General features: G+C 43.7%; 1 protein-coding gene and 1 pseudogene across 3 annotated transcripts; both read right to left on the bottom strand.

Annotated features, from left to right (window-relative positions):
* Nucleotides 1-61,060: 61,060 nt before the first annotated feature.
* Nucleotides 61,061-96,688, bottom strand: LOC106738664 (RPA-related protein RADX). Of its 3 annotated transcripts, none has more exons than XM_059715368.1 (15): nucleotides 96,593-96,688; nucleotides 93,003-93,145; nucleotides 91,838-92,030; nucleotides 86,960-87,068; nucleotides 86,648-86,739; nucleotides 86,441-86,563; nucleotides 82,984-83,088; nucleotides 82,342-82,521; nucleotides 81,591-81,751; nucleotides 80,662-80,858; nucleotides 79,353-79,421; nucleotides 76,323-76,402; nucleotides 67,891-68,175; nucleotides 65,844-66,026; nucleotides 61,061-64,911 (listed from the first exon to the last, which is right to left on the bottom strand). In XM_059715368.1, exons 2-15 carry the CDS (start codon nucleotides 93,111-93,113, stop codon nucleotides 64,766-64,768), a joined length of 2,034 nt encoding a protein of 677 aa, XP_059571351.1. In that variant the 5' UTR covers nucleotides 93,114-93,145; nucleotides 96,593-96,688; the 3' UTR covers nucleotides 61,061-64,765. The 3 variants fall into 3 exon arrangements, with proteins under 3 accessions (XP_059571351.1, XP_059571350.1, XP_059571348.1); XM_059715367.1 differs by lacking the exon at nucleotides 96,593-96,688 and adding an exon at nucleotides 95,421-96,108 and having other exon boundaries at nucleotides 81,591-81,742; XM_059715365.1 differs by lacking the exon at nucleotides 96,593-96,688 and adding an exon at nucleotides 95,421-96,107.
* A 13,372-nt stretch (nucleotides 96,689-110,060) lies between these two features.
* Nucleotides 110,061-127,166, bottom strand: LOC132243805 (mitogen-activated protein kinase kinase kinase kinase 4-like; annotated as a pseudogene).
* Between the last annotated feature and the right edge of the window lie 17,013 nt (nucleotides 127,167-144,179).

Here is a 144,179-nt window from a genome sequence, read left to right as displayed (position 1 = left end):
GTATCATCCCACAGGCTTCATTAACAATCGTGTCTTCCAACCAGAACTGGTTGCATTTCAGTGAAGCATGAAGTCATCCCAAAGTTAAGATATTCAAAGGCGACCAATTTCTTGGGTGCTCAGCTTGGAACAGCTTTAAGGGACTTTTGATACGAGCACAGTGAACACCCAGCAATGGACACCTCTCCCCACTTCTGCAAATCCTGGCATTTGCAAATCCACTAACAATATTTTTTTAAAATAATGCTTCCATGTGTATCAGTTGCAGACATTTGGCTATTGGAGGAGATTTCCAGGTGTATCCATGGCAGCTAGATACTCAACTCTCATTGAAAGTCAAAGCAAATTAGGAACCTAGGTATCAGTCATGCCTGTCGAAAACTATCCCCATTATTATCATCTGGATTAATACGAATAACACAGAGTTCCCCACCCTGAGTTCTCAGTCTCCTTTCATGAAGTATTTAGCATAGCATGAGGTCTTGAATCACAACCCGACAGTGAAGAGGAACCAGATTACATATATGCTCCTTTGGTATACATGAATCAATAAAACACTGATAAATAGAAACCACACTGCAATGAATTCATTTTTGACTTACTACTCCTGACAATGGTAAAGATTTAGCTGAGCAACAATTTGACTTAGAGCTGCCTTACTGGGCTTGCTTTGCTTAGCATACATCAAGAAAATGATGACAACCTAGAGCAAGTCTTGACAGATTTTGACCTATTCATTGATTGATGAACTCCAATTACTGCATCAGATTCAGCAACATATTTTGCCTGTAGTTTGTGTCATCACTCATATGCTATTCTTCTTTTACAAGGTAGTTAAATGTTGTGCAGTTTGATAGATGAAGTATTTTATGCACAGCTACACAAAATAAAAGTGATTTACTTTCATTAAAAGAAGGAGATGGCAAAATAAAATTTAAGGCCAGATCCTGATATTCTTATTCATGTTGAAAAGTTGCAGACTCTCTGACACTCCCCACAAAAATCAATAAAATGCCTCATGATATGAACACTTTTCTTGGGCAGGAAGACTGGGGAGACGTATCCAAGCCATTGGTTGCCTTATGTGTTTGCAGTACTTGTAGGGACAATTGGGGAGAAGGAAAATTTCTGGATGGCTTATTCATTACTAAAATAATATATCTGCTCAGAAGCAGGGAAAAAACAGTAATATCAAGCCAGCAGGCCAAGCGGTCTCTGAGCTGCGGGGGGGCTGGTGGTTCCCTGCGCAACAGTGGCACTCCTCAGGCAGCACACACCACTGGCACCCGGCCCAGGTGGTCCCAGGGGCACTGCAGCTATGGAGGGAAGCACCAGGCCCCCACGTAGCTCAGGCAGGCTCCAGAGAGTTTAAAAAAGATCAGACTCACTGCTTTTCCACACCCCACTTCAGTGGAGCCTGCCATTAATAGTAGATCCTGTGCTGGAAAGAAAGACTTTTAGGAGCATAGGTCTGGAAAGGATCTCCTCGGTCACTGAGTCCAATGCTGTCACAGGCAGCCATGTCACACGAGCCTATTCATAATTTTAACATGTTTCTTCTAAGAATGAGCTGTTTTTGCTGTTGCTGGGTTTGGCCAGTTGCATGTTTTGGCTTTTTTTTTTTTCCAGGCACTGGGGTTTCCCCAAAAATTAGGGTGCCCGGGCTGCTTGTTGTAACTATGCAGACAGCACACCTGTAATAAAAGGCGTGAGGAGGAAATTGGGAAGAGAAGGAATGGATTCAATCCAGGATAGAGAGCTGCCCTGGAGCAGCCATTTGAAGTACATCAAAAGTGTTCTTGATCCTGCAAAACCCGGGTCACTTCGTGCAGCCTAGTTACACCTTTTCTGCTCACCACTTGCATACACACAAAACCTGGGTGTTCGTGTAAAACATAAAACTTTGAAGAGATACACACTGTCCTCTCCCTGCAGCAACCTACACCACCCATGATTGTTTTGTGCCACTCAGATTTGGTTCCAGGTTCTGCTGGAGTAAGGTACTGCTCAAATTGAGAAATGACAAACAAAATGATCTCTTGGTGACCTATGGTCTAGGGAAGGGGTTTTCAACTTTTTTGGTCGGTACACCCCTGGCAGGCAGTCGAGAAGTGGGGAGTCCCCCAGTAGCTGATCGACCAGCTGGGCGGGGGTGTTCAAAACCGCGGCGAAGTATCAGCGGCGCATGACAGTGGTGAAAACAAAAGCACTGGCAGCACGTGGGGTACAAGTGGTGCAAAGTGTTGGTGGCCCCACCCCCTGCTTCTCCATGCCGCAGCCGCATACCCCTTAGAGCTTTCCTAAGTACCCCCAGGGGTATGTGTACCCCCAGTTGACAACCCCTGGTCTAGGAGAAGGAAGAAGACACCCATAACAATGGAGAATCCACAGCAGTCTGCTGTCCAACATCACCAGAGGCCTTTGATTCATTAGGAAATGGTGTCTCAAGTTTTCCTCTGACATAAATTAAGACAGAGCTACTGACCATCCCACCATGTACCATAAGTCCACCTTACTCTATTGAAATCCATCCTATTTTACATCATCTGAGGCTCTGCCCCAATGAAATTAAATTAACAAAAAACAAGTTCATATTGAGAGATACCAGATGATGACCAAAAGGGGCTGAAGGAATTCCTGGTACAGCTCAGCTGAAAGGAGATCTTCAAAGGATGCAACTGCCTCGCTCTCACCTGGAGGTTAACGTTGAAAACTTAGTTCACAAACAAGGCAGCATCAGTGCTCTCTGTAGGGGGCTCTAGCCTTCCAGACATCTGCCCATCGACCAACCATTTTCATGACTATCAATCTCTGCTCAAGAAACAGTCAAGGACTGAAATGACAAGGTTATTCCAAGTCAGGGCTCAGGTGCATTGCCTGGGCTGCAGAAGAAATCTGACAAGCAAGGAAGAGATGAGCACCAAAAAGAGAAAAAAACAACATAACTGAAGGCACCTATTTTAGGGTAGTGTCTGTATATATACCTGCTCTTGTTTCTAGCATCACGGTCACCCCGCAAACAGGGAGAAAGCAGAACAAGTCTCTTCACAGAACCGGTCTTGCCAGCAAGATAAGCAACATACAGTAGATAAAACTAGGAGAAGGAAATGAGCCAAATGTTGCTCTACCATTTAATGGGATAGGCAAACAATTAAAGGGAAGCATATAACCACATCAATCTCCTCCCAAATCCAGGCTTTTCCACAGCATCACTAAAATGATGGCTTAACTCATGATCACTGACTGGGAGCTGTATTCTTGATAGGAATTCTTGGGGTTTCACTGAATGTCTTGACCACTAATTCCTCACTCCTTCCAGTATGAGTCAATCTGGCTGCCAGAACTCATCTCCCAAACCATTCATCCTGCATATGTCAGTTCATAAAAATCAGACCCCAGGCTACTAATTGCTTCATGAGACTTTAGCACAGAAAAAACTGCATGTTTTTTCAGTTTGGTTACAAGAGGCAGGCTTGCACTGAGCACTGCGTTCTAAACAGCTCTGCATTTTGTTACATGTCTGAACCTGGAGGTTTAGACATGTAACAAACCAACATGTAACCTCCAAAACCTTGTTTTGGAGGTTAGGATAATACAGGCCATTGTCCTCTTCTACTGAGTGAACACGATCAGAAGATAAGAGCAGCCTGTTACAACTAGTAACTGCAAGTCCTGCAGCTTAAGCAGCAAAAGTTGACATTTTTAGGGCTAAAGGCTCTAAATTTACTCTTAGATTTGCCCTGGAAAACACATGCAGCAAACTTTTGGGTCAGGTCAGCAGAAGCTTTATTTGGCTAGAGCTAAAGCTGTAGGAGGGGCCCAAAGTGACATGGATTCACCATGCACTTGGAGGGGGCTCCCTCCCTAAATGTTAGAGCAAAAGGCTTATATACCTTTTTAACAGCCACCTACAATTCACGTGAACATACAGTGAATTTTTTTAGAAACCTAGCTGCGGTAACAGTTACAAAAACATTATTTTCATTTCTTTATTACAAAACACTCTTTTCTTGCTGTCTCAGTAACTGCTGATTACCACAAGGCCAGACATTCTTCCTTTTTCTTAGCCCACACTTTTACACAACGCCTTTTGTTTTATCTTTAAAACCTTTTTCGATCAAAGTTTAAGGCCTTTGCTTTTTTATACCACAGTCCCCCCTTTTGAAACTATTAGTCTCATCTTAGCCTTAAAATTCCAATTTCATAAGTCCTTCAATTTAATTCTGTAGCTGTTCATTCCTACTTTCGATCTGCTCACACCTCTGCAACACCATTATTTTAGTTTTCTTTGAGATGCTATAAATGCTCTGTTTAGTTCTTTGGACATTCATGCGGACACAACACAAAATCAGTTGTATAGATATATATATACTTAAGCCTAAAACTAAAATCAGGCACAAAACAGACATTATTTTTCCAAGCAAGCCTTTGAATAGACCCCAAGGGTCTAGCCAACTGAATCAGTCGGCTGAAGTATCTTTTGGAATGAAGGCAACCTCAGCTTCTTTTGCAGCATGTGCTAGCACATCATTTACTTGCTCTTCTACTAACTGGAAAGTACTATTCACGTATGTGCAACATTCTTGCCCTATTACTGCATAGGCACCCCCTTTGGAAGCTAAAACATAATCAAGAGCCAATCCATTTTGCATAACTATTTGTCATAACTCATCTTGGTTTTGGGCTATGATTTTTATAGCATTTCCCAGACTGGTTATAGCAGTTTCAGTTTCTAAGGCCAATATTTCAACTACTGCTCGTAGTCGCAGGTTATATCTTCCTAAACAGGAGATAGCTGAGCCGGTAACTAGTGGAATTATTCCTGCTACAGAACACTCTATTAATTTTCCCAAAGTTAAAGGATTTTTATAAACTTCAAGGGTAGCTACCACATTTTGTTTTTGGTCTGATAAATCAGGGCTCTCTCTTTTATTTCAGTGATGCCTTTGAGGCAAGACCTTTGTTATCCTGACGGTCGGAGTTAGCCAGGCAAGATAACAGGATCCAAACCAATTTGGCGGTAGTTGATGGTAGGCTTTAGTTTCACATACCTAATAGGTTCCTCACAGAGCCTGGTTATTTCTAAAGGAGCCGTCATACCAGTCTAGGGCAAACCAACCTCCAATAGGAGAAGGCCTCCCCAAAATGTCAGGAGATGCTGACTTTTTGGTGCCATTTCTATAGCAATGCCCTCCTAAATTAGAACATTCCCATATGGTAATAGTTGACCACTTCATTGGTCTGCAGGATATTGTGCCAGTTCCGCTAGTCTGGTTATATGGGTTATACCATTTGTTAAAACTTTGGCACCATGTTCTCTCTTTGGTATGATTGTTCATCCACACCCCTTTTCCCATATCATAATGTTTGCAACTATTATTTCCCACTGAATAATTTTTTTGCTGGGAGTAGTTGTGTACTCAACACATTTCTCCCTGTAGAGGTATTACCTTAAGGCACCCTGCATCAGTCCAGGTGGCATTGTTTGGGTCTGCCTACCGCACAGTTAAATTTATAAGGGTTAAAGGCTGCAGTATCATTGGAAATTCTTCATCACTGGTTCTGGGGATAAGTCCACAGACCCAACAATCAGATGCGTTTAAGGTTTCAGTAACCTTTTGCAAGAATTTTAAGTATACATTTGAAGCACTTAAAGCAATTAAGCTAAACAAGATAGCAGTTATGACAAGTTTTTTAAACATGTTGGCAAGTATTGTTTGGCTTGCCTCTGCAGGCAATTCTTCAGGTTTTCGTTGTCTATTTGTTTGCCTTGATATTAATAGCACTCATCTGGTCAAGGTGATGATCTTCCAAAAGGAAACATTTATGTCTTCCGAGGATGCAGATGATACCTTGGCTCTCCAACTGATGGAGTCAGTTGGATCAAGGTGTTAGGTTCATCAATGAGATTACTATCACTTGCACCTTGATACTCCTCACTTGCTTGAGTGAGATCCTGAGGGTCTTTTTTCCTTGGCCTCAGGGAAAGGTTTCAACCTTGATTGGAACTCAGCGGCCTCGGGGTCCAATGGTGGTGATACTTTCTTGCAGTGCAAGACATGAGTCCACGTCTGGTGACCTTGGCAATGGACAGCAGTGTTAGTGGTCAGAAGCACTTGAAAGGGTCCTTTCCATCTGGGTTGAAGTGCATTTTTCTGTTGATGAACCTTTACATAGACCCAATCTCTTGGCTCAAGGTTGTGACAAGGAACATCCGGTGGTTGAGGTAAAGTTTCTTGGACCGGTGAATGAACAGACATAGCATAATTCATTAATGCTTTGCAATAATTTAGCACAGTTTTATCAGTTAATTGTAGGTCTGCTTGGTGTGGGGCTACAGGTGGTGTAGCCGGCATTCTCATGGGTCGTGCCAAGAGTATTTCATAAGGAGTTAATCCATGTTTTCTGTTGACGGTGTTTTTAATGTGCATAAGAGCAATGGGCAGTGCATCAGGCTATTTGAGACATGTTTCAGCACAGATCTGAGTTTTTACATTCTACAGCACCACTTGACTGCGGACGATAACTGCAGTGTAGGTGTTGCTGTATGTTGAGTGCTTTGCAGGTGTTTTTTTACTGTCTGTCCTGTGAAATGGGTGCCTCTGTTGCTATCTAGGGGCAACCTGAACCTAGGGATGAATTCTTTGAGCAATTTCTTGGCTAGTGATGGAATCAGCATGTACGCATGGGTAGGCTTCTACCCATCCGGAGAACATATCAATAATAACAAGAATGTATTCATAAGAACAACACTTAGGTAGTTGCATAAAATCAATTTTCAAGTTCACAAATGGTTTCCATGGAGGGGGATGGGCTGCGGGTGTTGTTTTTAAACGTTGCCCAATGTTGTGAGCTAAACAGATGAGATAGGAGCTACAGTACTGTTGTGCCATGGAAGGAAAATTTTGGGCAAACAAATCTTTTTGTACTGGAGCAATTATGCCTTCTTTGCTGGTATGGGCTTCTGAATGAGTCAGATGAGCAAGGTATGGCAAAAGCTTTCTAGGTGCTACCAGACAGCCATCCAGGGAGCTCCATAGAGAGTCAGGGTGCAGTGAACACCCTGCACATAGCCAGTCATCTTTTTCCTTTTTTGTGGCCTGATCTTGAAGAAAGGCTAGGTTTGAGAGGCTCGCCAGAGGAGACTGGTTTGCTGAAAAACAAACAAAAACAGTTAGGAGCCTGCGGGCTAGAAAGGGCCGCATTTCTGGCAGAATGGTTTGCCAAATCATTTCCTCATGTGACATCATCAAAAGGTTTTTCATGAGCTTTACACTTAACAATGGCAATAGCAGAGGGCAATTGAACAGCTTCCAAAAGTTCTTTGATATAACAACCATGACTGATTTGGGCTCCTGATGAAGTGAGGAATCCTCTTTGTTTCCAAATTTGTCCAAAATCATGAACAACACCAAATGCATACTTAGAGTCAGTATAAATGGTTGTGATTTGATTTTTTGCAAGGATGAAGGCACGTGTTAAAGCAATGAGTTCAGCAACTTGAGCAGAATGAGCTTGAGGTAAGGAATAGGCTTCTAAAACTGCATACTGAGTGCACACTGCATATCCTGCAACCAATTTGCCTGCATCATTTCTAAGACAGGAACTATCTACAAACAGAACAAGGTCAGAGTTTGGGATAGGAATGTCCTTAAGGTCAGTTCGAGGGGTTAACAATTGAATAGTGACAGATAGGAAATCATGAGGTTCACCATCAGAGGCAATTGGCAGAAGTGACGCTGGATTCAGAATTGAACAGCGATTTAAGATTACATTTGCAGCTGACAGGAAAAGTTTCTCATATTTAGTAAGACGGGAATTGGAAATATGCTGAGTCTTTACTAAAGAAGAAGAGCCATTACAGCATGGGGAACTGCAACGGTTAAAGGGTGTCCTAGAACTAGAGTATCGGCCTTTTCAACCAATAAAGCAGCAGCGGCCACTGAACGAAGGCAAGGGGGAAATCCTGCAGCCACGGGATCAAGGGCAGAATTATAATACCCAATTGGGCGATGCTTCTCACCATGCAGCTGAGTAAGTACTCCTAAAGCGACTCCTCGTTCATGACAAAACAAAGTAAAAGGTTTCCTGTAATTAGGGAGTCTACGAGCGGGAGCAATAGTGAGGGCTTGTTTAAGAACCACAAAGGCTTGCTCAGCTTCAGGAGTCCAAGGTAGGGGTTCCGGAGTGGTATCACGGGTAAATGCTTGCAAGGGTTTTGTAAAAGCAGCATAACCCGGGATCCACTGTCTACAATAACCTGTTGCACCTAGGAATCCCCTCATCTGTTTTCTAGTCATAGGTTTGGGAATGCCAAGGATATCTTCAGTTCTACCAGAGGAAAGGTGGCATTCTTCTGCTGAAATATCATGCCCCAAATAGTGTACCTTAGGCTTAGAGAGCTGTAGTTTAGATTTTGAGGCCTTGTGGCCCTTCTGAGCTCAGGCCGTAAGGAGTATCAAAGTATCTTGCTTACAAGCCTCCAAAGTGGGTAAGACTAACAACAGATTATCAACATACTGAACAAGGGTGGACCCCCCTTTGAACGTGATAGAATCTAAGTCCTTCTTTAGGATCTGGGGAAACAGAGTGGGAGACTGTATATCCCTGAGGGAGTCTTGTCCAGGTATATTGGAGTCCTCAATAAGTAAATGCAAATATGTACTGGCTATCCTCATGAACAGGGATAGAGAAAAAAAGCAGAACAAAGGTCTACTACTGTAAAATAGGTAGCATCAGAAGAGATACAGGAAAGAATAGTAGCAGGGTTAGGGACCCTGTTTTACCCAGAAAGCAGGTAAAACAGCAGCATTTACAGCTTGGAGGTCTTGTACAAAATGATACATATCTTTACCTGGTTTCTTAACAGGTAGGATAGGTGTGTTGCAAAGGGGAGCGTATTGGGACAATAATCTCTTGCTCAAGGAGAGAGGAAATGACAGGCTTAATTCCTTCCTCAGCCTCCTTTGAGATAGAGTCCTACGGGACATGAGGAAGTGGCTTGGCAGGGTTTAAAGTAATATGCACTGGTTCAGCACTCAGCATGTGCCCCACTTCATTCACATGGGTGGACCACAGCTGTGGAGGTACCCGTGCTAATAGTTCCTCTTGTAAGAAGGAAGTGTCGGGATCAGAGTACTCTTGAGTTAGCAAAGCCACAAGCTCGGTTTCCCTATGTTCCGGTACTTCAAGGTAAACACCCTCTGGGTTACAATAAATCACGCATCACAGTTTACACAGCAAATCCTTCCCAAGAAGGTTGACAGGAGCACAGGGACTAAGAAGAAAGGCATGATTTTCAGACAAAGGGCCAATAGAGATGGAGACAGGTTCAGAGACGGGATGTGGGATAGGTTGTCCGCCTATACCAACAGAATTTACAGTTTCAGGAGAATGAGGTAGGAAAGGAAATTCAGCAGCCTTTAGCATGGAGCGCGAAGCTCCGGTGTCAACAAGACAGGAGACAGGTTTACCAGAAATAAGGTATTCAACAAACGGACCAGATTGGTCAGTAGCAAGCAAAGGAATGATACCGTTACTGTCCCTCAGGCTGTCCTATTCAACACTGGGAAAACTGACAGGCAGAGGAGGTGGGGGCTGGGGGCTGGGTCCTTGGCCGGGGCAGTTGGGACATTCTGATTTCCAATGTCCTTCTTGCTTTCAGTAGTGCCATTGGTTTCCATAGCCTCTCCCATATTCACCCGGGCCTCCCCTTTCTCGACCGCATCCCTGTCATCTTCCTCTGCCTGGACCTTGCAACTGAGAAATCTGTAAGGCCATTAACTTGAACTCAGCATTGTCTTGGACCGTTCCAATTTGTTATAAAAATGGTTAGCTGCAGCAAGGACCTCAGTTAAATCTTTAGTTTCCCAGCCGATAATTACTGTTTGAATTTTTTTCAGCAATCTTAGGGTTAAGTCCTTGAACAAATGCTGCTACGATAGCTTGCTTAGCATTTTCAATGGGATTATCCATTCCTGAATATCGTTCAAATGCCTGTTTGAGGCATTCTAAATAGTCACTAGGGTGTTCATTTTTATTTGCTTACAAGTATTTAACTTGGTCCAGTCTGCCCTCTTCAGGCAGATTGTAAGAATTGCCTGAACTAAAGCTTTTCTTTTGTCAATAAAGTCTTGGCCAGTTCCTGGGTCTTCGGTTGGCCATGAACAGGAAGCGTAGAGGCGCTTTTTAGTTTCTTTGGGCAAAATGGCTTCTAAAAGTTGGTCTATATCTGCCCATGTCAGATTATAACAGGTTATAACAGTTTGTAATTCTTCTTGAAATTGTTCTGGATCCTCCCTGATTTTAGGGAATGTCTGGGTTAGATTGTAAAGATCAGCTGGCGTTCAGGGTGCATGCACAGTTATTATGTTTGTTCCATTCATGCCAATGCCTGGCATTTGTCTTAATGGATAAACCTGTGCACTACTAGATCTAAGATTAATAGGGGATCTCTCCAGGCCCCAATTCCTCTTTTTGAGTGTCGGAGCAGCAGGAGCAGTAGTTGAGTCTGGACTAACAGACTCTGTGGGTAATAGAGTCTCAGCTCATGAGTAACTAGCCTGGGCTGCAGCCTGATGTTGAACCGGTTGTTGCTGATGTGGGAGTCCTAAAAGAGCAGGATTTGAATAGAAATCAAGGTTGTCTTCTGCTGGTTCTGGTGGGGGCGCCTCAGGCAAAGCTGGATACAATGGAGCGGTGGCCAGCGTATAATTTGGGGGAGCAGCCAATTTCTCCTGAACAGCTTTTAACTGCTGCTTCAATTTTTCCTGAAAATGTTTTAGACTTCTAGTTTGAGATTCTGTCCGCCTCTTGGACATCTCATCATACCAATAAAAGAACGCGTCCCACTGATTTTGTGATGTCTTAGATCTTTGGGACTCTAAATAGCCCCCCATAAGTGCACTACTTTATCTTGATCAAATGTTCCTTCCTGTGGAAATTGCTTCACGGGATCATCCCTAGTATACCGGTTCCACTTATCCAGATACTTGCAAGTCTCGGGAGAATCGTGTATAGACATAAAGTAGGCCGGAGTCCTCTTAAGGGGGGACTGGAACTGGTTTCGATTGACCTATCCCCATTTTCAATCACACAGGAAGATGCAGGAAAGGCTTATTTAGGACGTCCGGGATATTCAGTGCCTGCCTCATGGTTTTTTACCGCCCAGACAAAAGACTTCTGATCCAACACCGGCTCATACAATGGAAGCAGGGAGGGAAACACAAAAGGGATCCTTTCACTTCTGCTCTTGGCAGAAGCTACTGGGACAAGGGGTTTGGAAAAGACAAAATCACTCAGACGCTCTGTCCACTGGGTCACGAGGTTTCAGCTGGGCCCCCTTGCTTGCAACGCTACCTTATTAGGCAGAATCAGGGCGGCTAGAGCCAGCCTTAGGCCCAGACCTGGTCAGTGGCTCATTTTTCTAAATACACACACACACACATTCAGTCAGCCAGACCCCCTCTCCCACACCACCTTAGTTAATTAACTACAAGCCCAATGTGCTGTTAGATGGAGGTGATTCAAACAGTTTTTCCCTGAACAGATCGTATGTCACCAGACAGAAAATTTTAGCCGGCAGTAAGGTTCTAAACTGACCTGTATTCAATAATGTTCGGATCCAGTCACCATGGTCAAGTCAGGAGCCTACAGGCAGCCTTCCGTCGAAACCCCATTAGAGATTTTAAATTAAGTCTCTTACTTCTTAAGTTTGGCGTCACAGGGCTCGGGGGAAGCAGTCTGAGGTCCTCCTTCCTCAATCTGTGTCGTGGATCCAAGTCATGGCACCAGGAATTGTCATGGAAAACACATGCAGCAAGCTTTTGGGTCAGGTCAGCAGAAGCTTTATTTGGCTAGAGCTACAGCTGTAGGAGGGGCCCAAAGTGACATGGATTCACCATGCACTTGGAGGGGGATCCCTCCCTAAACGTTGAAGCAAAAGGCTTATATACCTTGTAGCTGCGGTGGAGTTAAACGCTCTGGGTGAAAACGAGGAGGTAATAACACTGAGGCAGAGTCCCTCGGCACTTAAAGCGTAAAGCAAAAAGTTTTATTTTTGTACTCACGTTGGCAGTGAGGCTTAGTTTTCTTAAAGCTGTTACAGATATTGCAGTTATTCGCTCCCCTGGGAGATATCACTCGTTCGGGATATGGAGGGGTCGCCCTGGGTTTTGGATGTCGGTGGGCGCTCACGAGACTGGGATAGAATTGGCCAGATTCCACCCTGCTCGTTTAGTCTCGGACTCCGGAGTGTTCTCTTCGGGATTCCTTGGTTGTTTTATAAGACTGACACAATTGTCAGTATCCCCGTGAGCCAAATGGCTTCTATTATTCTGTTCGTTCCCTTATTTGGTGGTCTCCCCCCAGGTTTGAGTCTCCCCCCGGGTTTGAGAAAGTGCCCAACAGTTACAGCAACAGCATGACAAGATACGCAATGGCTGCGGCTGCTTATCTGTTAGTACAGTCAGTATAATACAGTCAGTACTTTCCCAAAATGACAGCTGGTCACTCAGGAGCAAGCAGCAAGTATTACACAACATACCTTTTTAACAGCCACCTACAATTCACGTGAACATATAGTGAATTTTTTTAGAAACCTAGCTGCGGTAACAGTTAAAAAAAAATTATTTTCATTTCTTTATTTCAAAACACTCTTTTCTTGCTGTCTCAGTAACCGCTGATTACCACAAGGCCAGACATTCTTCCTCTTTTCTTAGCTCCAACTTTTACACAACGCCTTTTGTTTTATCTTTACAACCTTTTTTCGATCAAAGTTTAAGGCGTTTGCCTTTTTTTAGACTACAGATTAGACCTTCATGCACGCGGCTATGGGGAAGGGTTGAACTGCTACCCAGCACTTCCACGGGTGGTGGATAGTGGAACGACCTTCAGGGAAGCAGACAAATAAGCAGTCATAGAGACAGTTGAGAGAGAGAACTGACACTGTCCTTGCTCTAAAGCAGGGGAGGGCAATTATTTTGGGCGGAGGGCCGCTTACTGAGTTTTGGCAAGCAATTGAGGGCCGCATGACGGGCAGCCCAGGGCAGCTAAATATTAATTTTCTAAATTCTTTAGGGGACCTGCGGGCTACAGAGGATGGCCTGGCAGGCCGCATTTTGCCTACCCCTACTCTAAAGACTACGATCAGAGGCACAGAAAGTCAAGACATCCTTACGTTGACTCTGCACAACATACAGAAGGCACCACAAAAGATCATGACACATCCACTCACTCCTGCTTACACATATCAAAGCCCCCAAATTAGGCAGTAGATTAAATTTAGCGACCTAATCAGCAAGCATTTAACACCACTTTTGGGCATGCCACTTCATACACCCTCAGGACCATGATACACTGTCTCCTGTACTTTGAATTGGCCATGTTCACCAATTTCCAGGCTTTGGCAAAGCGGAGTAGAACCAAGAGTGCAGTGTTTAGGAGTAAGCAGAGCCTTCTTGGGAGCACCTGTAGGATAATGGAAGTGGCATGTGCAAGTCCTTAGGGACCTGTCCAGGCTCATAGCTTATCTAGAACTTGAACTCACACCTTCTAAATCATGTCCTCACTCCTGGACCACCCTTCCTTCAATGAGTCCCTGTCTTGAAGAACATGTAACGTAAGTGGACCCAAGACACACAGAGCAAGAGAATGATCACTTCTATTATAAGCATGGGAGACTAGAGACACACACACAGACTGAAACCACTAGATCAATCTCTCAAAACCTTGGCAGAACTGGGAAACAAAGCCATATTTTCCAAGTTAAGTTTTTAAATGTCCCTGTCCTCTCCAAACAGAATGGATTAGGGATTGTGAATGTACATGGAGAGAGGTCAGCATCAGTTCGGTAGCTGGTATCTATGGAGCGTAGTGTCTATATCCTGTAGCTTTTAAGGCATGGATTCACATATCAAATAGTTTGTTTGTTTGTTTTTCCATTTCACCACAATGCTGATTTGGGTGTGTATAGTCCTCTCATTCTGAGGAGGGTTCAAGTCCAAAAGGTCTAACATCAATCTAACGTTTGCTATTTCTTCTTTTCCAGTTTGCACAGCTTGATGCATTTCAGTTACAACGCAATAGAAATATAGGTGCTCAATTGCCATAGTAATGGCCTGATATGGGAAGCTATATAAAACTCTTCCTGTTTATGAACAATTCATTAAAATAACAGAGTTTAACTCAGCGCAAAATTTGGCTTTCTTTTTTTTTTTTTGACTGTAAGCTTGTCCAGACAATGTTATGTGCCATAACGTGGGCCCTGGCAAACATTCATTTAAAGATGCAGTTGGATCATCCACAATCCCAACAATTGTTTCTCCTGCCATGACACATGTGGGTCAGATCCCAATCACAGACTTTCTTGCCATTGCTGGGGGAGCCTGGGATCATAATCCCAGGCTTCCCCTACACTAGCAAGATCAAAGTACTTGCTCACACATCCAGGCTTGGGGCCAACAACCAGTGAATTGTTGGCTCCAGGCAAGGACTGCAATGGGGTCTTGAATCAGTCCCAACATGGGCTAGGCTAGACCTACAAACAGCTGATTGTTGACCTTGGCCCATACCTGCTACACATTCCATTTAAGGCACCATACAAACCAGCTGTAAAACTGTTCTAAATCATACGTAAAACATTGTTATGGCTGTTTTGCTGTGTTATGGCAATTGAGTGCACACGTACCACCCTTGCCAATTTGAGGGAACATATTGATTATGTTATTTCAGTGCTTAAGAAAAAGATTGGGTCTTGCTTTGGTTTTAATGGTGCTTTTCATTTTACGAGTCAGGAAAAAGATGCTGAGCAGACTATTATTTTCCTTGATAGGGCTGTTAGAGACTCTTACTTGGCCATCATACCAATCTTCCTTGCATTAGCTTGACATACATGATAATTTGGGGTGTTTTGTCCATCCTCTGATTTGCATATTCATCTTTATACTTAGTGGAGATGGCTTGACCTTTTCCCTGCACGGCATACAGTACTATACAGTACTAAGCTGATTAAATGGATTCTAGCTAGTTTCCAGTTATCGTTCTGCATCTCACATATTCCTTTCACTTGCTGGACATTGTTCACCGAGAACCAACCCTACCTCCTTACAGTGCTGGCTGGAAGTGCTGCGCTGCTGAGAAAGAGAACACAGCGACACAGATTTAACCTTAACACCAAGTCAATACAAATTAAAATTGGGTGCATTGGGTATTGTGATCACTAACAGAATGAATTTGGATCTCATGCATGCCTCCCTTTCTGAATCTAGGGAGCTCTCATAAATCAAAGCCCATATGCATCTCCCTGTATAAAATAATAACCCCTTCTAGAGCTTTGCAAGCTTCACTTCAATTTGACATATTGCACCAGCTTTCCAAACATGTCTCACTTGTTATTTATGTTTTGCCTGAAATTTTTGATGGCTGATGCAAGTAACAGAACTGAGATCTCTGACAGCCTGGTTAGCCTGAGCTGAAACAGATGCTGCTGTAGCAGAAAGCCCCCTTTTCCCCTTGTCTGCAGTTGCTCTCCCCACCTTGGATATGTTTTTCCTCTTCTACCTTTTCTTCCTTCCTCTTTCTTTCACTTTCAGATAAGGACTTGTGTTTCAAAATGTGTATGTGTGCATTTTGTATCTCCATTTGTATTTTGGTATTTTTATCTATTTGTGTGCCATGGCATTACTTTTGTAGCTTATATTTTATACTCCTCACCTTTCAACTAAATGTGTTTAGTTTCAGAAGTAAGTTATACATTGTAACAATGTTAACAAGGGCAGGAATCTAATTGCCGCTTCCCTGTATCAGGCGGGCCTCTAAAAAAGCGAATGTCTCAGTGATTGAATGCATAACACAGTGGCAGGTGGTAATTAAGACCTAGGGAAACCGCAGATCAACCAACAGAAGAAATCAATAGAAGACAATGTAACAACCGGGACATCTCTAAATGTCACTGATCAAGGGCTAGAAGCCCTGGCCTGACTTAATCAATGCTGGGGACCAACTTTGGGGCTGAATATCTCCAGATCGACCGCTCCCAGAGCCCTATTCAAAATTCATCAACAGACTCCCAAACCTGCACGTACATGCGGACTACCCCTGGGGCTGACAGATGCCATCCAGTAGCCACCAAGGGGGAAGTCCCACGAGGGTCAAAGACCCCTGGATTGGGCAAACCTGAGAACTGTGGAGTCACCTAAGTCTGACAAAGGACAGATAAAAAGCAGTGAAAAGTGACTCTCAGGAGCGCCCTCTTGATCTCCAACTTGACCAGCACCCGACCTGTCCAGCCAGAAGGACCAGCCGGGGACCCCCTTCTGGAGGATAACACCATGCTGAAAGAAGCCTCGACTGGCCATCGATGGCAGACTCCAGTGCCTGTGAGATAGGTATACCTGACTCTTGTAGCTCGCTACTGTGTGTGTGCATGTGTGCGTGCGCGCGTTGACCAGCCGCAAGGTTTATGATTTAACTTCATTACAGTGCTTCAATCCGCCCAATAAACCAAAATTTTAAGGATCCTGAGTTGGACATTTGTAGCCAACACTGCATTTCCAAGCCTATGTCAAAACCTCAATATTTGTTCCCTCTTGTGGCTGCACCCATAATTGTCTACCTACATCTAGCAGTGACAGCAATATTGCTATTACAGAAAAAGAGGCACCTCTGCTAAGGATTTACTCAGTGCATTAGGAATGTCACGTGGTTTTCCCATCAGATGAAAATTTCAAACTGCATTCATTTGGGGCACAACGCTGTAACCTCTGGGCTTTTGGAATAAATATCTAGACCTGATTTCTGGGGTGAAACAACATCAGATTTGACTCTAATCTCTTAACTGCTTGAAAACACAATTTTAGACTACTCATTATTCACCTAATAATATTTTCCCCAACTCTTTTTGTAAGCATGTGTTTGAAAAGGATTATAAGCACTAGAAAGAAAGGGAGAAAGTTATAAGCTACAGCTATAATCATTTTTTTTTTTTTTTGCCTCTGGAATTTGATTATTCTACAATTGGTTAATTATTAGAACCTTTATTTATGTATTACTCCACCAATGCAACTTTAGCATCTTATACAAATGCAGAAAAGGGTTGGAGAGGACACAATATTAACTGCCAAACAGTGGCTCCCCTTTCATGGTACATGAAAACCAGGCATGGGTGTGAAAGAGAAGGGTTGTCTAAGTAGCACATACCTGATTCTGTCATTTCTAATCCCCTTAATACTGCTGCTACATCCTCAGGATCTCCTGATAATATACATATATATATATATACACATACATATATATATCAAATCAATTTGGACATGAAAGGGAGAACTGCTGATGCTGAAGGTCCCAAGGGATTATCACATTTGAGCTGGTGCTGAAGTTACAAAGTAATGGTCAACAATAATTAAAGCAGGACCAAAGAAGATCTGATATTCCATCAGGAACCCAGGACAGAATTGAGGACAAAAGAAGGGAAGGAGGATGATCTAGTGGTTAGGACCAAGAAATGAGTGGAACTGAGTTCAGCTCCCAGGTCTGCCACAGATTTCATGTAGGATTTGCAAAAAAACACTGATTCCCTTACGGGATCAAGCTTCTTGCCTCTAAAATAAAGTTAACACACTGTTTTCTTAATCCATTTTTCATTTAGATCACAGGCTGTTTAGGGCAAATGCAGGCTCTTACTAAATGTATGTACAGTAACTAACATATAATGGGTCTTTTTCAGGAACTAATTAAAGTAAAAGTAAATAAAAGAAAGTTGTTATTTTTTTTTCCAGAAGGCAAAGTAGTATTTTTACATAGAATGTGGCTCCATTCCTGTCATATTTTTTCCAGTATATCTGTAGTTACATCCCAAGGCTTTTTTTGTGCTTTACAAGATAAAAACAAACAAACAAAAAACTATTAAGTCCCCCTGCCCCAAACTGCTTATACTTCAAGGCCCCAGGGTGGAAAAAGATCACTGCACTTAATTTTAAGTATGCACACACTGGTACTGCATTCAGCGGCATATTTACTCCTAACATGTCCAAACTAAATGCGACTACAAACATGATCGAAGTAGTAAAACGGAGAACCTGTCTCAATTCTCTCAGAACGTAAGCTGCAACTAGACTCAGCCAAAAACAGTAACCGAAAACATGCACATGAAATCATTTTCACGTGTGCACTTTAGAAAAAAAAGATTTTTTTTTTTTTACTTTAGTGCAAAACCTCCAGCAAATCAGTAGTTGCTCAAACCTATAGCCCCTTGACCACCACTGAATTATGATGACAATTTTTGCGTAATGTTGTGGAAATTTTTTTTTTTTTTTTTAAGTTTTAATTAAAAATTCCATACTTGGAAAAATTTACCTGCTCTTCTGACATGGCAGCCTCAGTGTATTCATATTTTCCCACTCCCATAAGAACACATTGGTTTTCACTGAAGAACTGCCTGCAATACTAAGAGAATTGAATGCATGACAATTGGTAATTATCTGGACTTTGCAAAAGTATCTAAGGAAAAAAACTGAAAACATTAGGCACATTTGGGGCCTCAGTGTCTTCCCATCCTAGATCTGTTCTTTAAATGGGATTTCCTATGTTAACACATCCAGTTCCAAATCCACGTAACTGGACTGACACTTAGGCACTTGAAATGAATTTTGCAAGCTCTCAAACTTAGAAAGGAATTAAAAGCTCATTAAAATGTGGGGAGGAAGCTTACAGGCTTGGATCCGAGAGGTGTATACCTTTCCATTGGAATTCCATAGGATTTGAGCAACTAAATCCTTTGGGGTCCTTGTGCACAGGAGAGGGAAGGAAAAGGTGCAGAGCAGGCATTACAAGGATATTCTTCCAAAGTTAAATGCAGTTATATCATGCTTATACAGCAGTCTCCCCAAGGAGCCTTAATGATGTACTACAGCTGCCAACAAGTGAAATGACTTCTGCAGTTCATGTGATAGAGGCTCTCACGCTGTTAATCCAGGTCCTAGATCCAGACACTTTATCACCAGCCTCAGAGGGCGTTATACATGGCAGAGGTACTGCCAGCATAGAGAGGAGAAGGTTGAAACTTTTGTCTATTTAAAAGGTTTCTGAGGTACTCTTAAAAACCCCTCCTGCAAACGTTTATGGACCTTCCAGGCACCAACGGTATTTTTCTTTCTAATCCCTTTTGACAGATAAACCCCAGTGCTATGAAAGTAATGCAAAAATCATATTTGGGAATGAACAAGCTCATTTGCATTCAAAGAGAGAAGACCTCTTTTCATTAAGAAAAATCAATGTATGTCAGAACAAGCCTAAAATATGCATTTAAATGAAGATTACTGCAGTACCAGATCTCATCAGGCTGATAAAATCACCATAGCCACCACATGCAAATCCCAGGGTCTGGTGACCTCCATGCACCTCCAGGTGCACTGGAGCTCTCAGCCACACACCGAGGGTAGCAGACCCGAGCCGCCATGTGCAGCTCCCAGGGTCTGGTGTACCCATGCACTGCTATGTGCACCAAGTATCCTGGGACCCAAGCTGCCTCCTGCAGCAACCAGGAATGGCCCCATGCACTGGGCTCTGCATCATGTGGGGGGCCCCAGCAGGCTCTCCCTGCTCCCAGGGTCGAGGCTCTGGTGGTGACTCCTCCAGTGATGTCTTCAGGAGCCCAGGGCTATCACCCGCCGGGGCAGCTCTCCCCAGCTTTTCTTGGCTCCGCTGTTCTTAAGCCCCATGCTGCATCTGCCCTGCATGCTGAACATGCTCTCCTTTTGTACACTTCAGGGGCTTTGCCCCTCAAGTCCAGCAGACCTGCCATGTTGCAGTCTGCAATTAGGTCGGAGAGCTCCTCTCCCCCTCCCTTCGGGAAAGGGGCTTTGCCCACTTTTCTCAGCTTGTTCCTGATTGGTGGACTGGCTCCACCAATCAGAAGTAAGGATTCTTGAGCCCCAGGACACACTGGAGCTCAGTCGGGTAAGTCCGTCACACCAGTATGAGAACTAAGGGGAGACATATTATTCTTTATTTGTTTACAGCGTCATGTTTATATCTACCAATGAAACCCTGGTAGAGAGATGGAATGTTGGACTCAATTTTGAGTCCAATCCAATCAGGAATCTCCTAGGTCCCTATTATCATCCCACATTTAAAGCAGAATATGGGCCAAGAAGAATTCCACTCTGGATGAGGTTATTGTTCAAGGTCAGGTTCAGGGCTACTTCAGAGACAAAAGACCAGGTGTGTGGAAAAGTCACGCAAATAGGTTTTACTATATTCAATAAACCAAGAAGATCACAACTACATGAGCCTCATGTATCCCTATCTCTCTGCCAGATGCATTAAACTACTGATCTCACAATTGCGTAGAATGATCACTGGCATTAAATCTATGCTAATTCAATCCCGTCCAACGAACAGTGATTCAACCCAGAACCCTTTCCCAATGTCATTCAACAGCTCTAATTAGTTAGAGAGGTGTTCCTATTCTCCACTCACACTATATTATGATAGGTATTATTTAAAATGTATTATTAATATTCATTCAACAAACTGAGAATAACGAGGGGGTATTTATGACATAGCTGAGGAGGGCTGTTTAGACATATCTGGTTACAGTATTCTTTTTCTTACAGAAACATTAATTTCTCATGTACACAAGTTCACATTTAGCACTACTAATGGAAACAGTGCAAAAGCTAATTGGATGTTTTAATGTGAATGCTAACTGTAAACATACAATTTCACCCATCAGTTGAAATGCAAAGCTGCCTCCCTACCCCGTGCCACCTTCACTCCCTAAGATTTCTGGAAAGTAACAGTTTACTTTCACTGATTAAAAACAAAAAAAATAATTCTTACATAGTATACAATTAGAGAGTGGAACATAGAGACACAATACACCACTGGGGCCAAGGGATGTTCAGCATTACCAAAGAACTGGACATTTAGATGGATGGTGTGAACATCTGCAGTTACAATATTAAGAATTAAAATATGTTTTAAATCCAATACTGTCTAGATCTTAAATTGTATATTTGATTCGTAGGTCCTCAAGGCTTTAACCTAAGGTCAGGATAATGACAGAAGAGGAAATCAAGGAACAGAAAGGTGAAATGACTTGCCTGAGGAAAGTCAAGAAAGGCAGCAGGACCTAGACTAGAACCGATATCTCCAATGAGGGAAGGGAAGGGGAAAATTAAACAACTGTATCTTCATTTTTTCTGGGAAGGCTATAAATCTTCATGCTACAGGGCACACACTAAACTAAAACTGAAGTGGGTTAGGAAGAATCTCTCCCAGTGAACAGACATTTCCATAACATGTAGCATCATATTTTACATTTTCCTCTTACGAGTCTAAGAAACAGGCAGACTACTAGACTAGATAGATCACCAGCCTGATCTAATATGGCAATTTCTATATGCCTAAGGTTGTAGGGGGGGAATAAAAAGTTCTGGTACAACTCACTCCAAGGAAAAATCTAGACAGCTCTAAAAACTGGAAATTAAAACAAAAATTACAAGAAACTAATTTCCCTCCCTCCCCCACATTGTGGTATGATTTTTATGTGCAGCATTAAAAGCACAATGTGAGTTATCATTTAACGGCTTACTTGAAAGATACCATATGCTTAGATGCAGGCAACAAAATATAGGAATCTTGATGGATGAAGTAGGTTTATATCCATTCTAATTATATTCATAATACACTCATTTGAAATACCATAGGTATTATTTAGATGAATGTTACGCATTCCGTCTAAAATAAATTGAAATAAAAATATAATGCAGAGCTGAAAAATATACTCTGTGCAAGTACTGTATCTCTTTGACAAGTACTTTAAAAAAAGCCTAAGTAATAAAAATTACTGCTAGAAAAATCAAAGTGTTCCATTCCTAGATTTTATGGGGGCGATAAAAAATGACAAAGCAGCTCTAGTTAAGCTAGACTGATGACGTGATATACTGCAAGAAAGGCATTTAAGGTTGTATTGAAGCAGATTTAAAGTTGATATATAGCAAGAACAATAATTCTGGTGCATATTAAATAGAGCTTGAATGGAATTTTATAAAAGAATAGACGTGCTAGTGTAGACATTCACCACAAAATTGTAAGAAAAAAAAAAATCTCTTCTTTGCCTCGCCAAAGAATTTGGATGAAATCAACAAAAGTTTTCATCCATCAAATAGGGTGCATCATTGAAATTTGTTTGTTTTTATTTTATTTTATTAACAGGAATTCAGAATGACCAACCTTTTTTTAAAATGTATTTTAGCTCTTCACTTTCTTTCATTGTAAAATAAGTAAAGATTTTGTGTATTCTAATCGAAAGCCATAACAGCAGCACAGAATGTAGGCAGGATCACAGGATCTGGATTTGTGATCTGCATTTATTGTTATATGACTTTGGCCAAGTCACTTTTCCTTTCAAGGACCTTTCCCCTCCCAGGCTTGTTTGCCCTTATGTATATGGTATTGAGAAGAAACTTTCTATTACTATACATTTGGACAGTATCCAGGACAACAGGGCCTTCCTCCTCCTCCACCATCTTCAAGGTGCCACTGTAATATAAATAAGAGTAAGGACCGGGTAATAGGTCACCACTGTGGTCCGTTGTGCTGGTCAGAATGATACTAAGTGGCCAGAAAAATCCTCCAAATGTAGTAGCTGAGGTTTCCATAACTGAGGTTTCCATATCATCTTCCTTGGGTACTCTGTGGGAAGGATGCTACAGGGAGAGGGGAGCACTTATCTAACAGAACAATTCCCTTGGGGTAACTCTGACTGATAGTAGTTAGAGAAGACTGGTGACTGATCAACCCCAGGCCAGGAAAAGTGTCTGTGTGGTCATTTTGCCTCCCTCCCATTTAGTTACACAAAGCACGATCATATGCTGGGTCGCTGCACATATACAAACAGCCAATAGAAAAAAAAAATCCAATAGGCAGCACTTAAGAATGCAGAGGATAGCTGATGGTTTTATTGGACCAAAAAAAGATGTTGTGCCCTGCAAATGGCTTCCTCTGCCAGTTCTTAACAGACACAGATGAGAAAGGAGCCATAGGACAGTTAGAAAAGTGTGTTATTTGTAACAGCCTGAATTTTGATGCCAAAGATGATACTTTACATTCAACTTCTACTGCTAGACAGGATGAAATGGAGCAATGGAAAATATGTTGTGTTTGTGCACGACAAATGAACAGTGACTCAAAACAACTGACATCAATGCCACATTCTCTATGTGGCTTGTGAAGATTTCCAACAGTATACCGGGCTTCTGCATTTCTTCTACTGCATTGAATAAAAGGGTCTACTGCAGCTTCCCCTTTAGGAATGAACAAATACTTCTCACAAAACTCAATTGATCTACTCAATACTGATTTAATAGAAACCAGTAGAGTGAAGTACAGAGAGCCATTCAGATATTTCTGACTGGAGCTATCAAAGTTATTTCGATTAAAGAGGTTCAGCTTCCAGAGATATCTCACTTCAGGCAAATCTGATTTAGGATTTTCCAGGGTAAAACTGACAGTAGGAAGGAACCAGCATTATACCCATGAACCATTTAGGCTCCAATTGTTAGTAGTTTTAGTTAATCCGGTGGTGCTGTACTTTACCCATAGACCTTGTTTTACTCAGAGGGGGGTGAGGGTTTTACTATATACCAGTACAAATCACAGCTTTCCAAGGACAAGTTCATCCAGCAAAGAGTGCCCAGCTGAACTATAGAGGTGCAGAGAGAAGGGCAGCTCTCAGGTCTAACTCATGGCACTTCACAGCAAGTGCCATGAGTTAGACTGATCCTCCTGGTGCAAGACATTAGCCCACCCTCCTGTTGGGTTAGGAGGGTGTGCAAATTGAGTTTCACGATACAGGAAGAGAGGCTGCATCTCTGCAGCCTCTTAACCCTAGCTCTGCCTCCCCCAGCCCAATAGCCCCAGATCCAGATCCCGTTCTGTCTCAAGATGGGAGGAGAAGGCAGGGGAGGGAGGTCTGTTCTGGGGTTTCACAAGCCATGCTGGAATCAGGGGAGGGGCTCCAATCCACCCCCCACCCTCCAGTGCCAAATGGGCAACCCCCAGAATGAGCTCCCTTACCTGACTTCCATTCTGAAAACAGCACCGAGGCTTGGGCTGGGCTGTGTCAGCTGAGCCCTGCTCCCAGTGTGCACAGACAGAAGTTAATGAATGTGCTCCATTTTGGAGCACCTTCATCTGAACCCTCATGTAATGAGGGTTCAGATTGTCACAGGATCAGACCTTTTTAAAGCTCGCTGCAGTCATGCACTTGTGTTTGGTTATGGCTGTTGAACCTTTTTTGGGGCCAGATCAGGTGAAAATGGTCACTTCTGTCTGTGCCATAGAAGTCCTTTGCCTCAATGATGAAACAAATAATTTTTCTCCTTAGAATGATCTTCCCTGTGTATCTAGCAGACCTCAAGTACTGTGCCACTGTTTGGTTACACCTCAGCATTATAAAATGGTTAAATTGTTACCAAGCTTCTTATTTGTATCCCCGCTCAATGAGATGAGTCAGTGTGGAGAGACAGCAGCAAACAGCACTTCAGCACTAGAGACACCAGCATTGCTATCCTTGCAAAATTGCCCACACCATCCATACCAAGGAATGCGATTGATTTGTTAACAAAAGAAACAAAGAAACACTCCCAAAGATAAAGAAGGCTGGTATCCAAAGGACTGTGCATGCTATACCAGTTATCCCAAAGAAACTGTAACCATGCTGTCAGCTTATTATGGGACACTTCTATACTCGGACAATGACAAAGCAGGAGACTGCTTTTGAAGCATTCACATTTATAAATGGTGACCAGCATAAGCCACTCTGCAAAAACAACTTGCTTTGTCAGTTCAAAATGAAAACACTCAGGTCTCATGTATACTCCACTGTCAAGATGGAGAAATGGTCTAGCCTAGGAGAAGACAGAATTAGTTAGTATAGGGAGAAAGTTATATAAACATCTTTCTGGCTCTGATATTAAAAAGACAATACGATACCACCTGTCCAATTCCAGTTTATATTCCAAATCACAGAGAAAGAAGTTATATATTTATGTACAGTAGCAATGGGCTCAACCTCGGTCCCTGCTGCCCAAATAGTCTATTTTTTTCTTTGGTCTTCAGAATACATCGAGCTATTCTGTAAAAATTATTTCAGAGGATGGGGCTAATCTATGTCAGATAGGAGAGTCCTAAGTGCTTTATTTTAAGGTTTGGAAGAGGGGTGTTTTTTTTTTTGTAATTTAAAGCAATTTTGTAATTTCCTTTTGCTTTTGAAATTCATCCCAATGCAAGAGGCCAGAAAAGAACAAGGCACCATTTAAGCCCTCAAATTAATCCATAAACTGACCCTCGACAGAGATGAGCAACTTCCTATGTGAAATATCCACAGCTGCATACAAATACAAGCGTTGGTAATAGCCAAGACCTTTATGCCACTATTGTGAAAAGCCATTCAATTAGAAAGGAAAAGCCATACCATTAGGATTTACAGGGCTGAACTAAATACCAGAATAATGGATCACAATTAGTAATGGCCAAAACAAGCCAAGACCTACCACTAACCTGATATATGTGGATATAGGATGAAATGCATCTACACTCAAAGGGAAATCCCAAGGTCAGGTAAAAAGCCCATATCATCCACAAAACACTGCCTAGGTAATTCTGCCCTTGGATCTCACACAGAACAGGACTCTGAAAGTGTTTTCTCTCAACATATTCAGAAGCTATTCTAGCCCCAAACACTTCACCCAGAATCTCTCTGTCACTCCTTCTCAGGCTGGCGCATATGATTAGTGTGGCCCCATCCTCCAAAAAGGTGGAACTGGACCAGGTTGTCCCCTGCTCCTCATCTGCCTATACATTTTTGGAGGATTCCAGGACTCATGAATACTTAATTCCAATCAGGATTAGGGGCTAATTAGCAGATGGCTCCTTTGTGTAGGGGGGCATCTGGAGTACACACACAGTGAGCAGTGCTGAGCAGTGGGGTCACCATGGCTTGAAATGCTGTTGACTCTGTGGGGCCCAGCCCAATGAGCTATATGGCAAATCATGAACCTTTTGGCTTTAGACTACTATCAGGCATAGCTTGGGCTCTATATAAGTAGGTACAAAAGTGCTGCTTAAAGTGTGTTTATGGAGTATCTGTGCTAAAACTTGCTGCAGTTTCAAAAAAAAAGATAAAATGCACCAATTCTCAATAAACTAAGTCTATGCTTATATCAAGATCAGTTTTTCAAATTTGCTGTTCACATGGTCAGGGAGAGCAGGGTCTGACAGTAAGCAGCGGGTAAGGGGATGCAGGGGGCAGAGGGCAAGGGAGCTACCTGACCCCACAGATTTATTTTTCCTGCTGTAGCAGTGGGAGGGGGACAAATTCAAAGCAAACCTTCAATAATTAGAGTCTCTACCTGGAAAATTATAACACATTTGTACATTTTCCACATATAGACTAAGTATTGGGAGGTCATTCCATATTTGAGTAAATACGGTAAATCCAAATACATGTGGACACAAGCCAGCCTTCAGGTGATAGCAAATGGGAATAAACCCTCTCTAGGGCAAATCTGCCAAATACATTTTCCATCATAAGCTTCCCTGCCTCTTTCTCTGAAACACAGCAGTGGCTAAAGTAAAACACGGCCCAGGTGACATTATTCATAAATCTGCATTAGGCTGCTGTATTTTCAAGTCGTGTATGTTCGTCACCCAGAAGTTTGCAGGGAGAAGGCATCAAAGGGAAGCCTGATTGAGCACTGAGGCTCCTGCCTCTCTCTCAGCTCACAAGAAGATTAAAAGCACAATGTAAAACGTCTGTGAATAGAGCTTCTTGTGTTCACCTTTAAAATGAATTACCAGTGCTTTTTCCTCCATCTGTGAAGCAGACCACAAGTTATCTCAGAGGTGCTGGTCGTAGTCATGTTGGTCTAAGGACACAGGCGACAAGGTTCTTTAGGTAACTCTGATCTCTTTTATTAGATCAACTCAAATAGTTGGAAAACTTCTTCCTAGCAAGCTTCTGGGTTTAAATACCCTTTGTCAGGCTGAGGAAGCAGATGCAGATGACTTTGTTGCTTTGTGATATCTGCACTACTAAAACCTCTCTATAAACAAGTCCTATTTTTATATAACATGGATGTACATGCATGTGTGCAGCAAAGGGGCATGACTTTGGAAACCTTTGAGCTGGTGTACACACATGGAAATACTTGTGAGTAACCCTGAGATAGCGAGGCATACTATATTTGTTTTGGCAAAGCTGCACTTGTGTGCCTTGGCAGACTTGAATAATAATTTTGCTTTGGAATCAACTCATTTTTGTATAAAAGGGCCCCATTTGCATTAAAAGTAATTTCTTATCACACTTTAACAAAGCCTATTCTATCCATTCATTTGAGGTTAAATTTTCAGTAAGCTGGGCGACTGGAGGAGATTGCAAAACAAGAACTGGGGAATGTTGGAATTTAATATTATTTGTTAAGCATTTCATATAAACATTCATTTATGGAAGTCAATGACCCGATCTGTAAGCAGTTAGAGGATAAGATCCTCTTTTTACACGTGTTATATTTACTAGGATGAGGAGAGGAGATCAGAGCATTAGCAGCCAAGTGAAAGACCCTCAAACTCACCTGCTTGTATAGGATGTTTGATAGTAGTATATTATTCAACAACTAGATGTCTCTGCCTGCTGCACATAGTTCTAGACAAAGTATGATGCCTTTTAAAAAAAGAGAAATAAAATATGAATTCCAGCTTTGAGGGAAGCCTGTTTTCATCTCCGTTTGCAACATGTTAATAAATGCTTCCTGTTTAAGAAAAGCCATGAGTTTTTAAGTTATGGCAGACAGGACAGGTCGAGGTGACTGAAGTGCAACATTCCCTGGCATAAACCGTAATAGGTTGCTGATCTCCAAAATACAAAAGTGCCTTTCCGCAAAAGGTGCTCAGTTATTAAAGTGATATTCCATAATAGAAAACCCCCAAGATGCAAAGAATGAGGGGGAAAAAAATCTATTATAGATGCAGGCGTTGAGGCCATCGCACCTGGCGGGGGGCACCAGTAGTCCGGCTGCCCGCCGCGGCGGCGAATCCTGCCCATACAGCCCGGCCTAGCCCGCCTCCCAGCCACTGTGGTTGGTGCCCGGCTCCTGCCACGACACGTTCACCCAGGTGGTCCACATGGCCTGCGCCGCCACCCGCCGCGGGCCCAGCACCGCCACCGCCACCAGCGCCAGAACCAGGGCCGCCCACCACATCCTCTATCCCGGCCTGCTGCAACCGCACCGAGCCGTGCCGTGCCGTGCCATACTGCCAGCAGGTAAAACCCCCACGACCACATGGGGTGGGGTCCACACCTGAGGGCGGGGCAGGGTGGGGCAGGGCGATGGGGTGCGGATGGGGGGGGTGCCACAGGCCCCAGCACCCCCACCCCTGTGTAATCGGATGCCCCACACATGCAGTCAGGTCCCCAGAGGCAGCAGTATCCCACCCCTCCGTGATCAGGTCCCCACAGGCACCAGCATCTCCTCATCCCCACCCTGTGATCGGGTCCGGCGCCCCCCTCACTGTGCCATCAGGTCCCCACATGGGCACCAGCACCACCCATCCCCTGTGCAGCATCGGGTCCCACACGGGCACCTGTGTCCCCATCCTGTGTAATCAGGTCCCCCCACAGGCACTTGCACACCCGTCCTCCCCGTGTGCAATCGGGGCACCTCCTCATCCCCCCTGAGTAATCAGGGCCCCCAGGAGCAGCCTGTTTCCCCCCCAGCAAAGACACGCAGCCACACATGCGCCAGCGACTCTCAAGGGTGCCACCGCTTTGAGATCCCCTTTGAGACGCCGGGTTCGCCACCTATTGTACAAATGTGAGTCACCAAAAAGACCCAGAGATTTCAAACAGGAACTCGGAGCATCCTGCCCCAGGGTGGGGTGAGGTGGCCCTCCTGAGTCCTTTACCACACAATTGCGCTGTGATTTTTCTGTGGTCAAAAAAAAAGAAGTGACAAGCTAGTATAAGTAGAAGAGATGCCCGGAGCATATCAAAAGGTGCCTTGAGTCTAGAAAGGGCTGCGAAATGTTTATCAACGTTTCTTTCTCTGTGGGGTGCCCCTGTCCCAGCTGCAGCGCCAAGTGCTGCAGAGCAGGCGCCAGCTTCTTCCGCGCTGTTGCAGGCTGTTACCAGCCACCAGCTTACACCCAGGCTGCTCTGCTGCTAATATTTGCAGAGCACTTTATAAACTCAAAGCGTAGCCTCTATGGTATGCCTTATTATTGATAAACCACCATGTAAATAATGTCCAGTTGCTGTCTGTTGTCCTCGTTGTTATTCACATTTGATAACACAACCATCACTTGAACCACATACTGTTTCTCCGTCAAATGCCATTTGTTCCTGTTTGGCTAATGGCTATTAATTTCTCTAATGTGCAGCTTGCAAAGCAAATTCGCATGCATTTAATGACTTTCACATGCATTTAATGGCTCTCTGCAGTAGGAACATGATTCTTTTTGGCTTCATCACTCTACGGCCTCTTCCTGTACATGTGAATACTGTATATAGATTCACAGATGTTAGGGACAGGAAGGGACCTCACCAGATCATTGGGTCCATGCTTAACTTTAAGCCGCTAAATAGTCCCCTTGAGGAGAACAGGATGGTTTATGTGCTCAAAGTATATAAAAGTCAAGGTATAACTGGCCACTTCTGTGCCCTGCAAAGTGAAAGTGGGGCAGGAGCCAGAGGTTTGCTGCTGTGAAGAGAGAAGTTGCCCCTCTGACACTTCCCCACACTGCAGCACCCTGTTTCTGCTGAGTGCTCCCCCTACCCCAAGTGCTGTCATCACCTAGGCATTGCCAACCCCATTGCTGCAGCTCTGCCTCGCCCGTTTTTGGATGGGGAGCTGCTGTCTGGTGTAGGAGAGGGAGAGGGGGAGGAACAAGATAAGAAGACAAGGCACCAACCCACCCACAGGCAGCACCCACCGCTGATTTCTGTCTGGCCAGGATTTCATGGCTTGGCTTCACCGAGACTATTCATGTGCTGAATATTAAAAAATATGCCCAAGTGCTTACAGGCTTGGGATTTTTCCAGTTAAATACAGTTTTGATACGCTGTCAGAAATCCCTGTATCTGCATTCCTGAAAATGTTTACAAGGCTTTTGCCTGAAAGGGGCTCCATAAACATAAAAGTTTGGCTGTACTGCCCTAGCTGCAGTTACTTCCACTAATATTATGACTGCAGTTAAACAGAAGAGCTCCGAGAAAGAAAAAGGAAATACTCCCTGCCCCTCCCAGTGTGTTCATGCAGTGCTTTGGAGGTTTTGATGTTTCTCCTGCTAGGGGATGCAGATATAGCACTTGATGTGGCTTTTAACTATTTTTTAACTGCTTACATTTCAAGTGGATGGTGTCCCCTTAAGGAAAGTTCATAGGGTTTGTAAAAAGAGACATGTTTTTTTTCAGTATGTCTTACTATTAGACCAATGGACCTAGTGGCATTGCAGCCCCAAGAAATATGTTGAACAGTTTTACACCTTGGGCTTGGTTCCTAGAGGGAAATGAATAGCTTCCACGCCAGGACAGAGCTGGGACATGGTGTATGTACCCTGGGAAAGCTGGGCTTATCTGGTCAGTCTAGCATCAAGGGGAAAAAACAAGGACTGTATGTGTATGTCATAAGCGTAATGTTACTTTAGTAATAAGAGGCTGTTTGCTTTTTGATTATGCTACGGCTTCTCTTGAGCAGGAAACTATGGACCTTTGAGACACAGCAGTGCAATTTAGAAACATTGCCTATGGCGCATGCAATACCTGCGTTTTGGTTCTTTATCACATCCTTCCCACCTGAGGTTGAAGGACTGCTGATTTACTTCTGGCTCTGAGGAACACCAGACTTGGGCCTCCGCTGCCTGGTATTTTGGAGGAGCAGGGGAAATTTCCAAAGCACTCCTTGAAGACAGACCACTCTTTCCCTAGCAAGGTGTTACTGCAGTTTTATGTACAGTGGTTGAGCACTGAGCTAAGGGACTTGGGCCAGAACTGGCTTCCCTGAGGTCCTGTCTGCTATAAAAGCTTTTAGAGCTCTTTGCTGCCAGGGGCACAGACAGAAGTGATACTTTTTGGCCAATCAGGTCACAGAAAGCAGTCTATAGTTGTAAACAAACACAAGTGCATGGCTGCAGACCGCTTCAAAAATGGCCAGTTAGGTGAAAATCTGAACCCTCGCTGTATGAGGGGTCAGATGAAGACGTTTCAAAACAGCATGTTCTATAACTTCTGTCTGTGCTGTAGGTGGTAAGAAAGCTGGTAATGACTAGTTTGCATCTGGTTTCTAGAATAAAACTTGGGCGCACTACCCATCCACTGCTCTAATCTGAAGGGGTAACCTTACCCCTGAGTAGAAGAACTGATACCAGTGTCTGACTGTCTGAGCATCTGCTCCTCATCTACACCTAAGGCAGGTCACACTGGTACAAATGTGCCTTGTGTTCACAGCCTTAGGGGAACTGCTCCCATCTGTGAATAGCAAGTCATTTTTTTAAGGTCCCGTTCAGGACCTGCTTCAGCAAAAGGTGAATAGGAGTGGCTTTATTTTTGTGGGTAGTTTAATTTAACAGCTCAGTGTAAAATTACCCATGCTCATTAGTGTTTAAAAGATAAAGGTTAAACAAGTATTCCCCTCCCCGCCCCCCACCCTTTTGCACAGGTGCAGACGATTGTGCAATGTAGGAGGCAGTGGAAAATCAAGCCCCCATAACCCCATTCCTGCTAAACCCTGGGAGTTTAGTTATCAGCTGCATTTGTTTCTGGATCAGCCCAAAGCCTGTGTTAAATAAACTGAACCAGTTCTTACACATTTGAATGGTTTCCTGCTTCTTCAGCTTCATGAAAACCCCTCAGGGAGGGGACAGGGGTCTGGTTTGGATCTCATTTTCATGTTTCCAGTTTGAGAAACTGGAACACCACCTGTGCAAAAGGTAGTGGTGATGGGTACCTGTCTAACCTTAATCTTTTCAACACTAATGAGCATGGGTCATTTTACTGCTGAGCTGTCCCAGTTAAACTACCCACATAAGTAAAATCACTTGTATTCACTCAGCAGTGAGCTGTTGGCACGTGTTCACTGTATATGAAAAACCATTTCCAAGGTCCGGCCCTCAACCTATAAGCTAATTTGTCTTGTGGGAAGCGTTCTGCCTTGTGGAACCCCGTGCATTTCAGGAGTCCATCTGCATAAAGCAGCTTGGAGAATCAAGGGGCACATCCACACGAGATGCTTAATGCAAATTGGACTAATTCTACTGCATATCAGTGCAGCTGGCAACAATTATGCTAATGTACAGTAGATTACTCCAATGAGCATTAAGCATAACAAAAAAGCATTCATTTGCGCTAATGCACAGTAGCACTGATTACAGCGCATTTAGTACCTGTTATTACAGGTACTAAATGTGCCGTGTGGCGGGCCAGTAGGGGGCGCTCCCGCGTTGAGCCGCCCACCTTCCTGCTCCCGACCACCTTCCAGGCTCCAAGTGCCTCCCTGGGGTGTCTCACATCCGGCCGACCCCTTCCCTGGAGCACACCCGCTAGCCTGGGTTCCTGCTGTCACCATCCAAGGCTCTGGACTCAATTCTGGCTCTGCGCACCTTGGAAAACGCAGGCCTGGTCGTCCCGTGGGTACTAGACCCAATACAGGCACTTGGGGCACTTCCCCAAGTCAGGGGCTTATTAGGAAAGTCTCCCTTAGTCCATAGACCTAAGGGACCTCCTTGGCATAATTTACACCCACCCCTCAATAAGTCTCCCACACCAGTCACAAAGGAGCACTTTATGATTACAGGGGGTAGGGTGAAAACAGGGTAAAAGGTAGAGCAGTAACAGAGGAATATCAGAGGAATCCCATAGAGCAAACCAGCATGGCTGAGATAGCCTTTTGATCTCACATCTGAGTTACTGTAAGCTAAATATCTAGTCGGATCTCGAGTAGCTTACTCACACACATCATCCAGAGGTGGTTGGAGATTCCGTCTGGAGGCAGGTCACTCTTTGAGCATGCGGTGATGAGGAGAGCGCCAGTTTCAGTTTCACATGGGTTAGCCCATGGCTAATGGCTGCCTTCTTCCTGGACCGGGCCTTTAAATAACCTTTCTGACCTCAGCAGCCCGGTCCAATCGAAGCGGCCAGTGCTGGCCACAAGCCAACCAGTCTAAAAAAGCATCACTGGCTACCTGGGCCGGTGAGCGAGGCTTTTCCCTCCCCATGTGACCAGAGAATCCGCCTCGGAGGCACCAGGCCCCTGTCTGCAGGGAGGAAGATCCCCCTTCCTGAGGGATTCAACACCAGCCTCTCACGTTGGCAGAGACAGCTCTCTGGAGAGGGACACAGACGGTGGCATTTCTGCCACATGCCGTAATTATGGTGTATTAATGAACGTGTAGATGCACCCATGGGGTAGCAATCTGAGATAATGCCTTCTACCATCCCCTCCCTCAGACACATAGCAGTAACTCATAACCCTGCCAGCAGAACAGTGGTGGTCCCAGGCCTGCAAATGCTTTTTCAGAGTAGTGTAGCAATGGGTAGGCAAGCAGGGCATAAGAATAAGTAGGGTATAAGCACAATATTACATACATGAATAATCTCTGTGAAGCCAACCCATGAAATCCTGGCTATACAAAAATCAGTAGTGGATGCTGCCTATGGGTGGGGTGGGACCTCACCTTCCCAACCTGTTTTTCACCACCGCCCCCTTCCCCCCCCCTCTCCCCCCACCACCGCCACACCAGACAGCAGCTCCCCCTCCAACAATGGGTAAGGCAAAGCTCTTCATTTCCATCTAGGAACCAAGCCAAGGCGTAAAATTGTTGCACATTTCTTGGGGCTACAATGCCACAAGGTCCATTGCTCCAGAAGTAAGACATACTGAAAAAAACATGTCTCTTTCTACAAACACTATGAACTTTCCTCAAGGGGACACCATCCACTTGAAATGTAAGCAGTTAAAAAATAGTTAAAAGCCACATCAGGTGCTATATCTGCATCCCCTAGCAGTGGTTCTACAATCTCTGTAACAGCAGGAGAAACAGTGAAATCTCCACAGCACTGCATGAACACATTGGGAGAGACAGGGAGCATTTCCTTTTTTCTTTCTCCCAGTTCTTCCATTTAATTGTGATCATAATATTAGTGGAAGTTACTGCAGCTAAGCCGGTACGGCCAGAAGTGATTTTTTAATGCTTATTGAACCCCTTTCAGGCAAATGTCTTGCGTACATTTTCCCTACAGTGATTTCTGACAGCAAATCACAATTGTATTTAACTGGAAAAAAAAGCCCAAGCCTGTAAGCACTTATGCATATTTTTAATATTAAGCACATGAATTGTCTTGGTGAAGTCAAACCATGAAATCCTGGCTATACAAAAATCAGTAGTATGGCACTGACTTCAGTACATTTCACCCAATGAAACGTCTTTCTGTGCATACAGGAAAGTACAGACTATTTGCAAAACAGCCCCTTAAAATCTCAGAGCAGTATAGATGGATCTCCTGGTAAAGTATTTAGCAGCTTGTAATTCAGATGCAGTTAAGGAAAAAAATAAAGCCATTTCCAGACTCTTAGATTATTATAATGTAAGGATACTAGGCAGAGCATGATCAGGAGAACTCTGCAACTAGAAAACAGAAAATCTGACTCATCACCCTGGTGATTTTTTTTCTTTTTAGGCCGACACAGAGTCTTCTGCTGACTGCATGAATATTGTGAATTTGTACCCCCTTTTGTGTATACGAATGTTGGCAACGTTGTTCAGTGGTTATGCCCCAAGCCAAAATAGCTGCCTCCAACTGGAATAGCTGGCTGAGCATTTTTGGCTGAGACCCATGGTGAGATTAGAAACAATTTGTTACTTAAATGGCATGAAGTCCCATTGTGCTTTGAAAGAGCTGAAGCATTTTGCTAAAGATCAAGTCATATTAAAAGCTCACTAAGCAAATCCTTTCATCTTAAATTAAACAAATGTCTTATTCCTCATTGCACAATGGAAGCACAGCATGTCATGCAAAATTAAAATTTAGGGGAAAAACCCCATATTCATTCTGAAAATAAGCAGGCAGCTGGTCCCTGCTCTGGCACTTGGTTCCATGTCGGTGCAGGGGTCTGCTCATGAAAATCAGGGAGCTTGTTCCAGGACATGAGTTAGAAAACACAGTTCCAAGCTCTTCTAAAGTGTCGTTGATATTCAGCTGTGGGCTTCCCATAAAGATAAAGCCAGATGTGAACCTTGTTTCTATATCTATAAGAGATATGCTCCACAGTGCTGGTGATTTTGATCTGAGGTGTTGGCTTAAGATTTTTAGAAGAACTGATAATGTTTATAGATGTTTTTAAGATAACACTTACAAAGCAATTGTATGGCTAGAGATGGCTGGTGATGACATTTACCTTTTAAAACTGTGGGTTGTATCAGTTTTTGTATCAGTTATTTTTGTGCGTGAACAAAGCTCCTGTGAAATAAAGGAAGCTGGAAGTGAATTTTTAATGGGAATTGGATGACTCCAGAGACTGTTATTGGAATACGGACTCTTTCACCAGCTCAGCTTGGTAACAAACCGAGTCATTGCTCATTGGCAACTTTTACAAAACAAGTCTGTGATGTTAGCCTGGCTCCTGGCTGTTGAAAAATGACCACGAAACACTTAATCCAGATAAACGGAGTGGATGGAGAGTAAGCTATTACCCTGAAATAAAATAGTTTTCTGATAACATGCTGTTAGGTTAACAATAATTTAGATTATTAAGAAGTATTACCTTCACAGCTGAATACAAGACATGACCTGTGGCCTAGCAATGTTGCTAACCACAAGGCAGAATAATAGCTAAGCCTTTGCTTATGTTAAGTAATCATTTTAACTGCATTAACCATTTTCTGAGTAAAATGCAGCAAGTGAATCTGTGTCTGTGTACTGTAAAATCAGCTACAGCAAAGAACAAGATAAGACAAAGAAGCCATTGTTCTAAGTACAGTGATCGTGTCCTTAAGAAGTATCTACCACTGTGCAAGTTCTTGCTAACGTATCGTAATGTTACTGTTACTTAACTTTTAGCTTTTAAAAAGTGCTAGTTCAGGTTAATAGAAATATGCTGTTATGAAGATCTGTGAAGCACCGCCCAAGTATTGCTTTTATTAACTCTGTAGTCTCGCCTTGTTGTAAAAAGTATAAAAGAACGCCCCACCCTTTAGGGGGGGCCATTTTGCCTCTTTGCTAGCTTAATGGTCATTGCTCGAGCAAATATACTGCAGTAAAAAACTTTACCCGTATTGCCTGGTTCCTATGCAGCTAGACAATGAACTCCAGGGAGTTTTCTCCCACCACAATTTGGCACCCCAGATGGGACCCATCTAGCTTGGTGCCTTTGGAGACCTCCACTCCGACACCCCAGCGCACACCAAGTGAATTCACCTATTTGAGTCAGTCTTGGGAGGTGGACGGTCCCCTCAGGACCAATAAGGCAGGATCCTCAAATCAGGTAAAGGAATGGTACCGGCAAGTACCTCAGGTCAGGTATGTTTTTGGTTTCTGTCTACTTTCTGGTTTTCTGGTTTAACCTCTAGAGGTCTCTGGAAGCAGTCTTTGAGGGTATCTGTCTGCCACTTTAAAAGCTGTTAGAGCAGCAGCCTGGCCGAAAGGCGAAGAACACAGATATAAAATAGAAATACTGTTATAACGGCCAATGACTAAGGTCTCAGACTCAAGACGCCCCTCCTCACGGAGAAAGCCAGTGGAGTCCGAGAACACCGGTTGTTGTATGTGAACAAAACAGCTTCTAGGCAGGTAAAACTTAGAGAATAAGAATGCTTATACTTGGATATAATCATAGGTTCTGGCCTAGGATATTCACCCCTTGATTATATGATCAGGAATTAGAAACATTTGGAGGGACGGGCAGAACTGTCCAAGTCTCGTATGGCAGAACTCTGTTTAATTAATTAGACATCTTATACGTCTCAGTTAGATTTGATAAGACAATGGCCAGAAAATGGATCATTTGACCCAAATCACCTGGCTGCCTTACAAAAGATCTTGGAGGACCTCTGCCTCGACCTAATAAATTATTGGTATTTATAAGACAATGTTGCTAGTAAGCCTTTAGTCACCCTGACCCCTGTACCTTTCCCGAATTTGTTAGCTCCCCTTCAATGTCCAAAACCTTCTGCACCACCTTCATATTCAGATGATAATTATGAACCCATACCCAAACCCCCTATCCCACCTGATCCGTTCATTCCCGTGCCGGCTGGGGACTCGGGAAATCGTGGGGAGGCATCACTCCGACTGCCTCCCAGCGACCGCCCAAGTCCTGAGCCTGTAGAGGGATCAAAGCATCCCTCTCCAGGCTCAACTTCGCCGAACACTGATCCGACTCCCATAGCTAATCGTACCCAACAACGAGCACCTGCCCCTAGCCTTCTGGCTCCCCTAAGAGAATACCCTGTTCCTGGCGAGGGTAGAGAAGTTATCAGTCACTGGAAACACGCTCCGTTCTCCACCACCGACCTCTTAAACTGGCAAGAAAACACCCCCAGGCTCAAAAATAATCCCAAAGTAGTTCTAAGGTGCTTCAAAACCATTTTCATAACTCATAACCCCTCCTGGCCAGATGTCATGCAGCTTCTCGAAAGCCTTTTAACGACAGACGAGAAGACCCAAGTACTACGCCATGCTGACCAATTTCTAGCCAATCAGCAGCATCAAAACCACTACATGCCTAATAGCATACCTAGGCAAAATCCAAATTAGAATTATAACAAGGAAGAGGGACAGAATGCAATACGTATGCTAAGTGTGGCAGTGAAGTGCCCTCACAGGCTAGTGAGGGAGAGAAGGGAGGACCCACAGACCCCAGACCCCGAGAGCAAGCCCCCAGAGGGGCATACGTACTGGCTGAAGAGCAGCGGGAAGAGGAGCCGCATCCGCGGCTGCAGCCGCGCGAACCGCCATTACGCCGGTTCTGGCAACAGCTGTTCCCGGCGCGGCGAACAGCTGAGCCAATCCCAGCGGCCGTAGCAGCCGCGGCAGGGAGGTTTAAAAACGCCGGCAGAACAGGGAGAGAGGGGGAGCCAGGGAGAGAGAGTACAGGCAGGCAGCCCGTGCTGCGGGCTCTCGCACAGAGCAGAAAGGACCCAGCCTGCGGGTCTCAAGCAGGCTGCTTATCTAAGAGCTGTACGCCTATCGCGAACAGCAGAGTGAAAGGCGGTCAGAGAGTGCAAGCCGAGGCACTCTCTCAGTATCCTGAAACGGCTGACGCTCAGGAGGCAGGGGAGCGCTCTGCTGCCGGTAGGAGAGGGGAGACAGCGGAGGCTCCAGAAGGGAGCTGGAACCAGGGGCAGCACCCACCAGCTCCTCCTGATTTGGAGGAGTATTTTCTGTAAGAAGGGAGGAAGGAGGAATTACTCCCAGCAGGAGGGAGAATGACCGGGAACCGGGGATCCGGTCTGAGGCTGTCATACAGGGCCTGGAAACATCTGGAACGCATCACCCAGCGGTTGGCATGTGGACAGGGTGTAGGGGAGGCGGTGCCCCGTGGACCACCGCGTCACTCAACCGTGACTAACACCGTCTATCAGGAGGCCCCACCCAGGATAAAGATCTCCACTGTAGACCCCTCTAAAAGTAATTGACTACATCCAAGTTGTGGCAGGCGAGTTGAGGGGAGAGGCAACACCCCGATAGGCCAGGCGGAGCTAGACACAGGCTCCACACTAAGAAAGACTAAAAAAGGCAGGAGATAAAACTACAAACTAGTCCAAAATGACAGCTACTGTTCAGAGTCCAGAAGAACACCCTTCAGACAACTTTGAAAGACTCTATAAAGCTATACATCAGTATGGAAACATGGACCCCGAGACACCTGCCACTTTGCCTGTGTTAAGACTTGTATTCATAAGTCAGGCTAGCGAAGATATTAAAAAAAAGCTCCAGCATAACACTGAGGGTGTTGAGAGTAAATCCATGGCAGAAATCTTAGCCATTGCTACTAAAACTTAATAGAAAAGGAAAAACAAAAGAAAGACCAGTCCAACATTTGCATGTTGGCAGCGGTAATTCAGATGTCAAATCCCTGTAGAACCAATTTGCCCCATGGCCCGAGGCCCTTTGTGCTTAGGCCAACGGACCGTACCCACCATCCGTATGGGCCATTACTGTAAACAGGGAGGACACTGGAAAAGAGAGTGTACGTTAAGCACTGCACTAGCCGCCAAAGGCCAAAAGATGTCACTAAGCAAGCTTCAGTTCTGTAAATTCACTGTTAAATACTTAAGAAGAGTTAACCAAGCCTCTTGTGCAGCTTACCACAAAAGATACAGAAGAATTAGTCTTTTGAAATCATAAAGCCGCCCGCAGCTTACTTCTCTGCACAATTAGATCCAGTGGCAAAGGGGGGAGCAGGCTGCCTTCGTGCAGTGGCAGCACCTATAACAATAGTCGAGAAAGCCCAGGAATTAGTCCTCGGATACCCCCTTATCCTAAAGGCTCCACATGCAATAGCCCTCCCTCCTCCTCCAGAAAAACACTCAATATTTTTCTCATCAGAGAATGAACAAGTATAAAACCACACTTTTAATAGCCACAAACCTGGTCATAGAGAGATGCAATACCCTGAATCCAGCTACTCTATTACCTCTACCCAGCGACGAGGAACCAGACTCCCACGATTGCCTTCAATTGCAGCATTTTCAGACAAACCCAGGGCAAATCTCAGTGACTTACCCTTAGACAACTGACTGAATTTTTTATGTAAATAGCTCTTCAAAAATAGTCAAGGGAGTTAAAAAAACGAGTTATGCAGTAGTAACTCCATTTAAAGTACATGAAGCTAAACCACTGCCTGAGCAGTTCGGCGCGGTAGCGGACTGTAGCTTCCAGGTTGTGCCATGCCCTGGTCCCTCACCAGGCTGCTTTTATTTTTTCTCATAGTGAAATGCCGAAAGTTTTTGCACGTGTACTATGAGACAGGAAAGAGTAGAACTGTTCGTTTCTCGAGAGCTATATGGAATGTTAAACATGATGTGTATTCCTGAGAAAGTGTTTATCACGGTGTGAAGTTCTTAATGTCCTGTAATGGTTTCTCTTTAGTGAGATTAATGTTTGTTTGTTTTTTTACTTTCTGTACCTGATCTTTCATAAAATAAAGTAGTTAATAAAGATAGAATATAGTGATTGCTGGACGAAAGGATAGTACTACCTAAAGCAACCCTTAAACCTTATCTACAAGAACTTCACCAAAACAAGCATTTAAGTTACAAAAAACTTGCTGCTATCACTAATAGACTGTTCTACGCACCCGGAATCTACCAGGAAGTAAAAAGGCTTTTAGAACACTGCAGTACATGCAAAAGTTTAATATCAAAGGAGAAAAATCAGGACCCCCTAGAGCCCGCCCCTGGGCTTATACTCCCTTTAAAAGACTACGAATAGATTTTGCCGATATGCCTAAAGACAATGAGTACAAAAACCTCCTAGTAATTGTTGACCAACTCACGGGGTGGGTAGAAGCCTTCCCCACCAGAAGAGCTACAGCACAACAAGTAGTAAAAATACTCTTTAACGAAATTATACCCAGGTTTAGTCCACCATGTATCATTAAAAGCAATCAAGGATCACATTTTACTGCTGACATAAATAAAACACTGACCAACTGCCTAAGAATAGAATGGAAATTCCATACCCCTTGGCACCCAGAAAGCTCAGGACAAATAGAGAGAATAAATCAGACCCTGAAACAAAAAATTAAAAAGCTATGTGCTGACAGAGGGTTAAAATAGACTAAAACTCTCCCACTGGCCCTTAGGTCCATCAGATCCACCCCCAGGAGAAAACTAAAGCTCAGCCCTTACGAGCTGTTGTTTAAACACCCTGTTCCCCAACATTCCCCTTTACTACCGGCTCACACTTCTTCTCTTTTAGAAAATGAAGGACTCACCTCTAATATTTTCTCTCTACAGTCTCAGTTAAAATCTCTCCATAGATATGCTGCTTTAAGCCAACCTTTACCTGCCAACGTCCCAGCACAACGCATCCATCCTAGAGACTGGGCATGTGTAAAAACTTGGAAACAGTCTCCCCTTAAACCTAAGTGGAAAGGACTGTATCAAGTCCTCCTCACCTCCCACACCGCCATAAAAGTAGCAGAAAAGAACAACTAGATTCATCATACTCGTACAAAAAAGACAAAAGTTTCACCAGAGCTCAGGATTGGTTCCAACGCAAGCTTCCCTGATATGGAAAAGGGGAAGCCAGAAGACGACGACTGCGGACTTTGTGGGAGCACCGCACATCCACCTGACCGCGACAAGGGTGAGCCAGAAGCAGACAAAAAAAATAAAAACAAAACACCTCCTGAACGTACAGCCCATTAGATAATATAAAACTCAAACTAACCAAAGTCTACTAATGAACTGTCACCCTTTTGGAGTCCTACCCAGCCCAAAGAACACTGAACTCCAAGTATTACATCCTTTAGACACTTTTAGATCAGCTGAAACTGAGCACTTTAAAACTATAACATGCCCCAGAAAAGCAGTGATTAGAGCTGCAGGGTTGTTCATACTGCTTGTGCTAATTTTGTTATAATAGAGTTCTTTATAACTATGTTATTTCTAATCTTTCTCTTTGCTGGAAAAATAAGTCTTTTACAGGGGTCAGCTATAGCTACCAGTTGTTGCAGATGTGCTAATCCTGGCACCCGCAGTTTTCCTGTCTAGATAAGCAATTCAATCAAACTCTCTGAAATAGACGGGAAGTTCAACATTGCCCGCTAGTATCTTCCCTCATATTGCTGTAGTTCAGCAGAAGTCCGAGTATTTACTTATGGAGCAGAATATTGTGTAAAGCCTAGCCACCCAGATTTCAAACAATTTGTAGAGTCTCCTCAGGCTAAAACTACTCTTAAACATGCTATTGCCCATATCTCTGATAACAATATATTAAAGCAGAAAACCAAAGTAACTGTTAGGTGTGCAGTCATTTTCCTCTCCACACCCAAGGAGGAATTCCCATGACTCCCATCCCCTTGGGCCCCATCGAGTCACTTTTAAATCCCTCTAATAACCAAGCTTGAGACCAAAGTCAGCAGGAGTTCCTTTTAGTAAAACCTGTTCATAGATTTCATAGACATTAGGGCTGGAAGGGACCTCGGAAGATCATCGAGTCCAGCCCCCCACCCAAAGGGCAGGACGTCAGCTGGGGTCATAGGATCCCAGCAAGATAAGCATCCAGTTTCATCTTGAAGGTGTTCAATGAAGGCGCTTGAACCACCTCCGATGGCAGGCTGTTCCAGACCTTGGGGGCTCGGACAGTAAAGAAATTCTTCCTTATGTCCAGCCTGAAACGATCTTGTAGTAGTTTGTGACCATTCGTCCTCGTCATCCCTTGGGGCGCTCTGGTGAACAAACGTTCCCCCAGATACTGGTGGTCACTCCTGATAAACTTGTAGGTGGCCATCAGATCACCCCTGACCCCGCGCTTTTCCAGGCTAAAGAGCCCCAGGGCTCTCAGCCTGTCATCGTAGGGTCTGCTTCCCTGACCTCTGATCATGCACGTGGCTCGTCTCTGGACTCTCTCAAGCTTCTCCACATCCCTTTTGAATTGTGGAGCCCAAAACTGGACGCAGTACTCCAGTTGCAGCCTCACTAATGCCGAGTACAGGGGGAGAATGACATCCCGGGATTTGCTTGAGAAGCATCTATGGATGCAAGCCAGCGTTTTGGTCGCTTTACTAGCCGCCGCATCACATTGCAGGCTCATGTTCATCTTGTGGTCAATGATGACCCCCAAGTCTCTTTCTTGCATAGTGCTAGCCAACATAGCACTGCCGAGCCTATAAGGATGCTGCAGGTTTTTTTTCCCATGGTGGAGAACCTTGCATTTATCGGCGTTGAACACCATCAGATTCTCGTCCGCCCACTTGCTGAGCCTGTCCAGGTCAGCCTGGATCATCCGCCTGTCTTCTGGTGTGGATGCTTTGCCCCAAAGTTTGGTGTCATCGGTGAACTTGGCCAGTCCGCTTCTGACTCCAGTGTCCACATCATTAATGAAGATGTTGAACAGTATGGGTCCAAGGACAGAGCCCTGGGGGACCCCACTGGTCACAGGACACCACGATGAGTGACTTCCATCAATTACTACCCTCTGGGTCCGACCCCGGAGCCAATTTTCCAGCCAGTGGATCGTGGAGGACCCAAGGCGACAATTGGCCAGTTTCTCCAAGAGACAATCATGGGACACCAGATCGAAGGCTTTTTTGAAGTCAAGAGATATGACATCAATCTCATCTCCCTTGTCCAGGTGATAGGTCTCCTGGTCGTAGAAGGAAATGAGATTGGTCAAGCAAGACCTACCCGCAACAAACCCGTGCTGGCTATCCCTTAAGATTTTGGCGTCGGCCAGTCCATTAAGGATGGCCTCCTTAATAAACTTTTCTAAGATCTTCCCCGGGATAGAAGTCAGGCTGATGGGCCTATAGTTAGCCGGATCCACTTTCCTCCCTTTCTTGAAGACAGGCACCACGTTGGCCTTCTTCCAGTCTTCGGGCACTACACCAGAGCACCAAGAGTTTTCAAACATCCGCGCTAGAGGCTGGGCTATGATGCTCGCCAGCTCCTTGAGTACCCTGGGGTGAAGATTGTCAGGGCCGGCTGACTTGAAGGTATCCAGCTTCTCAAGATGTTCCTTCACAAAGTCAGCATTAATGGAGGGCAGGGGATCACCCTCACCCGGACTTCCCGGCCCTGTAGCGGGCACAGGCGTCCCATGGGGCTGATGAAAGACCAACGCAAAGTACCTATTTAATAGGTTGGCTTTTTCCTGGGCGTCAGTTGTCAGTTGCCCCATCTGGTTCAGCAGGGGTCCAACGTTGCCCCTGCTTTTCCTCCGGCTCCCCACATATCTGAAAAAGGACTTTTTATTGTCCTTGATGCTCAAAGCTAGCTGGAGTTCAGTTGCAGCCTTGGCTTTCCTGGTCTGCTCCCTACAGGACCGGACCAGTGCAGAATAATCCTCCTTGGAGGTGACTCCCATCCTCCATCCTTTGTAGGCCTTTCTTTTTCGCCTCAGGAGGTCTGCTAGGTCCCTGGAGAGCCAGGGGGGCTGCTGTCCCCTCTTGCTGCCTTTCCTCCGAGATGGAATAGACTTAGTTTGTGCATTGAGGATCGCTCCCTTGAGGAGCAACCACTCTTCTTGAACTCCCCTCTCCCTGTGGTCACAGTCCCTTAGGGCCTCACTGACAAGCCTCCTGAGCTTGTTAAAGTCGGCTTTCCTGAAGTCAAGGACTTGCGTGTTGCTGACTGACTTGCCAGCTTTTTGGCGGATGGTGAAGGTGATCAGCTCGTGGTCGCTGTCACCCAGCTTCCCATAGATCACTAGGTCGCCGACTAGGTCCTCCCCAGTAGCCAGCACCAGGTCGAGCAGCGCTTTGCCTCTCGTTGGCCCATAGACTTCTTGAGTCAGGTAGAGGTCATCCACGCATGAGAGGAAGCTCTGCGACCGCTCAGATTTTGCTGAGCGATCCTCCCACGAGATGTCTGGGTAATTGAAGTCACCCATGACAACCATGGTCCTGGAGCAAGCTGCCTCAGCCAGTTCCTGGGCAAACTCCTGGTCTAGCTCAGGACTTTGGGTGGGAGGTCTGTAATAGACTCCCACCATCGTGTCCCCTGTGCCATGTTCCCCACAGATTTTAACCCAGAGGGTCTACAGCCGTCCACCCTGGTCGCCAATATCGGCTTGCAGGGACGCGTAGCTTTCCTTAACATAGAGAGCTACACCCCCGCCCCTTTTCTCTACACGATCCCTCCTGTACAGGGTATAGCCATCTATCCCCGTGGTCCAGTCATGGGTGGAGTCCTACCAGGTCTCCGTGATCCCTATGACATCGTAATTGTTTGCACTGAGCAGGAGGATGAGCTCCTCCTGCTTATTCCCCAAGCTCCTGGCATTTGTGTACAGGCAGGCAAGTGCCCCCTGGAGGGCTCCTTCCCTGCCCACAGATTTTACCAGGGCTGGGGCTGGGGTGGGCTCCCTTGAGTGCCGTGATCTGCTGGCTTTGCAAGGATTGTTCAGTGGGCCAGCAGTGGCGGTCGTCCCCCCGTCCCCCAGCGGGGTTAGTTTAAAGCCCGGTGGAGCAGGTCAGCCGGTCTGGCTGAGAAGAGCCTCCTCCCTAGGGGAGAGAGGTGGAGACCATCTCTTCCCAGCAGCTCGCTGCCTCTCTCGCCAAAGAGCGGGCTGTGGTCATGAAAGCCAAAGCCTTCCTGACGACACCAGCGCCGCAGTCTTTGGTTGACCACATAGATCCTCCTGTCCCTTCTCAGCCCATAGCCTGAGACTGGGAGGATCGACGAGAACACCACCTGTGCCCCCAGACCCTTAAGCCCCGCTCCCAAATCCCTGTAGCGCCTCATGACCTGGCTGGGAGTGCTCCGAGCCGTGTCATTGGTGCCCACATGAATAAGGAGCATGGGATAGTGGTCTGTGGGTTTGAGGAGCTTAGGGATCCTCTCTGCAATGTCCCGGATGCGGGCCCCTGGGAAGCAGCAGACTTGCCAGGCTAAGGGGTCAGGGTGGCAGATTGGCCCCTCCGTCCCCCTGAGGAGGGAGTCTCCCACAACAAACTCCTTACTTTTTGTCTTGGGGAGAGCAGGGGCGGGAGTTGCAGTTAGGCCCATGTTGCCTGTGGGGGCTGGCAACTCAGCAGGCTCTGCTGGGGCAGCAAGAGGTGCATACCTGTTGCTCAGTTCTGGCGGGGGAGGGGCCTTGGTGCGGCGGGCCTTAGGGCCCTTGACCACCTTGGTCCATGCCCCTGGCTGGACACAGCAGGAGGTCCCAGAGTCCTCCTCTGGCCTGGAGGGAGACTGTGATCTACCCTCTGCCTCCCAGGGGAGAAGGGCCTGGCAGTAGGAGTCTATCTCCTGCTCGCAGTCCCTGATGGCACGCAGTCTGTGGACTGTGGCCTGGAGCTCCTCCAGCTGGCGTGCCAGAGACCCCAAAAGGGAGCAGACCCCGCAAGGGGAGGTCGCCATGCTCCCAGGCCCCAGAGCCTGAAAAAGGGACAGGCAGCCCCCGCAGCCGAGAGCCAGGGGCTCTGTCTGCGTGGAGCCCGGAACCAGGGGCTCCGTCTGGGTGGCCGTCTCTGAGGTGCCAGAACGGGGGGGGCCGCGGAGCCCGAGGGGACCTTCGGGGTGCGGCGCGTGCCCATCCGTGTCACGCCTCAGGTAGGCTGGCTACGGCTGGGACTGTCTACCCTGGGGGGTGCGCAGGCAGGGTCTGGCGCCCTCCCGCACGCCCTCCCGCGCTAACTCACACGCCGGCAGAGAAGCGCGCCTGTTTGTGCAGCCTGTTTGCGTGGCTCCCTGGGGGGTTGGGCGAAGTAGGGGCCTGGGCGGGGCTTGACCCGGCCCGGCTCCACTCAGCTGCCGCCTCCCACACACACACTAAGGGGGTTAGCCCCTTCTCTCCACGGGCCCCGCTTACCCCGGCTGCGCTGGGAGTCAGCGGGGGGCTCCGCGGCTGCTGGAGGGTTTCTGGGGGGCTTCGGGGGAGCGGGGGCGCAGCGAGCTTTCACCCGCGCGTCTCTCGCCGCTCCCGCGTCTAACTGGGCTTTTTCCCCAGTTTTTGTTGTTGTTAGAGATTAGTGTTTTTATGTAAACTGCTCAATATCAAACTGCATTAATTTAGGCACCAGCATATGTCACCACTATTTTACTAGTTTAGTTAGAAGAGACTGGCGTAATAATAATACAGCAACCCCTACCTATTGCAGCTCTTACAATGATTTCTACAGTGGCAAAAATCTAACTAAGGGCACTAATCCTATCTGCACCCCCATCTCCTCTTTAAATAATACCTTGTAATATTGTTTATATACTGATACCTCCCGGGGACAATGCTTCTTCAATAAAACTGCAAATCCTTTCTTTAAATCCAAGGGTGAACGCGGAGTGCTAGAACTAGGAAACGGTGGCCAAATACCTCCTAAGTATTCAAACCTCAGTGCTTTTAAAAGACAATACTGGGTCTGTGACTTCCACGCCTACCAAAAAATCCTTGCCGAAGGAAAAGGTATCTGCTATCCGGCAATGCTAAAACCCTCTACATCCTTCGCCACACACCTTTCATGGGGCAAGTGGCGAAACAAGAGGAATTTGCAAGAAAGCTGTGATATAGTAAATCAAACAGCTCAACTTACCAAGGGAGTATTACTCGGGTGTTCCCTTGCAAGTATACTCCCGGGAATAAGCACTATGTGTCTTGAAAGATTTACATTACGCCTCCAAGCTGTGATAGAAATCATAGCTCACAAATTCAACGAAGGTCACAAAGAACTCTTGAAGGCCATTGCTGCCTTGGCTAACACCCAAGAAGAACTCCGACAAATAATAATTCAAAACCGTATAGCCCTTGATTTTCTCCTCGCCGCCCAAAGGGGAGTACATGCACAGTCATCAGACCAGAATGTTGTATGTAAGTTAAAAGTTCTTTTACCATAGTTCAAACCCACCTCAATAATGCAGCTGTCCATATCCAAAAAGCTGAAGATATAGCTAAAATCCCCAAAGATGCATCTCTTAGCTAGCTTACTAATTAGTTCTCTTCCCTTAAAAGATGGCATACACCTTTTATATCAGGCATAATTAAAATTGTTATAACTGTAGACTGCCTGTTATGTTGTTTTCAGGGTTTATACTCCCTAAGACAACTGTTTATGCAAAAGCAAGTAAAAATATATAGTCAGTTCATACAAATATCCAAAAACAATCATCAAAACCTAACTCCACTAGAGCATAAATATTTAAAAATGTGTTCCAAAATTTAGAACAAAGGGGGGACTGTGGTAGGCATGTTTGTTATTACCCTGAAATAAAATACTTTTCTGATAGCATGCTGTTAGGTTAACAATAATTTAGATTATTAAGAAGTATTAGCTTTACAGCTGAATACAAGGCATGACCTGTGGCCTAGCAATGTTGCTAACCACAAGGCAGAATAATAGCTAAGCCTTTGCTTATGTTAAGTAATCATTTTAACTGTTTTAACCATTTTCTGAGTAAAATGCCGCAAGTGAATCTGTGTCTGTGTACTGTAAAATCAGCTACAGCAAAGAACAAGACAAAGAAGCCATTGTTCTAAGTACAGTGATCGTGTCCTTAAGAAGTATCTACCATTGTGCAAGTTTTGCTAACATATCATAATGTTACTGTTACTTAACTTTTAGCTTTTAAAATGTGCTAGTTCAGCTTAATAGAAATATGCTGTTATGAAGATCTGTGAAGCACCGCCCAAGTATTGCTTTTATTAACTCGGTAGTCTCGCCTTGTTGTAAAAAGTATAAAAGAATGCCCCACCCTTGGGGGGGGGGGGGACATTTTGCCTCTTTCCTAGCTTAATGGTCATTGCTCAAGCAAATATACTGCAGTAAAAAACTTTATCCATGTTGCCTGGTTCCTATGCAGCTAGACAACGAACTCCAGGGAGTTTTCTCCCACCGCACCCTCTTACCAGTTAGTTTAGGACCGAGACCCAGTGCTGGTACTTGAATTGTCCAGTGGATGTCCTGTAGCTCAGGGGTTCCCAAACTGTAGTATGTGTACCCCTGGGGGCATGCAAGACATCTCTGTGGTAGGGTACATGGCATTGTGTAATGGCAGATTTAATATGTATTATAATAATAATTGGTATTTAAAGGGGTTAAAACAAACGGCATGCTGGCATGGGTATTCAGGAAGCTGATAAATCTGGAAGAGGCTATGCAATAAGAAAAAAATGTGGGACTCTCTGCTGTAGCTAATTCCCTCTAGTTATGATTCTAGACACTTCACTAATATTTCCATTTGTTTAGTGCCAATTTTCTCTGCTCAGAAAAAATTTCCTCAAAGATATACATGAATAGAGCATGTGTTTCTGGTGTTTAGTGAACTCAGCCACCAAATAGACACTGCATTTGTGCAGAAAAAGAGGAAATGATATTCACACTGATAATATTCAGTTCTATATGATATGTGTTCACTGGCAGATGCAGGATTTTGTAAAGGGGAATGCAGGAGAAGTGGCCAGTTTTGCAAGGGTGGCTGCACCCTCCCACTTCCTAACTCCTCTCCCTACCCCTGTCCCCTGGGATAGGGAGACCGTGTCATGGGAGCAGAAGCTGGAGACTAAGTCCCCGAATGAGGTAAAAATCTGCCCTGCACTTGCTCTGAGCACCACCTTTCCTCCATGCTCATTGGCACCCTCCTTTTTCTATCACTCATAGATTCATAGATGTTAGGGTTGGAAGGGACCTCAATAGATCGAGTCCAACCCCCTGCATAGGCAGGAAAGATTGCTGGGTCTAGATGACCCCAGCTAGATGCATATCCAAGCTCCTCTTGAAGACCCCCAGGGTAGGGGAAAGCACCACCTCGCTTGGGAGCCCGTTCCAGACCTTGGCCACTCGAACAGTGAAGAAGTTCTTCCTAATGTCCAATCTAAATCTGCTCTCTGCTAGCTTGTGGCCATTGTTTCTTGTAACCCCCGGGGGCGCCTTGGTGAATAAAACCTCACCAATTCCCTTCTGTGCCCCCGTGATGAACTTATAGGCAGCCACAAGGTCGCCTCTCAACCTTCTCTTGCGGAGGCTGAAGAGGTCCAGGTGCCCCAGTCTCTCCTCATAGGGCTTGGTCTGCAAGCCCTTACCCATACGAGTGGCCCTTTTCTGGACCGTCTCCAGGTTATCCACATCCCTCTTGAAGTCCGGTGCCCAGAACTGCACGCAGTACTCCAACTGCAGTCTGACCAGCGCCCGATAGAGGGGAAGTATCACCTCCTTGGATCTATTCGTCATGCATCTGCTGATGCACGATAAAGTGCCATTGGCTTTTCTGATGGCTTCGTCACACTGCCGACTCATGTTCATCTTGGAGTCCTAGTGGACTCCAAGATCCCTTTCCACTTCTGTACCACCCAGCAGGTCATTTCCTAGGTAGTAGGTGTGCTGGACATTTTTCCTCCCTAGATGCAGTACTTTGCATTTCTCCTTGTTGAACTGCATTCTGTTGTTTTCTGCCCACTTGTCCAACCTGTCCAGGTCTGCTTGCAGCTGTTCCCTGCCCTTTGGCGTGTCCACTTCTCCCCATTGCTTTGTGTCATCTGCAAACTTGTACAGAGTACACTTCACTCCTCGTCCAAGTCGCTGATGAAGACATTAAAGAGTATCGGTCCAAGGGCCGAGCCCTGTGGGACCCCACTGCCCACACCCTTCCAGGTCAAAACCGACCCATCCACCACGACTCTCTGGGTGTGACCCTCTAGCCAATTCACCACCCACCGGACTGTGTAGTCATCCACGTCACAGCCTCTTAACTTGTTCACCAGTATGGGGTGGGATACCATATCAAAGGCCTTCCTGAAGTCTAAGTATACGACATCCACCTCTCCTCACCCCACCTGCCACTGCTACTATCTCCGGTTGTCCCAGTGGTGGTGGGGACAACAGAGCCACTCTTATGCCATTCCAGCTGGCATGCGCAAGAAGCCAGGCTCAGCCAGGGTAGCATCAATATTGGGGGCAGTGGCAGATGGGTTCCCATTCCCTGAGCCTGCTCCCTGGGAAAACTGGGGGGGGGGGGGGGAGGGAGGGACCAGGCAGGGAGGGGGAACCTGCCCACCACTGCTTCTTTCCCGGGCCGAGCCCAGCTCTCTGTGCTGTGTGGCTGGAGCAGGGCGGGAGCAGTGGTGGAGCTTCCCCTGTGTCCAGGAGAGCTGGACACAGCAGGGTCAGTGTCAGCTGTGGGTGGGGCAGGGAGGGAATGAGGGAAGGGGATGTGGCACTGAATACAGGAAGTAAGGGAGGGGGGCAAGTCTTAGTTGATTTGCAGACTCAATAAGGAGTCCCCAGCTGTGGCTCCCACAGCGCAGTCTGAAAAGGAGGGGAGATGGTGTCACTGCACCTGCTCTGGATCCACCCCTTTACACACTGGAAGAAATTAGTACTGCTTCAAACAGTCAACAGTTCTGCCCCGTAGTGACCTAACTCAGCACTCCTCTTGTAAGTCATAAATAGGCCTAACTGTCACCTCCGAGACATCTACCTGCGTGTGGTTCTGAGCTCCCACACCACAGCTTCAGTAGCAGTTTGAGTGTAGAAGACAAGCAGAATTAAGGTACTGAAGGACATAATTAAAGCAGTTATGATGGGCTCCTCATCTTTAAAACAAAATGCAATTTAATCAAAAAAAAAAGAATACATACATGTCTAATGTTAGGAACCTACTAGAATCTTATTACACCAACTACGTTCTTTCCCACAAGATGCATTAACAGACATTAGTAAAATACGTCCTCCACTCCATCCTAGAAAAAAATCTAGCCAATAAGTTTAAGCTAAGTTACCATAAATTCACAACACTAAAGATCAACCTAGAGAAACTGTGAAATCTCCATCCTTAGAAACTGTCAAGAGCAGGTTAGACAGACACTTGGCTGGGGGGGCTTAGTTAGGGATGATCCTGCCTTGAGCAGGGGGCTGCACTAGATGACTGTGTGAGGTCTGTTCCAGCCCTATGATCCTAAGTGGATAATTGCTTACAGTATAACAGCAGTTGCTGACACATCTACACAGATTTTTTGGTGCTTTTTCCTTTTACAATTTTTGGGTGTTGGTGACTATTTTACATGGTGAAGGGAACATGACTAGTACCTACGTAGTAGGAGAGCTGCTGCTGCACAAGTTTGAAGAGGTCAGAACTACACTCAGGATCCCACTAGGATGATTACAGAAGTGAAAAGGACACAGAAAAGCAACTCCCAGGAGCTTTCAGAGTCCACGTACCCTACAAACCTGGACACAGACTTCATTATGCTGGAGAAGAATGGAAGGATTTCTGGCCAAGTCTGGAGTTTGTTTGAATTCATCAAATGCATTATGTGACAGATTTAGTCTCTGTAACTTTCCTTTTCCTTTTTTCTTTTATGTCATTGGGAGGCCTTTGCAAAGCATGACTTGCAGTTAAATATAGCGAAGTGCTAGGAATTTTGCCATTGACTACGCTGGGCCAGAGTTTCACCCCACCATCCTCTGAGGCGTTATCTTATTTAAGTAAATATTTAAGCACCTATTTTTTTTCCAATGTGAAAAATGCACTTGCCAAATTAGAACAGCTCTAATGTCAGGGCAGTCTATTTAAGTGAATTCTTTTTTGATATTTAGTTTACAGATTGGCTATGTTGACATGTGCAACCCTGCTTCTGCTGTATCAAGCCTCATTATGGATCCTTTTGATGGTTTCATTGCTAGATTCTAAATAAAACCCCAACCTTCAAGGCAGTTCTAAACCCCTCTAAACTTCAGTAAAAGTGACTAAAACAATAGCCATAAGCAGAGCCCAGCACTGATAAACACAGGAGAGAAACATCCCGAGACAAGCACTGCCCTCATTTACAAGCAAAAAAACCTGAGGATTGCCCGTCTATATGGAAAGAATTTTAGCCATCTAAAGTTGATACTTGGCCTTGCACAAATTTCACAAGGAGTTGCAGTCGCTCGTCAACAAAAGTTTTGGCTCCTCAGCTGTGCAGTTAGTTAATCGTGTGGTATCAGGTAAAGCAGATCAAATAACAGGCTGCATTTCCGAGTTTGTGTGGTTGCTGGGTTCCTTTCACTGAGTTCTGGGGTGAGATCCTGTTACCAGTAAAGCTTGCATTGTTTTCAGAAACATTTTTGGCAGAAGTTCTCAAGGGAAGACAGGGTACCTCTCTGTTTTGACTGCACTGGAAGAACTGCCGATTTGTTCAGACAATGCGTTTGGAAAGCTCTGGTCAGCCTGACATACGGTCTCCTGCTGCCAGGAAGTTGCAAGCATGCTTTCTCCCTTCTACAAAGAGGTGTGAGCCCAAGTCATTACCTTTTCTATCTCTTTGTTTGAAAGGAAGCCGTCAATAAAAGGACCTGCATGCACATCATGGGGAGATGTTGTTGAATTTAAAGAAACATAAGTGCTTAGAGGTTCTGCCACACAAGACACTGATTCTAAGGAACTTTGAGGTGGAAGAAAAATGTATAAACCCCATTAAATAATGATACTGGAACTCCTCTGAAGGGATGAGACACAATTATATTATCTTTTGTAGTGTTGGCCACTTCTGGCCAGAAGTGTCCTCAATCCATTTTGGCTCTGCACCTCACTGGCCCAGGCCCAGGCCCCGGCCCAGGCCCATTGATTCATTGGGGTCTTTATTCAGTGACAGTGGAGTTTCCATTCATGGAAAGTGAATCAGCAGAGTTTACCTCCCTCTTTAGGAGCAAACTGTGCAAGTTTGTTTTTTTTTTTCTGGCGTGAGGATCTAGCTTTTCCACGTAAGTTCAGAAACTAAGAAACATCAGATGACTGGAGTCTGATATTGTCCTCTAGAGCAGAAAATATTGCACATGCAGACTTTTGGGGAACAGAAGGAATGGTGTTTGGGGAAAAAGCGAATCAAGTACAAGATGTGCTCCCTTTTGGGTTCAATTATTGTACACCTCAGTGCACAAGCTAGCAGGCTGTAGGTTTCAGCTACAGCCAAGGCCAAATCCTGGTTTCACTGAAGTCAACAGGAAACCCTCTTGCAGATGTCAATACCAGCAAGATACAAATCACTGATTACATTCAGTGCATTTCAGTGGACATCAGTGGAGGAGGGTGAGAGAGCTCAACACCGACTCTGGCGTTAAGATTTTTGGATAAATGATTAGGAACTGAAAACAGGAATGTTTGTGGGTTTTAAACATTAAGGTTTAACTCTCTTCTGCTCCCTAGTGTGGGTGGGAGACAGAGCAAAATCCTGGCCCCACTGAAGTCAGTAGGAGCTTTGCTGCTGTTTTCCTAAAGGCAATGATTTCACCCTTTCCCCTTCGGGCTGCCAGAGCCGGGCACACTGCACGTCGGTAATGCACTGAATGTTGCATGCACTGTCCCAGGATTTACCATAGAAGCAGGGGGTAAGGAGGAAGCAAGGGGCTGGCTAAAAAATTATGAGGAGGGTGGAAGACTTGGAGAAACAAGGAAGGGATGTTTTCCATGATGGATGTACACATTTGCAGCCTTCATATGCACTGACTTCATAAATTACTGAAATTTCATACATAAAAGAGCTGTCAAGTGCAGTTAATAACTGAAGATAAAAAACATACCCAAATATTGTACACGCCACCCTGGCAAGGAGCCATGACCCTTTCCAATGGCAAGTGATTGTGTTCTGGAACCGTGCTCAGGCTGCTGCCCATGGAGAAAGGCAGCGGAGCTGAAATGTTTATCAATGGCATCCTGGTCCAAACCAAGGATGTTGTCAGCTGGCTGTGGCTGGCAGCCAGGCCTGAACAGCGATCGCTCTCTTTGATAGCGCAGAGGAGCTGTCTAAATCAAAGACCAGTTTCAGACTAAATGATTTGTTTCATTGCACCTTTTTTTCCTGTCATTTACTGAGGCCTGTTATTTCACACAGTGACAGACCCAAGCTGCAAAGTTGGGTCAGGAGCCAGATTTCCCCCAAGGGGGGAGAGGAGACAAAGTGGCAGCCAAAGGTTTTCTTTAAAAAGTTCTTCTTCTCTCCCTGGATTGTAATACCCTCAAACAAACCTTTTTCCTATGCAATCTTTTCGGACGTTGTGCAGCTGAGCTCTAGAGCTGGTTCGTCCCTCACTTACACACCTGACAGGACTAAGATAACCTTGAACATAGATGACAGCTCAATACATGCATATTGGTTTTCTCTTCTTTGGGTGCGTAACAGCTCATGCTTGTAATTCCACCCTTAACGGAAACCTCCTTTGTGCCTGTATTCTGATGTTGGCCTGGTGCTGGGAGGTGGGGCTGAGGGGGGTGGCAGGGGTTTGGCACGGCGTGGCAGGAAGGTCCGGAGGGTGGGCAGCAGGCAGGGCTGACTGCACAGGAACCCCAGCCCCAGCAGCAGGGTGCTGCCCACACTCTCAGCAATAGTGGGAGTGGCTGGGGATGGGCTGCAGCTCAGTCTGCAGTCCCAGCAGGTCAGTGATGGCAAAGCCCTTGGTGCACAGGCCAGGGCTGCCCAGCCACACCTCCTTCTCACTGGGCACCATCACCTTGGCCTCAGCCCAGCCCTCGATGCTCTCTGATCCATCATGCTGCCTGGCAGTGCCCATCATTGCTGCCGCTGCCCAGGGACCTTTTTATCCCATTGCCCCGGCTGGCTGACTTCAATCAGCTCTTCATGGGTAACTACTGCCCAGATCCCAGGATTAGTTGCCACTGAAATCCCTTGATGGCTCCCGCCCAGCACAAAACACAGGGCAGGGCACATGTGTGTATGTGTGTGTCACCCCCACTGCCCACCCCAAAGGCCAGCTCTACCTAAACTAAAGATGTTCATTCAAAATCATGATATCACGGTGTACTTGCTGCTTTAGGAAACTAAAGACATAATGAGAAATGCCACTGTGACAAGGAATAGGATTTGGGAAGTTTAAGTTCAACATCATTCTTCTGTTAGATCAATAAACTTGTAAATGCCAGATCTGAACCTAGCTTGCTCCTCTTGCTGTGCCTTGGGAAAGAGGTAGGTCAGGTCCTAGGCTCCAGTCATTTTCTGGACTGCCAGTGGAGAAGCAGATAGTCCGGGTAAGATGAGAAGCCTGGCTGCTCTTCTGGAGCATCTGGGAAGCAGCTCTCACACTCCCAGGTTTCTGTTGGCTGGCTGCTTTCCCACATGGCCATACCAACTGTCAAATGGGTTGTATGCTGAGACTCCTTTCTTTCATTGCAAGGTTCAGCTGTTTTCACTGAGAAAAGGGGGACAAATGAATCCCTGCTATGACTGTTGACATTAAGGAGTTTGGCTCACTGTTTGTAAAGCTAGCCATAGACTTAATGAAGATACAAATCCATTGAATACATACTGTATACTCCAGGGAAGTCAGGTGTTCCTGTACCTGGGCTCAAATTGCAGTTTTTCAGGAACAGATCACAGAAGTTACCTATTACCAGGGTGAAAGTTCAGAAAACCGATAGAGCTTCTTGAAAATACGTTGCAAGACACACAATATACTGAATATCTGATAAACAATATTGCACAAAAATAGCAGCAACTCTGGAGTGTTTTACACCAGCTTCCAAAACAAAACAGATAAAACCAAGTGTCAGTGGCAGGCATTTAGTTCACAAACTTATAGCAGATATTGCATCAAAAGTCAAATAAGAGGCTCTCTCAAAAGTATTTCTGAGATAACAAAAGTTAGACTTTGAGACCACAGAGTGCTCTGAAATCAAGCTGAAAGAGCGAGAAAAACAACACCAGTTTCTTTAAACACAACTGTAGATTAGGTGTACTGTGTGGACTGACAGAAATGCAATGCTGCCAAATGTATGACACTGCCAAATCTAATTTGCTTTATGAATAATAAAAGCATTAACCACTAAAAGATTTAGCTTTCATTGATTGAGGCTCAATACATTTACCATGGGAAAACATTTCAGAGCACAGCTAATACTACAGCTTAGCCATTATCCTTGAATGGCTTTGTAAGTCAAGCTCTAGTCTCATTTAGTCTGCTCTACAAACTCATGCCTTCCAGCCTCCTATTGCATTTTGAAAATAAAAAGATTTGCAAAAATAATGAAAGGAGAATTATCACGAGAGCTCAGCCCCCTCTGCTGGCCTATGATCATAATACAGGAACACTGTTGTCCAAGAAGATCTGTTTAGGTAGGCTACATTTCATGGAGCTGTTTTGCAGCAGTGCTAAGTTTGCAAACGCATTCTCCTCTGAATTACAATATTACATGCTTTCCTACAGCAAGCTATTTAAATCCTGCTAGGCTCCCAGTCATGTTGTTTAAAAAGCCCTGTAGCATACCTAAGCAATGGCCAAGCCTTCCTTCTTTTGCCTGTAAGGCCAGTCTTTTGCATCAACCAGCTTTAGGCAAATTCTGTATGTGCTTACATTCCCTTTAGCCACCCACCACACTGGGATTTTTGAAGAGCCTGAAGCAGTCAGATTGTCCAAGGTTCAAACATGCATTTACAGACCCCCTAGCTCTCAAAATCTCAACTATGCCAACTTCAGCATGTGCAGATCTAGGGGAAAAAAAAGAACATTTGCACTCCTAAAAACAAATACCTTCACCTGTGGGTAAATATTATAGAAAACCTACACAAAGCTTCAGTGTGAAGTGCACATATTACCACTCACTCACAGGCAAACATTTTCAAACCCAAGTTCCTAAATCCATACTAAGGCACCCATAAAAAAAATGAAAGACTCTGGTTTTTCAAATGGTGACAAGCACCAACAGCTACAGCTAATGTTAATATTATAGCTGCAACAGCGATTCTCAACCAGGGTGCCTCAAGATCCTTTGAAGAGCGATGCAAGGTGTGAGGATAAGTGAAGTTTGAGGATATAAGATGATAAATGCAGACTCAGGCCTTTCTCTGCCTGGCCAAGCCCCTTCTCCCACTACCCAGCCTCTCTGTAAGGAGGTAAGCACTGCAATATATGTTAGCTTTGGAAATTGAGTGCCACTCAGTTCACAAAAGTTATGAAGGGGTCAAATCCACTGGTTTAGACAAATTCCAGCACTGAGGAAAAAGAGCACATTATAACATACCCAGAAGGAAAAGTCTCTCGGACATTCAGATGATATTAGCAGCTCATCTTCTCCTAGAACTTAACTTTTATTGTGACCACATTAGAAAATAACATTGATTTTGTTATCTTCTAGCACTACCATTAAATATATCTGGTTTTAAGATACCATTTGAAGGGAATGGTTTAAAAAAATTCTTAGGAAAATTCACTTCAATAGACCTTAAAGTGGGGTTGCATGTGTGGCGGCGGGGAAGAGAAATCTCTCACGGAATCTGTTATTCACATAGAAGTTGGCTATTCCCTGACACCTCCAAAACATCCCTCTCTTGTTTTAGTGCCAGAAATATGTTAGTGAAACTAGGACCTGCTTCAAACCTCATCCTACACTAGCTCCTTTCTTGCTCAAATTTCGAACACTTGTGTTTTGACATCCCTATAAGTTACTGTATCTAAAATTAGAACCTCATCTTAGAAATGGTCCACATGACCGCCCCATTGACCCAGATTGGAATTTCACTCAAAAAGTATGCTTTTAAGTAAAGTGGGTAAATCTAGTTCTGAGTCTTATGTTAGATGAATTAACCCCATTAGCCACTTGGTGTCTCACTTGGTCCATGAGAAATTCAGCTAAAACCCTCATCCAGTATATTTCTTTTTTTCCTCACATGTACATGAGTCAACACTCTCCTACGCACAAAAAAACAAAGTCACATTAGGACCTTCGTATTAACGCCAGCCGGTTATTCCAAATTGTTTAGACAAATTGCTTTCCATCCATATGTAAAGTAAAATCTTACCCAAAGAACCTTGTCTGCCTGGTTAACTGACTCTACTTTTACATATTTTGTGTGAGGCATTTGAAACTTCATTAGGAAACACTGCCGACCAGAAAGGAGAAGACTCAGAGAAAGGTGTAGATATGATAAACATCAGGCCATGGGTTCTGCATGTAATTTGCTTCCAGTAACATACACAATTCATCCCCTTCAGTATTACACAATCGATGTTTAGAATGGAAGTTCCTCCGAGCTGTTTCCATGTAGCACAACATATGTGAAGCACCCAGCGCAATATTGATAAATGCATTTATACTGAATCAAACCACACATTTGGAAGCTTCTCTTCAAGGATCATAGAAAATAAGGGTTAGAAGGGATTGCAGGAGGTCATCTAGTCAACCCCCTGCTCAAAGCAGGGACATCCCGAACTAGGTCATCTCAGCCAAAGCTTTGTCAAGCTGGGTCTTAAAAACTTCTGAGGCTGGAGATACCACCACCTCTCTGGGTAACCTGTTGCAGTGCTTTTCTACCCTCCTAGTGAGAAAGTTTTTCCTAAGATCGAACTTGGGCTTCCCTTGCTACAACTTGAGCCCATTGCTCCTTGTTCTGTTAGCTGCCACCAGAGAGAACAGTCCAGCTCCATCGTCTTTGTAAACACCCTACAGGTATTTGAAGGCTGCTATTAAATCCCTCTGTCTTTTCCACACTAAATAAGCCCAGTTTCCCCAGCCTCTCCTCTGACAGGTTGTTCACTGACAGGTCAGATGCAAACTCTGAAGGTGGATTCTCTCCCTACAGTGGTTGTAATCAATACTGAGAATGAAACCACCAGACTTCAGGGATGCATTCTTGGAGGCTGTGGACCATCTCTTTATAAAATATTTTAGAATTTGTGTATATTAATAAAAGCAAATGGTACAACCTGAACTGAAAAATTTCCAGCATAGTGCAAACAAAGTGAATGTAGTTTAAAAACAGGTTGCTTTTCACAGGGGCATCTTAACTATACTGATGAACATCTGTGCTAACGTGTATATTTTAGGCAGTGGGGCTTAGAGTAACAAGTGCATGGATAAAGGCAAGCAGTATGGTATCTTCACAGTTCTCCACTAAAAATAGATTAATGCATAGATTGATGCTTAGAGGGATCAATATGATCATCTGTTTTCACCTCCTACACAACATGGACCAAAGAACCTCAGAGAAGCTGAACATCAGCCATTGCTCACAAAGGCAGCTATTAAAAAAAAAAAAAAAAGAATCCTATCCAAATGGCACATAACATAACTAAGTTGAAAAAACTCATGGGATCATTTCTCTCCTTCCATTCATCGTAACTAACTACAAAGCATGTTAAGACCTCCAAAGCAAAACCACACTTTTCTCTCAGTACACTTTCCTTATAATTAATCAGACATTTATAGATGTACCTGATGGTTGTTACAATTATCTAATGATAATTATGTAAATCTGTAACTGACTGAATAACCATGAGCAAAGAGTATCTATTAATGGGTCAATGTCATTCTGTCAGGAAGTCTCAAGTCAGTTTCTAGCAAGTCCAGGGTTGCTTAAACATTTTTATTAAACATTTTTAAATGACTCAAATCAAATTTGCAAGATGGCAGGGTATACAACCATTGTGGAGGATAGAATTAAAATTCTAAAGGATCTTGATAATTTTGAGAACTGGGCTATGGACAACAAAAATGAAAAAGTCAACAAAGACAAATGTAAGGTGCTACAGCTAGGGAAGTAAAAACCAAAGCTAAATTACAGAATGGGGGGTAACTGTCTTTGCAACAGCACTGCTGAAAAGGATTTGGGGGGCAGGGGTGACTGTGGGCCACATACTTGCTAAGAGCCAGCCATATGATGTTGTTGAAAGAAAAGCAAATGCAGTTTTGGGTTTCATTAAGAGAAGCACTGTACTCAAGATAACGGAGATAACATACCACTTCATTCGGCCCTCATCAGGGCTCAGCTGCAGTATGGTGTTCAGTTTTAGACACCATATTTTAAGATGGATGTAGGGAAACTGGAGTGGATCCAGGGCAATGAAGGAGGAGATGGAGTTGGAATGCAAGCCATAGTGGTTGAAGGCAGTAGTTGTTTAGATATTATGGAGGAAGTGGGGCATGACAATGGCTTTCAAGTCTCTGAAAGGCTGCTATAAAGAAGATGGAGATAAATTGTTCTCCCCTGCCACAGAGTGTAAGACTACAGACATTAAACTTAAACTACAACAAAGCAGATTTAAATTAAATCTTAAGAAAAAAAACCCTAACTGTACAAACACAGGACATGGAAATGGACTGTTCAGGGAAGTTGTGGACTCTCCATCACTGGAGGTTTTCAAGAAGAGACTGGATGGATATCTGTATGGAACAGGTTAGTAAACCCTGTACCTGTGCAAGGGGTTGGACTAGTTGAACCCTGAGGTCCCTCTTAATGCTATGAGTCTATACTGTCTGTACTAAACACACTAGTAAAGACAAGTACTAAGAAAAAAAAAAAAGATGCTCTGGTTTGGCCAGAAGTAGACCAATATTAAGGCTAATATTAAGAAATTAGGAAGTGAATATGCAATGCATGCAATAGTTTTCTTATGTCTAGTATTTTTTAATTTTTTTTTACTAGAAGTAACAAGTAAGTAACACAAGAACAGCAGATTAACACATCAGTAACTTCAGTATTATCATCTCTGGCTGTCTATAATGGCATCCTAACATAGACAGAAGTTAACCAGGCTCCCCAAGTTGATTGCTGGAGTACTCACCAATGTGTGACATGGGGATGGTGTAATTGCCACAGTTTGGGGCATTGTAGATCACAACAGCTTCAGCACCCCTTCTGGTTGCCAATTTCATCTCTTCTGCAAAAGTGCAATTGCCTCTTTCGATCAGTGCTATCCAGGGTGTTTCTGTGACAGTGAACTCTGTGTTGTAATCGCAGGCTTGAAGATCAGCAGATTTAGGAATGCCCACTAGCCCCTGAGCCCTAGTCAGAGAAGAGTTTAATCCATACAGGCCACATTCACATTCGTCAGTCACAGTGCTGTTGTTCGTAGGGTTGAAGTAGAACAGATTCACATAAGCATTCGCTGGAACAGTCTACAACTTTAAATAAAATAGTAATAAAAATCAGGAAACAGGAAGGGCTGCATTTCTGCTTCATTGCTTATTCATTTAAGCATAAAATCTAATATTGTTTGTAGATATTTTCAAATACCGATGGCCATTATGAGTCTTCTGGTTCCCTCGGTCGTTTGAAATTTCAGTCGCAGGTCGGTAACTGACATCACCCATGGCTATGAAGTCCTCAGTGCATCAGCTCTATTACACCTGGCTCATATGGGGAAGGGGGAGATAACACACCTGCTTTTAGTTGCATAACCCACGGACTCCCGAGCACTTGGAAGACTGTATGTAACCTTTGGTCCTGTGCTTCTGCCGCTCCTTAAGGTCCACCCTCTCTTGTCATTTCCATGCAGATTCTAGCTGCGACTGCAGTCCATCAGCAACCCAGTAGGCTCCTATTCCATCTCAAATATCTTTTACAAAAGGTCAGAAGATTTTCTTTCCTTCAAGGATATCTCACAGGTATCTCACGTCAAAATAAGCAGGCTTGTTAAAAAGAGATATAGAAAATAGAGCAAGAGAAAATTCAGTTTAAAAAGACATATCCTGCTTAGTTTTTCTAGCCGTGTGCCCTGAAAGAATTAAGCAAAGTATGTGCTCTTCTTAGGAGTCCTTCCTCGTCTTGAGTCATTCTGTTTGAGAACCAGGGCGTGTCTATATTGAACTTGCACAGGTATAACTACGTAGATCTGGTTGCACAAAACAGGGCACACCTCTGATGTAGAAGGCTGAAGTTTTTAAAAACAACCCACACAATTAGACTTTGCTTGCATCACATGTTCCCATGTCCCCTTTCAAACGTATTTGAAGGTTTATCTGGTTTATCAGCATACCAGACTCTCTACTAAACTATGGAGTGTATAAGATTAGTCCTTCAATTCATTCGGGGGCGTGGCTTGTCTTACCTCCTGTTTTCTACTTCCCAACACAGGAGGATTCTCACCAATTCTGCTTTCCAAAAAAATCCTTGCAACTCCTTTTGAAGCCAATATGGGATGGTGGAATATTGCCTGTAAAAAGGAGGATACAGGTAGCCACCCGCTCCCCTCGAAGCCCACACATAAAATATTGATTGTAACTGCATTGATACATACACTGGGAAGCATGTTGAGGTGTATATATTTTTCCACAAAGGGACTGCCTCAATAGGACTCAACTGTATGTAGAAACAGGTTAACAATGTTTTTTTAAGAGTGGTCAAAGTTAGAAAAAGGAGGTGATGAAAATACAGAGAACCTGAACTTGTTGCAAATAAAGAAAAAAGAAACAAAACAAGAATTTGACTTTTCAGTTTATTCTGGAAAAAAAAAAAAAACCTGGTGTGTATGCTTCGGACAGCTGCAATACCAGAGGTTTTATATCACTGGAGACAAGCTGGGCCTAAATTCTCTGGTAAAGTGAATTGCTGTGGTGGAAATTTTTGGAACATTGCAGTAATTTCAGTAGTTTAAATGCAGTAGCTGCATTTAAAAAAAAAAGATTGCCTCATTCAATTATCTACAAAAATTAATAATAATAATATAGGTGATGGTTTATTTGATAATTAATTCATTTTATTTTGGCTGTCCTCATTTGTAAGTTCTAATATGCCAGAAATAATTTTAATCTTTAGGTTTGAGAATTAACAGTCCATATTAAGATGAATTTGGGCACTCTGCACAGAGGTTTCCCAGCACCAGGTCTGTATTCAATTCATATTTCCTTGGTTTTCTCTGCAACTATGAAAATTAGAAACATTTATAAAAGTAAAATAAAAGTTAGAGTTAGGAACACAGGCAGGGAATATACACAAGGCTCCAGTGACATTTAAACTCAGCAGTAGCTTTATTTCAGCAGTGAAAAAATTATTCCTTCAATATGCAGAGGTTCTACAAAGCCCTGTGTGATCCAGGGGTATGAGAGATATGACAAAGCATTTTGATTTTAAACGAGTTTCATGATGGATATGACTTTAGTTTCTTAACATTAGCAACACTGTATGAAATGAATAGTGAAACAAAAAGGAGCCTTTACAAAATAGTTTTTTGCTAACCTATAGTACACTGTGTTTTTATTTTGGTCTGAGCCTTTTTGAATAGCACAATACTTTAAGAACCATGCAGCACTTTCCTGGGCTATACTGCATCAAAAGGGGGTTATGAGAACTACTCAAAATACGGCAACTCTGTACAAAAAAAATCTGCATGGCTCAGTTTGGAGGCTAGTCTCTTTCTTAGCCCTAGAGCCTACATTATATCTTGTACTTAAAATATAAAATGCAAAACAGAAAGAAAAGAGATACGTGGTCTACCTAAATAACTTTTACTCACAAACAACAGTTAGCAGATTTTTAAAAAACTGTAACACATACCTGTAGCAGGGATGATTCTCTAAGTACACTGACAACATTTTCAAACTTAGACCTGGTGCCCCAGGTATGTAGATATCCATCACAACATATTAAGTGCACATCTAGTTACCAGATTATAATATACTAAATACAGAGAAGTCACTCCTTGTTTATTTAAAGTAATTTATATTAGACAGCAGAACTGAAACCACTGAAGATCGAAGTTGTCTATCCACAGAAAAGTTGTTGGCAGCAGGGAATGTTTCTCCCTACCAGCTAGCCAACCTCTCTCTAAAATCTGTTTTCCACAGAATAAAGCATAATTCTGTTTCACACCCAAATTAGCTTCTTGGGCTCTACCAAACCAAAACAACAAGCAATGGGGCAATTCACATGGTCAGTTTGTGTCACAGCAACTTCTTCTCCTGGAGTTAAACTGAGAACATTGCACGCGAGCAAGCCCACAAGCTGCCACACAGCAATGATGGTAGGGTCCAATGAGCTATGGACAATCACTTGGGTGCTTTAAAACTAAATTCTTCTGCTGCATATGTGCAAACCAGTCCCATTGAAAGCAGACAGAATGCGTTTCAATATTCCATTACTCAGCCAGTCTGTTTGCTTAATTGTCGAATGTATACATATAAACAAAAATAAATCTGTCAGTTGGGTGCTGACAGATGTTGATTCATCCAATGCAGTATATTAAAAAGCAACAGCAACCAACCGTGTTTGTAACACTTTCTAACGCTTTCAGAGACAAAGGACCAAGCTTTCCTTTGTAATAGTTTGACTATCATTACAAACGTTCTGTCATAAGACATCATAATACTTTTAATGCTTAACTCTGACAAACATCAAAATAACTTATTTTTTAGATTACACAGGGGTTACCACATCAGGCTCCGTTATCCTATAGATTTTGCTCAGAAAGACTTCTACTTTATCTTCACCCAAATGACAAATGTCCAAGATACAGATGACACGCTGTTTGTCTAGGTCAGTTGCCGCTTTTACAATTTCATCTAGAAGGCAAACAGATGACATATTGTAAAACAAATTCTTAACTGACATTTTGTGTACAAGCAATGAGCCATGCATCTTTCCTTTCTTTTAGTGAAAAGGATAACTCGGCCTGCTATGTGCTAATCTATCAAAAAACATATGAATATGTTAGTTCAACTACTACACAGGTAGATATCTCATACAGATGAAGGTAAACTCAAACTTGTACACACTTTAAGAATAGTGTCAGAAGTCCTTAGTCAATGTAGAAGGTCTTATTCAAGGTGTTTCACATATCAGATACATCTTTGTTTATGCTTAAAATCAAGTGTTTTTATTTATTACTTCTATTTAATACTTCTGTAGTATTTTACATCTTTGAAGCAAGGTACAAACATTAATTAATGAGCTTTACTGTACTTTTAGTTGGTGGCTAATACTCGAAACCTTAATTTAAAAGTCAAACAATTACCAAGCACATAAATACTGCAGCCTATACCTGTCAACTGAAAGCCAGCTCCTCAGAGCCATATTAGTGAAAAAAGAACGAAAGACTGCTAACTATGCTCTTCCATTTATGGACCAAACTCAGACAAATACTCAACATTCGGCCTCCCTGCCAATATAATTCTGTAGCAGCAAACAACTGCATGTACAACATAGGTCATTCAGGATTCTTAAGTGCCTCGACATGCCTATGTATTAGGCACTCAGGTATCAACTTGTTCTAGCACTTACTTAAGACTGATGACTTGTCAATGCAAAAAAGGCAAGTGAAAGACTGGCCCAAATAATCTGGTATGATATCTATACTATTAGTAAAAAAGTCTGGCATAAATGCACGCGTATACTGTGGAAAGTAGTGCCTGCCCTACAATTTGATACTTGCTCACAGAGTCAAAACTTGTGGTTAGAGATAAAACAAGAAAATCCACCAGTGAGTAAATCCTACCTGAAAGTGGAAAAACGTCACAAGGCCTCTCATTGATGGTGGTCTCCTGCTGCTGCACAGAGATGCAATTCATACAGGATAATAATGTATCATTCTGAATATTCTCCATTTGAAATAAATGGGGATATTCAGGACAAAGTAGAGGTAAGAATGCAATATCAATAGCTACATCACGGTTTATACCTGTTAAGAAAGAGAATTACCATAGCAAAATATTTCATCTGCAGTTTGCAAGAGTTTCATGAAATATTTACATCTGAAGAGGATAAAGAATTTGAAGACCAGTTACTCCATCAAAACTAAGCATTCCAATCTGTACAGTTAAGCTGTCAGAAGATTTTCACCTAGTCCCCTCTTTTCCATTAGGTACCAAACAACTGCAATTCAATAAGTTTCTGCAGAAATATATGTATACTTATATACGTCGACACATATATGTATATATGTATGTACTGACAATCTGTTATAACCATATAACAACCATTAAAGGATTTAAAAATGCTTGTAGCCCAGAGTATATTAAACTAATTTTTAGATGTTTCCACCTCAGAGCTTGCAGTGGAGCTGATGTTGCTTGGTAGCCTCACGTGTCTAGATTTCTTTTAAGTTTAATCTTAATGAAATTTCCTAGGTTTAGAATGCTCACAATGATCCCAAAACTTTTTAAAAGTTACTCACATAAACCCTCAGCCTGAAACTCAGCTTAACAGGTTTTGGCAAGCAATTTCCCTATCTTTTTCATTTCAAAATTTCAATTTGATGACTGCTAAATAATAAACACAAATATATTAATGTCACATAGTTTTCATGAGTTGAAATATTCATCAACTTTAAGGGCATTTACACATGTACTCTGGGAGGCCAGGGAGGGAGGGAGAAGGCTCGAATGAGTTTTAGACCACCCCCACTGCCATTTTTCACCGTGGAGATGCTGATACACGTGATGCTGGAGTCTCATGGAGTGCGGTAATTACCACATTCCAGCAGACTCAGTAAGTCGAGTCTGCTCCGACACGCTGTAATTACAGCGTGTTGGAGTAGCCTCGATGCATGTGTCCTTATTTATATGTTTAATTTTAAAGGCTGAGTATAAATTCATTAGTACATTTTATTGCTTTGAGCTACTCAGAAGGAACATAAAGCAGGTGAAGGGTCTGGATGAATTTGACCTTTATTTTATAATGCAGCCATGGTACTTTAAGAGCCATGACTATTGGAACCAATCCAGTAATAGATGAGGTTAAAGGAGTACTCATGACATATCCAGTTCCCCTTACACCACTTGCTCATTTCAATCAATAGCTCTCATGCATGCAAATTAGCTGAAGAGGACATGTGATTGAGTAAATTGCTGTCGATATCAGGATAGCCCCAATTAAGAGTGACCTGACCTACTAAACACAGCCTGTCCATAATTTTACCGCTTAATACCTTAATTGCAACCCACATTCTTCAAATGTATATCCACAAAATTTGCTACGAGTGTTAACTGTATGGAAAGTAGAGCTAGTAAAATATTTTCAGATTTGCAATGTCAGTTAACAGAGGGATGACATTTTCAACAATTCTTGTACTGGCTTTCAAATAACTACTACATACAGTCTGAGGAATCTGTTTTCCTTTATTTTAAAATATATTTTGGACAAAGAAACATTCAGTGGGTGCTAGATTTTAGATACATGATTTTAAAATGGGCCCTTTCTCTCAAATTACAAATACCTTCTCAGAATTTGAAGAGCCGTAACTTTGAAAACATTAAATGCAAAAATCTCAACTCAACTTTAACCTTGGAGTTTGGCTTAGCACTTCAATAATATTTTTTTAAAATAACCAAAGTTCATATCTGTAACAAGACTGCTTATAAAGAAACAATTCCTTCAGTTTTCTTTTCTAATGCCCAAATAAGCACTGGACAAACTGAAGTAGTCTATTCAACTTCAAAAAAAATGAAACAGCATTCTTTGTTAAACTATGAGAACGCTACAAAACCATACCTCATTAAGATTTCAATGCTTTCCAAACGGGGGATCTATTAGTTGTCACTTACCCAGTATTGTCACTTCATAATGGCCAGTGCTGCTAAAATCATGGCTTTCCATATTTGTTTTGTATTCTTCTGGTTTATGCTTTGCTGGATGAAGGTTGCATTGCTGCAAAAGGAAATCTTGGTGCATATAATCAAATGTATGTGGGATGCTTTCTGGGAATACAGTGCTGTGATGCAAGTGTTCTGTTAATCTGTCTTTCACCCGTGTCCACAGATCACTTTGCCAAGAATCACAAGTCCTTCCCATCTCTTCTATTTCAGGCGTGTCATTCGTTCCTTCCTTGTCTATTATAAATATGTCAAACATTTAGTTGGTCCATATGCACTGACAAACCATACCGCTTCAACAATGCACAAGAAAATATAATAGAGTTGCTGAAAAGATTAATACATAGTCAAATACGAAACTACATAGTGGAATAATTCAAACAAACAGAGTACAAAAGGAATTTACACTGCAATTTAAATAAATAGGGTTTCCCCCAGTCAAGTTTGAAGTCTAGGGACAGTTCAAACAGTTATACTGGATGAAAGCTGACATTCATTACTTCTTTGGGAAAGCAAAAAGCTCATCTCGTATTCAGCCAACTTGTTCCAGCAACACGTAAGAACTGTAAAAATTGGCCCAAGTATGTAAAAATTAAATAGATACTTTAAGAAGCTCAGCCTTGCTATCTTTTGGGCAATATGTGTATTCTTCATCAAGGCTCTTGGCTTTTAGCTTCTAAAGCATATTTGAGTAGGGTTCTCCACTGTACAGCCAACTAAAGGCTGAGTCCCTTTTCCCATTATATTTAACACATGGATTCTGAACAGGAAAAACCTCAAACCAAACATCAGTCCTAATTCTGTAGGCTAGTCCTGTATCCTACTCTGAGCTTAACACAAGGCCCATTTTGAATGTCTCCCAACTATCTTTTTCTTTTGTTTTATCTCATGTTGCCTGCATCTACCTCCCTCCCCACTTCCCAATAATTAGTACTCCCAATCCAGTTCTTTATCAGTCCCAGTGTTTTCTTTGTAATCTAGTCACATGAATCAGGTATACAAACTTCTAAATTACCTCATGTGCAACACTACAGCAATTATTACAATGAGCTGTATGTAGGTCAAAGAAGTGGGGATACCGGAATGTATGTGGTTAAACAAGAATCAGTAATTCTAAAGTGGAAGAGTATTAAAGAAGAGAATACAAGAGTATTACTGCCTGGGGTAACAGGGACAAGGAAAGGATGGTAAATTTTAAGAAAGAAAGCTAGAAATCTTAAGAGGGTGGTGCAAAAGTCAGGACCCACAGACATTAGAACATATTTATTCTAGTAAATGTTCAAACTGACTACCATTAACTTCAATTCATTTCTCAGCTCTCTTTTGAAATGATGCTAGCTAGCTAGGCCTCATGCCAAACAAGGCGCAGGATGATTTTTAAACAATTGTAACAGAGTTTGCAAGCACCACTTTTTCCCAGGTACAAGCATACACTTAATTTTCTGCATGGAAAAAGTGAAGGTTGTAAGGCATTAAATAGGTAAAGATCACTATTAAATTCATCAAAACCAATTGAAAATAGTAATACTTAAAAAACTAACTTAGTGCTGGAAACCTAGCTGTGAACTATGTAACAGTCCCTTCCAACCTTTTAAATTGACAAAAAGGACATTAAAATATCACTGGACCAACGTACGTCCCTGGGCACACCATAACATGGCTGACTCAGAACTCCGCTTGGATGCACCACCTACATCAGTGGTTCAGTATACTGCATGTTAGAAATATGCCACTGACCTTTTTAATTTTGAGCAACTAAATGCTCACAGCTGGTTAGAAAGATAGCTGGCTGAAAAAAAAATTCTGTTGGGATAGTCTGTATAATTACATTAAGAGAAGAAAGAAAAATACAGTACCCACCATCTTCTGTAATAAGAGTGGAGATTTCATTTACAAAATTTTATGGCATTAAAACCTGCTAGGGTATAAATTGGGTTTAAAAAGCTCTTCCCATTCTAAACGTCATTCATTCCTTTTCTTTACTTCTATTTCAGTTTCTTGGGGCTGTAATTCGCATGTCCTATGTGTACGCTCATATTTAAATGAACAGAAACTCGTGAAATTAGGGCAGGACAGTAAAAGCAACAGCCACTGGCTATTTGAATAATAAGAAGCTGAAATCCACGTCTCAAAGACCCACAGCACCAAAAAAAACAACTGCAGCAATAATAAAACTTGAAAACGGTGGCAGAAATGCCACCGTCTGTGTCTCCCTCCAGAAACCTGTCCCGGTCAGCTTGGGACACTGGGGTCGAATTCCTAAGGGAAGGGGGATTTTCCTCTCTGCCTACGTGACAAAAGCCTGGTGCCGAGGGCGTGGTCCCTCTGGTCACCCGAGTGGGAGGGAAAAGCCCTTGTGCATCTGCCCAGGTAACCAGTGATGCTTTTTAAATTGGTTGGCTAGTTACCAACACTGCTGGCTTCTATTGGACTGGGCTGCTGAGGTCAGAAAGGCTATATAAGGGCCTGGTCCAAGAAGAAGGGAGAAAAGCCATTTTACCAGCATGGCACAAGCATCAGGACACAGGGAGAGAGTGTGATCCAAATGAAACGCTCTCTCTCTGGAAATCTCTGAGCCAGATTTCTACCATCTTCTGGATGATACTTGTAAGTGTTTCTAGAGAGCTAGTCAGCTCACAGCGATGAGTTTGCGTATCAAACGGCTACCTCAGCCAGACTGTTTTGCTCAATGGTAATCCCTTGATAGTGCTCTACCTCTTACCCTATTCTAACCCAATGAAGTTCTCCTTTGTGACTGGTGTAGGAGACTTATTGAGGGGTGGGTTTAATTATGCCTAGGAGGCCCCTTAGGTCTGCGGACTAAGGGAGACTATCCTTTTTGGCCCCCAACTTGGGGAGGAGCCCCAATGCTTGTATTGGGTCGAGTACCTGTAGGACTATTAGGCCTGTGTTTCCCCAAGGACACAGAACCTAGAAGGTCCCCTCTCGGGGTGGTGGTAGCACGTTACCCCCAGACTCTGCGGTGGGGCTTGAAAGGGAGTCTGCCAGGGCTTAGGCGCCCCTGGGGTCACGTGGACGGGCGTAGTGAGGTGGGAGGCTCAACGCAGGAGCTCCCCCTACTGGCCCGCCACGAAAACTACCAACCAAAGCAAAGCAAGCATTTGAAGCCCTGCTGTCCTAGGTGAGTCTGTTGCATAGGTATTTTTCCAGTCTGTACCATCAAATGGTATTGTGAATATGACTGTACAATTGTCCACTAAAAACAACTAAAATAAACTATGTTTTGGATTTATTTAGTGCATGGAATGCTTTTTAAAAACTTCAGTATAATTTTTTTATAGTATGCAGCAGATGTTATATTCTTGAGTAAGGTTTAACAGTTAATTTGATCCTCAGCCCTCATGCTCAAAAATACCTGTCTCAACACCATTTTGTTAGATAATTCATTTTGGTTTCACAGTTATGTTCCAAGTCAGAGCTGTTCAAATGGCAGCCCAGGGGCTGCATCTGTCCCATGAGGGGTTAATCTGTAGGCCCTGGGCTCTCATGAGGCTGCTGTTCCTTCTGTAGCTCTAGATGCTGCTGCAGCCAAGGTCTTTGGGCTTCCCTTCCCTTCTCTGGCTTCTGCTTCCTGCTCTCACCCTCACAGGTGGTGTCGTGGGGCACAGTACACAGCTGGGGAAAACCTGGCATGGCACAGCAGGGTGGCCCATGACCAGTGAGCTGAGGGTGGGGCCGCCCATTCTGCCCAGCGTAACAGTTGGGGGGGGGGGGGGGGGGGAGAGGTTGCCTATGCATACAGTGGAGAGTGTGTGGGTGGGGGGCACCTGCTCAGCAGCAGCTCTAGTGGGCCCATGGCTCACACCATTGAAGGCTCTGCTAATGCAGCCCACATGGGGTGCAGTCCCCGGTCACTTAGAAGTTGGACAGTCCTGTTTCAAATTACCTTTAAACCTGCGCAGAATGTCAGCATCTTTCACTGGTCCATTCCTTCTAAAAAGTATAATCACTAGAGTAAGACGGACACTTATCTTTCAATCTACTGCCATTTTTCTTTTTCAAAAAGATTAAAAACTATCCACATTTTTTAAAAATAACCCAACTTTTTGTTCAGTATAAATTATTTAGTTTCAGACCATCCTGTTCAATTCTATAGTTTCTACATGCTTTTATCCAGACTGGGGCAAAGGCTGCAACACTGCTCTGATGACATGATCTCCGGGTTGGCTTTCTACATTTATTAAATGACACAGCTCTACCCCATTCCACCCCATCCACTAACCCTGGTGAAGCAGAAAAGCCATCTAAGGTCTTACTAACGACAGAGGGCATGATTAAAATGGAAACAAAAGGAAGAGAAACTGCTTGTAAAGCAATGACAGACACTGATACTAAGGATGGTGACATATGTTACAACTGAACAGCTCTGAAATGTCACTGACTGAGAAACAGCCCACAATTGTTGCTGGTCGGTGGTTTTCACAGATGCAACACCCTAGTGTTTAAGGCAGATCAGTCACCTTTTAGGTAGCTGAAGTACTGTGGCTATGACACAAAGCCTGGGAGTCCAGCTGTCCAGCTTGCCTTGCAATGGGTGAGGTAGGGTGGGGTATGGGGGGAAGAAGTGCTTGCATCCACACTCTAGGGGTGTTCCAGAGTGTGGGTGACCTGGGGCTGGGGCACTTCCACTTTTGTGCTTTCCTTTCTCTCCTAAACATGAGTTCAATAAAGTTGCTTGCTCTGGATCAAATGTTAGTATGTGCACTTAATTTGTGGGGACTCAGGAGGGCAAGAGGAAAGGAATGCTCAAACCTATGTTTCTGGATTCCCAGGGGTTAGGGGTCATGATGAGGAGCTGCAATTAAATAGGGAGTGAGGACACAGTTGGATGTCAAAGAGTTTTTACTGAACAAGTGGTAGGGGGCCTTGGGCTCGGGCCCATGGATAAAAAGTGCCAGGAAAAAAAAGGAGGTGGGGAATGGGGCAGTAGAGTTCTGGCCATATACCAGAGCAGCCAGTTGCAACAGCAGAGAGGGTGAGGAGCGTTGCAGTGTAGGACCACAGCTACGTCACAAAACCCATGGTGTCCACATGTAATATGTACTCCATTTACAGGGCACCGATTCAAAAGAGTACCTGATTTTCCAGGTACACTATTAAACCATTCCAGACAACTTTAAACCAGTTTAATGGGCTTGGTATGTCTCTCCATTTTAAACTGTACTTAAACTGGTCTAAGTGTTGTGTGTGTCCATACCATAAGTAACTTTAAAGAACAAATGCCTTCCCTAAAGTGGCTTTTGATGGCCACCAGTGCAGGTACTCACTGTGTAACAGCTCCATTTTCTTTGGAACATGGTAATGGCATCATAAGACTCTCAGACTGAAGTGCACTTGTATGTTGCATACAGTATGAAAAATCAGTAAGGAAATTGCCAGTGCATGTTATTTAAATCAACTAACATCCACACAAAAAAAGAGGAGGAAAAATAAAAACCTGCTGTGTGTTCTTTGAAAGATTGGATATACAATAGCCATTCCATTCTTTTTTCAACTTGTGGGACTAAAGCTTTACAAGAAATATTTTTTATTGTTTTGGATAAAAAAAATACATAAAATCGGAGGAAAAATAGGAGAAATCTGGCATGTTTTAAAACTTCATGGTAGACATTTTCATACACCAAGAAAAACAGCAAGACTGTTTTTAAAACTGGCTAAATACTAATTAGGTTTTGGGGCCTTAAACCAACCTCCTCCTAGCAGTGTTCCAAACGAATGTAATACTAATGTTTCTATTAGAATTCTGACTGAATAAAAAAATACCTATAAACAACTACCTGTGTAGTACTGGTAGCTCCATATCAGAGAAGATTGATGTGCTTCAATTATTTCATATAAAAGGCAGAATTTGTTTTTCTTTAAACTGGAATTAGCCTTCATTTAACTATTATAATTATGCTACAAACAAATTTGTGGTATCATGCTAAAAGTCCCTGCTCTGCAGACCTGTTAATGCCATATGAAACCACTTCTGAAAGGAGAAAAAGATCGAGAGATTTATGACTTACACAGTGCGCTCAAAATAGTAGTTGATTTAACCCACTTGCATAACATCTGTTACGAAGCTGATGAAAGAAATTCTATTAAGACTGTATTCTAAAGGAAGTCAGACTTTTTTTAACACAACAGCACGCTGTACCTTCCCCTTCCTCTGATATCATAGTTTCATAGTTTGTAGGGTCAAAAGGGACCTGAGCAGATCATCAAGTCCAAACCCCTGCCATGGCAGGGAAGAGTACCGGGGTCAAACGGCCCCAGCAAGGTGTTCATTAGACTGTCAATACAGTCTAAACAACAGGATTATAATTCATAGATTCATGTAAGTAGGGTTGGAAGAGACTTTGTAGACCCCCTCATCAAGTCCGACCCCCTGCCCTGAGCAGGAGAGAAAACTGGGCTCAAGTGACCGCAGCCAGGTAGACATCAAGCCTCCTCTTAAAGACCCCCAGGGTAGGAGCCATCACCACTTCCCTTGGAAGTTGGTTTCAGATCCTAGCTGCCCTGACTGTGAAGTAGTGCCTTCAGATGTCTAGTCTAAACCTACTCTTTGACAATTTGTGGCCGTTATTCCTTGTTACCCGGGGGGGCGTTAGGGGGAACAGGGTCTCTCCCAAACCCTGCTGGTCCCCCCCTGGTGAGTTTACAGACGGCCGCCAGGTACCCCCTCAGCTTTCTCTTGCGAAGGCTGAAAAGGTTAAGGTCCTGCATTCTCTCTTCATAGGGTCTGCCCTGCTGTCCTCGGATCATGCGGGTGGCCCTCCTCTGGACCGTCTTGATGCTGTCCACATCCCTCCTGAAGTGCGGCACCCAGAACTGGACGCAGTACTCCAGCTGAGGCCTGACCAGTGTCGCATAGAGCGGGAGAATCACCTCCTTGGCCCTGCTTGAGATGCATCTATGGATGCACGACAAGGTATGGTTAAGCCCTACTGACCGTGACCTCACATTGTCGGCCCATGTTCATCTTGGAGTCCATAATGACTCCAAGATCTCTTTCTGCCACCATGCTCTCAAGAAGGGAGTTTCCCGTCTTATAATTCTCCAATTTAAGACAAAAAGTGAGCAAGGTTCTGTGAAATTCCTTTACAGTACTGATAATGTCATGTTAATATATTATCATGGTAGGATTGGTGTGCTGTTGTACATGTGAAGGTCTAGGAAACATATGAGGCTAAGATTTTTTGTGATATTGTTACTGACCCAACTAACTAACTATATTATCATAAGGGGTTGTTTTTTTCATACCTAATGCTTTGAATACAAAAAAAATATTGAAATTATGTAATTCTTTACTGTATAGGCATCTACAAGATATCCTGAAAAGGTTAGCTGCACCAAAATCTTAACATCTATGACTACCCAAGTTTCTGGTTAAAAAAAAGTTAAGAGACAATGCTGAGAAACGTACATCTCTCAAGTTTAAAAGAGAATAGAAAGAGATTGAATAAAATATTTTAGGATTTTTCAAGCTTCCTTAAGAGCTAAGTTTCTTCAGTATGTGAGAACAGATCTTAATGCTATAGAAGATGCCATTCTTATTTTACACTAAACGGAATTTTACTTTGTCAGTTTACAGGTTTTTGTTTTATATTAGTTTGTGAGAGTTTGATTGGCATTTAGAATTTTAATCTACTAAAGGCTCTTGGAAAAGTGCAAAGATGTAACGTAAAATCAGTAAGTCAATAATCAATACACTATAAAAACAGCACATGAACAATATATATACCATACATTAAGAGAAACGAAGAGCAAAATGCAAAGAGAGACATCTGACTTGGGAAGGAGAAAGAAAATTAAGGGGTATTAGCCTCCAAGATAGACATCAGAATCAGACAGATTACAGATGAAATTCTGCCACTCAGTCAGAGAAATAGCCAAAAGAATATAAACCAAAATATTCAAGTGAATTAGAAGTGGGGCCAAGCAACGTGTAGTAACAGTCAACTGAGAAATTAAATCTATCCTTCTAGCCCAGTAATAGTTTTAGTTTAAGAAAAATATTCAGGGTTTACTTTTCAAACATGGAGGAAGAAAATCTGGACTATTTAATTTAAAACTAAAACCTAAACCAAAGAATACTATCCCCATACTGATGACTCACTGATATGTTACACCCTGGTCCACCCACTCTGCGTTTGTCTTTGACTTTTAAAGACTGCTGTTCTGTAGGGCCAAGGAGAATACCAGTATATTTGGGTCAACAGAGCAGCAAGATTAAGAAACAAGCCTCATTTACACAAGAAACTGACTGCATAGTTGTTACCATGCAGTCATTTAGCACTAGTATAAACAAATACTAAGTGACTTGCAAACGATATGGTACTAAAATGGATCAAAGTTTAATCAAATATTTAGAGACATACCAGTACAGGACTCTGAAGCATCCGGCACAGCCAGTCTAACGTTTTCAGACATAGAATCTTCTTGGAGAAATTCATCCAAGCTGTAAAAATAAAATTATAGTAAAACCTGAGGTTTGCAGGATTCAGCTAAAATCAGTAAGTTATTTTTGTTACCATGTTATAAATTACTCAAATTCCATTAATTACCAGAGTTCAGACCTTGAAAAGGTCTTTATGATAAACTGGATCAACTCACAGAAAGAAGAGTTACTGATCACCTTCCCATCATAAACTATTAAATCAAATTTGAGAAAAGGAACATTATTTTGCTAAGAACAACTTTGTCAAAGTACACAAGACAGGAAGCATCTGTGAAAATTTGCCTTCTACTGGTCACTTGTGGAAGTGGCATGTGTGACATGGTCAACAGAGATGACTTGAGCAGGGTGCGGGGCCCAGGGCAAAACAGCCTGTGCAGGGCCCCACCCCTGGACGCACAAAACCCAGCAGCAGATTCGGCGGCAGGGTGCCGAGCACCCGGACATAAAGCCGGTGGCACCACGGAGTCACTGCAGCCAGCTCCACGGGGCCCCCCCAAAGCATGTGGCCCAAAGCGGCCGCCCTGATTCGTCCCCTGATAGGGATGGCCCTGATAGTCAAGCATTGTGCAAAGCCAAACGTCACAGACTTTAAACGGGTTTCTATACTAGCTCTAAAAAAGCTACAGAGCGTCCTGTTGTACTGTGATATTATCACACTTCAGCAATTGAAGACACAAAGCAGTATGAACTCATGGCGCTAGACCATCATCCAAAACCTAAAGTGGCAAAGAAAAGGTTTCAAATGATTTTACATGTTATCCTGCTGCGACAGTTGAGTGAAATACACTGGATTTCATTAGATTTTAATTTTCAGTGAAATGAACTAGTTCTCCAGCAACCAACATTTTACTCCCTTTGGTCAGTTATCCCCTCTTACCCCTGCAAAATTCCAAGGGAACTAAAATGATACATACAGGGCATGTCTACACAAAATGCTAATGTTGCAGCACAATAATTCTACCGCACATTAGCACAGCTGGCAAAAACCCTGCTAATGCACTAATGTGCAGAAGAATTACTCTACTGTGCATCAGCATCACATATAAAGTGTTCATCTGCACTAATGTGCAGTAGCACCAATTATGGCACATTGTTAGTACGTGTCATTAGGGGTGCACTGTTAGAGATTCTGGGGGCTGATATCGATAGCCAATTTATAAGGAGGCATATCGGCCAATACCAATCCGATTTCCAATATGCACCCTGGCAGCTTGAAGAGCAGTGTTCAGCTGGTAAGTCTGTTGTGGTGGAAGGGGAGGGGGAAGGGAAGGGGCATGGAGGGAGGCATATCCAGGCCCCTGCAATGAAGGAGAAAGTGGGGCTAGGACTGGGGCAGGGGCAAGGGGTGCCCCGCTGGGGTGGGGTGGGGAAGATGTAGGATGGAGCCACGGCTTGTCTCGGGGGCAAGAGGGGGCAGGGGCAATTCCCACTGTTGCACACACCCCAGGGAGGGCATGGGCAGTGTGTGCCCCCAGATCTGCTTGGGGCAGGGCAGGCTGCTGCTGTGGGCTTGGGCTGGACTGCACTCAGCACAGGGCGGGCAGCAGCAGCACTGGGAGGGGGCCTATGGGGGCTCAAAGTTCACCATAGCCCCCCTAGCCCTCCTCCCAGTGCCTGCCCCTCCCTGAGTGCAGCCTGGCCTAGCCCCCACCAGGAAGAGGTCTGCACAGCCCCAGCCACAGCCTGCAGCAGTAACCTACCCTGCCACACACAGATCCAGGGGGCACATGTCCCCCATGCCCTCCCAGGGTGTGCACAGTGGCAGAAGCCTGCCCTCCTCCACGTCCCCTGGACAAGCCGTGGCTCTGTCCTGCGCCCACCCCACCTGGGCAGTGCCTGCTCCAGCCCCACACCCTCCCTCACTACAAGTGCCTTGATTTGCTCCCCCATGCCCCTTCCCTCCCTCCTCCCCTTCCACCACAACAGACTTACTACCTGCGTACAACTCTCCAAGCCAGTCTGTGCTCCTCCCTATCTATGTGCTGTGCTGCAGCTGCACACATGCACACAGCATTTATCAGCCATGTCAGGCCAGTTTCCAATACAGTCAATTTTCTTTATATTGGTGCCCACCCAATATTGGACTGATGTATCGGTGCACCTCTACCTGTCGCTACAGATACTAAACTTGATGCTCCGTAATTGTGGTGCATTTATGAATGTGTAGACACACCCACTATAATCCAGCCACTAGAGACATTTATTCCTTTCTCCCTTGCTTTAGCTCTCCATATTTGTCGTTTAGTCAAACTATCCATATTAATAACTCCTATAAAAGACAGAAGATTGCCTTTATTGGCTGTGTAAAGAACAAAGCCCGCCTCTGGGGCTATAAAGAAGGTTAAATTAAAAAATACCTACAATTAAAATATAACACCATCACCTTTTGCTGGCCAAGTTTTAAAAGTGGTTTCATCTTGATCTAATTTTGAGTGATGTGACTAGGATTCTGATTTAAATGGTGGTAACTGAGCAGCTGGAAATTTAGCCTTTTAATTTTGCAGATAAAAAAACACCATGTGGAATGTAAAACTGCAATATCCTAATTGCTTTTTTTGGTTTCTATTCTTTTTTTGCAGAGAACAACTGAAAGTTTCATTTTTTAAATGAAAATGAAAAATGTTTGCACGCAGCCATAGAACTCATGTTCCAACCTGCCCTGCAAATTAAAAATGGTCCACCTTAAAAAAAAATAATAATAAAAATCAGCAAGTAACACAGAAAATATTGCTTGGGGTCGAATGCAGCTCAATGGACAGATAGAGTATCTGACCTTCCAACAGCCAGTTTCACACCCCTTGGTCTAATGTTAAGCCACTATTAACAATGCTTCTGGCCACACTTCTGTAATGAAAAGGAGCTGAGCTAGTCAAATTCTTAACTGCTCACTGTTGTTATCTGAATGCTTTACAATGCAGATGCCTAAATGAATTAAGTCCATATTACTTACCAGCCTTTTTTCCTTGCAGATCTTGTGAAATATGGGCATGAAGACACAGGAACAGCAAGGTCCCTTTTCCTTAAAATTAAGGAGTAAAAATTTTTTTTAGTTCCGGTTTAAGAAAACTATATATGGAGAAATATCTACAAAAAAAGCACAAAGAGAAAAAGGCTCTGAATTTGCTACTAACATTAGTAAAAACAAGTTTGATATTTTCCTAAAATATATTTTGCACGTGGCTTTTCATCCAATATCATTTGTATCTTTCCTTCTTTTCTTTTGAAAAGTTCTGAACAGCATCGACTCTAGATATTGAAAAGGAGAAAGATGTCTTTTTCAGCATGAAAAGTCTACTCCAAAATATGGCCCGCTAGAGTTCCATAATACTGACATATCTCAGTATCTAGCACGATTTTGCAATACCAACTAGGTATAGGCCTGTTCCAAAGGAAATGTGGCTTGTCATGACAACCTTAAGAAGGCCCCTCCATGGAATTTTTTTGTGATAAGCATATGTTTTACACTCACGACTAATAAGAGTGCACAAATTTAAATGAAAGTAGAATGTGACCTCAGTCTTTCACTCTTATATACACGTCTGCATATGCATACTCAACTTTCACAACTGCCAATACATTGCAAGCAAAACAAAAGCACTATGCATTTTCTTCCTCGTGAGGTTACCATGTGACCCTCATTCTCTTGTTATTCTGGAAGCAAAACACAATTACAAGTAGCAGTTTCTATTATGAACATTTTAGCCAGAAAAAAGAGAAAGGAAAATCATCTGTGTGTCTAAAGTAAATAGAGAAGGTTGCAAAAATATTAGTTCTACCTTACATTTTTGGAAAAAGCTGTATTCTTTAGTACTGTAACAATATTAACTCTTCAACTAATCATTGTAGAACACACTACTAGAGAGTTAGCTTTTTTAATTTCAAAATATGCCCATTCTGATAGCAGAACAGCATCATCACTGCTAAGATGAGAGCACTTCAGTCAGACCGCTGTCACCTGAATAGTAGCTGCCAAGTACTACAAGGGAGGGTTTGCACCTCCGTATCTACTTCTGAAAATCCTTCAGAGGCTTTAGGCTTCAATTCTGTTTCCACCGATTTCCTGTCTGTCAGCAAGACCAGGTCTATTCTGAATAAGGATTATCCATCTTTCAACTGGGTTGCGGATAGTTTCAGTCAACTACCTTCCAATGGGAACTGTCCTACTAACTCATTAGGGGCTTCTTTTTAAAACCCGTCTTATTTAACCGTAGGGAACTAAAATGAAACAAATATAACTGCAGTTTATGCAAAAGGCTTACTGTTCAAAGTCTAGACAATGTATGATCTTTCTCTTGACTGCGCTCTTTCTGGTTAACACAGCTGCATGGTGATGCTGTTCAAGGGGAGCACACCGTGAACTGGGATCTTCTTTGTCTTCACATTTTCTGTCTTTCCCCTTGTTAACACGATCCTCTACGGACTTCTTAGAATGCTTTACAGTAGTCTTAGATGGTGGCTGGGACAAAAAATAGCAATTAAAGCATAAAATAGTAACCCCCTGTCATAAGTGACAGTGTGTAGCACGCAAAAGAATTTTGCTTGGCATGCATGCCTTGGGAAAAGCCAGGGCTGTTCTGCCACAACAAGGATTGGGCCCCCCTGCCACCTGCCTCTGGCACGCCAACACCTTACAAGTTAAGGTTGCAGGTATTTTTGACATTGCCTAAAAACATTGCTGACCCCTGAGAACTAAAGCTATTTTGTCTTCAAATGGGAAAAAAGATAACAAGTGGTTCCTCAGATACTTTTCCCTGCGGTAACTTTTAAAGACACCCAGGTCTCAATCTTTTACCACACTCATACTAGCTATGAGATTTACTTTGCCTGGCTAATCAAGGTTTTTAAAAAACAATTCTGTCTTGAAAGTGGCAGCGTATATTAAAAATAGTTTTCTCAGTCCCCAATTTACTTTAATTAAGCTATTTGATCAATTAGTTTTACTTCAGAACACTTACATAAAGCAATTTGATGGAGGACTGTCAGAAAACTCTCACAGAAAACCACTAAACTTAAGTTGTGCAAGTTTTAAACTATGACTTTCAAAATTAAAACTTCTTTGCTCTCAGATTCGTAAATTAAGTTAATCAAATACAATGTATATGCTTCTGAATGTAAATGCAAAAGATCTCAATTGTAATTATGATCATAACGTCTTAAGTCTTATACCCTTAATTATCAAGCACTGTACCTGAACTGGTTCCACTCCTGAGGCATCTTGAGCTGCACTGCTACAGCTGACATATCTTATAACACTAATTATTCCCTGAATAGCGATGCGCCTGTGCTCCCTGTAGTGCAAGTCTTCAAGCTCCCTCTCCATTTCACTTATGGTTTTCAAGACTGATTCAACTGAAAAAAGCAATTCCCACAAACTTAACATTTTTAAAGAAATACAGTCCCACCAAAATGTATGAATGCTGGACACATACAAGAACATTGAAAAGATATTGTTGCTAAACTTAAAATGTCAAATTGATCCACAATTGAACTTTGGAGGAATTTCCCTTTCCATATCATTTGCAGACTACTTGAAGACCAAACCTTTTTAGTCTGCTCAGAAATAATATCAAGTAAATACATAATTATAGGCAAGTAAGTTTCCATTTAATATGCTGTGCTGAATTTTATTTAACATCATTGCACTTTATGTTCTTCAGTATGATGAGTTTTTTGAGTATGAAGATGGAGTAGAACAGAACATCTACAGTGCAAACTCATAAGGACAGATTCACAATCAGTGTGAACCGTTATAGACCCACCATAGTTAACATATCTATAACAGTTTACATAAGTAGAAGGTCTGGTCTATCAATAGCAGCTATGGAATCAATTTTTAAGATGCATTTGTGTAACAATTAACGTAATGCATTTCCTGACTAAATGCTCTAGAAGGAGGATCCAAAAGAAAGTGGGCATGCACATACAGGGGGTGTTTATACCTTTATTTATACTTCTTTTGTTTTGACAGTATTCCAGAAAGGTATTTGGCAATGGTGGAAAAGGGTAATATCCACCAATGACAGTTTTTTTCATATGATCATCTTCGTTTTGAGTGTTAATCCACCTAATAAAGCTTTTCACTTTGATATCCTTTGTATATGGTTGACCTTTGTGCCACCCTATTAAAACAAGAGATTTAGGAATTAAAATAAAAGAATTAACCAGGTCACTTCAATTGGCATCTACAGAAAAAAAAGAGAGAGGAAATCTAACTACTTTCCTGTAACTGCTGAAACTTGACTGGTCCCAGGTTTTAATCTAGCCCATAAGACTTAGATACATTAGGGCATGGGGGGAAAAAAGAAAACTTATTTTTTTTTTTTTAAGAAATAGAAAACTTAACTGTATCCAACCAGGAACAGACTCCAGAGGATTTTTAAAATTGCTTTTCAGAAAAATGGAAGGAGCATGACAAGGTATGCAACAGCGTAATAGCTGAATTTGCTATAAAAGCAGACTGCTGTTCTTCTGTATATATTATCTCTGTGAGTTTTGAGGATAACAGCTCCAGGATCTCATTTCCTAAAACGGTAGATGTATAACCATATACAAATTTATTTGTTTAAAACAAATGCATTTACCTGTAATGAATATCTGACTCTCATTCGATGTTGTAAGATAAATGGTTAAAGGATGTTCAGTGATGTTTCGTACCACTCTCATCTGTGTACACACTAAGTACATCACTAGAGAGAAAGAAAGAAATTCAGTTGGTAATAATATACCGTTAACAGTATTGCAGTTTCAAAGTTTTCTCATATCAAAATGGATACTAAAAACAAAGATAGCTTAGCTCCCGGTTCTACAAACCCTGAAATATATGCTTAATCTTTAACTTTGTGTTAAGGGATTGCCATGTGAAATTTAACTGGATTTGCAGTTGTTAAAGATGCAACAAGGATATCCTGGTGGGGGGGGGGGTGTGTGTGTGTGTGTGTGTGTGCGCGCGCACGTGTGCGCGCGCAAGTGCAAGATTAGGGCCCTAAACAGCTGTGATACGATTAAAAGCAAGTTTACTTGAAAGATATAGATACGTTTTTTCTCTGGAATGTGATATTCAGGTACAGATTAATAATTAGGCAAAACAAACCACCCAGATGCCATAACAGTGTTAACAAAAAACAAACCCACTCTTTCTTTAGGCTGCTTACAAGGTGAACTATAATAATTTGAATTTTCCCAGGGATATTAGTTTAGTACCCTATTTGATTTATTCACAAGAACTTAAGTCTTCATGATTTCCCCAAAACATTCAAAATCATTTGAAATCCACATACTGTGTTAGCCCCTAGTTCCTATATTCTAGCAATCAGAGCTGGATGCGAAGAGCCCTCTTTTTTTTTTTAATGATTAAACATTTGGAAGGCAAGAGAGAGGGATGCACTGATTCTATATAATGTGGATTAAAGGATTTCCCTGGAATGTGACAGACCTAGGCTCAAGTCTTTGTTCTGAATCTGGCAGAGAAGGGGTTTCCAATATGAGCCCCAGAAATACTAGGCTATCAGTTATTCTGGTTAGTTTACTGATTGGTCCTTCTCTGTCTTGTTTTTTTCCCATGAAAATTTTGGAAAGGTCTTAATATTACTTTTCTACTATAAACAAAAAAAGAAAGCTTGAAGCTCAGAAGGCGTTGCCCAATGGAAGAACTAACTAGTTCTTTATTATCAGGTACTGGGAAGAAACAGCCAATGCAAACAACTAGAAGTAACAGTTAAAAGTAAGGTACAATTTTACATTTGATTTCACTCATTTTAATGTCAATGTTTGAGAAAGAATGTGATGGTTAAAAGAGGTTAACAGCTGTGACACTATTCGTCACAGAAGCCCTACCAATCCATACCCCTTTTCCCTTAACCCAGAAACACAGCAGTGACTATTTTATGGGAAACAGCAGTTTATTTCTTTGCCCCTAGCCATGAACTCTCATCACGCTCCCCTGGTTAGAGCTGTAGTCACTCAGATCACTGATGTTTCTGTGATGCATACTAATCACTGTTGGCAAGGGAAAGAAAGTGTTATTGAAGTTGGTACAGCTGGACAAAAAGATACATCAACTTCAGTCATGTTCAAAGCAGAAAAGAAACACCAAATACTAAATACTAGAGAATATAAAAATTCCTTAAAAGCTGCTGCAGTTAATGACATGAAATCAAGTAATCATACCTAGGAATAAAAATATTCAGTTCGGTCGTTTTAATGAGAGCAGGATAAATAGGGTCTGGATTATCTTGACTAAGCAGTTGGAAAAGATATTCAGAAATATATTAACCAAGTCAATAGAATTTTTAATAAAACAGAGAATTACTACATTTCCTAACGTGTCTTTCAACATACTTTATCCTTGACATGAAAGTAGTCCCTGGAGTGAATATGCAGTTAATTCCTAATGTTCAGTCAATTCTTAGACTTTGTTAGGATTGCTGATGTGGGTAGAAAGTGTCATTGCAGTCCTTGTGATATAGACTCTTACCTACTAGGGGTCTAGGCTAAAACCATAGACTTGTTTCATACAAAAAAAAGTCTCAGTCTGCTCTACGTACAAATAAGCAGCTTAAAGATGCACATGCTTCATATCCTGCAACCAATCCATCACTTCAGTATATGGTGCAGTTAGATGAAAGTTTTAGATGAAAATTTTCAAACTTGAGTGCTCAAAAGTTATGTGTTCAAATCTCTATTTATGCACAAAATGAAGTGCTTGATTTGTACAGCTGTGCTACTAATGACTTCAGCTGAAGTCTTACCAGTATATTCTCTCAAGTCAAACTATGTGCATTCTCTCTATATATGAGAATTCTGACAATCATATGCATTCTAAAAACAATTAGAATAAAAAGAGCACAAAAATTCTAAAATCCTATTTTCTAGTGCCTATAGATCTGCTTCAAAATGGACTGAAGTCAACGGGAAGTCTCCCACTGATTTCACCGTATGTTTGATCAGGCTCTAGGACCAGTGCATCACGTGACTGCGGTGTAGCTGTTTCTCCCTGGCTGAGAGATCTTGTAGTTTTAGGCCACTGTTTATCATCCTGAAGTGACTTTAAATATACATTTACCAAGTGTTCTAACCTATCTTTGCAAGTCCCTCAGAAAAGTGAGCCGAGGGGTAGGTACTACATGCATCTCAATTATATCCAGATTTTGCATGCACTCTCTCATCTTGTCAGCCAGTTCTGACAAGTACCAGGGATCAGGGGAGTACAGTCATGGATGAGAGCTAGCCAATAACTGCATTAGCGCATCTAACGGATGGTGCATGTTTCTCCATTTGTTAGTAGATATTAGTAGCTGGAGGCAGTACTTGGAGCCATTGCTTTTATTAGACAATCATAAAGAAACCAGAATTTCTATCTCCACCTGGTCAGTATGTTCCTAGCAATGTTTATTGACGTTCCTACAATTATTTCTACCTCAGGTCAACTCAAGAACACAAAGTTCTCTCTTAACAACTCAATGCAGAAACTGAAGATTATGAACAAACAGGGAGCCTTATTAACCTGATTATCCTTCCAAACACTTCACTAGTGCTCTGTGATTTCCACTAGCTTCATATTGTTTTCTGAGTGGAGTTTAAAGAGTTACTTGTGACATATAAAGCTCTAAATGGCTTTGAACTTGTTTAGTTGAGAGACTACCTCCCCACTATACAGAACTGACATAGCTATAGAGTCAGTGGACTTTTATGAGAAGGGCTTCACCTCGGAAGAGAGAATGGGAGTGTCAGTCAGATGTTCTCTTACGTACTAAGATTCATTCAACTTTGTCTGAACCAGAGTAAAACAACCCATCTTACCTAGAGTACTGGGCACATTATGGCATGGTACTGGTTACCAATTTTGTTGAGGGGTGCCTTGTTTGGGTTTGCTTTCATTCAGGTCATTTATTTTTTGATTCGGGATAAGGAAAATCTATACTGCTATCTTTTTTAAGGTAATGATGTCTGGTGCTCAAAGTTCATGGTCATCTAAGAATGTATTTTGCATTGAAATAAAAAAGAAAATACAATTATCACAATATTATAAAAGATAAATACTTGGGTGAATACGTTCAAACACATCTGGCTGAGATGTGGCAAACAATTCCATTATTAATGGCTGATGTGAGGTCCCATCAATAACATGTACCCAGCGGCTTGTCCAAAAATCTTCACCATGTCCTGTCCAAAACAAACACACACACAATTACACCATTAAAACTATAAGTTTTGTCAAATATTTAAAACAAATTTTATTAAAGAAACCTTTCTTTTTTGTCCGTTCAGTCCGTCCCACAAATGTCACAAGGCCAATTATATCACAGGAATGACTGTTCGGTAAGTCATCCAGTTCAGACCTAAAAATAAAAATTGGAGAATGTTTTTTATACACACACACACACACTTGTTAATGACTCAAAAGGGAAATCACTCAGAAAAATTCCTAAATGAGAAACCGAAGAGAAAGGGTGGAGGGGGTCAAGGGACACAATTATATTTTTTCTATAATATCATTCAATATTCAATGTTAATTAACAAAAATTCACCCTTCAGGAAATATAGAAATCTTTATTTTACCTAGTTATAAACCGGTATTTAACTTCAGGTAATCTCCATTCCGGTTTAACCACTGATTCGGGAATAACAGTAATTTTAGTTGGAGGATCTCGAAAATTCAGGCTGATTTCTGAGGGGGAAAGAGGAGGGGGAAACAGACAGAACAGTATTTTAAGCATGAAAATGCATTTGAGCAATGGAAAACTTATTTTGACAGAATGAATAAAATGAAACAACTTAATTACATTTTCTAAATTACTAACAAACCCCCTTGATTCTAGATCTCTATGTGGATAAAGACTACAACCATGACAAAGAAAGGGGAAATACATATATAGGAAAAGCACTACATAGACCAGTGGTTCTCAACCTTTTTATACTTGAGACACCACTCAAACACTCAAGGCACTCTTTGAAAAATGCCAGCTCTTAGTTTTCACTCCCTTTCTTGGACTACAGAGAAATTCTCCTGTTGCAAATAATTCAGATCACAACAGGTCAGAATCATTTTAACATTACAGAGCCCTATTTAAAAACGGAGTTGATCTTGTGAGTCATGTTTGCACACCTAACAGTGCTAACATTGAATGGCACCCCTGAAAGAATGTCAAGGCACCCAAGGTTGAACCTACTGGTATAGATCAATCTGCTGCTGGCCAGGGAGGCTTTTTTCAGTATGTTCTGTCAACTAGTACTGATATTAATACTGACTGGCTCTTAACCACTCTGTCTACTGGTTTCACCCTCAAAGAGCACCATAATTTTCAGATAAATTCCAAGAGATGAAACAAAAGGGAAGGCAGGTAAAGCCCACTGGCACAAGTTCTGATATGAGCCCGAGCAGTTAGGAACCAGATGTCATGGGGACAGAAGACAAAGAAAGTAGAGGTTGCATTGCTATTTCCCTCTCTGTGCCATTCCACGGCATCTGAAAAGTTAAACATAGCAAATAGAATGGTTCAGGCTGTACACAGCTTGGTTAGCAGCACCATTTTTCACTGGAAACAGGGTTGGGTGATACAAAAAGGGATGGTTTATGGTGTCTGTTTATGCAGGTGATACTCTGAGCTGTATGGATAAAAGAATATTCAAATCAAGCTATTTTATACATCTTCAACATCTTAGCAATTTACTATAATATGACATTTCACTGACAGGATCATTCTGAAAAATATAACAAAGCAAACGCATTTTCAGATAGATATAAAATGGACCATATCTATTACCCTACAGATTTTTCTGATATTCTTGCAGTTTACAGTACTATTCTCTATTTTTACAGGGCCCATGAAAACAGCTCATCCATCAATCTATGACATGTATTTTTTAAGTAAAAAAAGAGTAACTCTTTGTTGAAAGGAGAAAAAAAAATACAAGAAATACTGTACACATTTAAGAGGAAAGAAGATGGGTCATTTTTTACAGTACATCTGCAACCTGCAGATGCCCCATGACACTTCACCGAGTTACTGTCTTCATTCTCCTATTGTGTAGCTATTACTATTTACAGCCTCTTGGTCTTACTTCTCATGTTGATTTTGATTGCCCTGTTGTCATTTGCACATTAACGCTTGTGGAATGCCACCAAGCCATTAAAAATAGTTTGTTTACATAAGAAGTCCTCTCGGACTGGCATATTTTATTATGCCCCTTTGCTGCAGGAAGGTCTGTGACAATTTATAATTATAGTTAGGCTCACTTGTAATCATTAACAGTTTTCATTCATCTTCTTCCCCTCCCCCCACACCAAAATCTCCCTGTCTGGCAGAACAGTTCCCTTTCCTGCCAACTCATCATAAACACTTCAGATGCTAAGATCTGGTCTTAAGGCAAAATATATTAGGCAGAAAATACACAGCTTTGAGCAGTACCATATACTGTTTATTTTCATGCAGAGTGGCAACTACATTAGCAAAACTGTCACCACTAATAAAAGACTAAGACATATGCCATCCCTCTCCAGTACACAGCTTTGCTTGATTCAAGGAAATGGAGTGGCTTTTCTGAAAGGGTGTCACTGATTAATTCAAATGCGAGTACATTAGGGAAAGGGAGTCCATTTTCAGGACAGGAGAAAGAACTGCTGATGACAAAGCCCAGGGTGGGGAGGTCAGTACTTTGCACAGAGCGCACTGGCATTCCTTGGCTTTAAATCACACTGGGAAACAGCAAAGAGAAAGTCATTTCCTTCCTCAACAGAATCAGCATATCAAGGGCTCCCTATGGCATTATTACTTCAGTGCATTGGACAGAAGTCACAGACACAAAGGGAGTACTTAACGCACCCACCCAATCTGGGTGCTACACTAACACAGAATATGAACAGATCTGTTTTGCTGCTTTAAAAAATGTGGGGTTGGGCTGTGCCTAGAAAGCATGCATCAACTGCTATGATCTCATACTTTCCTCTGCTGGATCCTGCAGTGGTGCAACTTAGCTAAGTCACCCTAACTTGGATAATGAATGAAGCAGGGGTAAAGCTGGAGTGGTTTTGCTACACTTGTGTTGCTACAGAATCATGCAGGTTAACAGCTGCATCATAGCAGCTTATATGAGTAATCCTCCACACACACGCTTACCAAAACTGAAAAATCTGGCCTTTCTAAAGGCCTAAATTTCTGTCCAGAAAAATACCCTAATAAAATACTAAAATGTGCAGAACTAGAAGAATTCTTCCGACGCCTGCGCCTCAAAGAAGATTTCCATGACCAAACTGAACCCACTCCCAACAACAACTCATCCTCTGACAACATTCAGGAAAGGATCAATGCCAAAAAGCCCAAAAAAACATCAAATTGGACGCCTTGCAGTGGACGAAACCCTAACCTTGACCGCTACATTGACCGCTTCAGGGAAAGAATGAACAATGAAATAATCAGCAACACACGCCACCACAACAACCTCTCTCTACCAGAGAAAAAGGCCATAGAATCTCTAAGATCTAACCACCAAATAGTAATAAAACCAGCACATAAAGGAGGAGCCATAGTCATCCTAAACCATGAGGATTACATAAAGGAAGCCAAGAGACAGCTCTCTGACACCACCTACTACAAAGAACTACAAGAAGAGCCTACTCCCCTTTTCACCAAAAAACTCAACAATACCATCAAATCATTTCCATCAAGACTACAAGAAAAACTACAGACCTTGATCCCCCTGCTACCTAACCCGGGGACTTTTTACATGCTCCCTAAAATCCACAAACAAGGGAACCCTGGCAGACCCATCATATCCAACCATGGGACCCTAACTGAGGAAATATCAGGTTTCGTTGAATCCATCCTAAAACTGCTTGTCACCCACAGAACAAGTTTTGTCCAAGACACTACAGACTTGCTACGGAAACTTAAAAACATAGACCACCTTCCCAGCAACACCCTCCTAGCCACCATGGAAGTTACCCGCCTATATACCAACATCCCACACCACGATGGCATCCAAGCCTGTCTTACGTATCTACAGGAACAAGATTACAACCCAGAATACAGACCCAAAGATATTACTCATCTTATACACTTCATCCTCACACACAACAATTTCACTTTTAATAATCAACACTCCCTCCAGAAGATGGGAACAGCTATGGGCACTAAAATGGCCCCACAGTATGCCAACCTTTTTATAAGCCACCTGGAAGAAGACTTCCTCAAGAACTGCACCATCAAACCCTTACTATACCTAAGATACAACGATGACATCTTCATCATTTGGAGTGAGAACCTGCAATCTCTGATCAAGTTCCATCAGAAATTCAAGTCACCATCCCTCCATCCAACTTTCTTTAGAATACTCCAGCACCAACATCCCCTTTTTAGACACAATGATCAGTATCCAGAAGGGTAAAATACAGACCACGTTATACAAGAAACCCACAGACCAACATACATATCTGCACAGAACCAGCAATCATCCGAAACACACCAAAAAACCTGTGATATGCAGCCAAGCTCTCAGAAACCACCGCATCTGTACTGAAGAGAACACCCAGGATTGCCACCTCACCAATCTTAAAAAGGCTTTCACCCAGCAAGGACACTGCTCCAGAGAGGTAGATCGCACGTTTGAAAGAGCCACCTGGATACCACATGATGAACTGCTGCAGTACAGAAGAAAAACACCCATAAATTACACACCGCTGGTTATGACCTATCACCCCTCCCTTGAACCTGTACGGAAAATCCTCAAAATATTGCAACCCATTCTACGCAGAGACCCTATTCTTAAAAAGATCTTCCCAGAGCCACCCATCCTAGCCTTCAAACAAGCACCGAACCTCGCCAACCTCATCACCAGAAGCAAACTTCCTCCAGCCCAGAACACACCAAAAGGATCCAGACTGTGCCAGGACAAGAAATGTAAAACCTGCCCACACATCTCCACCACTCCCACAATTACTACACCCCACAACAGAGCCATCAGCATCCCAGGATCTTACAGCTGCACCTCCAGAAATGTGATATACCTCATCCAATGCACCAAATGCCCTGATGGAAGATATGTAGGAGAAACCAAACAACAACTGCGCACCAGAATGTGTGCACACTGGAAATCTATCAAAGACAGAAACACCCAGTTACCAGTGGGGGCACATTTCTCACAGGAGGGCCACTCTCTCTCCAATCTCTCAGTCCTGATCCTCAAGGGAAACTTACACAACACTTCCCAGAGACGAGCCTATGAGCTCCATTTCATCAACCTGCTGGATACTAGAGATCATGGACTAAACAAAGACATTGGATTTTTGACACATTATAATCTTCCTGGCAACTGACTCCCCAGCCCAGCCCCTGGCTTCTTTACTTTTCATTCCATCCAGGAAGAGCACACACCAACACACCACCCTTCTTTATACAGCTACACTTCATTGAATCGGAACAGATTTCTGGAATACTTAACCAATTGTAGCAAATCTCTTCATCTGCGAATCCCTTGGGGTTGGCTGTGTTTTACATGCATAACTGGTTTTGACAGCATACTGTTCAAGTAGAAGCACTGTGCCAACCTTTATACTGTTATACCATTCAGGACATAAGGAATTCCACAAAACCACTGATATCATGCCTGAACTGTCAGCAACTTCAAAATAAGCCTAAGAGAGGGGGGAAAAAATATGTGTTTGACCTTTGGTAACACAAAAGAGAACTGTTGTTTTTAAATAACAATTACAATTCCCGCTGACTTCACAGTAGTTTGCTTAGTAGTTTCAATACTAGTCACACTTACTTGAAGCCATAGTTAGCACCAAGAGCGTAAATTCAACAAGAGGAGTGCAAGAAATCTATACCTCCCTGCATGAGAATCCAACTGATGTAATTATTTCTGTTCTTAGCACTGCTAGGTGCTGAAAGGAACAGAAAGAGTTACAATCAGTTTCACCTTAATCTGTTCCTCTTTTAGGTGGTTAAGGAAATACCCTGGGTAGGGGTACACAAGAAAATAAAAATAGAAAATGCAGAGAAAAAGTAAAGTGGATTATTAGCTCATCAGGCATCAATAAAGATTTATGAAAAAGAGGGTCTTAATGGCATTAGTGCACCATTCACGTTAATAAAGATACTTGCAATCTTTAAAGGATCAAACTAACAACTTATTACTCACTCTGCACCTTAAAGACATTCTTCTCTCCCCAAATAAACACACAGATTCAACCGCTGAAAAGACAATTTGTCACGATACTCTAGAAAACTTCGTTATCCGTGATGAAGAACATCTTGCATCCAAAAGCTTGCCTAACTATCCCAACTACATGTTTGGCTCAATAAAACATCACCCTCAGAAATCCTTGCTGCTTGCATAAATGCTAGACCATCACGGCTACATCATTACTCTTACACTACTGTTATTTGTGACTGTCCGTCACCAAACTGCAGGTTCAATCATGAAATCATATCTACCTGGATTTATCAGTTCCATATTTTAAATGGCTACGCTTGTATAAAAGTAACATTTTTAGAGTTTATTTGTTACTGAATGCATGAACCTTAACCATATGGTAATTAAATTGCTTCCATACATTTTAGAGCTACTCATATGAGAGGTCTAATTCATGTTGCTCTTTTACCTGATATGGAACGTCCAGGCTTTTGTCAGGTTTCCCATAGTACCTTAGTCTAGATTTGTGCATGACTCTCACAAGCAAGGGAGGGAAGTGAATTCTGCTTCTCCAGCTCATTTCCAGATGACCAAGGGAGATTAATTTGGATGCTATGGAAAAATCAAAATGATAAAATAGTTCATAACGTCAGATCTTAACATGTCTGGTGGCAAACGTGCTGCATACATTGCATCTGTGGCAAACTATTTGGTAAGTGAACAAAATGTTGTGCATTTTTATAAAGTTTCTATCATAAGAATCTGTTTGCTAATGTCACACATGTTGGAACTGAGTTCTCAGTCATTTGTTCATAGCACAGACTATACTTTTAAATTGTGGTGACATATGTCTAAAGCGCGAGTACCACATTTGCAGCACATAAACCATCACCACGAGCAGTGGAAAACTATTCTAAAACATACACAGTTCAATGAATGAGGCCCCCGGTCATGTTCTGCGTGACAGCACCTGGCACTTCTCTACACCGAGCACAATTCACACCTCCATGCACTGGCAGGGGCCTGTAGCAAATATCTCCTTACGGGTCGTGCAGGCACTGCAGTTCAGATATTTCAGCTCAGATTTTACTTCAAGTATGGATATAGGCCCCTGTTTAAAAATAATATTCTGAGAAAACACTTTTGGGCACACTAAAAGATCAGGGACCAGCCAGTGGCTCTTAATTTAAAACGTTTTCCCAAATATCTAGAAACAAAGCAGGGATATCTTTTAAGTATGATGCAATCTAGGTTGTTTATGTTTGGTGGGCAGGAAACATAACCTTTCATTTGTTGAGATCAAACATATTTGTTAAGCAAACAACACAATAGGGTCCGGCCTCTGATCCAGGGTTTTTTTCTCTCTCCTTCTCATGCACTGCTTTGTGCACATCCTTTCACAGCATCAAATGACGTGAGCTTCAGCTCACTAAAGCTCATGTTATCCATCTAAGGTAAGTAACCGTTAATCAACAAACAACAGAAATAATTTCTGTGACTGTTGTGGACCCCGTCAAACAAAGGTAACAGAAGTAGATGTTTCCCAAGGTACGGCCTCTTGAGAAACGCCAGCTAGGTGATCCACAGGACAGATCAATTTTCCATGGCCTGGATTCTGGGCCTGACACTGTGGTCCCTGCTACATGTTACACATATTATGCAATTAACTGGTTAATCATACAAGAAATGTAGGCTGGCCACACATGAAAAGTAATTATCACATGATAAAAATCACTACCCAACTACAAAGAAGAGCCAACCATCTACGAAGTTAGTGCTTGAAAATGCATACCAACTCGATAGCTGCTTTCTATCCAGCTTTCATTTGAACGTATAGCAATGCCCAGTGAACAAGACCCTAAGGTGAATTCATAGAATCACAGAGAAGCAGAGCTGGAAGGGACCTTCAGAGGTCATCTAGTCCAACCCCCTGCCTGAGGCAGGGTCATTCCTATTCAAACCATCCTATACAGATCCATAATTTAAACTCTTGGTAAAACTGCCATTAGCCCTGCCATGGGTAACAGGAAATCATGGTAGCCAACATCCTGCTTCTGTTAATATATACTTACGAGATCCTAGGGAGAAGCCCATGCCCCCCCTGCAGAGGAATGCAACCACGACCCCCCAGTCCATACCAATCGGACCAGGGGATAAAATTCTTTTGACCCTAACTCTCCTGAGCGATTTTACCCTGAGCAGAGGGGCAAAACCCTCTAGCCATGAATCTCTGGCTTTGGTCCTAGCAAAAGCATGGGCATAGCACAGATACAACCCCTAGCTCTGACTGCAGCCAACACCCAATGTCTCTGAGGGAGGCTTAAAAAAACCCTGATGCAGTTAGCAGGAAGTGGGGGGAAGCAGGCCCAGAAGCCTGGGAAATCCTCATAGTAGGACATAGGCATAGCTATGCCCAGGCCATCCCCGACCAGTGCCTGATCAACCTCCTCTTGAACCTCTCCAGTGATGGCGAGTCCACAACTCCCCACAGCATCTCTTCCACAGCCTCACTGCTCTAGAAGTGAAGACGCTTTTCCTGAGATCCGACTTAAACCTACTTGGCTGCAACTTCAGGCCACAGGTTCAGGCCAACTGCAGCAAGAGAGAAGGGGCACTTTCCCTCCTCTTTATGGCAGCCCTTCAAGTATTTGAAGACTGCTAACAGGTCCCCTCTCAATCGCCTTTCAGACTAGCCAATCATGGTGAGCTCCTTCAGCCTCTTCTCACGTGACCGTGCAATCATCTTTGGCGCCGGCCTCTGGACTCTCACGAACGTCTCCACGTCCTTTTTGAAACGTGGCTCCCAGCACAGCCGAGACTCCAGACAAGGCCTAACTGGTGCCAAGGAGAGAGGTGCTACCACTGCCCACGTGCCGGCGCCACTCACCCTCAACGTCAACCTGGCCCGGTGGCTGCTCGACCACCCACAGGTCGCCGTACGGGTCGTCGGTGTTCCACAGGGGAAGGAAATGCTTCCTCCCGCCCTTCAGGGGCAGCCGGCAGCTCTCGGCGGGTGGCGCCCTCCAGCCCAGGGCTGCAGCCGGGAGGTCGCCCACCACCTCCAGCTGCTCCAGGCACAAGAAGCCGCGGCCCAGCTGCCGCTCATCGTATAGGTAGGAGCAGCGCACGACTCGCACCTGGCAGCCGGCCCGCAGGGCACCGCGCTGCACCAGGCGGTGCAGGGGGGGCACCAGGTAGCACTGGCGCTGGCAGGTGCCGTCCGCCAGGGTCACGTCGTAGTGGTACTGGGGGCAGAAGGGGGCCGAGGCAGCTGCTCCGGGACCCCCGCCCAGGTACCGCTCCACAGCCACCACCGCTAGGGGCGGCGCAGGCTGCGCGGCTGGGTCCAGGGGCCACTCCTGGGTCACCCTCTGCAGCCAGGTGCCCTGCAGCCCCGCCCCCACCTCCTCCATAGCAGCACGGGGGGTGCTGCCCGGCTCCTGCATGGCAGCGCGCCCCTCACAGCGCCCGAGGCGGCGGTCCGCGCGACCAGGCCTGACCCACTGCCGTCCCCTCAACGCGCAGGCCCGCGCGCCGCCACGCTCCAAACGCCGAACGGCCGCGTGCGGGGCGGGGCGGGGCGGGGCCGCGGCGGGGCCGCGTGCGAGACGTCCGACGGCCGCGCGGGGGGGCGGGGCCACGTTCCAAACGGCCAACTTCCGCGTGCGGGGGGCGGGGCCGCGCTCGAAACCGCCAACTGCCGCGCGCCGGCCCCGCCCCCCCCGCCCTTGGGACTCCTCAGTGGCCCGCGGGGCTGTGTCCGCCTGTCGCCCTCTCCCCGCAGCCGGCGGTAGCCATCGCTAGCTGTTGCTCCTCTCTGGCTCCAGCTGCCTCTTGCTTTTCTTTTTAATCGGTCGCTATTGCTAATGGCTGTCGTGACAGGTCTCCATCCACAGTTGGCTGGAGCCGCCTACTGCTAATCAGTCACTACCTCTGGCTAACGACCCGGCGATCACTACCTCTTCCATCGCTACCTATCCACACAGCGAGCTACTGCTAATTGCTGTGGGCGTATATACACCGATTTACTTATCCGATTCATCGACTCTGCTCGGTGACCTGAGGCATGCTGCACGCAGTTGTCTATGTGGCGAAATGCACGTCAGCGCACAGAAAATGGCAGCGCGCTTGTACATGAGCGCACCTCTGAGGTGTTTTCGTTCAAAAGCACGCCGTCTGCTTTCCGCAGCGTTTTGCTGCTTATACACGTGCGTGTGGCACAGCGCAGCGCGCCTCAGCTCACGTGCGGAGCAGGCTCGACGCGTCGGGTCCGCTCGGAAGCGGCGGATCGCCGGCATGGCACATCCACGGATAAAGTGCCTTGTCTGCCTAACGCTCTGGCGGCGCGTATATCTGCCCATGGGTAGCTATAGCTCTTGCTATTAGTCTTGCTACTTGTCTAAGGCTAGCTGTATCAATCGCTATCGACTGCTCTCAATCAGTCGATCAATAGCTGGACTGCTATCTATCGCTATCTCTCTCTCTCTACTCTGGTTAATGTGTCAGGTGCAGAGCTACCCTGCCCTTCTCCCCACCTGGTATTTCCAGGGCTCCAGTCTGTTCCCTTTTAGCCCTCGTTTCACTGCGTCCAGCAAGCCACACTTCTTTGGACTTGCCTGTTCTACCAAAAGAGCCTTTCTCTGCATCTGATGCAGTCTTTCCTGGACAGGAACGATCAGAATTGCACCCGGCTGGGGTCTTTTTGGTGCGTTGCACCATGGTATTACCTGACTTTGTTTGAAACAAAACCCCCAGACCTGTGAGCAGCCAGTGGCCTGAGGTCTTCCCCCTTTTCAGGTGTTCCCAGCTAATGAGCATCGAACAGCAATTCTGGTTATCAATCTCTCAAGTGCACGACCTTGCACTTTTTAATATTGAATTTTATCCCACTGCTGTGACTCCAGTGCTATTCTTCTCTTCTTGCAAAACAGTTCCATCCTCCTGCGTGTTTACTATCCTACCAGGTTTGGTGCCATCCACAAATCCGATCACAGCTGAAGGTTTCCTGCAGAAATCTAACAGATGTGAGAGGAAGCAGAAGCAGCACAAAGTGTACAGAAGGATTTGAAAGTCCAAATGGCTTCTGGAAACCATAAAAGAGCCCTTATTCGGGCTGCAGGTAGCTCCTCTCGCTGCACCTACTGCTTACAAGCATGGCTGCTTGAAGACTGACATGTTTCGCACGTAGGAACAGAAGGAGCTCTGTGAACCACAGTTTGAGATCTGTTAAATACATCAGCCTGCTGCTTTTCAGACAGTGGACTATTTGCTTTAAGGGAAACAGTGGAAACCCCTATGGCTTAGATGATTTAAAACCAAGAAAAATGCAAGAAAATGTATGAAAACAGTCCTTCACTGAGTGGTTGCCCCAGGATTTCTGCAGATCTCTATAATCATTCCTTAATGAGAAAATTTGCAAACAAGACAAGAATATTCGGTGGATTTACATTTAATTTAGATTGCGAAAGCAACAAATTTTGTTGCATTTGTTAAGCCCACACATGCCACTAACATGCTTAAATGCCTTATAAAACAGCATCTATTGGAGTAAATATTTTCATTAAATTCACACTGGTTGAAGATTTCACATAACAAACCATATTATCAGACCTTTCCCAGAGGTTTGCTACATAAGCTTTCAACTAGAAAATGGCTCACCAGTTCTCATGGGAAAAGCTGTGGGTTATTTGCAGATTCCCTGCAATCAACATGCTTTCAGTGCCTCCAGAGGTAAATGCTTGTCCTGTAGGGTGTCTTGCTTATGGCAATGCTATGTACTTATGCTTAAAACTTTTTGGGAAGGATTTCCATGTCTATAAATCATGCAGGTTTGACTCAGAAAAATGCTGTGGATGCATAGGGTCTGCACACTGAAAGGCAGCTATTTGTGATGGTACAGATCACAATTTCTAATTCTGAATAAACCTTTATGCCTCATGCTGGAGCTCCCACTGTCTGGTTCCTGAAGGGTTTTTTTTTTTTTTTTCCCAGAGCAAGGGTTCAGCCACACAACAGAATCAGAACTGAACGGGATGAAGCTGCTTTAGGCCTCAGTTCTCTTTACGTTTTTTCCCCTGGTGTGTGAAACTGTTAGCAATGGAAGAAAGTACCCATCCCTGCTTATGAGTCTATCCAAAAGTTTCCCTAAGAGCATTCCAGTACGTCTGATCACCATATGGCGTGTGACTGTACATTAGACAGGTTGCAATCATCCTGAGAAAGGCAGCCTTTGACTTCTTTAGAAATACCTTCACAGTCCGTAAGGAAGAGAAAGGTAGCAATGGAAGGTAGCAATGTCTGGACCATTGATGCTTACCGTGTACTGAGCTGGCAAACCATGTGCTTCACGACAGGCATGGAAGTAGATCACTGAATGGGATTGCCCATGCTTAACATTTAGGAAACTTTTCCTGAATTGGCCTGGAATGCTGAGCACTTTGTAGGCTCTCCCACTTGGGCCTAAATTCCAAGTATTTAGGTGAATAGGAGATGTGCTTCTGATTGCTCTGGCATACATCACAAAGATCAATCCCAGTGTTCTCACAACCACAGTGAATGTGTGCGTCGCTCAACAGCACAACACCGTGCCAGTCTCAGTTTTTTGGGCCGATTGCTTACATTATAAAAAAAAAAATCAGTTCTTGTCAAATGCATATTGGTTAAGTGCATAAACCACTTAAGTGTGTAGTATCCTTTCGCTCCAATGTCCACTTTGTAAATTAATTGTAATAATGGGAGCCAGGAGTAAAGAGAAAGCAGCTATCAAAGGGCTGCTCTTAAAGGTCTTGAAGAATGACAAGCAGTTTCATGGCTGCTATTAGAAGGTTTGAAAATGACAGGAGCTAGTCATTTTCCAAGACTTCTTTTCAAGTCCCGAAACTGAGAAGCCTTGAAAATGATGGGAGCTAGTCTGTGTCAGGGCTCCTAATGCTAGGGCTCTGTGCACTTAATGACTATTGGTTATCTTGATTTGGGTAAGTGCATAGTCTGGGTAGGTAACATAGCTTTTTCTTCAGTCTCACTGCTGTGCACTTAACCCATGTACAGCGTACCTGCAAATTCCTGTTTCGCTGTTAGTGAAAGCTGAGCTACTTCAAAAGGAAAGACTATATTCTCTTACGGGAAAAAAAAATAACTTAACACACATAGTGTTGGAGCAATGAAAGGCACAACAGGATAACATTTTATGTTTCAGCTGAAAGATCTAGTTATTGTACAGGACAGCAAGCTTACTGTAAAATACAGTTGCTGCAAAGTGTTTTGGGGACAAAAATAGCCTTTCCAATATTTGTTTCAGCATTATCTCCTAGGTGCTTTTTTAATCCTACCTTGAAAATAACAGGAAACCATAAATAATACTAAAATATCATTTGAGGCGATTACCTGGCAGACACCTTCTTGCCCTTTAATCACCAGCATGTACTATGAAGTGCATTTAACGTAGCAGGCTATCAGCAGGAAGATCTCTTGCACTTTTGTCATGTGGAATCTTGATTTATTGCTCTGTCCTTAAAATGTGCAGAAAACAAGTCTTTTTATATAGATTGCAGGGTTGCTTCTGTTCCATTTAACTTAAATACAGCTGTCTAAGCATAGAACTGGACTTGTAAACTGCAAGTTATGATGTTCTTTAGAGAAACAGATCTCATTGCAGAATAACCTGACACTATAGAATAGAACCCCCTTTTTTTTTTTTATTTTTTTTTTTTAAATAAACCAGACATGAAATTAAAATGCCAAGTTTCATTTAGGTTCCTGTGAAGATTGGTAATACACTAAGGTACAAAGCTCTACCCAGTTTAGTCGATATACTGTGCAAGTTACAATGCATACATATATTTATCGTTACCTAGCTGTGCTCTTATTTTATCCATTTCTTTTACCATTTCACCATCTCTTATTGTTAATTCTCTGTGAAAGAGCACAGTTTTGTGGTTTAACAAGGTAAGAAATTCACTCTTCACTCCGCACTCTGATTATATATTTTTTAACTTCTTTAGCTTACCCAAGAGACTAGAGCCTCTCTTTTCATTAAATGGATCTGCATTCTAATGTGTGCTATGGATATTAAAAATGCAAGCAAGACGTCTAGAAAACACCACTCAGCGCTAGATTCCGACTTCCCTTACAGCAATATTTATCTGAGGTAATTATACTTACCCCTTTGGAGTGTCTCTGACTTTACACTGGTGGAAATGAAACTAGAACTGGACATACCTGCCATTCACTTTAATTATTGCCATTTAAAAAAAAAAGGTCTTAACAACAGAGTTGTACCTAAACTCTCTGCATTTGTTTCGATTCTAAGTAGTTTTTTTGATTTCCATAATTACAGTAAATTAGTGAACATCATATACTAGCAATACATGGCAATAATGCTAGTGCCAGGTGATTTTAACTGTAGCAACCTTGCTCGTGTAACATAGCATTTAGATTACTATAATAACAAATGCTGTGATGATTAGGTAATATATGGAAAATAAATGCCATATTTTTGCAAATCGCATACACCCCACTCTCCGTCACCCCAAAAAGACATCCACCTCCTTTGGGAAGGCAGAGTGAAGGAGAAAATAATTCCTTTTTAACCAAACTGTTCAGGTTAGCTTCCTTATTTAGGATGTGCACCCCCACTTTCAATGGCCAATATTTGGGGGAAAGGTGTACGGTAAGCAAATAAATAAAGGTAAGTGTTGTCAGCAAAGGGCTTGATGATTCGAGCCCCTTCTCATTTCACTGATATCTCTGGCAAGACTCCTACTGCCAGAGGAGTATGACCAAGATTTCACCCTTAGTTTTATCTCCCGAAGCTGGAAATAAAAGGTAAATGGGAAGCTGAGAGCAGCATTTCTCAGAACCAGGGTAGGGAAATGATATGGCAGGATGTCAAAAATACATCCAAGAACAGGTCTTCAGCTGGTGCACACTGTTTTAACTTCATTAAAGTCAATGAGTCCCAGTATACATCTATCTATCGGTGGTTAATTGACAGCAGTAAGCGGTTCTGGAACTGACAGTACCTTGTGGCTTACAGACTTGGGAGAGATTTGGATAGTCCATTTTGTCTCATACATTTGATCATATCCTTCACTAAGATTCACTGGAAAACTTAGCAGTTCATAACACAAAGAAAATGCCCGACTTGGCTTGCAGTGGGATACGGTCTGTGTAGCATCAAAATAGCAGGGGTAGCTTAAACCGGCTATGAATTTCTGGCAGGCAGGGAGCTCGAAGGTACAAGGTTTCCTATCATCCCTGCTTCTCCTTGGGCTCCTGGCAGATGTTACACTTAAGGCGTGATTAATCATTTAATTGTGTCTTAAGTAGCAGCTACACATTTATGCAATGAATGGTGCGATAAAACAGGGAAAAGGCCATAACATTATTATGCATATTTTGTGCAATAACATTGTGGCTGGTTCCCATCGGGCCATACATGAAATGTGTGGCATTCCCAGGCCTGGAAGTGCCCTGAGAGTCTCAAAGGGCTCATGTGTGCTCCTGCAGCTGGGAACATACAGACCCTGACTGGTGAGCCCAGCCACAGGGGTGCACAACAGCCCTTCAAGGCTCAAATTTCGGGCTCCCCTTGGCACCAGCAATAGGGCATAGTTGTGGGATTGGGGATCAGATCCCAATCATGTGTGTCAGGGCACTAGGCGCATTTGTTGGGATCGTGGATCACGTCCCATTGCACCTTTAACTGAACGTCTGTCAGGGGCCCTGGCTACTGCACTAGGACCAGGATGGTAAATACTACCCTGCATTCGATATTTTTTGTGACAAACTTTCATCCCCTTCATTGAAGGGCTGCTTTACATAGGAAAGCTACTGCAATATAAGCTGAGGTGTGGATTTGCACTATACTAGCTAGTCCACACAAACTCCCTGTGTTCCCACCATTACTGTACAATAAATGGAACAAACTACAAAGGCATTTGAGAGCAGGGGTGGGAAAAATATGGCAGATTCAGCCCACAGAGGGACTTTGTCTGGCCTGCGGCATGTCCTTTAGTTCTGCCTGGCAGGACCCAAGCCCCAGGCTAAGCACACTGCCCCAGCCCCAGTCTGTCCCGTGCAGAGGGTCCTGGTCCCTGCAGCACTCATCCCGGACCTGCCCACAATGAGCGGCAGTGGTGGCCAGGCAGAAGCTGCTGCTGGGTGTGGGAAAAATGTGGGACCTGGCAGTAGTTATGGCTGCCTCCCCCTTGCCACTGCTGGGCCTTTCTTGCTGCTTCTGCCTGAAGTCTGCCCTGGGGCTTCTCCCCACCACCTCCACCACCAGCAGCACTGGGCACCCAGGCCTGGCAAGGCAGTGGTGACGGGGAGGAGCTGCAGGGCAGCCCCAGTGGCGGGCTCTGGGCAGTGGCAGCAAGAAGGACCCAGCGGCAGTGAGGAGGAGGCAACTGCATCCACTTCTGTGTCCCCGTTTTCTCCCACGCTCAGAACCAGCTTCTGCCCAGCTGATGCCACCTCCTCCATGCCTGGGCCACTGTCGCTGAAGCCAGGCAGCAGCTCCAGCCCCTCCTCAGAGTAGAAGGGTGGCCCATGGGTGGCGCAGGTGGTGGCCCCAGCTGAGTTGCCTCTGCTGAAGCTGCCACCTGCCCGCATCCATGCCAGCTCCCTGTCCTCCATGGTCCCATCCCACATAAGGAGGTTTGGTGAACTGGGGTGGGGAGGGATGGGCTTGCTGTTGCAGCCCGCAACAGCTCCCCCAAACCCTCTATGTGGTCCACAGGCCCAAACAATTGCTAACCCTTGCTCTAGGGCATGTCTGAACTGTTGTGCCTGGATGTGCCAGATAGGACGTGCTTCTATAGTGGCAAAGGCATGCTTTTAGCATGCACTAAGTGCCCACATGGGGAGTTAATGCATGGTAGTTCACACATTGGTCTACTTCGCAATTACTTTCCCATACAGACATGTCTGAAAGGTCCACACAGGCTTGATATTCCATTGATTTTAATGGCAGGTCACTTCCTGACACCATCAGATGAGTTAAGGAGCAGTGGAGGTGTGTTAATGTGGACTGAAAGCCAGCTCTATTATGCATACAACAATAGACCCTGGGCTTTTTAGATAACAGGATTCTCTATTAACTTATCAAGAAAAAAAAGAGTCAGGCAATTAAGATGGTTCTTAGATAAAAATCAGTACCTAATGGTGTGCTCTACTATGCTAGAATTAATTTCCACAATTGAAAGAGTGACCTTCACAACCCACGAGCTGCTCAAATGTTCACGTGTTGTGGGACTTCCTTTCCCTTTCATGCATTTTTATATTAATTATGGAGGTCAGGACTGGAAAGAAACTGTGGAGATAATGAGATGGAACAATACTCGCTGCAGTAGTTTGGCTAGGATTAATACTCTCCCCAGCCCTGGAAAGTCTTTGGGAGTTGGTTAGCAGGAAGGAAATCTCTGCAGGGATCTTTTTGTCCCATCTTATCAGCTACCAGTGTGCTCCCACCACGGAAAATGCCACAGTGCCCATTCAAAAACTGTCAGATTCAGAGGAGACTGATGCCCCGGTGTGGGCTCTGGTTCCCACCTCTGCTTCTCAGGTGGAGTTTGTAGAAACATAATTAGCTGCAGCCTGTATTATCTTTATAAATGAAATTCCCCAAAAGTAGAGAGGGACAATTTGTACCCTCTTTGCTTTGCCAAACACAGTCTGCTCATTCCCTCACCCCATGAACCCTTGCAGAAGAGGACATGGCCAAGCCAGAGACATAAGAAGAAGGGGGATGAGGCACAGTGGAGGAGAGGAAATGCAAACACAGGAGGGTTCCCCTCCATGCTTAGGCTTTGCTGGGAGGATATTCAGTCTTTACATATCATTAGTTACCAGAAATTCTCTCTCCATTAATTTGATATGAAATACAGATGTTACCTTTATGGCTCTCCCTCACTGTGCAAGAGGCTTTCCTGTAATGCTGACATAGCAACCTCTTAGGAGGCACTCACAACTTGACCCTTAGAAAGGTTGGTTCTAGATGACCAGTCGATCAGAGGTACCAGGATCTGCTCTTGTAGTTCATCTTTTAAAGATCAGAAATACAATCCCACGTTTAAAAGCTTTGCAGGTTGTTGGCACAGCCTGCCATTTATCATACTCCACACCCAAATGTACAAAAGGCTACACCAAATATGCCAAATTGCTTTGGGAGTCTTTGAGGCTGCAGTTTCTGTTACGGATCTGGGTGACGTACAAACTCCTCGAGTCCCTCCTCTCAATGCATCTAAGGACAGCCTTTGGACATAAATTAAACAACTGAAACCACTGCAAACAACGTTGGGAGGAAAGACACCGTGAACTAGTTTCTCAAAGGTACTTCCTAACCCAGTCCCACTGACTTCAGTGAAAATTAGGCACTGCATATTTTTACAGATCTGCATCTATTGTGCTGTTGCTAAATGACAGCAGGACAGCCTTCTCTGACTATTGTTTTCCATGTATTCCCTTACATCCTCTCCTTTTGGATACACAACCTATACCAAGACAAAGTGCCTTTATGCAAAGCGATCAGAGTTTACAGTGATACTGCCTAAACATTGCCTCTGCATGGTCCTCATAGAGTTAAGTCCAATGAGAGTTCAAATGAGTGCAGTTTTAAGGAAAGCCCTTCTGACAGCCCTGAAGTTTGTGCGTGTGTAGGCTTCCTCCGTGAAAACCTATTATTTATGCTCTAGATAGCCAATATTCAGAAAAGGTTCTTCTTCCTCCTCTATGAACTGTTATTTCATTAGTGAGAACACTGGCGCTGTGAAATCATCTGAGAAGTCTGTGTTTGACTGCTGTTTAGCTTTACTGGACAGCCTGCCCCATGCACATTTGTTGAGGGTGAATAGAGTGGTTTCCTTAAAACCTGATATGCTCATTTATGTCTAGTTTAAAGATTTGGGCTTTTGTTATACATTGACTTACGAAGATAGAGAATGCAATAGTACTTCAGAAACATATGTAAGTAAAGACTGTATCAAGCACGCAAAGGAAGTCAATCTAAGGTGGCACACAACACCGTAAGTCACAGGTGGTTTGGATTTGCTTTGCATTGAATGGCTGTCTCCTTGAAGGGGGGAGTGCGCTTTCCAGCCACCCTGGCAGGTGCTCCTGATTGCGCTTCAGGGGCCCAATCCTGCGCTCTCTGGGAACTTCCATGTCCAGGGTGTGTAGGATCAGACCCCTGATGCCCCAGAAGCGCAGAGTGTCTTTAGGCCTCCTCAGAGGCATTGGGTGTTGGCTGCAACCAAGACTGGGAATTTTGACTGATCTGTGCCAATGCTCCTGCTGCGACGTAAAGCCAGAGGTTCTTGGCTAGAGGGTCTTGCTCCTCCACTCAGGGTCAGACCAAGCGCCATATTTGGGGTCAGGAACAAATTTTATTCCATGGTCAGATCATCATTGACTGCAAACACCTTCCTTTTCAGTGAGGGGCATGGTCCTCTTCCTTGGACCTCTTGTGTATAATAACAATTTTTTATAGAAACAGGACATCAGCTGCCGTGGTCCCCCAGCTTTCCCTGCAGCAGGTTAAGGTGCTATTTATTTACATCAGGGTTGAGGGTAGTTTTACAAAGAGGTTAGATTATGGATGTGTGTGGGATAGCTTGGACAGGGATGATCCCACCTCAGGCAGCGGGTTGGACTAGATGACCTCTGGAGGTCTCATCCAGCCCCACTTCTAGGGTTCTTCCCAGGGTCTCCCATTTGCAAAGGTGTGCCCCGAGTTGGATTCTGGGGTTTCCCTGTTTGCAGAGAGGCACACCTGAGGAATCTGATCGGGGGTGCATCTCTGCAAACAGGACCAGGATGCTTTGGTTGAGAATCCCTGCTCCACAGCTATAATACACACCAGAACAGTATGATGCTAGGACCACGAGACCAGCCCATACAAATAGCAGTAAAAACCAAAGAAACCCATGTTATAGCTACCCAGCTAATATAAATATTTCCCATGCTGGTCCAAGAATAAGAATATAATCCACTGACAGTCCTCATTCTTCTGCTTCACACCACAAGTAACCTGCACTAGTGTTGTCAAATATCCCATGTCTGTATATCAGTCAGCTATAGTCAAGCTTTTGGCAGATTTCAATTTGATAGTGACCTTGAAGCTCTCAAGAACATCTTAATTCTACTGTGTTATAACCTATGGTCAAGCAAGATAGAAATCCTTTGGTGACCGGGCACAGCACTATCATCGTCTTTAGATGAGACCAGATTTCTCTGCAGTGTTGTATAATAGAAGTATGCTATAAGGACACATCAGGCCCCTTATTTAAATCCAGCCATTTTGTTTTGCTGGCAGGTCAATATACCTGAGACCTTAACTTGTCAACTGATGCAGGGAAATTTCAATCAAAATCTTTGTGGCATAAAACACATCTCTGCAGCAGCAGAAGTTTTTCCCCGAGTTTATTATGGCTACCCATAAACTCATATAAACTCATAAAATGTCCTCCACCTTATTTACTGATGTGCTACTGATATATAAGGGTTGGTTTACACAGGGAAGACTATCTGAATTAGGGTAGGGTGTAAATTTAAAGCAGAACAGCAGTTCCTAATTAACTACTCCAGAATAAAAGTACCTTTTCGGGTTTCACCTAGTCCATTTTCAGTATAGATTAAGATGATTCAGATTAAAGCACACTTACTTTGGTATAAGGGTGTGTGCACATGAACATGCATGCGTGCACGCACGCACACACACACACACACACACACACACACACACACACACACACAGTGTTAATATGGAGACCATTCTGTCAAGGATTATGCCTATTGTATATACAATCTAGGAAAGAACAACTATAGAACTGTGAACTGTAGTTCCTGTTACACCGTTTTCTACTGGTGTCTCTCCACTGACATCACTGGACCTACTATCTAATATATACAGGTGTAGTTAGCTCAGATTCAGGTCCCTATATAGTATGGAACTGATAGACACTGTCTAACAGGGAGAAAGGAGCTCCTGGCTCAATGTTCCTTCTGCAAAGTAGCACCAACATTGGACTCACTCAGCCCACATTCACGGAAACGACAAGTGTCAACTAAAAACGTGGTGTGGAGGTTAAGAGGAGGGGAAAGAAATAAAGCCATTAAAAAAAAATCTTGGACACAATAGGACTCAAAACTCCTGACCTTCTTTCCAGCCCATCGCCCCCTCTAGTGCGGCTTGAGGGGCCTGCTGCCCCTGGCCCCTTCAGGGTCGGACAGCCCTGACCTAACTAACGCATTGAAATTCTAGGGACAGCTGCAAAAAGAGCTCCAAACTGCCCGCAGACCATAAAAAATATTCAAAGACAGCCAGGTGGTTCCTTTGCCTGAACTGGATTGCAATTATTCCATAGATTGACAAAGTGTGTCAACACATCATTATCGCCTGCTTTTCGCTTGTGCAATTTATTTCTCAGCATCAACATCATTTCTGTTTCCTAAAGGCACGAGGTGAAGAATAACTACTTATATCTCAATCCCCACCAACAATTCACACTTTAAATAAATCTCAACAAATCCAAGACGGCAAAAAGTTCCCAAATCCTATCAGCTTGGTGTTTCTTAAACCTTTATTATTTTTTTTTTAACATAAAGAAAACATTACAACTCTGTTTTTAGCATTATATACTTGAAATATCTTCAAGATCACATAAAGAAAGCATAGCTCTACTATTTTAATTTCCAACTGGATCTGAGTGTCTATGTTCCAATTTCTAATTAATGGTTTGGTCAAAGAGGTTTGACTTCGAAGATAACTAGTGGCTGCTATCTTTAGTTTCCCCGCCCTAGATCTGTCAGTAATACCATAAGAGTTTGCCACCTTTCTCAATCGCTTAACAATCTAGACTGATTTTATCATGTGAAATCATTTGTAAAGAAATGAGAAAATACATGAAGGTTCAAGCAAATGATGGCTAGCTGGAAGCCTCGCATAACACAAAACCTCTTTCCCTTTGGAAAATGAAGTGTAAAATTAATAGAAGGAAAACTTCAATATGCAGTTCAGGTGAGAATCACACAGAACATGTCGGAATCTGTTTAAGCCTGGACATTTCAAGGGTAACTTGCAAGGTCTCCTGAGGTGTGCTTGAACAATAAATCCAGTGGGCCTAGTTTCTCCTAAAATTTTAGTGCCTTTTTGTCCAGATGCAAGAACTCAAGAGGGGCAAGAAAATACTGGGACTTGACTGGGAAGTCCATGTTTAAAAGAAGATAGCTAACAGAGTGATCTGATGCTGAGGATTTGATTTGAGTAGGGAGCAAAGTTAGGATCAGTTTTAGTCTGCTAATTCAAATAACCAAGGAGGTGGGGTTTGAGAAGACACAAAGGGCAGATAAGCAACCAATCCCTTTCGTTGGCCTTGTGCTTTTAAAACTTTCCCCCCGAACTCTGGATTTTCTGGGAATAACATTCTGAACTACTGGGGATAAGTACAGACAGTCAAAAAGCCCGAGGCTGAATCGATTCAATCTTCACAGGTTAGTCTAAGCTGTGTAGATTGAACTGATCAGCAAGTGAGCGGACATTCACTTTTGATTCTGGAAATGCAGGAATGCAGGCAATATGCCTGTAGTGGCCCAAGCCAGAAGTCAGGGGGGGAGGTGCTATAGCATGCCTCTCTGCTTGGCTGGAGCAGACAGCTTGGGCAAAGGCTAGCCTGTCCACCCTGCGAGGGGGTGGGGGTTTACAGGGGAGGTGCAAAGTATCCTGAGATGCTGGGGGACTGTGCATTAACTTGAATCTGGAGGGGATCTGGGACCAGACGCTCAATACACGAATTTAACCTAAATCAGTCAAGTCTGATACTACATCCATCCAGGTCTATCTTAAACCAGGTGGCCATTTTGAGAGCAGTTTGTGTGTGCTGCACTTCTGGGCTAGGAACACACATTACACATAAACCGGTTTAAGTTATCAGAAACTGGTTTAAACCTGTAACAGAACAGATGTTCAGTGCACATAAACCAGTTTGAATGGTCGAATGGTTCGAAATGGCTGAAACTGGTTTGAGATAAACCTGGCTGAATGTAGTATCAGACTTGACTGATTTGGATCAAACTGGTTTATGCAATGTCTGTCCCAGACCCCCAGCAACTTAAATCGGAGTACCCCAGCATCCCAGTTGCTTTGCTGCCCTGAGTGGGGCTCTCTGCTCCAGAGCTGGGCTGGCCTTGTCCCTCTGCTCCCTGGCTGCAGCTCTGGCAGAGACTGCAGGCACAGTGGCATCTACCTGGTTTCCTCCTGCATCGCCCCCCCCCACCCTTCCTCTCTCCCACAGCACAGACCGTAGCCAGCACGTGGTATGCTAACTAATGCTGAGAGGTGGCCGTGTAAGGCAGACAGGACAAAGTGTCTGCTTAGGGCTTGTTGATTAGCTCCAACAAGCCCTAAGCAGACACTTTGTCCTGTCTGTCATGCCCCCCTCCCCCCCTCAACTCAGCACTATATAAGGGAGGGAGGGCTGCTCTAGTACCCCCTGGCTTCTAGCCTGAGCCACTGCAGGCATGTGCCTGCATTTCTTCAGTCCAGAGGGGATGTCTGTATACTTACAAACTGGTTCAGCCTAGCCAGGTTAGACTAACTTGCAAAGACTGAATCAACCCAGGCTCAGGCTTTTTAATGTCTGTCCCTAGCCCTGTTGTGTTACAGATTTGAACTAGTTTCTGATCACTTACCTAGTGTATGTATAATTTCTGTCCCTGGCTGGTGCTCAAATCTACAAATCCTGTGGTTTCAGAACACAACATCTGAGTAGTGATTTATGCTAACCATTCTGCAACGTCTTTATTTCTAAAGTGAAAGGCCACAAAGCCCCTTGTTCCTTACAAATCATTTCCATACCTTACACACATCTCCAGAGCTTCCTATGTAAACTTATCTCAACTTTAGAAGAAGTGCTGTGTCTTAGCTAGTTATCAAGTACCAAGCCCATTGTTAGCACATAACATATAAAATTAGGCAATCAGAACATTTTATGATAGTTGCAACTTGATCTGTGTTTAAGGATCGTTAAACATGAGATCAGGGACAATTCTGGGCAGCACAGAAGGTAAACAAAGCCAGTCTGAAATTTCTGCTCCTTCCCAAAGGGAAAAAGATGAGTACAAATCAATTATGCCTGTGTAGGAAGGCAAACTAGAGCCTAAATATTTAAGGAGATCAGATATACACCAACGTCACTTTGAATAAATTGTCACGGTTTATAAAGCAATCTTAATACTGTGCCCTTCCTAAGAGCTTACTGTGCCTATTCAAGATGGTATTTTCCATGCCACAATGTTTTCTGCAGGCTGTTCTCCCCTCCCAACTCATCTTTCAATTCAGTTGCCAATTAGATGCAACAGTCACTGTTAAAACTTTTCTTTTTTTAACCTTCCTGGATAATGGTTCTTTCATAGTTGATTATTTCACACTGTGCTCCTTACATTAGACTGTGAGATGTAAAACTTCGTATATTCGAGGCCATTAAAGATTAAGACAGTATAGAGACGAATGTACTTTGTGTGTTTTAAATATACTCTGCAGCTCTGGACTTGGGTTGGAAAGTTAAGAGGAGAAAGAAAATATGGTTTAGTATATAGAAAAGGAACATAGTTCCATAACAGAAATATATTGATTTTGCTGTTCAGAGCTGTGGAGGCAACAAATTAGGTGCCACAGAGATCAGAGTTCAAGACACAGATATACTCCATGCTCTCAACAGCAGCTGGAAAAGATGAGCCTTTTCCTTACCCTGGTTTTGAACTGGCATAACTCTACTGACTTCAATGGAATCACTCCAGATTTACCCAATTGGAAATGTGCAGAGAATCGGGATCACGATGCTCAGATCTGTCCTTATAGCCTGCAATGAACTGTTGTCAGGGTTGGTTTTACTATGGTTTGCATGCAGCTCCCCCGCCCTTTATAAAGGCAGGGCCATGGAAAGCCAGAAAATGCCAGGTGAAGATTACAGATACAAAAACCTGCCACGTGCAGCTTTTCTTTGTTCTTAGCCCCATCAATAACAATTGGAAACTCAATGAAAGAAAATGTCTGACTAAAAAGGAACCTTAATTTGCAGCATTTAGAAGACCAGATGGAAATGGGGATCGGTGAGAGCCCGTTGAGAGTGCTCTCTCTGATCTGCTGTATTCTGAATGAGGGATGACATAGTTAAAGGACCAATAACAAGATGTTATGTTCACTGATATATTAAATGATCGTATGTTCTACGTAGTATAACTTTTTTTTTTTTTTTTTTTTTTTTCAGCGGTGGATTCTAGAACCAGCACTTTTTTCCCCTTTGTAACTCACTTAAATGAATACCAGGTACAAGAAAAAATAAAAACCTGTTGTAAGGCTGCATTCTTCTAAGCAATCTCTGCCTTTGAAGTAAACCCTTTATAGAATAAACACTATGAAATGAATATAATTCAGACCCAAACTCAGGTCCAAATGCAGAGAGCTTTATATAAAATCATGGGCTTGTCATATACATCTACAGAAATGCACATAAATCTTTCTGTGCTTTAGCCATCTGTTTTGCCCAGAAATTGCTTAATGTGCCATACAAATGCTTTCAGACAGATAAAAAGCTAATAGAGAACTCAAGGTTTCATAGAGCTGAATCTTACATTGAACTAAGTGCTATTTAGAGGCTGGCATCTCCCCCCACTGTAAAACAGTTTCTTTTGTGAAGTGCCCATATATATCAATGTAGACTCATTCATCTTCATAGGTGAGTAAAATTCTGTTCCGTTAGTATTGGGGAGGATGATAATGGCATGTGGGCGAATAATTCCCTAGACCTGGAATCAAATTGTACGAAGATTTATATCAGGAAATGGATTGAAATTTTAGTGACTGCTATCAGAGCTGATTTGGATCAGTGCCTCGACACAGTGGAACTTTCCAGCACAAGGCACGGTAAGGCAGGGGAATTCTCGGCATGGTGAAGAGTTCCGGCGTGGATAGGGTTCCCGCCGAGGATATGCAGATTTGCATAACACGATTGGCTGATGTTAAATTATTCCCACATGGCGGCTGGCAATTGGCTCGCTAGCCATATAAAAGGTTAGGGGTGTTTCTGCCCTAGGGGGAGAACTCCGCAATTTCCCTTGGAGTGGAACTCCAGTAGTTTGATCACCTGCCAACGACTCCCCGTCATCGAAGCCTTACGACGTATCCTCCGTGTTGCATGCCTGAGTTGGACCCGAGCTACCCGGTCTACAAGAGCTCCTCGATTAGCGACTAGAGATTAGAATTGTTGCAACTACGATTGAAGTGTGAAGTCACTTCTTGCCTGCGCTATATACGACTCTACAGTGTAAGTAAAGCTATCTCTGTTTTTCCAACTGATACGCGTCCTGTCTGTGCCTAATTCCGCTACGGTGATAGAGAGTACCCATCTGCCCGTCATGGGATTGCAGCCGCAACCCAAGCTAGCGTTCCCGAGGATTCCCGATCCTCGGCCCCCTCTCGGCCCCCACGACTGCATCCATCTAAGTAGCTTGGCAGAGCAATAAAAACAACTGGCTCGCAACTCAGAGAAAGTAAAAGAAATCCCCATGTTAAGAAAGGCTATATAGTTTGCTAGATAACTTTCAGAGTAGGCTTCCCTGCCCTTTTAGATATTATAGTAGGTTTGTAAAGAAGTCAACGTTCAATATTTCACTTAATATTTACAAGTCTGCTTTGGTTTAAAGAGGCCAAGGAACATGTGAGACACAATGAGATTTACTGGCTTGTCCAAGAAAGGCTGGTATTATATGAAGCAGCAGAAGGCACGTAAGCAGTATTTGAATTCAAAATTGATTCTAAGTAAGAGCAGGGGGAAAAGGGGAGTTGGCTGTAGCTTTGTTGGTCTAAGGATATAGGCAGACTTTGGGTAAATCTGATCTCTTTTATTAAACCAACTAAAATAGTTGGAAAAATTCTTCTTTGTAAATAAACTGTTGAGTGTGAACACCCTTCATCAGGCAGAGGGAGCGTCTGCATTTGTTTTGTGCTCTCCTGGATGGGATAGAAGCCAGTGTGCAAGGATGCAGGTCGTGAAAGTGCAAATGCATGACAGTGAGAGTCAGAGGGGCGAGAGGCAATGGGTGAGAGACACCTGGGGTGGGGAGGAAAGGGAAATAGTGAGCTGGTGACCGAATGTAGCTGGGGGAATAACACATTCAACCTCCTTGTTTTAGGAACCCAGTACTTGCATTTTCTCTGAGATTACCTTAGCAGAACTCCTGAGCTGAAACAACGGCTCATTAAAACCTTTTCGTGTAACAATATTTATGGTAGTTTGAAAGAGCCACCTGAGCTTTCTGAATGCAAGCATTTCTGCACACTCTTTTCTTTCTTTACATACAAGATTCGTTAAAACCATTAAGTGCCTGCTTAAATCCTATTCAGTGCACGAGCACCAGGGAAGATGCACCTCATACAAGGTATACAGGCAGCTGGGAGTGCTCCAGAAATGCTCACAAAAACCAACTCACTTCCCAAGTGAAAAGGGCTTTATAATAAGTATACAGCTATCAAGTTGGGATTATATGGAAAGTATTTTGAAGACAAGGCAACAAAAAAAAACAACCAAAAACCAAAAACCCCAGACAATAAGCATTTCTAATTCCTATTCTAAAGCACTATCAGAAACCAGATCTTTCTCCTTTATTGACTTAAACGTTGCACTACCCCTGATATCAGCACTTTCACAGGACAAGACAAGTGGAACTTGACTGTCACTTTCACAAGTCAGCAAACACACAGATCTGTCTTTCCCAACATTTATGCATGCAGTCAGGGTACGAGGAACAGTCAAGAAGTATAGAAGCTGTACTTGCCAAGTTGAATACACTCAGGCCAACCACTTGAGTCCATGTCTCTGCAACCACTATCCCTAACACCAAAACAGATATCCAGAGCCGGAAAACAATTTTAATGCATTGCCTTGGTATTTGCATGAGCAATTGCAGCAGAGAAGAGATGGGGGGGGGGGGAGAGAGGGGGAGAGAGAGAGAGAGAGAGAGGTGGAGAAGGGGAGAAAAGAGCAGGTAGCAAGTGTAATCTCAATTCAGCCTGTTGAAGCCTTTTTTGAGATAATTATCTAGTCTATCAGATGTTCCCTAAAACAACAAATTATCCAAACAGATACAGCCCACTGTAGCAGCACATTTATTTCAGATCCAGGATTCTTAGGGGAAAATGTATTTTTAGTAAATGTTCTCTTACGGTGGAGCAGACACACCGATGGAGTTGCAGTTCTCAGAAGGGTGCCCCAAATTCAGGGCGTTCACCTGGGAAATCTTTTGAGATGTACACAATTATATCAGGAGTCTGTGGCAAAACTAAATCCATTAAAATGACTCGCCCTTTCCCTTGCTTTTTATCTTGGGTGGTAATTACGTTAATGATCTCTTTGACATTTAATTATTTGCCAGGCTTAGCCAAGATAAAGATCCCTGTGTGCAGACAATCCTGGGCAGATTAATGAACTGGTGTGAACTTTGAATGGTGCCTTAACTAATACAGCTATTAGCTGTTAGATTAAATACTTCTAATATCTGAATCAAGTCCCCCCCCCCGATATAGCAAGGAATCCCATATACTCATTAAGTATCAAGAAAGGTACCTGGTGACTGGAAACACTATTTTTGACAAAGTTGGATGGGTGGCCTGTTTGCTGGGTGAGATAGGGGAGACTGTGAGGGGTTGGGATGCTTTTAAGTAGGACTGCCCAGAGTAGGATACCATAATGGTAAGAGTTCATTTGGCCAGAAAATGAGGCTGTAGGATGGTTACAAATAAAACTAGTTTGGGGCACATGCTGCAGAGCTCATATCTAGATCTGGATTTCTCCAAAGCTCACAGGATTTGCTTTGTTCATATTGTAGCTGGGCTTTGATTTTGCAATGTAATCCAAACCAAGTACCTACGACATCCCCCTGATCTCAGTGAGGCTGCATGGGTAGCATAGAGTTACCATAGCAGGACTGGAACATTTGGCTGCTACCTGCCCATATTTCTATGCGTTTCTGAATGCACTGTTTCTGGTTGAGGCCATTTCCATACAAGTAGGCAGCAGCAGGCTAGAAGAAGGTTACAAACAAAATAATAGCACTGGACTACATAGCATCAGGCCTCTCGCTCTTTTGGAGGAATTATTTCCCTGTTGGATTATCTAAGTTTTTAAGAGGTTGCTCTGGGCACTATGGAAACCAGTAAGTTTATTTAACTGGGGCTTCCATTTCAGGTACAGCATCAGAGGGGCAAACCCCATTTTAAAAAGTGAAGCTCTGATCTGGAATCACTTAAAAATGAGACATTGGCTCTACTCATAGGGGAAGCTATACATATATCTGCTAAGAGATGTAAGAATTGAGGCTTAAGGCTGAAGTAAACTTTACCCATACCTGGAAACCGACTACACATAGCTCCTCCTGCTAACATTATGGGTGCTCTAACTTGGTACAGCATCACAATACAAAGGTGGTATTCATCCAAAGACCAAACTGGCTTCTACAATCTGCTATGACATCCTTTCTGATTAGGGCCAATTTTCAAGTTAATGTAATTATAGTTTAATCAGCCTGGCATCAATATTAAAAAAAACTTATGAAGAGGCTAAAAAAATACCTAATTAACATAGCAGCTCTAGGTACTCCATTCCCAATGCATGGCTTAGATGTTCTTTAGCTCAGTCATAAACCTACAGAAAGCCTCAGGAAAAACAGGGATCAGGAATAGGAAATAGATCATAAAACTGAATCTTGGAGACCTTAAAGTGCTGGAACAATAACACTGTGTTCCTAGCCCAGACCCTGTTTTTTCAGAAGATCCAAAATAAGGTCCAAAATATTCAGCCGGTGACTATTAATTGACATACATGAGAAAAAGATGGAAATGACTTGATTATTTCAGATGACAAGTATCTTACGTGTGTCGGCAAGTACAGGTCGTACACAAATCCCGAGTCCACATCAATGGCGTGAAATCCTACTAATGAGCCATAGATCACTTTTAACCGTTGTCCATTTTCAACTGTCAGGTCAACTGACAGTGGTTTGTGATGAAGTGAAGTGAAGGACTGAAAGAGAAAAATCAGGTATGTATTCCTAAAGCGTTGATAAGATTAACACCTGAGTGACTGGTTTTAGGTTCTTTTTATGACTATGACCTCGTTTCATGTGTACTAAATTTAGATGCAGGCTCAAATTCCTAAAAACGAGGCTCAAGGCATTACGTATCCAACTCCCACTGACTTTCATACGGACTTGCGGCCCATCATCATTAAGGGCCCCTAAAACTCCCTCATTTTTCAAACAAGGCCCATTGTAAGAACTTTTGAAATTTCCACCCTTTTCACTCATTTTCCTAGCTTGAGGATGAGTGGGGGAGAATTTTGTTTTGGTATCCAAACATATTTTCAAATAAGATATTACAAAAACTGGTCACTTCTTGTAAAACCATATCTGAAGTACTTATGAGACAACTGGCATTTGCAGTTGTCTAAACGATCTAAATTTTAAAAAGTGTGTCCGCTCACTCCTTAATTAAAAATAAATGTTACACAAAGCATCACAAGCAGAAACGGACAGAAAGTGATAATGGCACGTTCAAACTGAGATGGCAGTCCACTCACCTTGAAAGCCATAAATTTGTGATACGGCTTTGGAGCCCAAGCATAGACTTCGATGGAGTTTTTCAAAGCAACAACAAGAAATTTGATTCTCTCATATTTCACTACAATATAAAAGGAAGAATTATTTTGCTTTCAGGGAGACACACACTGAAAATACTTGGGGCTCAGATTTGGTGATTTTATATACACCCTAAAATTTCACAGAGATGATTTGTGGACGGTCATGTTCAGTTAATTAAAGCATAAGAATGTGGCTTTTGATACTCAACGTAAGTAACATTACTTACAATGAATATTTCTTTGACTGAGCTTACAGGTCAAAACCTTTCAATGATACAGCCACTGCTTACTATTTTTATTATGTAGCACCCAAATGGGTGCTAAGTACTTTGCATACAATCAAGACAAGTCAGTGCCTTAAAAAGCATTTGATACATGGTCCTGATCCCATAAACACATTTACACACAAGTAACATTGCTCAGACTCAGGAGCACATAGAGGATGGGGCTCAGGGAGTCACTTGGCAGATAAAGGGGTATAGTGGCTGCCTCCACAGGAAGGAGGCAATGCAAAACTATTATTATTTTAATGAAGCCGTGACTCCTCTTCAGCCTGAGCTGCTTTCCAGCATTCAAACTTTTCACAGGTGGGTATACAGAGGCACAGACAGGTCTGTATCCTGCTTTCAAGTAGTGTGTTAATGGCATTTGATAACAGTAAGCAAGCTCTTCAGACTGGATATATGGATCATGTGGTCATTTTCTATTCCCAGACTGGAAGAGCATAAACCCAGGGTTAGGCTATTGCAATAAGTTACACCTACAGTCTGAGCTCATGTTCATTTACTTTTCCATTATGGAAGCCTTCAGTGGGCAGAGGACTGGCCCTTGTATACCCCTTGGCTCTGTTGGTATCAAATAACTTTACAAATGGATTAGTCCTCACACCAGTCTGCAACAGGGAGCCAAAAGTTCCTGTTACTTTAAAGGAGAGAGCAGCAAATCAAGCTTGCTGTGTGGGGGCTGGCACCTGAGTGGCTAGGAAGCAGGCTAGCTGCTAGAGAGCTAGATGCCAGAAAGCAAGCAGCCCAGGGTAGGAGCTAGCACCTGGGGAGACTGTCCTGTAACTCGCTGCTCCACGGCAAGCAGCTAAGAGGCAGACATCTAGGGAGTCCAGAAGTGGAAGCTGTGAGCAGCTGAGCTAAGCAGTAGCAAGGAAAGGCAAGCTGGTCATCAGGCCAAAAGGGAAACCCCAGTGGGTGGCTGAAGAGCCAACGTGGCAGGAAGGGTTGGGACTTTGGAGGCACGTAAGACCAGCACCTGAGCCCAGGCAGGTAGCAGGGAGAGGAGTTTCTGAAGGAGGAGGGCTGCAGGAGGCAGCCCGTCAGGCACTCAAGCCACCCAAGAGAGCTAGGATGAGAAGGCTCCAAGGGAAGTATGACTTATGGGGACACTGAGCTGGGGTGGGAAGACTTTTAGCTTGCAAGGCAGCTTGCTTATGTTTATGTTGCATTCATATTCTTATTAAGAACCAGAGGATGGGGCTGTGGCTACAGGGGAGGTATGGAGGCCACAGAGGGGTGCCTGGTGGGCACTTAGCCTGGGGTCAAGGACCCAGAGGGCTGTGGGTTGAGGCTAAGAGAGGCCAGGCCAGTGACAGAAGTCTGGCCTGTTGTCAGAAGACTGGGGTAGTGAAAACAGCCTGGCCTGGGGTCAGGAACCCAGAAGGCTGAAGGCTGAGATAGGGTTACAGCCACCATGCGAGGGCCAGGAGCCCAGAGAACAGAAGGCTAGGGCCAAAGCCATAGCATGGATTAGGGCCAGACCCAGAGAAAAGAGAGGGCCTTGCAAGGGCCAAGGGGCCCAGACGACAGCTTGAAGTACCAATCTGCGAAGCACGGTGTGGCTGTAGGGGAGGAAGGAGGTCACAGATAGCCCTTAAGGGTGTAGATGGGGTCAGGAGTGCTCTCACTTAGGGCTTAAAGGATAGGACTGGGGGCCAGCCGGGTACAGGAAGGCCAAAGCAGGCTGGGGCTTGCTCTGGAACCCTGGGGCAGCCTCCTTTCTACAGTAAAATAATACCATCAAGGCATGGTAGGTGGGAGGAAGAAGGAGGGTGCTCTGAGGAGCCATGCGGTCACCAGGGTCATAGCCACCCATGGAGTCTGGTCCTGTTCCACACCCCTATGAATGAAGCAAATATATTACATCCATACTAAAGTCTCAGAGAGGTTACATCCTCTATTGCATTCGTATGGCACGAGCTGAGGATGGCAAAACTTATCCCACCACCAGTTCTGCACATCATTGGTCACGTTTCTTACCTGGCTGGTTTTGGAGGTCCTAGGCCCACTTTGCTGTACAAACATAACGAAAATCCAATCATGAGGGACTTGGTCACCTAAATAAACTGACTCCACTTTTATTTCTATCTACTGAGATAGGAATCAGCACTAGCATTTGTCTGCAGAAGGGATCAGAGAGAAATGACTGGGTAAATCCTTTCTGAAATAATTGAATAATAATAATAATTTTAGGAAGGATTTGATATGAAAAAAAATACTAAAACACACATTAGCTTTGCTGGGTATGCTATCCCTCACCTCTCATGTACAGTTACAAGAACAGTGACAGACAGAGGCTACATTTTTAGGCTTTATTCTCATCTCAGCGTCCATGTGGAGGTTACGTCTCCATGCACTGGAGCAGTAGTGGATTCCCAGTGTTTTGAGATCACAGGCCACTTATGAAGGGAACAATTCTCCAAGTTGATTAACCTCACTGCGATCCTTCCCAGCAAATGCAGAACTCTGCACAGCAAACTGAGCCCTTCCTGTGTGCTTCATTTTAATCCTTAGCATTTGCCTTGGAAACAGAACGGAGCTTTACATCCTTACATATTCCCTTTCTTCCCATTGCACATTCAGTGTTTGCATTGAAAATTAGAGCCAGGCTCTCAAAAAGGATGCAGGTGTTACGCAAGTGAGTGACAGCTCAGCACCGAGAGAAGAGGGAGGGCTGAGCCCATGCCACTTAGTGCCTCTGCATTTTACACTGGTACCTAGAGGCAGTTCAGTGAGTGGATGGGGTTGGACAAGCCTGGGGTAGCAATGAGACCCTCCAGTCCAGGCAGAGAGAAGTAAAAACATCATTTTCTTCCTCTCTACAGAAAAAAAAGCCATAAGGGCAAAGGTCAGAACATGCAAGGATTTGCCAACAGGAAAATAATAGCGGCTGCTCTCCCAAACAGCTTGCAGCCAGTTTTATAAGCAGCCAAGCTTGCTTTAGAGGCAAGTGGAGCAGGCAATTATATAGGGGGAATGCTCTGCAAACTCCAAGGGCATGTCCACAGCCTCAGCAGGTGTAACCAAACTCTGGCCAAGTGAAAGTTGCAAGGTGAAACTATTCTAATGGGCTTTTTGTCCAGAGCTTGCAGGGGCCACTCCGAGGGAGCGATGGCTTCTGTGGCTCAGAGAGAGCCTTCTGCTCCAATGTTTGTTCAGCTGAGTTATGGGATTGTATAACTCTCACTCATCCGCCCAGCAGTTACAAAGCAATGTGCATTTAAATCTAGGAACCCTTTACTTATTTTTTTTTAAGTAAAACCTAAAAACAAGTAGCTAGAGCCAAGATAAATGGTGTTTCAGCAAGACTACTATGAAAATAACTACAGGTTCCCATATATCATTTCACTTTTTCTCTCCAATTTAGTCATTGACTATGGCAATTTTAAAGTAGTGTGCTGTAAAACCAAAAGAAATAAGACAGAGTATAAGACCTCTGCCATTATCACATCCTTCACAACCCCACAGACATCATTTTGCTACACTGCTTGGGGAGGTGCCATTTTAATACAGCTCCTTTAAATATAATCAAATCTATTTTATATTCTGCTCTAGTGCCCATCAGGGTGCTAACATTATAATAACATCACACCCTACTGGTGTTCATCTTCAAGAGCTGTTTGAGCCAGAGGCTGAATAAAGATTTTTGAGCTACTCTGGCATTAACTGCATTTTATAGTCACTTAAGTGTAGTGTAACTTTAAAAATGTATATTTGGTTCTTGTATAATATACAACACAAGGGTGAACTGGAGAACACCCAACACAATCAGTTATCTGATTGTCATTCTCCCCTTGTACTCGGCCTTAGTGAGGCCGCAGCTGGAGTATTGCATCCAGTTTTGGGCTCCACAATTCAAAAAGGATGTGGAGAAGCTTGAGAGAGTCCAGAGAAGAGCCACGCGCATGATCAGAGGTCAGGGAAGCAGACCCTACGATGACAGGCTGAGAGCCCTGGGGCTCTTTAGCCTGGAAAAGCGCAGGCTCAGGGGTGATCTGATGGCCACCTACAAGTTTATCAGGGGTGACCACCAGTATCTGGGGGAACGTTTGTTCACCAGAGCGCCCCAAGGGATGACGAGGTCAAATGGTCACAAACTACTACAAGATCGTTTCAGGCTGGACATAAGGAAGAATTTCTTTACTGTCCGAGCCCCCAAGGTCTGGAACAGCCTGCCACCGGAGGTGGTTCAGGCGCCTACATTGAACACCTACAAGACGAAACTGGATGCTTATCTTGCTGGGATCCTATGACCCCAGCTGACTTCCTGCCCTTTGGGCAGGGGGCTGGACTCGATGATCTTCTGAGGTCCCTTCCAGCCCTAATGTCTATGAAATCTATGAAATCTGCAGACATCCCATAGATGCTGTATCTGATTTACCAGCAGGTATTCAGGGCTAATCAAGGAGATTGGTATCAGGGAGGTGAAAAATGTCAGTACAGATCAGATGCCAGCTGATCAGAGCACTGAAATCATTGCCTGTGGAACTACACACAGCTACCATTCAGTTTAGCTAGGCTTTGCAGCTAATAACACCATGTTGTCATATTAATGGCTACAAAGGCAGGGACAATCTGGAATTAAAAGGAATGAAGAGTCCATGATGCACAGCAGGGGAGTTTGAAGAGAGCTCAAATCCATTAAAGCCCATGTGTAATGTTTAAAAACAGGTTAAAAAAAAAAAGGGTGGGGAGGAGGGGAGTGTTTGAGAGGAGCTGTGTAGAGAGATTTAGGATGAACCTAATGAAGCTTACCGACTTTGTAGTATATGCAGCCTTCCAAGTCTCCCACGGACACCCAGCCTTGTCGCTTCTCCACTTCTGGATCGTTGTGCAAAATCTTGTTTCTTAACCATGATAAATAATAAACCCGCAGCTTATTCTTTTTACCTGACATTTACAGGAGAGAAGGTGAGATATACTATTTTAATTCTGTGCAGTGCAAACCTGCAGTATTCATTTGCTGGAGCTTACATGATCCAGTGCAGGGAGCTTTTACTGTTACAAGCTGGGCCATGCGAGAAGAGAGGCTATCAGTGCAGAAGGTAATACTGTGTTTTGTGTTGACATCTTACATAGAGATTGATACACCAATGACATGCCAGCCCTCTCCATATCTGCACTTTTATTTTTTGCCTCTTTCCCAAGTTTTCATGCAACAGTCTTTCCTCCACCATAGAATTTTTTTTTTCGTTTGCACCTAAAAAGGCTTTCCCAGGGCAAAGGGAGAAATACAGACATTTCCTTAAAAAGCCATTCTGAATAGATACATTTCTTTAGCTCTGATTACTTTACAGCCTCTTGTGATTGTCAGAACCCAGTAGTTAAATGCCTATGTCACAGTGGAAGGTTTCATTGATTTGATGCCTATAACGCAGTGGAATTTCTCGCCACAGTGGAATTTTCCGCTATGGTGAAAAACCCCGGTGCAGTAAAAGTTCCCGCCAACTTTATGCAAATATGCGCACCACCATTGGCCGGTTCTAAATTAGTCATATTTGGTGTCTAGTGATTGGCTTATTAGTCATATAAAAGTTAAAGCAGTTTCCGCCCAAGTCGGAGAACTCCGCGCACATCTCGGAGTGAACTTGGCGGACTGATCACCCACCAACGACTCCCTGTCGCCAACTGTGTCGACGTACCCCCGTGCCCTGCAGACCCGATAAGCTGTTCATGTCAGTTCGTCTGACTCGGAGAGCTCACGTTTGCAACTGTAACCTTAGTCAGTTCTTCTTCCTGCGCTGTGTACATCCATGGCGTAAGTAAATAATCTCTTTGTTCAACCAATATGCTTCAGTGCCTAATTCCACTCCATCAGTCAAAAGTACCCGCCTGCTGTTTTGGGGCTACTGGCCACAGCCCGGCCTACCACTTGACCGCCACAGTGATAACATCTATTCTCTTTTCCTGGTCGAGGTATTTATTTCATCATTCTTTACCTTTGGATGTCAGAGGCATATAAGGTATATAGCAATCTAGACTCTGGAAAAAGGCTCCAGATGTTGCATCACATAGAAATTTGGACATAGGCCATCAGGGAAGTATAGTTTTCACCTATGCTACATATGCTGTGTCCAGTCAGCATATTAAAAGAAGCTAATTCATCCCTATCTGTGTGACGTTCTGATCCTGTAAAGCACTGACCATCCTTAACTCCCCCTAAGGTCAATGGAAGTCATAGACCTTAGCAATTCTTGCAGTCTTATGTACACAGGGGATGCAGATTTTGTTTTGGTTAAGTAACACAGCACTGATACTAGTTTGCAGGGCAGGGAATGGCTTGATTTTGTAGCTTGTTGGCTGTACGGTAATATTATATAACGACCAGACAAATAGGGGCATGAGCTGGCAGCGGCACAAATAGAAGTTGTGGCTGCTACTTTGTGCCTGAGTGCACGCCCCTGCATGTGTGCTTTGCTGAGGGACAAATTGTCCCACTGTGGGCAAACTGCCCTTGCCCAGCTCTTCCCAGCTATTCAGCCAGGGAGAGCTGGAGGCTGGGGCCAGCATCTGTGCTGGCCTCAGCAGTATAAATTGGTGGCCTGGTAGTGTGCTTGGAGCAGCAGGAAAACAACTCAGACAGCACAGAGGCCTGGCTGGCAGCTAGAACATTGCTCTGGAGGGTCAGGCCTCTGTTTGATACCCACTTTTTTTGCGTGGTTTGTGCTGTTTGTTTTTTTTCCCCAGTGACTTTTTTGCTACCAGGGAATCCCAGGAGCAAATTTTGCCACTGCACTAGAAATTTGTAGCATATTTTACCATTTACTGCATGCGGTTTGTGGCACCACAAACCGTGCACCCCTGCTAGTCTGGATGCAGCCGCTTTGTATATCCCCACAGACCATTTGACATATTAAACAGGTAGTAAAATGTCCTGAATCTCCTCTGAATCTGAAACGAGAAGGTCTTAGCAAGTGACGACAATACAAATGTACTTTCCTGTGAACAGCTCCCTTACGGTGTCCTACAGGAATCAAGTGTATAACCTACTTTACAACCTAATTCTTTGTAATTTCTTCCCACCCCACAGTGGAACAGCTACTTTTAGACAGCGAACAAACCTGAGATGGTAATTAGCACATTGAGTCCTTCCAGAACATCCATTTGCTGGAATCGTTTCCTTGAAATCAGCGAGTAAACTCGTCCTTGACCACTTCTGTCCAGCAGCCACAGCCCATTCTCCATGCCCACTAGTAAGTTTACTCCTGTAAATAGATGAAAAACAACCATAAATCATCCGCTGAATCACAGCCCGTTTCAACTCTAATTGCTTTTCTGTAATTGATTCCCTTCAGTCTTCTGTTTCTTAACTCGACTCGTATTTTCTCCATCACTATTCAGTCAACCTCCTGATCCAAGTGACTTAAAAAATCTGATCCTCTAAGGATACACTCGGGCCCCTCCCTAGCATAATATTTAAGTACCCCTGTAATTTCATCTTAAGTACTTCCGATGAAGTCAACCTGTACTTAAAGTGCAAGGAAAATGTTTTGTGGATGAGAACTTCCAACACCGACTGTGACCGTCACACATTTTCTGCTAACCCTCTCAGTATTATGGAGGATGATTTCATTGTCCCTTTGGATGTACAAACCAGCCCCAAAACTTCACCCTCAAATTCCATGAGATGTGCAGAATGCAATAGAAAAAGGATAACAGATGCTAGGAAGTGGGTTTTTCAAGAGTAAAGTATTCTGTGATTTTAAAGATAGTTCTGAATACCAAATTAAAGGAATTAATTCATCCAAAAACTAATTGCTCCCACAGAAGTTAAGGCTCCAGTGAACTGCTGACATAAACTGATTTACCCGGAACAAGAATTCTGTTTGGCTGGCATGATCAGTACATTTCCTAATCGGTAGGTTCTACTGGAAATAATGAAACAGCATAAGGTATCGCACTGCAAGATGCAAACATTTGCATTGGCAACACTCTGCCGAGGACCTGGCACTCTTCAGCCTGAGCACGCACATAATTACAGACCTTGCTACGCAGCTCTGTTCTTAATTTAAAATCTTGGCCTTCTTTAAACACACATGAAGCAGAACCCGTGAAGCTGTAAACTGGAAATTTGCATTTCCTTTGGATAATGTTTCTCCCATTTTATTCATAAATTTTATTTTTCATTTCAAGCTCAGGCTCAGCTGGAGGGAAAATACTGTGTCAGCTCCTCGGACCTCCTGCTTTTCTTGTTAGATGGATGATTAAAACAATCTGAGCATATGGGCACTGAGAAATGGGGACCAGGTCCTTACTGGTTAAACTGGACAACTCTACTGGAATTAGATTGGCACCAACTGAAGATATGGCTAGAAGTTTCCTTTGTAAAAGGGTGATCCTACAAGGGATCCCTCTTGGGAAGTCAGTGAAAGCAGGACTGATGTTTTCACAGGATCAAAGTAAGACAAGAACATTGATCTGTGTGAGTCTCTAGCTGATAACGTGCCCACAGAAAGACTCCATGGAGCAGGTAGTAGATGTGAGGGCAGGGCACGAACTGCAAAGGTTTTACATTTGGAATTACTGCCACTTGAGGGATCACTTGGCAAACCTCTGCACTTCATTCTACTAAGGAAGATAAACTAAGTATCATGCAACTCACTGTGGGAATTTCTCTGACAAGACCTTGAAAACCTTGATCCTATGGGAGGAAATTATGATCCCTTGGCTTTTTCTATGAGTAAGATATTAATTCTGCACCCTAACCAATGTGTCCTCCCACCCTGCTGCAGGGAACTCAACAGTAATTCATCTGGCTTTCACCTTCCACCTCCGGGGTGGCTTCAACTGAACGGTGTGTAGGCATGTAGCCAATGAATCACTTTGGAACAAACAATGCAATAAACCAATGTAAAATCTTAACTTAGCAGGCACTGTCAGAAATACGCTCCCCATCTGTTTTTTACCTGTACATATACCTGTCTACATCTAAGCTTACCCCACAAAGCAGCACAAAGGATCTCTGAGTTAAATTTCTTCTTGTATTTGTGAATTTCTGGACTGTCGATCTGTGGACGGATATTGGTTGGGTTGACATTGACAACAGAGCCTTTTCTTGCGTTTTCTCTCCTGACAGGTTCTGGTTTTGCACTAGATGCTGGGAGAAAAGACATACAGAGTCATGAAAAATGGAAGCCACCCGTAACACTGTTTTCAGCGGTGGCAGATGACAGAACAAGGAGCAATGGGCTCAAGTTGCAGCAAGGGAAGTTTAGGTTAGATATTAGGAGAAACGTTCTCACGAGGAGGGTGGTGAAGCATTGGAACAGGTTACCCAGAGAGGCTGTGGGATCTCCATCCTTGGAGGTTTTCAAGACCCGGCTAGACAAAGCCTTGGCTGGGATGATGTAGCTGGGACTGGTTCTGCTTTGAGCAGGGGGTTGGACTAGATGCGACCTCCTGAGGTCCTTTCCAGCCCTCATTTTTTATGGTTTTATAAACATCTCACATGTGAATTGCTTGTAGCAAGTAAAAAGCTACTCCAAGGATCGTCATACTTCAACACTTTCCACAAAACTTAAGATAGCATTAGCAAGAATCATATGTCTACACAGTTTCCGAAGTATGCATAAATAAGTGTTTTAATAATGCAACGACAGAGCGGGACATACTCCATCGGGAACGTGGGCAGAACAGTTCACTTAAATCCAGCACCGTCAACATGGTTTCAGTAAGTAATTAGAAAATTAAGGTTTTAACTGCCAAAAAAGAAGCCTCCTTCTTTTCTTTGCAACCAACTAGCCATGAATTTACAAAAAAACTAGCCAATTTACAAAAAAAGGAAACACACTCACAAGAAGTAAATGTTGATCCCACGGGACTGGTGGGAGGGGAGATTTGTAGAAGCTGAGGGTCTATGAATGAAGCAGACATTATGCATCGATGCCAGTATATGCATACTATATCATTAGATGCAGACACTAATTCTGCAGCCAAGTTCTACAGTACAAATTCAATTCCTGCATAGGAAGCCTAAGGAGAAAGTTGGGACAAAGCTCCTCACCAGGCACAGCAGGGCAATGAAATAACTGGCCCCAAGGGGAAGACTAAGGGGAAGAGGCACCTCACTGGTCAATCCCTCACTGCTCCCTGATTTGGAGCAGGGCATTACTCAGACTTTCCAAGGAGGATACTGCTGTGGTAGCCAGTGCCGTTTTTGGAGGCTCTCTCCCATGATGGAGTATTCCTTGCACCCACTAACATGCTCTCTCTCTCTCTCCCCGCCTTTCAAGCCACCCTTGGACTAGTTCTGCTAGCAATTTTCCATTGATGTTGCCGATGCACGTTTTTTCAGTCCATGCCCTATTTGCATAGTGTTTAGTGTTACAGAGCATAGGGAGGATGAGCCACTAAGGCAGCCACTGGTGCAGGGCTGAGCGCATTTCACCGTGGGAAGTGGGGAAAAGAACGGTAACTGCCAAAACATTTTTTGCTTGTGCAGAAGAGGAGTGACAGGAAGGAGATGAAGAGCAAGGGGGACAGAGGGATGGGAGGAATGGATGGAGGAACAGATTCACAAGTTCCTTCAGCCATGGCTTTATGGCCTCCCTGTAGAGCCTGGGACTGCTGCCAAGAAACAAGCCTTGCCCAGTCTCTCCTGCTCTGCACGTGCACGCAGTGATGAAAACTTTGCAAACTCCTGGGCATGTTCCCCCAGCACAGTAAGGTAACTAGTAGGGTGAAAGTGCTAGACTTTAGGAAAGCTGATCTCAATGCACTCAGGCGATTAGTCAAGGAAGCACTGCAGAGTAGGAGTTTTGATGGGATGGGTGCCCAAGAAGGGTGGCTGTGCCTAAAGGAAACGATCCTTTGGGCACAAAGCAAGACAATCCCCGAGCGAGGCAAAAGAGGGAAAGGGGCCAGGAGGCTTCCATGGCTGACCAGAGAAATCCAGGGCAGCCTAAGGGCCAAAAGGGGAGCACATAAAAAGTGGAAACAGGGTGAGATCACTAAAGATGAATATACCTCCTCTGCTCGTGCTTGTAGGGAGGCAGTTAGGCGGGCCAAAGCTACCATGGAGCTGAGGATGGCAACCCAAGTAAAGGACAACAAGAAATTGTTTTTTAGATATATTGGGAGTAAAAGGAAGGCCCAGGGAGGAATAGGACCGCTGCTAAATGGGCAGAAACAATTGGTGACAGACGGGGGACAAGGCTGAACTCCTCAATGAGTTCTTTGCCTCAGTGTTCCTAAGTGAGGGGCACGACAAGTCTCTCACTGGGGTTGTAGAGAGGCAGCAGCAAGGCGCCAGACTTCCATACGTAGATCCTGAGGTGGTGCAGAGTCACTTGGAAGAACTGGATGCCTTTAAGTCGGCAGGCCCAGATGGGCTCCATCCGAGGGTGCTGAAGGCACTGGCCGACATCATTGCAGAGCCACTGGCGGGAATATTCGAACGCTCGTGGCGCACGGGCCAAGTCCCAGAAGACTGGAAAAGGGCTAACGTGGTCCCCATTTTCAAAAAGGGGAGGAAGGAGGACCCAGGCAACTATAGGCCAGTCAGTCTCACCTCCATCCTTGGTAAAGTCTTTGAAAAAATTATCAAGGCTCACATTTGTGAGAGCCCAGCAGGGCAAATTATGCTGAGGGGAAACCAGCATGGGTTTGTGGCGGGCAGATCGTGCCTGACCAACCTAGTCTCTTTCTATGACCAGGTTATGAAACGCCTGGACACAGGAGGAGGGGTGGATGTCGTATACTTAGATTTCAGGAAGGCCTTTGATACGGTATCCCACCCCATACTGGTGAACAAGTTAAGAGGCTATGATGTGGATGACTGCACAGTCCGGTGGATGGCGAATTGGCTAGAGGGTCGCACCCAAAGAGTCGAGGTAGAAGGGTCGGTCTCGACCTGGAAGGGTGTGGGCAGTGGGGTCCCGCAGGGCTCGGTCCTTGGACTGATACTCTTTAATGTCTTCATCAGCGACTTGGACGAGGGAGTGAAATGTACTCTGTCCAAGTTTGCAGATGACACAAAGCTATGGGGAGAAGTGGACACGCCGGAGGGCAGGAAACAGCTGCAGGCAGACCTGGATAGGTTGCACAAGTGGGCAGAAAACAACAGGATGCAGTTCAACAAGGAGAAATGTAAAGTGCTGCACCTAGGGAGGAAAAATGTCCAGCACACCTACAGCCTAGGGAATGACCTGCTGGGTGGCACAGAGGTGGAAAGGGATCTTGGAGTCCTAGTGGACTCCAAGATGAACATGAGCCGGCAGTGTGACGAAGCCATCAGAAAAGCCAATGGCACTTTATCGTGCATCAGCAGATGCATGACGAATAGGTCCAAGGAGGTGATACTTCCCCTCTATAGGGCGTTGGTCAGACCGCAGTTGGAGTACTGCGTGCAATTCTGGGTGCCGCACTTCAAGAAAGATGCGGATAACCTGGAGAGGGTCCAGAGAAGGGCAACTCATATGAGCAAGGGCCTGCAGACCAAGCCCTATGAGGAGAGACTAGAGAAACTGGACCTTTTCAGCCTCCGCAAGAGAAGGTTGAGAGGCGACCTTGTGGCTGCGTATAAGTTCATCACGGGGGCACAGAAGGGAATTGGTGAGGATTTATTCACCAAGGCGCCCCCGGGGGTAACGAAATAATGGCCACAAGCTAGCAGAGAGCAGATTTAGACTGGACATTAGGAAGAACTTCTTCACAGTTCGAGTGGCCAAGGTCTGGAACGGGCTCCCAAGGAAGGTGATTCTCTCCCCTACCCTGGGGGTCTTCAAGAGGAGGTTAGACGAGTATCTAGCTGGGGTCATCTAGACCCAGCACTCTTTCCTGCTTATGCAGGGGGTCGGACTTGTTGATCTATTGAGGTCCCTTCCGACCCTAACATCTATTAATCTTTGAATCTATGAATCTATGAGCACTCAGTCCCTGGCCCTGGCCTTGTGCTCAGGACCTCTCTGAGCCATCTCTGCTCCCAATTGCTGAGGCCGACCAAGCACAATGCCGGGCTGAGTGGGTGGGAACCTTTCTTGGCATTAGTCCTGGGCTGAACGGGGAGGCAGCACAGACATTGCCTCAGAGAAGAGAGGGGTCAGAGGTAACCGGTCTCTCCAGAAAGAGTGGCTCCAAGCAACTGAATCGAACTCTGGGTCCCTTTGCCCAAGGAGAAACGAGGGCTTTTGCAGTGAGTCTTGAAGCTGGAAGCTGTACCTTATTATTCACGGATTTGTTCTGGGCTCCCTGACTATTCTATGTAACCTTTTGCTGGTTTGCTGAGGAGTCAGAAATCTGGCTTTGCTGGAGGAGATCTGGCAGGAGACAGTTCTGGTTGTTTATGCTCCAAAGCCCTTCGTGGGTGCTGGAACTTTGTTTCCCTCCAAATTTATCCTGCACAGGAGACAAGGTTTGGAAGTTACAACTCATTGTCTGGCACACTTGCACCCTATTGTGTAACATGTGGAAGTGTAACTCAGCCTAAGATCACCGATGTCAGATCCAGGATCTGAACTCAAAAGTGTCTTGATCCCAGCATTGCATTACACCAGGGTTCTTCATTAAACCTTTCACTTGCATTAGTTGCAAGGTTGCATTATAAAAGTGTCACATTCATTCAAGATGTGTCAGCTTTGCCAACAAAAGGCACTTTCATGTCGCAACATTCCCTAATAGGACCGCAGCCCATTGCTAACAGGCAACTCCACGTAACTTAGGCAAGTTACAAGCCATTGCATAAGCAGGACCTAGAGATATAGCAGGGCAGAAGGTGAGGGGGGCAATGGCCATCACAAAAAAAAAACAAACCCGAGGACAGGGAAACCAGGGCCACCAGTTCTCAGCTAGAGGAGGAGACGCAGCTTGAGCTGGGATCTGTAAACGGTCCTGGGAAGGGCAAGCTGCGCTCCAGATGGCAAGGACAGTATGGAAGGATGCACCCCCCAACTGTGAAGTATCAAGGAGAAGGTCGGGGCTGAGGACCAAGGTCATTTCCTGAGATACAGGAAAGGATGAGATGCTAAATTTCACATCAGATATTTCTTCCTTTGTTTTATCAAGGCAAAAAAACACAAGAGCCCAATTTCTGGCTAGCTGAATCCAAGGCAGTTCTCAGGGCAGTTCACTGCCTGTGACAAACAGCCTGCTGAAACCTTATTGAATGCCAGCCAATATATCTGAAAACAAAAGAAAGTCGTTTTAAATAGAAACCATTTTCCATTTAAAAGTCAAGTAATTAATTGCAAGTTAAAGGGATGCCATGAATAATTTTCTATTCTTCTTGATTGTGTTTTCAAAATTCATCATTTATTTATGATTTTCTCTTGGAAGCGGGTCCCTCGGTGCTCTTCCCCTAAAAGGTTTCTTCATGGGGTGCGGGGCGGGGGGAATGCCATCTAATTCTTTCCCCCAAGGTCAAAGGACCAAATGACTAAAGCTCAGTGGTCTAGCTTGGGGTTAGAAAATGGGTGCCTTCTTCCTAGCTCCGTCTCCGAGACAGCAGTCAGGATGTTCGATCTCGCTCGGCTTCACCTTCACCCTCTGCTGAATGAGAACAAATTCACTCAAGTTTGAAAAGTGCTTTAAAGGGATGTATAAAAGAAAGGTGACTCCACAAATGCAAACATTGCCCTCATTAGTGTTTCTGTTTCCCAGGCAGTGACAGAGAATATAGCTTCTTGCAGTGGTTTGATTTTACTTGATTGTGTCTCTGCCTTATACCCACAAGACTAGCCTGTGCTCCGGAAGCAGCGGGTGCCTGTAGACATGGGGGAAGGCTGCTGTGGTGTGCTGCAATTACAGTGCATCAGGACAGACTTCATTAATTGATTAATGGAGTTTGCTGGAGTGTGCCAATTAGTGCACTCTGGCAGCCTCCATGTTTCCTGTATTAGCGACGAGCTTTAGTTAAAGCGCCCCTGCTGCCATTTTGATATGTGAGAGGCTATGGGCACTTTAATTACAGAGGCTCTAATTAAAGTGCCCTCCCCCCGGAGCACATGTAAAAATGCCCAGTGTTTCCTTGGTAAAGCAGTGGAGCTGAACCCAAAGAGGGCAACTGAGAGAGCCCCACGATGCTTTGTGGGCCTCCTTTGTCTTTAAATGAACAAGCCTGATGCAATTCTCCTTCAGGCAATATTTTAACAAGTGAGAAGATATTTTTCTCTATGCTGTAAAGGTTATAAAGTAGGTCAAGGCTGTCAGCTAGTGGCAATAATCCAAATGATGTATTATTATTGATAGCAATGCTTCGTTTAGGCTCTGCTAAATGAAAGGCTTTGCGCCTTTAATAAATGTGTTGATATGAAAAGCTCCTATACCCGGAAAGTAACTAGTCTATGAGTGGATTATTATAAGGAAAAAAAAAAAACCCTGATATAGGACTTCTTTATTTTAGTGTTTGTACCTATACTTTGCAAATGCAGATCGAGACTTTACAGGAAATGCCTGACTGCTGTTGAGAAGAAACGGAAAGGGCAGTCCTCGTGTGCGTTAGCAGTTATGAGGGCTCTGACTCCCCTACACATCATACCCACTGCCTGAGCATGGCCAAATTACCTTCTGCTCCACAACGATGCTTTGAGGTTTCAGTTCAATTCCATCCGCAGCTCTTGTCCTTGAGAAATCTGCCACTCTATTACTTAGCGGTTGCCTGGTAACAAATTCCAATTAATGAGCAGAACCAATCCAAGAGGAAAAAAACCCACCCAAAACACAAACATTTTCAAAGTAACTACTCATAATTAACAGTTACCAGCTACACTTTGAAATTTCTTCTTCCATGATTAGCTTGTGCACATATCTACAGAGACTTTATGCTGACACTCACTTGCAAGTAGAACCCCTTCCTATCTTGAGAGATTACTTTAGTTTCCCCCCCCCCCCCCGCGAGTTTCCAGCATCATTTTGTCAAACATCATTTCACTTAGGCAACTGATATTTGGCTCTTAACTATGTAACGTTGTCCAGAACCAGCCTTCCTACCCTGAAGAAAAATCTCTCAGAAGGTATCGTGCTTTGTCCCACTCGGTACAACTACAACCAAATGAATAGCCAAGACTGGAAACAAATGGGGAGAACACCTATTCTTATAGCAAAAGTTGGCCACGAATGATCACTATTTCCACAGGGCACTTTTCTTCAAGCACAGTTTATTGACCTAAAAGCTAGGGCAATGGTCGATTACCCAGCAAAGAACTGTCCCCATATTTATATACGGTGTTTGTGCTACTGCACTCACATTATTACAATCCTTTAGGCTTATTTTATTTGTTTTTCCCCCTGGTGTCTGTAAATTGCTTGAATTCTGGATCCTGCTATGAAGTTTTCCACTACACTAGTTGCATTGCATCACAGTTGGTGGGAGACACTTTTTGTACTTAAAGGCAATAACCTAGGCGGCAGGTCAGTGAAAGGGGCCGTCATACTGAAGAAAAACGGAACTGAAAGATGTGCGGTGATTTCCTTTTGCAGGCAGGATTAAATGAAACATTTGCATATATAATAAAAATGGAATGAAGCACAACAGGACAGGGGAGAGTTTACTGAGGATTATTGAGATTGCTGTTATGAAGAAGGTGAGCAGGATTTGACCTTCCAAATTATTAATATCCACTTTTATTAACTAGAACCAAAGAAATGCAGAGGGACTCCCTGTTTAAGATTTGTATGCAAGTTTCCTACATTCAGGCTGACATATGAAATGGACCTTTCAAAATTAGCCCGAGGAAATCCTTTGATTTAGAGGGATTTGGAGTTATTTGAACACTACATGTGTCCTAGGAGGACGTAGTCTCAGTGAAGTGGGGACATTATGCAGTGCGGTAAACATGTACGTACACTGGACAGACATATAGAGAGTTTGGTTCAGCTAGGTCCCATGCTCTGAAGTCCTTTATTAAAAAGAGAGTGGACAAATTCTGGCTAATTTCACACATAAGCACAACAGAAAACTAGCAGCACGTGTGACTGCTGAAGGCGCAGGGAAAGACAGCTGTCCTTGTTCTGGCTGTTGTGGGCACATACACAGAGGTTGTTCTTCAGAGGACATCCCTATGCCCCAGCATCAATGGACATGTCTCATTCATGCCTTCTCTGAGACAGAACATATTATGTGAGCTGTGGTTCTGTCTCCTTTATACTCAGTCAAAATATGAGCATATAGCAAAGCAGCTTTGCAGTCTAATTAGGGACAAGGAAATATTCCCTCTGTGAAATGGCCAGCTAGACTCTGGCCTTAAGTGTTTCTTCCAAAGTCCACACAAGTGCATGAAAAGACTCCCACTCTCTTAACAGGGCTCTGGAGATGCTTTATAACACAGGAAAGGTTTTAACCTAAGAGCGGTGGCAATGGAAGCTTTCCAGGCCATGAACAGTTTCAGGACTGGCTACAGATTTTACTTTGACCCTTCCCCATCCCTACTTTCCTCTACTCAATTAGAGTTAATCAGGGTATGTTTCCCGCAGGATCTACTTTCAATTGAAAGGTTGCTCAGCCAATGTGGAGGGACTCAGTTAATAGGCAATGTGACACTTCTGATTTTACAGAAGCTCTTGCTATGGCTCCAGGTATACAAAGACAAAGTGCATGTGAGGGTCACGCTGTTCTGCTCCTTTCACAAAAGGCCCTGTAGCACTCAGTCATCAAAGCCATGTACTAATTTATGTAGATTTAAAGCAGTGATTCTTAAACAGGGTGCTGCAACACCCAGGGGTGCCTTGAGATCCTTTCTAGGGTGCTATGGGGAAGCACACAGTGTTAGCATTATTTGGCTGTATCCAGACGAGTACGGCTGCTTGTTTCCCCGGGGGCCAGTAGCAGTAGCATGGCATCTTTCCCAGAGGACAAGCAGCTTGCATGGCATGGGTGTTCCCCAAGGACAAGTAGTAGCAGTACAAGGTATGCTGCTGCTATTTGTCCCTGGGGAACACCTGTGCCATGTGTGCTCTGGCACATGGTAGGTTGCCCCGGGTGGGGTAGGGAAGGCTGTGGCCAGCAACTATGCTGGATCCAGCAGCCTTACTTGGGGTCCTGGGGGCCCTGGGGAGATGCAGCCGTAGTGCTCCTACAGCTGGCAGCATGGCCTGCAGCCGGAGCATGGCTCTGCTAGGCCAGGCTCCTGTTTTGGGCGGTGCGTGCTGCTGCCACATGCGCCACCTCGCTTTTTTTGCCGTAGGTTTTTTGACCCAGGGATCTCCCGGGGGGAAAAACCCCATGTGCTGCAAGGTAGCAGCGTGGGGCAGACTGGCATGTGTGGTGCATGGTGTTACAGACAGGTCTCCACCGCCACATACCACATGCCTGCGCTCATCTGGATGCGGCCTTAGTTGTGCAAACATGATTCACAAGATAAACTCAGAGATTTCAAGATGGAATCCGTATTGTTAAAAATGAGCTGTTCTGGTATTTCTGATTTCCTTGAAATAGAAGAATTGCTCTATTATAGTCAAAAACAGAGTGACAACTAAGAGCTGACATTTTCCAAAGGGTGCCTTGAGTATATCAAGGGGTGTCTTCAGCCTAAAACGGTTGAGAACCACCAACGTAACGTGACCGTGACAAGGCACTTCAGAATGATTCTAGCAGGAAGGGGCCACAAAACGTTAAGGCTTAAATAATGTAAATCTCATAGCAAGGCAATACTTTTTTTCTTCTTCAGATTTTCTGAGGTCAGCTTATGATTGATTTTAAAAAAATCCTTTTTCAAATCACTGTGGGTGGGTTGGAGGAGAAAAATTGGGGAAAACAACTCATTCAATTAAAATCACTTTCAGGTGGCTCAAACAAGTGGCACTTCCTATATATTTCTCCTCTTCCTCCCACTGTGCCTTGAAAATGGACTCAAAACACACGAATAGGGAGCGTATGCAGGCCTGAAAACTCTGCTTTCAGAGCAGCCCAGTGGAAACAACAGGTAATAAGCCAAACAATTGCCTTGCCAAGCAAGTTATACATCTCTTCATCTCTTCCTGTAGGTTGACTAAACCCTGTACCATCAGGTTAGACCAGAAGCAGTCCCATCTCAGGGAGCTCTGTGCGACCGCGGTACATTTTGAAAACGTCCTAGAACATGAATTAACTAGGCAGCTTCTTTGAAAGAAAATCAGAAGATGCTGGAAAGAATTTGGTTTGTAGTTTCAATCAGCACACTTCATTGATTGATCACTTTGCTCTAAGTCATTTGGAATAGCCATTTCGTTTCACTCAATTAATTCTCAGCAAAATATACATTTTGAATGATTGGTAAGCACCGCAGCCAAAAAAAATAAAAGGAAGAGAGTGTGCATGTGAGTGTGAGCTGGAAGCTACAGAAGAATGTGTCATTGTAAGACCAACATGGTAAAAAAATTGCAAATCCGAGATGTATGATCTGATAACTGCAATAATTCTGCAGCACTCAAATATTCAGAAAATATGATTGATGAAATTCTAAACTGGTGGAAATACAGTGCACTGAGTTCAGTGGAGCATTGCACAGTTAGTGCTGAAGATATGGGCCCGGTTCTCCTTCAATACTTAGAAATATATAAGAAAAGCAAAAAACCCCAACCTTGTGTGATTTACATCATCATCATCACTGCTGCCTACTTCATCACTCGATGATGCATATTCTGCTGCTTTCCAGAACGAGTTGGCACCGTCCTTTCCCTTGGCAAAGAAGCCTGGACTCTGAATAAAGGAAATTCAATTGCATTTTTCCAGTGCAAAACCACAGGAGCAACCATGTCCAATTGGTGCCAGCATAAGTAGTTACCATACCTTTTATGCTGCAAATATTTATTAAAAAGATAAGACTCTTCAATGGCACAAAACTGAAGCTTGAGATTTCAAAAAGAATAATGAGCTAAACTGAAATGACTGCAATCCCCTGGCAATGGAATGTGGTTAATTTTAACTAAGATATTAAATCAAAGGCTGAAACATCTCACTGTATTTTAGCAGGGCATCCTCAGATTCATTAGCAGTACAGCTGCTGCTCATCTGATCCGTTAAAAAAAAAAAAAAAATCAGCTACATCTCAGTTCCTGGGTGATAATCAGGCTTCATCTTCATGCTATTTAAAGGAGGAGTTCTAATGCCTGTGATGAAAACCCTTGAAGGGAAAAGCATTGTGCACAGGAAAAACATGAAATGTCCCACTTCAAATTTTGCTGGAGCGTTCTCACAAGCCTGTTGAGCCGTGTCTGTTCCTCCGGGGGGTTGCAGACAGCAACCTCGGTAGTGGCTAAAGGCCAGCATTTGGCCCTAAATTGGAAGGACCATCTCTAGTGAGACTCAGTGGCCAAAGCCCCCTGAGCCCTTGGCTTCCACTGTGTCTGTGATCCTTGACACCACTCATTCGGATCGTAGCTTTGATGCTAATCTAGAGGGAGATCAGCTGAGAGCACAGCAGCACTATTTAACCCTGGATGTGGTAAATGGATGAGGTAGTGATGAGGTAGAGGTGAGCTTAAGGGCAGCCTCATTACCAGAATCTCGGAGATCCTCATCATCTTTAAAGCACTCATAGCCACAACATCTCTGTAAAACAGAGGCGGGTCATTCTCAGTTTTATACATGGGAGCTGAGACTACAGCTCAGCCCAGCTTTAGGCACTCCGGTCACACAGGGGCTCTCAGTTCTCCCAAGTCATCGACAAGCATCACTTAACTTTCCTCCTCCATCACTAATGGAAGTTACAAACTTTAGGACACCACCGCCTTGCTTTAAATTTGACGTGCGGTCTGGCTCTGCGTTACTTCAAGCCATCGAGACCCTTCCCTGCAACTTTTAAAATACCAACCATTCCACTTCTAATCTCTTGCCAAAGGCACTATTAGCTCCAGTTATCTGAAGTGAGAGGCAGCCAGCAAACGTTACAAGGCCAATTTAACAAATAAGACACACACAGAAAGTTCCACTTTACATTAATGGCATATTATCTATGTCTTGTGAAGGGTTAATAAATTATCAAGCATGTTATGCCCAGGAGTGGCATATGTTCAAGCTGGTTATAAGCCCAGCAGTACAACACGTTCCAGATAGTTATAAGCCATGTCTATCAGCCACCTCGTTACCTTTGGCTTCAACAACAATTGATTAATCATTTATTTAAACACAGGTTACACTTGTGTTAACCCTTTCTAAATGTCTGCGCCATAGAAACTGTGAACAAAACAGAAATAGTATTGATAGTGAAAACCACCCCCGTAAAAGCGACTGAAACTTGGGTCAGAGGAGGGGTGTTTTCAGACTTCTTGCATCGCTGCACGTGGTTGGGGGACAGGGGGTTCTCTGCCTTAGACAGTCCTTGATTCCCTGCAAAAGAGTTGTAGACAGTAGCGTTAGGGTTTAGCTAATCAGAGAGAGCTCTCTGCCTGGCTGTATAATTCTGAAATCTAGTGGAGAGCGATACACTTCTGCAAGGGGTGAGACGAGCCCTGTGGAAACCACACAGCCACTGCATATGGTGGAAGACAAGCAGATCTGCACGCAGGAACCAAGCACGGGTCAGAAAGGACATGCCGGGGCTGGGACTGATGTGTTGGCCTCCATAAGCCTTCACTGTTCTCTTCTGTATATGAACTAGGGATGGAAGTGGACCACATGCAAACACAGAAGTGCTTTGTGCAAGGGTGGGACAATCTAGCCTGTACACGTTAGGATGCAATAACCTCATTTGTATATTGAGGTAGTTTGACGATCATCATTATCCGTGCATTATACCTTTGATGATCATCATTATACGTACATTTTCTATTTGATTCCTAGCTTGTTACCAGTCGCTGTTTGAATCAACTATGCTGCAAGATCAGTTCAACTGTATTTACAGCCCTTTTCACATCACATTCACTGTTCCTCTGGGTTTGGAACAGTAACAAGCTCTTCCTTGAACATCACTTGCCAAAATAGCTGTAATTTAATTGCACTTAAGCACCCAAGGAGACTGTTTAAACCGCAGGGGAGGTTTTCTATTCTTTCCATAGCTGGTGAGGCTTGCATTTCTCCTGACCAGAATAGCACATGAGTTACACATCATGCAAGGCAGAATTAGGCCACTGCATGATTGTTCATCACTAAATTTTTATTCAAACATAAAATGACCTAACAGCAAAAGAAACAACCCGTGTGTTCTTCTTGAAGCAAAATGCTCCTACTTTGGTTAGTCATTTATAGCAAAATAGCCTTGACTGTAGAAATCTAATAAAGAAGCAATTTCTCCTTCATTTAGCATATGCTTTAAATTACCAAAATGAACCTCCCTTTAAAAATACTTTTTTTGTTTCTCTTTTAATGACATACGGAGTTCATTTTGGTGAGTATCTGAACATTTTTACTTTACCAAAATGGGACTGGTTTTTCCTGCTTTATGATAACACATGTTAGCACAAGTGGGTTTAAAATGCCACCATTTTATAGCGCGTATACACGATGGACAATCAGGTTCAATTAATATAAATGGATTCCAGACACAACCGTCACAAACTACTTATTCTTATACATACAATTATATGATATAATTTAATGTATTATATATAATATAACAATTGTTTGTGTGTATAATTAAAATACATTTAGAGGCAACAAGAGAGGAATAAAGCTGCCAAGCTGCTTACTTTCTCCTCAGGGCCCCAAGCCAGCTGGAGTTTCAAGCCACTTATTTAGGAGGAATCAGACTTTGTCATAAATCGGCATTAACCTCACATTTGCTGTAATCACAGGGTGAGCTATGCGAGTCATCATGCACAAGTCATGATACAACACCTCCCATCAGCTTGCAGTTTGCTTGCACTTCATGTGGTTGCTTCTATCTCCTACATTTTGCCCCTTTCCCCCATTCCACTCTGTTTTTAATAAATTAATTATAATACACTGAAAGAATGTTTCAGAAGATGCTGAATGAGAATCCTCATGTTTTCTTTAGCCAACACGATATCAGAGTGCAGAAGCATTAATGTGCAACAGCTGCTAAACTGCATCATCTCGTTAGCAAGCAATGCAATAAAGTTGCACGAGGTTAGGAAGAAAACACCTGCAAGTCAGCATTTGCCTTCTAATTGGGCCAATCTACCTTCTGAACCAGCTCTGCTGACTTTCAACACGGTGGATAAATAACAACACAACTGATTTTTTGTTAACTTCCTAACTGAGACCATTCAAATGTCCTGCCTGGAAACAGGCTCACAGGCAGCTTTTGGACTCAAAAAAAGAAGAATTTCTCTCTTAGGAAAACAGGCCAGGAAACCCAGAAAGCAATCAGAGTCTTTTCTGTACCAGGTATGCAATTAAAAAATCCCACAGTGTAGAGAGAAGAGATTTCACAACCAGGATTTCGTGCAAAAGGAGCCTTGCATATTTTAACTGATAAAGCGTTGACCTAAGAATCACCTGAGGCTGATCTGTTGCTCTGTTGAGATCCCACCTCCCATTGCTTGCTAGTCGGAGAGCTGCTGCTGCTGCCTAGTTTCAGAGCGTGTCCCCCCAGGGACGGCTGGTGGGCACTGCTAAGCAAAGGAAAAAAAAAAAATGTCAGTACATTTTGTGCTTCTGTTCCAAGGCTTGAAAGCACTTATGAACATTAATGAACTCATGCAAACACCTCCTCACAGTAGTTATTAGTCCTCCCATTTAGAAAGGAGGAAATGGATGTGTAAGGAGATAAACTGACTTTTCTAAGGTGAGGATAAAACAAGACCTAGAAACCACAGGACCAGGACTGCCTAACTCGCAATACTACGGTTTAACTATCAGCTCATGTTGCCCTTCTGTACAGAATCATATAATTCTTAAACGGAGAACACTTTCTACTCATGCAAGTTACCTGAGATGATGTTTTCCCACTTCAGCTAGTCAAGAGTAAAGTGTTTCGAAAGCAGGCCATCCTGCTTTGTCATGTCAGCTTAATCTACTTTCCATTGGGATCACAGCGCTGTACCTTTTTTAAATAAGGGCATAGCCGTTTGGGCAGACATCCTGGTGACAATGTTCCAGCACTAGGCTCTGTGCAGTGTGGGATTTGGGGCCAAACTAACACATTTCTAAAGTTCTTCTGCCAATCTCATCATATATCTGGGTATTTGTGAGCCAGTGCCATTTTCAAGCTGCTGATGGGGAGAATGAGGCTGCAGGCACCCGTACAGGCAGTCCTCGACTTACAACGTTTTGAGTTACAACGGTTCGCACTTACAAAGTTTATAAATTGACACCCTGTTTCAACTTTATGATGTCAGTTTTGACTTTACAACGCTTGCTCTGATGCAATGCCACACCAGCGAACAAGTTCACTGGGTCGCCCGTGTCCCTGGAGAACATCTGTCCAAACTTGCTTGGACACTTTCTTTAAGAAAGCAGAGGAGACTCCAGAAAAACCTGCAGCCAAGACTCCTGAGAAGACTCCAGCCAAGAACCCTTCAAAAAGTCCAACCAAGAGCCTTTCAAAAAGTCCAGCAAAGTCACCTCAAAGAAATCCTTCCAAATCAATATGATTGCTATTTATAATACAAATGCATTAATGTAGCTATATTATTAATCTAGAATTGATTGAGTACAAAATTCTGGGTTATTTTTGGTGAAAATAGGGAATCAGGCTTTGGTTCAGGAACCAATCCCCATTTATAACATTGTTTCCTATGGGAAAAAATGGTTCCGAGTTACGTTTTGACTTAAGACGCAGTTTTCAGGAACCAATTATGTCGTAAGTCCGAGGACTGCCTGTATCACAAATCAGAGCTCACATTGTGCATGCACCAAGTGATGGACAACGCACAGATCTCCAGCACTTGCCTAGAGCCTGATACACACTAGCCATTGCATGCATTATTCTGCATCTCCCAAAGCCATTTGCAAGAGTGCCAAGGTGATGTATAATATGCTGCCAAATGACCACGGAAGAAGTTTTCTTGTATTCTTCATTGGTCAAGTGGTTGCACAATATTCAGAACATCAAACATCAAAACCATCCAGGTCTGTTCACCATGTTCAAGATGCACAAACAAATCTAGAACAAATGGACCTGTTACCAGAAGCAGGCACTATACATTTCAGAAGCCTGAAGGATCAGGCCCTCACAAAGATCATATGTTATAACCACACTTTAAGGGAATTATCATATAGCACGATGAAAATTATCCCCAAGGAAAAAAAAATAAATAAAAGAAGAAGCAGAGTGACAAGAAGTTTTGTTTCTGTTAAAATAACACCTGGATCATTAAGGGTGCAGACAGAAGTGCAGCTCCCCAGTGTAACTCAGAACGCTTTGCAGGAAGTGTTCCGAGTTATAACGATCCCCTGGGCCAAACAGAAGTTCACTGTTGCCTCCAAGGGGGAGCCTGCAGCCAGTTTCCCCTAGCAATGGCCCCTCCTTTCTCCCAGCCTGTCCCTGCTTCAGAATGGGAGGGAGAAACGGAGCAAAGGGAACTTGATCTAGGGGTTCCCCAGCCAGCTTTGGAGGGTGAGGTGGTTGAACTGCAGTGCCCCCCCCCTTCCTTGGGGGGCTCCAATACACCCACCCCACCCTTCAGCAGGGGCTGAAAACCCCCCAGACCAAACTCTCTCCATTCCCTTTCCCCTCTCCCATTCTGAAAACAGGCTGGCACGCAGCACAGACAGAAGTTACAGACAACACTCTATTTTGAAACGTCTTCATCTGACCCCTCATGCAATGAGGGGTCAGATTTTCACCCGATCAGCCACTTTTTAAGCTGTCTGCACTTGTTTGGTCACAGCTATACCTGCTTTCTGTGATCAGACTGGGTGAAAATTGTCACTTCTGTCCATGCCCTAAAAGGAGAAGTACAAAATTGGGCTCAAAATCTTGTTTACGGTTCAAAATCAGAACATTTTGCCAGGTGTTTTATGAGTAACTGGCTCAAACGAGGGAACAAGTGTAATTGCCATTAAATTAAATATGAACCTGTGTTGATCATACAGTTACTGAAGTTATGGCTTTGTGTTTAATGAGCTGACTTCAGATTTCCCATTGATAATAAGTGAACATTAGTTTAAGCCCAATACACAGAAGTGCTTACCTTGAAGAACATCTTTGATGGCCCACGTGATCCCGGTAACATTTAGAGGTTGTTTTTTTCTGGAACCTTAAAGATTTAAGCAAAGGTTTTAGTTTGCAACTCTGGTACCTTATGCTCAGTTAATAATCCCAATGTATGCCCTGTATTAACATGAGAAGCAGACTTAAAACACATAAATCATAATGCTCCAGTGGGACTTTCTGGGGCGTATGTCTTTTTATGTAAAACCACATGATTGTTGGCTCAGCATTACAGCGGGCGGAAAAGCACTTGTGGGATCAAGAAAATGTGTTCTTACTCACAGATGTGAATTACTTCCAATTGCTTGAAAAGAGTACCACACACACACACACACACACACACACACACACACACACACACACACACACACACACACACACACCCACCTGTGAAGTACTAATATATGCGCAAACTACCCTGCATTTACTCCTCTGGTTTTCGTCTACCTAAGAATTCTTTGAATTATATAAACTAATGAACTATCTTTGATGTGCAACTAGCTTCTTCAAAGGAGCAAAAGAAACTACATATTTGGTCTAACAGACTCAGCTATTATATGACCTTTTATACACATATGTGCACACAGTTCTATCAGATAAAATGAACCTCATCCAAATCCATGCATTTGTGCATTTAAGAATATTATCTTTCCCAGAAAAATATCTTTTAAGGCAACACACCAATTCTGAACTCTTGGGGAAAAGTTAC

Source organism: Alligator mississippiensis, chromosome 11 (genome assembly GCF_030867095.1).
Source record: "Alligator mississippiensis isolate rAllMis1 chromosome 11, rAllMis1, whole genome shotgun sequence".
NCBI lineage: Eukaryota > Metazoa > Chordata > Crocodylia > Alligatoridae > Alligator > Alligator mississippiensis.
The sequence above is the reverse complement of the archived record's forward strand: the minus strand, read 5'-3'. Positions and strand labels throughout refer to the sequence as shown.

Coding starts and splice junctions, on each gene's coding strand:
- LOC106738664 (XM_059715365.1), bottom strand. CDS start 95,979: ATGCAGGAGCCGGGCAGCACCCCCCGTGCTGCTATGGAGGAGGTGGGG. Junction 86,740..86,959: donor AAATACCGGTTTATAACTAG/GTAAAATAAAGA, acceptor TTTTATTTTTAG/GTCTGAACTGGATGACTTAC. Junction 81,752..82,341: donor CAAAAGAAGTATAAATAAAG/GTATAAACACCC, acceptor TGCTTTTTTCAG/TTGAATCAGTCTTGAAAACC.